Source organism: Sciurus vulgaris, assembly GCF_902686455.1.
Source record: "Sciurus vulgaris genome assembly, chromosome: 18".
Lineage (NCBI taxonomy): Eukaryota > Metazoa > Chordata > Mammalia > Rodentia > Sciuridae > Sciurus > Sciurus vulgaris.
In genome coordinates, this window is record NC_136479.1 from 16,754,310 (window position 1) to 16,876,205 (window position 121,896).

The window sequence follows — 121,896 nt, forward strand, 5'->3', positions numbered from 1 at the left end:
TGCTGGAATCCACGTAGGGGTTCGATCAGCCTCATCTGTGGCCGATTGCTCATCAAGCTTGACTGATAGCAGAAACTGAAAGTGAGTTTCTCCACATTAAGACCATGGAAAATATTTATTGAATTAAACTGAAATACATTATTAAAAAATGGAGTTCTGCAGGGAAGTGGGTGTGAAGCATCAATTTTGGAAGCAGATCATCCTCAGTCCTGCCTATTCATTCCTATTTATTCATCCACTCAGCAAACATCTCTGGGCACATTATGTCAGGCATTTTCTTAGGTCTGGGGAAAGTAAGATAGAAAAGATCTCGGTTCTCCATTAACTTGAGTATAATGAGGGGTACAGGCATTTAAATTCTGGGTGATAAAGTGGGCAATGAAGATTTATTAAAAGAATCCAGGTTGTGGAGAAACTTCTATATGTATCCTTCCTCCATCACTTCCTACCTGTGTGACCTTGAACATGTTATTTGACCTTTCTGCATCTTACTTGCCTTATGACAAAAAAAGACAAAGAGTCTTTGCAAAAAGACTTTGCAAAGCCAATGCAAAGCTTTGCACCCTTGCCATGAGTCTTAGATATGATATGTAAAGGATCTGTAATCCCAGTGATGCAGGAGGATACAGGTTCCAGGATAACTTAGCAAGATCCTGTCTCAGAATTAAAAAATGATGTAGCTCAGTGGTAAAGTGCCCCTGGGTTTCATTTCCAGTACCTCCCTGCCAATACAATAAATGATACAATAATAAATGATACAATAAATGATACAATTGTAAATGATACAATTTGCAATAAATGATAACTACTAACATCAAGATAAAATCCAAAACGTTCACATAATTATGATTTTTGCATGATTTTTAGTAACATAGTCTGGCACATAGTAAGTCTTTAGTAAATATTATTTGAGTGAATGGCCATTTCTTGGGCACTTCTCATGTTAGGCATCCATGTATGTGTCTGTAAAATAAACCAACTTAGAGAAAGAGTGCAATAGAGAAGTTGAGACTGTTGTCTTTGGGGTCAGAAATATCTGTGCTCTACCTTTACTATGATTTGAGTTTGTAATAGGCCAGGTTCCTAAAAGCAGAATCTCAGAAAAGGCTTCTTGTGCAAGCAATCCAAGTTTTTTTTTGTTTGTTTGTTTGTTTGTTTTGTGTACTGGAGATTGAACCCAGGGGTGCGTAACCACTGAGCAACATTCCTATTCCCCCTTTTAAAAAACATTTTTATTTAGAGAAAGGGTCTAACTAAGTTGCTTATGATCTCGCTGAGTGCTGAGGCTGGTTTTGAAACTTGTGATCCTCCTGCCTCAGCCTCTGGAGCCACTGGGATTACAGGCATGCACCACTGCATCCTATGCAATCAGAGTATCTTGAGAGAAACTTGTAAGATAGTGAGGGAGGCAGGGTAAACCAGAATGACAATAATGTGGTGATTTCTGATGCCTCAGTCTGGTCTCAGTCTAATTCTGCAGACAGCACTGGAGCTTTGAATTGTACAAGAGTTCGTTCTGTCCTGAAGAAGGGGACATGGCTTGGATACTTTCCCACATCAGTCACCTGTTGGCTGGAGGTGACCTTGATGAGGTGGGTTGTAATCTCTCAAGGGTGTCCAGGCAGGGTGTCTCCTTTGAAGAGAATGTAAATATGAACTCATAAGCCAAGTGCTGTATGAGGGACCTGGGTGGGGAACCAAGGGCAAGGGCATCTTAATCTGAAAATCTGCAATTCACAATACTCCAAAATCTGAAACATTTTGAGTACCAACATAATGTTACAAGCATAAAATTCCACACCTGACATCATGTGATCATTTGCAGTCAAGATGTGATATGTGAAAAATATTGTCTAAAATTATCTTCAGTCTAAGGTGTATATGAAACATAAGTGAATATCATGTTTAGACTTGAGTTCCATCCACAAGATATCTCATTGTGTATATGCAAACATCCCCAAATCCAAAACATTCATGGTCTCCAGCATTTTAGGTAAGCAATACAACCCTGTCCAAGGCTTATAGAACCATCATTAAAAATGACCCCCTTCCAACTTATGATTTGTAAGGGACCTGAAGGATTCAAGCATAAACAGCTCATCTGAGGTTACCCAGCAATTTGTAAAATGTGAATCTCCAAAACTACTTATGTGTTCATAAAAGTATCTGCCAGCTACTGAGCAATTAAATTACAATGTGTTAGATGGAAAGATACAGATGCTTCTCAACTTATAGTGAGGTTATATTATATCCAGAGTAACCCATTATAAGTCGAAAATATTTATAGTTGAAAATGCACTTAATTCATCTAACCTACTGCACATTCTAGCTTAGCAACAGTATACTGCTGACCACTGCTTGTTTATAACTGTGGGTCTAACTGGGACTGGAGCTCATGTTACATATTGCTAACCCAGGAAAAGATCAAGTTCAAGATTCAAAGTAGAGTTTCTATTAATGAATATTGCTCTCACACCATGGTAAAGATAAAAAAAATACTATAAATCCAACCTTCCTAAGGCAGGGACTATCTATAAATTCTTTACATGCACTCTCTCATTTAGGGCTCATCATAAAACTACACATGCATAATCACATTATTCCATCAATTCAAATGAGACACAAATGCTGAGACAGTGGGGACATGTAGCCCCAAATCACACTAGTACTAGCAGTGTCTTGGCCAGAATTTGAAATCAGGGATATCAGACTCAGTGATCAAAGGATCATAACCACAACTCTAGGGAAACGTGATGAGATATTAGTGCTCATATTTCTCCCCCCAAATTTCCCTTCCCCTTGTCATGAGCCTAGTCTCCTAACCCATGACATTAATGATTCCCACCAGAATTGAGCAATCATTCAAAACCATCCACTACAGAAAGAAATTACCAACCACAAGGAAGAGTCAGCAGATAGCACAGGTAGTCAAATTAGCAATCCCAGGAACTCCAATAACAGAAAATCAATCTGGAAAAGAGACTATAAATGGTCTATTTAAGAAGTTTAAAGAGACAGAAGAAAAACAGATTGATCCTTCAAAAGAAGATAATATAAAAATAATAACAAGCAGATTTGAGAATTGAGTAGAATGTCTCCCAATAAATATATATATGCAGTCGCAGAAAATAAAACCTCGATGTATGCATGGGACAGCAGATTAAACACAGCTAAAAAGAGAATTGTTGAAATATGAGACAGAGCTGGGAATATTACCGAGAATAAAAGTTATAGAGAAGAAGAGGTGGACAAGATGAATAAAAGATACAGAGAACAGACTATGAGAAGAGTTCTAGGAGGAAAGAAGAGAGAGAATGAGAAATAGCAGTATGCAATCAGAAGTGTTAGAATTCAGGGTGCACACTGAGTTCTGTACAGGATAAATAAAAGTAAACCCACATCTGAATACATCAAGGTGAAACTGAAAAATAACAAAGACAGGGTAAATTTTAAAAGCAGCCAGAGATAAAAGACAGTGAAATTACCTCCAAAGGAAAAACAGATTGATAGCCACAATAGAAGCCCCAAACAATGCAACAGTCCCTTCAAAGTCCTGAAAAAGAACACTGTCAATCTAGAAGCCTTTACCAAGTTTAAACATCAAGAACGAAGGTAATAAAATGACATCCAGATGGAAGAGATGGAGAGAGTTTAATAATCCCCAGGATGTATTTCAGTAAAAAGAAAATGGGATACAGAATGAAGGAGCAGGGAGCAGGGGCCTTCTTGAACAAGCAAACGGATAACAGTCACAGGTAACTCTAAGGAAATATTGCTCTTAAAAAATACAAGTAATGTGAGGGGAATAAAAACAAGGTGGAAATAAAATAAATAGACAATAAAAACAAATCAGATGGGGAAAAAAGTGATGAGAGTTGATGCTCTCAAACCCTTGTGTTATCCTGGAGGACAGAAAAAGATTAACCTCAGAGATGGAATAAGCATGTTCCTAACTTAAGGGGAACTACTAAAGGAATAGAAATGGATTATATAATTTCAAAAAAATGAAGGGGGAAAGAGATTACTTAATTAGTTCAATAAAAGTAGGAAATATGAACTAGAACATATAAAATAAAAATCACACAATAAGATGGTCAAAATAAATCCAAGTGTTCTAGCAATCACAATAAATGTAAATGGACCATATTGTTAATTAATGTGCAGAGATTCTTGAATTGGATCTTTAAAGTCTGAATGTATCTGTATACTACTTATTAGAAATATACCTAAAAGTAATTTTTGTGAGTAAAGGGGTGGAAGGCAAAAGCTAAGCAGAAGAAGGGCAGAAAAGCAGTCAGACCCTTGCCTTACTACATTTAGAAATGATAACTTTTAAACAATTCATATGCCAAAGAAGAAATTTAATGGGGATTAGAAATTATTTAGACATGAACAACAAGAATACCACCTATTAAACATGTGGGTACTGGTTCTAAAAGTTCATATGGAAGAGCACTTAAGGGTCAAATTCGGTGGAAGTGGGGGAAATGTAATGTACATTGAAATAGTAACGGGTTTCTTTTACACCTATCAACATGATAAAAAATTTGGAAGTCTGACCATTATAGTCACTGAGTCCTAGTGGCTGCTGCTGGTGGGTAAACAGAACAGTTGTTGAAGAGTGGCCGGCCAGCACCCAGAGACACTGGGCACACCCGCACCCTCTGATTCAGCCAGCAATCTCCAGGCACATACTGTGGACTCCATCACCCCTCAATAGTGGTTGTGAAACCGGAGCAGGTCCTTTAAATGCAAAAGGAGAAAATGAAAGATATCGAGGTGCATTACACAGAGCAAGATTAGCTTTTACAAAAATTGCGCATGTTGTTTGTGTCAGCATTGTTGTCAATGTAAACATGTTCTTTCTGAGATGCACGGTAAAAAAAGAATCTAACAGGCCCTGCCCTGAAGAACCTCTCATGGTCACACACACAGGGACAGAGTGTAAGGGTGTTCATTGAGACGTTGTTTGCCATGATGAAACGGAAGAGTCTAAATGTCTACTTATAATGTAAAGAAGAAGAAAAAAAAAAAAACAACAACAAAAGTTATATTTATCCACTCGGTAGAATGGATCCTGCAGTTAAAATAACCTAGACACGCCTGGGTCAACATTGAGAAAACTTAAAATCAGTACGTTAAGGGTTTGGGTAGTATGCAGCATTTCTCTACATTTCAAAGATGTGTACGTATGTAGTAAAATTACCAAAATATCCCTGGGAAAGACCCCTGCCGATTCCAGGGGTGTGTTTCAGGAATAGAAGAGGAGACCTGGTTAGAGACAAGCGGGAAGGTGTCTTTCTGCTTTACCTGTAATATTCTATAGGTAAAGAAATCTGAAGCACACACGGGAATATGTGCACACTACCGGTTGTTCTCTTATTTACTGTATATTTGAAATTAACAAATAAAAGTTTAAATAATAAAATTGTGAAAATAAAAATACCTTTAGGGTGTCCTCAGCTCACCAGGGACTCCCATGCTGCCCAGCCAGCTGAGTGTCCAGGGTGTACCTGGCTGTTTGGAAGGGCATGGCTGCTGGCATTTAAGCTCGAGGCCAGGAAGACAGAATGCAAATTTATATCACACACTCCCACGAAATCAATAGAGGTGATTTCCTGATTCAAACCCATAGATGTGTTCAGAACCCTCCAGATCTGCAGAGAACCAGACGCATTGAGAGGGAGCTCAGGGGTGATTTAGAGCCTGAATTATTCAGTGTGTGTCTCATGTCCCCGTCACTTTGGGCTTCAGTTGGGGCGCGATGGAGAGGCATGGATTCGGCTGCCTCGGCTCAGATGCTCTGACAATAACAGACCCGTGATGAATGATAATTACGTTTCCTCTACATCAGTGTATGGAAATCTGTTTATAGATTTGGATTACAAATTCTGGAAGCTTTATATGTTTAATGATTTTTCATCTTAAAGGGCTCTGTACAATTTCAACCATGACTCGGCCTAAAGTCTGGGCACTGCTGAATTAACTCTGATTTGTCCCTATGGAACCAACTTCTGTGATGAAGAAAAGCTTGAAATGCCACTTCTCTCACCCCGGAGTGTCTCGTGTCATTCAGAAGACAGGTGGGCAAGGGAAAAGGCAGCGTTTGGGAAAGACTTCAACCATTGGCTCTTTTTCTTCCCTCGGCTTCTAGGAGCCTGGCAATTCCAAAGTTCATAATGGAACCCACCCGGACTCTATAATGGAATCCATCTGCTGGGTAGAGGGAGGTCTCCTGGGTGTCATTTGTGTTTCTGCAGGACCAAAGAACTGGCCACGAAGTTCAGTTCTAACAGGATTAAAAAATAGAGCAGCAGGCGATGGCTACAAAATCAAAAAGGTGCTGAGTGACATACACATTAGAAAAAGAAAATTGAATTAGCAGTGACATTTTTTTGGCCTGAGGTCCATTTTTTTTTTTTTTTTTGGACTGTGGAAATAAAGACAAACTTTGATCTATTCTACTCAGAACCTGACAAAACATCAAGGCTGGAATATTGCTTCTAATCTTATTTGTTATTTCTAGACTGTATCCCTTGGATCCTCTGTTCTTGAGGACCGGCCTGTGTGTATCTCTGAATGGACATTTTATGCTTCTGTTACAGCAGTCCCAGAAGGGACAGACGTCCTGCTGGGCACTCACAAGAAGTTCCATGATTGTCATGGAAGCAAGCAGGACGATCTGCCTGGACTGGTTGTGGCTCTGTTTGAGTCACAAGATTTAAATGATCCTCCTCGGAGTAAAAAAAGCCATCACCAGTGAAAGTAAAATATATATATATATATATATGTATATATATGTAAAATATATATATATATATATTTATATATATATATGTATATATTTATATATATATATATAAAGTAAAATATATATATATATATGGGGGAGCAGAGAAGCATCAGTTCAGTGAATATAGAATTATAACAAATCAAGCAAAAACTTTCCTGTCCTTAAATAAAGACTTTATTATTTTCTCTGGAAAAAAAATTAATGAGAGGGACTCTTTCATTAGACACAATAAACATATCTTTTATGCTTTTAAGATGAAGAGATTATGCTGCAAGTCAGGCATGGCAGTGCATGCCTATAATCCCAGCAACTCAGAAGACCAAGGCAGGAGGATACCAAATTTGAGGCCAGCCTGGGCAACATAGGGAGACCTTATCTCAAAATAAAATAAAATATAAAGGACTGAGGACATAGCTCAGTGGCAGAGCATTTGCCTAGCATGCAAAAGACCTTGTATTTAATTTCCAGTACAATAAATAAATAGATAAATAAATCAGTGAAGAAATTATGCTTCAAGCATTCATGCAAGAAAATAGTTACCTTCAAACACAAGGAACACAGACACAAAGGAAAACTAACTAAATATATGTATATTTTAAAAAGAATTTGAGGAGCTTAGATCTTTCGGCTTCAACAATAGGCACCATTAATAGATTCGAGAGACACCTGTCCAACTTTGGGAAAAGAAGATTGTAACTCAATATGCATCCAAGTCAGTATTTCAGGTGTGAGGAAAATAGAAATGTCAGAGATCCTGGCAGAGGGAATGGGATTGCAAAGATCCCCAGATGGAAAGAACTTGGTGTGCAGAGCTTTGAAACCTACAGTGTAGCCTGGAATTTTTTCCCTATGGGTTTTAAGCAAAGACATGATATAACTCAGTGGATGTTTTTAAAAGTATATTAATCCAGCTTTCTGGGTGAAGAGCAGACTAGATAGCTAAGAGTAGGAGTGAAACAGAGCAAGAAGGAGGTTTTTTACACTCCAGGTGATACCAACGTGATACAGGCTTAGACCTGCCCAGGGTGAGTGAGTGGGGTGATAACTGGATGGATTTGAGATGGTTTTTATAGCTGGTCATATGGTGGTTCCATTCCAAGTTTTCTGAGGAATCTCCATATTGTTTTCCATAGTGGTTGGACCAATCTGCAACCCCCCCAGCAATGGGTGAGTGTACCTTTCCCCCACATCCTTGTCAGTATTTATTGTTACTTGTATTCTTAATAATTGCCATTCTGACTGGAGTGAGATGAAATCTCAGTGTGGTTTTAATTTGCATTTTTCTAATTGCTAGAGATGTTGAACATTTTTTCATATATTTTTTGAACATTCACATTTCTTCTTCTGTCAGGTGTCTGTTCAGTTCCTTTGCCCATTGATTGGGTTATTTGTGGGTTTTTTTGGTAAGTTTTTTAGTTCTCTGTATATCCTAGAGATCAGTGCTACAGCTGGTTTTTATAAGGGGACATCACTACAGAATGTGTAGATACATTGCTTTGGGGTTGGCCAGACAGTGCAGTGGGAGATTCAGAGAAGGTTGCAGATGCAATTTACTGAAGTGAGAAAGACCAGGGCAAGCACAAAAGTAGGGTTCAAAATCAGCAGCTTGGCTTTGAATCTATTGTGTGAGAGGCTAAAGCTTCTAAATAGTGAGGTCAAGAAATGGGTGGGATATGCGAGTCTGGAACTGTGAAACCTGTTCTCAGCTCAATGCTTCTCTGGGCATCCTCTACTGGACTCTCTGTCCCTCACTATCCTCCCAAACCTGGAGACCCTCTGATCTCCTATACCTTGGTCAGTCAGTGCCCCTCTCTCCTCAACCTCCGCTGTTCCCAACCCTGCTTGTTCCTCATCCCAATAGATGGCATGTCCACACTGAACTCTAAATTCTGACTGTCACCCAGACTTGGTTCCTCCAAAATGGTACCTTTGACCTAAGGTCCAAAACCTTGAAGTTACCACTGACATTTTTTTCCCTCTTAATACCCTACCCTCAACTCTCCAAGATATTCAGTGGCTTTCCAGATGACTCTGAGTAAAATCCAAATATCTTGCAATAACTCACAAAGTCCTGTGTGATCTGGACCCTCTTGCTATCTGCCCTGTTCTCTTTGGTCTAACCTCTTTGCTGATCATCAAAGACACATATCACACTCCCCCATCAGAGCCCTTACACTGGCTCTTCCTTCTGTCAGAAACACTTTTTTTCCCATTTATTTACATGCATCCCTTATTTCTTTCATGTCCTTCAAATATCACCTCGTTAGTGAGGCATGCTCCCATCCAATACAAAGCAACATCCTTCCCCTTCTTATCACCATCTGGCACACTTTCTCTATTATTTGTTTACTTGTCTGTCTCTCCTTCCATGCAAGTCCCATGAGACCATTGTCTTTGTTTTGTTCACTGATGTATCCCCACTGTCTAGAGCAATGCTCAGCCATGGGAGATGCCCAATCAATATCGTTACTGTGTGTTGTTGCTGGTGACTACAAGTCAAATCATCTGGAATTTAATCTCAATTAGAACCTCATTTGACCCTTCTGAGGTTCATCTTTCTTCGCTGTGAGGTAGGGACATTAATATGCCCTGCCTAGTATATGGGGAGACGTGGAAATCGAATGAGTTACCATGCCCCATGGCTTACCTATTAGAGAGACAGATTTGGACAATTTCACAGGTCATGATTCCATGCCAAAAATGCAAATCAGGATACGTGCAACTCAATAAAGGGATGGTTGATGATTTTCTCTATAATTTCCATAGGAAAAAAAGGTGTTCAAGACCCCCCCAAATAGTGAGTTCTGATCTTAAAATGATCAGTCTGTAAAAGACGGAAAGGCAGGCACACAATGAAAGGTGAATATAAAGCAGTGGTAAGCATGGACAAGAATGATTTCAGGGAGGCTGTGGCAAGAAAAGAGCTAAGTCTTGCAAAAATGTTAAGGACAAGAAAAATTGATTTGGGGGCACATCTGAAGCAAGAAGATAGATGACAGGATTGTGCCAACAGATGACAGATTGAAAACAGAACTTGGGTTTTAGTTTGCTTCCAACAAAGAAAATGGTCTTCAGGTTTGAAATAAGAAATCCTTAAAAAATGAAATTTAAACATCCAGAGAGATACAAAGAGATAGATAGACTGCTGCTTCATTCATTGAGGTCAAGTTCCCCACACTCAATGTCATTGTTGACCCCCCCCCCACTTCATTTCCTAGCTCTTTTTCTTCTCCCCTGAGATTGGTGCCCAGGCTCCTGTCTAGTTGTGGGCATGTCTCCATGTAGTTCTCAGCTCAGTCTGATGAAAGAAATGATTACGGAGCCACATCATGTGGGTTATTAGAAAAAAATAACTCTCTCCAGGTGTGGTGGTGCACACATGTAATCCCAGTTATTTGGGAGGCTGAGGTGGGAGGATTCCAAGTGTGAGGCCAGCTTTGGCAACTTAGCAAGACTCTGTCCCAAAATAAAAATATTAAAAAGGGCTGGGAATATAACTCAGAGGTAGAGTAGCGTTGGCTTTGATCCAAAGTACGGAGGAGGAAGAGGAGGAGGAGGAGGAGGAGAAGGAGGAGGGAAGAGGAGAGGGGAGAGAAGGCTCTTTTGTAGAGGACAGTCTATTTATCCATAATCACACTTCCTGGGGACCGAGCAGGTAAGCAGCAAGTTGTGAGCTTGGTTGTGTGTGTGTGTGCACAAGGACATTTGTTTTAAAACAAGGTTGGTCCAACTGGGTGTCTTCAGATGACAGTGAACTAGGCCTTTTAGTTGCCAACCATCTCCTTCCCCCAGGTAGGAGAGTTTGGGGGCAGAAGGGCTATTGCTTCCCAGCTGCTAAGAAGTACAATACAGACACACTTTGGTTTCTCTCATTTCTCATTAAATTCACCAAGAACAGATGATAAAGACCTTGCCTTCTCTTTGGGGAGCACCACAGAATGTTCCCGAGAGGCAGAGAACACTGGGAGGCTTGAAGAGATGTCTTAAATAACAGTTGCTGATTTTATTCAACAACAACAAAAAATGATGCTTTGATCATTGTGAGTGGATGGGAACATTGACCATCTCATGTCACAGTTCTGGCCTAAAACAACACAGCAAGCTTAGCCTTTACCAGGTGCTATGGTTTGGATCAGAAATGACTCCCAAAGGTCCATGGTAAGAGCTTAGTCCCAGGCTTGTGCTATTGGGAGGTGGGGGAACCTTTAAGAAGCTAGGCTTAGTGGGAGGTCTCCTGGTCATTGGGCATGTCCTTGAAGGTGACAGCAGGACTCCAACCCCTTCTTCTTCCTCTCTGTCACACCCCAGCCAGGAGGTGAATAACTTTGCTCTACCATGTGCTGCATCATCATAGGCCCAAAAGCAAGGGGCCAAATGACCATGGATTGAAACCTCTATGGGCCAAAATGAACCTTTTCTCTCTATAAGTTTTATCTCAGGTATTCATTACAGTAATGGAGAGCTGACACACCAGGACAGCTAACATTCTAATCCACCATCAAGACCTCCAAATGTACCCTTCTCTCATTCTTTAAATGGCCACTAATGAAAAATATTTTTCAAAATTTGATCATTGTTTGAATGTGATTCCATGAAACTTGGGAATGACTCATGCCCATGTTAACATGCTTTAATCATCTTACAAATTCTTTCTTCCAGAATCCATTGCCCCTTTCTCCCACCTGCCTCTCTTTCCTGACCTCTGTTTTCCATAGGACAAACTCATAGCTCACCTATTATTTCTCTGATGGACTGACTTTGTGTTGTTCTTGGGACTGGAGACTGGGTTTCCATGTTTCCATGTGGTCATCTGACCACTGGGATCCAGCGCTGTGTCCTAAGGTAAACCCATTTTTCCAGTTCTTAGGAATGGGCTCCCATCTTGATTTCCACTCTTTGCTATTTTTCTTAAGCATTTTTATGCCTCCCATTTCCCATGGGGATATTGTTCCAACTCCAGGTGGGGTCTGGGACCTGCTACCACAGGAGACTTCTCAGACTCTGCCTTTTGATCAGCCTGGGCTTCAGATCACTGTCCCTCTGGGGCCATATGTCATCACTCTTCCCAGCAGCCACCATGACAACCAACCATTTATGTAACCATGACCACAGATGGTTATACCCCTGGAAGCAATTCCTTGCTGAATTTTCTAGAAAGAGAAACCAGTCTAGTTCACAGTCTGTCTTCCTTGCCAACTCAATCTTGGGTTCTCTGTCCTTCTTGACTCAGCTTGAACTACAATAGTTCTAAAACATATGAAAATTTGATTCCAAAACCACTGCCAGTAACCATTTGACTTCTTCAGGACCAGATACTGAGTCTCAATCATCTTCACAACCTGGGAAAGTGAGCATCCACAATATTTATTAGGAAAAACTTCAGGAGACTGGGAAAAGATGCTGATCTTTGTTTCTAAAAAAAAAGTAAAATAAAATAGAAAATAAATAAATAAAAAGGCAAACTCCAAGAAGCTAGAGTGTTAAGTGGCAAGCCCCTAAATGAACCCTTACATTTTTGCTTTGTGAGCAAAGAATGATATTGTCACTGAATAAGCCACATGGAAATGACCTGACCTCTCAATGCTGAGGGGAATATTCTCAGGAATGTGATGCAGAAGTTGTGCATTTTGATTTTTTTTTACTATGTAATGTACCTATTTTTATTGTGATACGATTTACTGTTTAACCATTTTTAAGTGTATATCACAGTGACCATTGATGTGCCCGTGTATGACTATCCCTGCCATTTATTTCCAGACCATTTTCTTCCCAAATTGAAACCCATCAGAGACTCCTCTTCTCTCCTCCCCCAGCCCCTAGAAGACAACCTTCTTTCTGTCTCTGTGTCTGTGACTAGAATCTGCCCCTGAAAGGAATCATACACTTGTCCTACGTGACTGGCTTATTTCACTTGGCACTGTGTCCTCGAGGTTCCTCCGTATTGCAGTACATGGCAGGATTACCTTCCTTTTCAAGGCTAATCATGGATCTCCATTTTGACAGCTCCAATTTTCTCCTGCTCTCCGGTGGGTAAACCCTAGGCATGCAGAGTGAGGTAGGAACATCAGCGAGTCTGTGTCATCCGAGGCGAGGAGTTGTCTCGGGAAGCTCCCTAACACTCTTGTCCAGTCTGCTCTGGACGGTGTTTCTAACATTAACTCAGGTGAGGCTGCAGGAGGACAGCCAAGCTAATAACTTGTGAATGACACAAAATTGAGCATAATCGCTCAGTTGTTGAATGATGAATACAGATTCAAAATACGGAGTGTACTAAAATGATATCCTGAAGCCAAGGAGATGAAATTTAACAACAATAAATGTAATACACTAAAATTAGGCTAAGTGCACACACACACAAACACACACACACACATACAGATTGCAGTCACACAGGATGGAGTAAAATGAAGAGCAGCGTGACGGAGAGTTGTGGGTTTTAATGGACCGCGAGCTTAGTCTGAGTCAACAGCGGGATGTGGTTACCTAACAAACAATGAATGCGATCCCCAGGGGCAGGAGCAGAGGCTCAGCGTTCAGCACAGGGCAGGAAATTGCTCTTCTGCAGACCTCAATGCTTCAAGCTGCACCTGGAATGTGGTGTTCGACATTCAGGAGGGACATGCGAAAACTGGAGGCCATGGGGCAGAGGGCGAATGATCTGGAAAATGTGCCCCAGGAGGAGCAGGAAGTGAATCTGGAATCTTCGCAACTTGTGGGGCAACAGAGGAGGTGGCTTTGAAAGGCAGAAGTCCTGCTTTGGGTGACATTAGACATTGTAATTGCAGCGCAGAGATGGAAGTTAAGGCATGGGAAAAGGCTACTTAGAAAAACAAAGAACTTCCTTCTAGCTGGATCTATCAAACACTTGAGAGGGCTGCTTTGAGATGAAGTTCCTTATTGCTGGAGGCAATTAGTAGCTGCTTTAGAAAGGGACCTTTAGGGACAATTTTGCCCACAGGTGATATTCACTGATGTCTGCAGATATTGCTCATCGTTGAAACGAGGGGAGGAGAGTTTGCTTCTGAGGTAGAGACCAGGGATGCTGCTGAGTACCCTATAATACATGGGTCAGCCCCCAGAGCAAAGTGACTAGTGAAAAATGTCCATAGTGTTGACCTTGGGAAACCTTATATAGAATTGTTCTACCAAAATGTTTTAGAGCAAAGGACCAAACCTGCCTACACTAGAATCCTTTTTATATCACCTGCCAGCACTTAAGAATATTGAGGTTTCACATAAAGATCTATATTTACAGCTTCCCTTTAAAAAAAAAAAAAAAAATCCCTATTTGGCAATACTGGGTCCACCTTCCTGCAAGGTAACGATTACCTGGAGTTGAGCTGATTCATTTTGGATGAATCAAGAACTCTAGTTCATTATGAGGACCTGAGTGACTACTTCACATGGCAGGCATTGGAATGTGTGACCCTGTGTGCTTTGAATCTAGCAGGTTCTCAACTTAGCCTGTGCATCCAAATCACCTGGGGAGCTTTTAGCAATGCCAGAGTGAAGGTCACACCCCAGATCAAGGACATCGGGTTGGGTGGGTGGCAGGAAGGGACAAGGCATCTGTGTTTTCATAGTTCTCTAAAATGGTTCCAGAGTTAGCCAAGGGTAAGGTTCACAGCTGTAGAAAATGGAACCGTGACCAGCAAGAAGAGGGTGAAGGCAAGCAAAGGCATACCTAGCAGATAGAAGTTTCTGGAAGTCAAAGAATGTAAATAACCAAATGGGCTGCCTCAGAAGAAATCCTGACCTTGGAATATGGAAAGACTAAGGCAGAAGAGGTCTATCACGCTGACTGTGGATGTGAGCCCTCTGCCCAGTGTCTCCATCTAACACAGGTCCAGGTCCCATCCTGGAAGCTGATCCAGTGAAGTCAGGTGGGGGCTGAGAAGGCACACCTTGAAATATTTCCCTAGGCGAGGCTGATGAGTGATGGGGAAGAGCCATAGAGGGGGATGGATGACTTCTGCCACCCAACCCCGACCTTGGCAATGACTCTCTATTCTTTAAAAGAAATCTATGTAAATCTTTAAATAGGCACTGAAATAGAAACCTACCTAACCGACCACCGTGGGTTGGGCGGTATTTTATCTCACAAGATGAGGTTACACTTGAAGCAGTGAGTTTCTCTGATTTGGTCTAACATTGAAGTCTAAAGGATTCAGGGGGGGAGAAAAAAAAAAAAAAAAAAAAAAAAACCTGTTTTCCAGGTCCTGGCTCTTTTTCTGACATACTCAACATGTGATGTTTGCTTAAATAACCTCTTGGAAAGCAGCTTATGTGCTTGTGCGAGAGTTCTTAGCTGCAAGCAACAGATACTGACGCTGCCTGCTTTAAGCTAAAAAGAATTCTATTAAATGGATAGCAGGACAGGGTAAGCAGGTTTTAAAGCATGCGCCTTATGATACATCAAGTGCAGTGATTTATTATACAGCCATAAGAAACTAGGAAACCGATTAAATGGTATTGATGTATAAAGATGTCCACAATATAGGGCTTTGCAGGAAAATTAGGGCATACAACAGGATGTAAGATAGACTGTAATTTATTTTTATAATGGCATATATTTATATTAATTTGTGCAATTAGTTATATACAGAATCTGGAAAAAAAACTCTGATCTTCAAGCTAAACTCATTAAAAAGATTAACTGAAAATAAATCATGGTCTTAAATATGAAATGTATTTTTAAATATAAAACTTTTCAGAAAAATCTTAAAGATTTGAGTTCTTAGCCTTAACACCAAAAGCATACTCTGAAAAAGGAAGAGTTGACAAGTTTGATTTCATCAAAATAAAAAAACTTTTGCTCTCCAAAAAAAAAAAAAAAAAAAAAAAAAAGAATAAAAAGAAAAGCTTCAGATTGAGAGAAAAAAACTTGCAAACCCTATATCCAACAAAGGACCAGTAGCTAGAATACATAAAGAATCCTCAATACTCAACAATTTTAAAAAATCAGGTTAGAAAATGAATAAGCATAAAAAGCATTTCACCAAAAAGGGTGTGCATTTGGAATATAAGCTCATGAAAAGATGTTCAACATCATTAGTCATCAGAAAAACGTGTTAAAATTGCAGTGAAGTTTCATTCTGCATCTATCAGAGCAGCTAAAATAAAAAATAGTAACAATACCAAATGCTGTCAAGGTTATGGCAAAATCGGATCATTCATATGTTGTAAAATGGCACAGCTACTCTGGAAAACAGTATGTTGCTTTTCCACTAAACATTCAATTATTGTTTGATCCAGCAAGGGAGCTGTTGGGCATTTACTTACTTGAAGAAGTGAAAACTTAGGTCCATACAAAAACCTAGACACAAATGTGCACAGCAGTTTTATCGGTAATAGGTAAAAACTGGAAAGAGCCCAAATGTCCTCCAACTGATGAATGATTTAAAAAATTGTGATAAGCCATACCACGGCATAAATGGAAGTGAACTATTGATACCTGTAATTAACATGGACGGATCGCTAGGGAATTATGCTGAGTGAAAAAGAAAATTCCAAAATATTACATACCAATTTGTATACCACTTGTGACCAGGATAAAATTTTAAAAATGAAGAACTGATTAGTGGTTAGGGGTGAAGAAGGTGGGAGAGGTAGGTGAGATTCTTAACGAGCAGCATGAAGGAGCTTGTGAGGATGGAGATGTGAACACATCATAGCACTGTCGCAGACTCACACACAAATGAGCAAGTCATGGCGAGATCGGAATAAATCAGTTGATTATGTTAATGTCAATATCCTGGTTGTGATATAGGACCCTAGTTTTATAAGATGTCACCATTGGGGGAAGGCACATGGGCTCTCTGTATTACGTCTCACAACTGCATGTGAATCTACAAATATCTCAAAAACAAAAAGTTTAATTAAAAGAAAGAAAAATGCATGGGCATGTAAAGGCATCCACAGTATAAGGCTTTTCTGAGAAATGTAGATTGCAAAAAAAAAAAAGGACTGTCAGATAAAATATGATTTGGTTTTATGATTTTGTGTATTTATATTAGCATAAAAAAATCTGGAAGGTTTTATGCCAAAGTGGTAACAGCGAATTCTTCTGTGGGGACGAATTATGGGTAACTTTAATTGTAACTTTCTTTTATTTCGTGTGCATGTTCTAATTTTTCCTGCTGGACACATGGATCGATGGGCGAAAAATAAGTAAACGTTATAAAGCAAAGAGTAAAAGCCTGTTGGGTAATTCATAGAAACACTGAGCTGTCCGGAGAAAGGGGAAACGTGAGAAGAGACAGAGGGGCTTGGCAGCAGGACTCTCTGGCCAGCTCCGCTGGTGGGCGTCTGGCCGCATACCACCCCTGCTCCTCCGCAGCAGGGAGCAGCGTCAGCGTCCCCGTGTGTGTGTGTGGGGGGGGGGGGGGGGGGGAGACAGACCCTCCATGGTCCTTGCTTCCCTGTGTCGTTTGCTCCTGCCTCAAAGCCTGGAGCAGGTTTACAAACAGTTCCTAACAGTTTCAGGGATTGCAGCAAGAGCCCAAATGGAGGTCGACATACTATCTGTCGAAGCATTTAAATCTTATAAGCCAAACCTACAAACTATTAGATGCACCTTCTGATAAACATCCTGAAAGGCCAACTTCAAATGATGGCCGTGAGCCCGGGAGAGATAGCCCTGTGGCTTGGGACCAGCCCCTTCCTCTTTCCACTCGCGACTCACCCTCCACATCCAGCTGCCTCCTGCACAAGCGTGTAAGCCACAAGCTCCGCCCACACACTCCTCCCCGCCCCTGCAAACAGCCATTTTTCCGCCTCCCTTTGGGTCTCAGTGTGCACCCTGTCGGTGCAGTTCACCTTGAGAGGGGTGAATCTTGGGAAGAGAAGGCTCGGAAATGGGTTGAGGCTGTTTGGTCAGGTATTCCAGGATCCAGGATGCCTGGAATGTGGTCTGTAAGGAGAGGTCATAGGTGGGCCAAGGAATAGACTCCTCACCCCTGGGATGGGACACAGGTAGAGTCTGGACCTTCATAGCTGCAAAGGAATTCAGGAAATGAACACCTTCAGCTTCTTGGTGCAGAAGAGGTTTTGGCTGCCACCTGACTCATAGTATGGGGAGTTCCATTCCCACAGGAAGGGTGCTTGAACCCAGACAGTCTAAAAGAAGAACAAGTCTCCACTATGATGCTTTAGCTCTTTGATGTTACCCATGGTTCACTCAGATTCATAGATGATGCTAAAGAAGGCAAAGAAAATGGCAGGATGCAGGCTAACTTTCACTGAACATCTACTTCTGCTGTGCACTGTTCAAATCTCTTTAACCATCATGACAACTCTAAGATGGAACCCCTGTTGTTACTACCACCTCCAAGATAAGAAAACTGAGATGCTAAGAAGTTAGATAATTAGGTCCAGGTTACTGCTTTGAACTCATTTTGCCCTGGCTCCTGCATCTCCTACTGTCCTGGGTGATTTCTGAAGGGTAGACTAGGAGAGATGATTTTGAACCTATATATCAAAATGCATGTTAGCAACTTTGCTGAGTTCATTTATCAGCTCCAGAAGTCTTTTGGTTAATTTTTTTGGGTCTTCTAGATAGAGGATCATGTCCTCAGCAAACAGATAATTTGACTTCTTCTTTTCCTATTTGTATCCCTTTAATTTCCCCCTCTTGCCTGATTGCTCTGTCTAGAATTTCAAGAACTACATTGAATTTAAGTGATAAGAGTGGACATCCTTGTCTTGTTCCGATTTTAGAGGAAATGCAAAAAACTAGGAATGTAACCCCCCATATGATCCAGCTATCCTACTCCTTGATATGTTTCCAAAAGAATTAAAAATACATATTACAGTGATACAGCCACATCAATGTTTATAGCAGCTCAATGCACAATAGCAACTTATGGAATCAACCCAGATGGACCTCAATCGATGAATGGATTAGGAAAATGTGGTATATACATACACAATGGAGTTTTACCCAGCCTTAAGGAAGAATGGAATTATGGCATTTACCAGTAAAGGGACAGAAACAGCATCATGCTAAGTGAAATAAGCCAGACTCAGAGAATCCAGACTTGAATGTTTTGTCTAATATGCAGCAGCTAGAGCAAAAGAAGTGGGAGAAAGGGGTGAATCAGATATCATAAAGATATAGGTGAGATCTGTGAAGGAGATCAAGAGAGAGGGAGGAGAGGAGTGGGAAAGGGGAGGAAATGCAGAATGAATTTAACAAAATCATGCTGTGTGCATGGGTAAATACACCACAGGGAATTCCACCTTTATGTGTATGTAGAAAGCACCATTCAAAAATAAAGAAATAAATGAGTGAAAGAAGGTCAGTTGAGGAAGGAGAAAAAAGGGGAGAGAGGATGGGAGGGGGAACAGGGCTGAAATGGAGTAAGTCAAATTATATGCAAGTATGCTTTTGCCAGAATGAACCCAAGGACTATGTATAACTACAACCCTTTATTAAAGTGATATATATTAACAGCCATCAGCTGTGTTCCTTGTGAAAGTCGGATCCCGAGCCAGGATGCCCGAGAGGGTGAGTTCACGGTGCCATGTGTTCCTGGGGGCAGGTGATCAGCCTTCTTCAGGACCCAGGGTTCTCAGAGGTGGAAGCTGCAGAGACAGGACTGTGGAGTCCAGCAGAAATGGAGAGCGGATGGTGAGCAAGTGGAATGGGAAGCCTGTGTCCCCGTCGTGGCGCAGAGGAGGCGGCATCCTCCACGGCTTCCCCTTCCTCTCCCCTTCTGCATACCCAGGTGTAGCTGAGGGTGGGATGTTTTGAGGGATCATTAATAAAGGAAATGCTATTCAGTTTTGCAGGGAGGTGGTAAGAGATGGGAGAACCTTTCATGGCGGCAGTGTTTTGGAGAGGCATCGAATCTGTGGGGGCTTCTGAGCTGAGTGAGGGAACCAGGGGTGGGCTCACCCAGGTGCTTCCGGGGATGCCGGCAGCATCTTATCGCTTAAGGGGAGCTGCCAGACAGGGGTTTCCCTGACATGTCTTCCCATCAGCATCATCTGGTGCACTTTTTAGAAATACAACTTGGAGCTGTGATCCTGATCTGCCAAATTAGAATCTCCTGGGGAGATTTATGGGTTGGCCTGGTTTAAAGGAAAAAAAAAAAAGAATCCAAATTCATATTCGAGCTTACTTCTGTGTCCAGCTAAAATAGGAAACAAGGCAGAGAGAGACTCTCGCTAGAAATAAAAGTAATCATTGTGTAGAGCATGCTTCTCCAAGGGTTTAGGAGCCCTGAGATGATGCCAGTTGACTCACAGCGTCAACTCAGAGAGCCTTGTTCTCGCACAAATACCTTTCAGTCCTTTCGATTACATCGTGAAGCATCAGCCTGGTGCTAAAAAAAAAAAAAAAAAAAATTAACACCTCTCTTGTTTATTCACCTTTTCAACAAAGGGAGCAAGCCTCAAATTCAGCCTCCAGCCGGCAACAGCATCAAAAGGACGTCATGATAATCTCTTGTCATCATCCTATGTTTTTAGGCTTACCTTCAATTTTGGAAGGCGATACAGGTTTCTAATTTTGAGTTATGATCCGGTTCATTAAAAAACAATAATATACATATTTAAGTATAAAGGATGAGATGATCTAAGGAAATGCTACAGAAATAATCAGATTATTGGTACAGGGGAGGGGCAGAAATCACAATGGTGCGATGTGAAGTCTGGGAAACGCTCCCCTGGAGTACTCCCCAGTGCCTGTTCCCTATCTCTCCTGGAAATCTTGTGGTGAAAAGGGCGTAGGAAAGAAAGTCCCCTACCAGGCTACCCACCTCTTTGCCCTTTCTCTTTTATTCTTTCATTTCATGCTTAAAAGGGGGATTCTAGAGGTGAGTGCATCCCCCCTATAGGCTTTGAATAAATTGTCTAGAACAAGCTCCTGCCTTTGCATCTCCTCATCCCATGGGAGGGGCAGGTTTGGAGGCAGAGGTGGGGCAGTTGGGGATTCGGGAAGGAACAGTCGCTGATGAGAATGAAGAAGCATTTTCGAGGTCTGCGGCTAAGCCTCCGGCCATCACTGTGTGAGCCAGGAAGTGCGAGAAAGTTGTTTGTGTGAAATGGAGTGAAAACTGCAAACTTGTTATTGAGGTGGAGGGGAAGGGAATGGGGGAGTGGACGGGGCTGGAAATAAAATGTGGACCAAAGGAGGGACCCACTTAGGAAGCACCAGCCCCCTGCCAGGGGGAGACTCTGTAGGAGTCTGTCTGTCTGTATTTATCCAACACCAGATAACACGGCAGCTCACTCCCTGTTTGTTGCCTTCATCTCGATCAACAGATGGAGGTAATAAAGAGGCTAAAAATGGAAACGCGAACTGGTGTGTAGTTTTGTTGTGGCAGTTTGTCACGGAGCAGTCAAGAAGCCCACTGAGTGTGCCTGTCAAGGTCACCCGCGACCTTTTTGGTAGTAAATCTAATAGACCCTTGGCGGGCCTGGCTCTAGCATGGCCAGGGAGGCCAGTCTCTTGGGGTATAGGGTTGGCTGCCACCCATTTTTGATCCGCTGGACTCAAGCAATGGCCTGGCCTCCCTGGGGTTTCTTGAGGGCTATTAGTTTCAGCTTTGGTCAATAGTCTGGGTAATTAATCAACTTAAAGGGAGTTCTGGTTAGCAATGGATCTTGACCCTGGCTGCACATTAGAATCACCCAGGGAACTTTAAAAATACCAGTGCCTAGGCCTCACCTAGGACCAATGGAATCAGGATCTGAGGGGCCTCGGACACCAGTAGTTTTTAACAGCTCCCCTGGTGATTTTAATGTGCAGCCAGGGCTGACAGCCACTAGGTTAGGTCACTAAGGGGACACATGCAGACACACATGCCTAATACCAATCTCTGTCCCTTCTCTAATCCATGATCTGCCTTTTCCCAGTCAGCTCTGAATTGGGATAGGAGATTGGCATTGAGAGAGCAAAAGACCATAATTTATTTAAGCAAAAACCAATCAGTGCAGCTTTAAGATTGCTTCCAATTTTACCTTCAAATTATGTGTGTGTGTATATATATATATATATATATATATATATATATATGTATGTATAAAACGTGATGAACCACCCACTTTATGCAAAAATCCCTGTACATATCTGTAGTCTCTTTCCTTAAGATAAATTTCTATCCTGGGTTTTTAAAAAAGGTATGACTACTTTCAAAAAAGTTTGTAATGCACATTGCCAAATTGTTTTCTGAAACTCTGGTTCTCACTTAAACACTGAAGTATTTAAACACTTTTTCTGCAGGTTCAGCAGCCTGGAGCTCATCATTTAAGAACTGTTGGTCAACTTGACAGGTAGTAAATTCTAGTCAATGTTATTTTATGCTGCATTTCTCTGGTGTTCAAGTTTTCTATTTGTGCGCTGGTCATTCTTTCTTTTCTGAAGTAGCTCTTCATGTATTTTGACCATTTTTCCTTCTTGATTTTTAAAGACTCTTTATATATTGAAGGTTTTAAATTTTGTTGTATCTGTGTGGCTAATATTTTTGTTATTGTCATTGACTTTTAATTCAATTTGAAGTATTTTTGATTTTGTTCTTTTAGATATATGGATGTAACGTTTTATGTACCCGAGGTTTACCAGTTTTACCTTTTATGGTATCTTCTCTGCTTTCATGTTTAAAAAGTTTCTCTTCATCCTGAAATGTTCTTGTAATTATTTTATGGTTTAATTTTTAACATTAAGTGCTGTGATTCATGTGGAATGTGTTTTGGGAAACACAAGGCATCAACTCCAACACCCAAATGCCTATTTTATCACATCCTGAACATGACGTCCTGTTTGTTGGCTTTCCTTTTGTCACTTTAATCAATCTACCTATTTCTTCTTGGGTCAATACCATACTGTTTTAATTACTCTAACTTTGTAATTTGTTTTAAGATCTGGCAAGAAGTACACCATTCAGACTCATTCTGTGTATTTGTTATGACTCTTCTCACTTGAATGTTATGTTTGAAAGAAATCTTATAAAAATATGACCAGTCAAAGCATATTAAGACCATACTCTTTGTAAATATTGATGGATAAATTTATGAAATCAGAGAAAATCAGAGGTGAGGAATATGGCATTTTATATCAGGGAGAAAAGGGAATTATTCAGTAACTGATTTTGGATATGACTTAGTACATTGGAAAAAAATTATAGCACTACTGTAGATTATATAAAATAAATATTCAGGAAAATTAACAAAGTCGGTGAATAAATTTATAAACAAGAAATCCTGGATGGCCAAGAAACATATGAAGAATTTCTCACCTGCAGCAATGGGGAAATGCAAACAAAACCAATTAGATATCATTTTTCTTCCATGTGACTGGCAAAATTATTTTTAAAATATAGTTTATAGAGGATGAGGAATTGCTGGGGGAGTGTGTACTGACAGGACCATCAAGAGAATTTATTAAAATTTAAAACATGCATATCATACCCTGTGCCCCAGTGAATCTCCTTCAGTGAGACACTCCAAGGTATGCACTGTCAGGTCAAGCATAAGCAGAACTCTAATCTAAGGCCACTAAAATCTTGGTAGCCCTAACCTCATGTCCAGAAGGTGTCCTTGACTCCTCCTTCCTGGGTCACTCTCTTTTCCTAGCCCCATTCTCTCTTGTGATCCTACAACTACAGAGTTAGTTACAGGCACAGAGGGAATTCCTTGGATTTTTCACCTATTGCTAGGGCCAGGATCTCATCTGATTGGCTGAGGATATTTTGATTGGTCCCTATGTTAAAAGAGGTTTGTTGAAGACTTGTTGTGAGAACTAGAGTCTAAACGACATGAGGCAGAAACTGCCAACTGCCTTCAGACCTCTGCATTCTCTTTCAAAACCATAAAACCTAGTAACATTCTTGTTCATCAAAAGAGGGCTTTCCTTGCAGCCAGGTGTGGCCATGTGATTAAATTCTAGCCAATGAGAAGTGAACAGTGTAGACTTCTGGGAAATTTTGCTGAGAAGGAAGTGGAGTACCCCATTCCCCTTCCTCCACTTTCCAAAAGTCCCCTGGGCTGGGAATGGGTTTGTGGGAACTTCGACACCCATCCTCAAGCCCAAGGAGATGGGACACATTCAAAGCTGCAGAGAGCTGGAAGCTTGGCTGCCTGATAACTCCACGGAGTTGCCGTACAGACCCAGACTCCATCCGTTTGGACTTTTTTAAAATAAGGCAAATACATTTATACCTGATTGGAATGGCTGTTGTTTTGGATTTCTCAGTTAAATGCAGCTAAAGTTCATCCGAATGCATACAAAGCTAAGGATCCATTAACTGTGAAATGGCAAATAAATAAATATATATTGAAAACAACTGGGGGCATCAGAACTGTGATGCAATATTCTGCAGAGACTGAATTAAATCTGTAAGCATTAACATGAGGTTTGAAAAAAAGCAAGCAGCAGAACACCATAATCATAATGTCCACTCCCCTCCAAATCCCTAACAAAGTATGCTGAGGTTTTCCTCTTTTTTTTTTTTTTTTTTTTTTTTGCGGTGCTGGGGATTGAACCCAGGGCCTTGTGCTTGCAAGGCAAGCACTCTACCAACTGAACTATATCACCAGCCCTTCCTCTTTTTCTAAATATGAAAGTGCTTTTTCAAAAGAGTACAATTATGCTCCTAAACTGTGTTTATGTTAGGAACTTTGGGGGAGAGAAGGAGAACATAAAAAATGCTAGGGAATGGTTATAGGGCACATTATCTCTGGGTGTGATATTCTACATTTTTACAAAAGGAATGATTCGTGTACCATTTGTATAGTACAAATTAGTTGGGTTTCCTACCTATCCACCAGCTGACCTTCTTAAACTGTTTACTTGCTGGCTGCTTCCTACCTTCAGGGTCCACATCTGAAAATGGTCAGAGCTGGAAACTCAGAGACAGAGGAGCAGCATCTTTAGCAAGGAGACTTTATTTAGCTCAAGAGCCACCACCTGAATGCTTTTCTTTGGCGATGTTCAAGGTCCTTTCAGAATCTCTCTGTTACATACACTGTATTTTCACAGTACCACTGTGTCTAAAGAAATGAAGTAAAGGGATTCACCGACAAGGACAAAGAAAGTAAGAAAACCCAATCGCAAATATGAGATAAAATCATAATAAAAAAACTGGAGGCAGGAACTGACACAGCAGATCCAGAAAGTTGTGACTTCATGCCTAAAATAGGAAATCTTACCCCAGAAAATTCTCAAAAGACTCAGTACTTGGAGGTATTAGGTACTGTGGAAAGCAGGAAAGAGGTATAAAACTGAGCAGGTGGATCCTCGAGTATGGACTCTCTAAGAGAGTCACTGTTTCTATAGGAAATTAAGACGCACTCCAGACTGGGTGACCTCAGTGGTGGGAAGGGATGGAATGTAGATATAAACTGGGGGAAATTAGGTTAAAATCATCCTCGGTATGAAATCAAAAATTTCCAAATGCAGCAAGTTTGAAGTACAGTTAGAAAACCTTGTAATCATGATAGTATTTGGTTTTCTTTAAATTAAAACGATTGGATTTATCCTTTAAACCTATTTACAAAGAATTACTCAATGATTTTTAAAAACAAATTCACTGAAATTTGGTGTATCTTTTTTCTTGATAATTATGACTACCTCTCAAATTGTATAATGTGACATTAATTTTAACTCATTAGGGGATTTAAAAAAATGTGAAATAAAAGTACTTTTAAGTGTTTTCATGTGTAATTAGATCTACTAGTATTAATAAATTTGGCCTATCTTTTAGAAAAAGGATCTTCCTCTTGCGCAGTATTTATTTATGGGTTCCCTGCCAGATCTTTCGGGTTATTTCTCATTTTTGGTTGGGACCCATTCTGAGCCTGCTAGTTGCTTGAGAATAGTGGATGTGCATTGGGGAAGGTGGAGGGGGATGATCTGGGTAATTAGTGGTATTATTTTGGTTTATTTTCTCGGAAGACTTCTTACCACATTAACATGGCTTTGGCCCCAAGGATGGATCTTCTCTCTGAGTGAGATTAGAAACCACTGAGGGCTTTAAAGATAAGGATCCCTCTTGTTGAGACTATATTTAGGGAGAACTATCAGGGGGCTCTAATAATCCATGTCTACTCTGCAAAACAGAACCACTCTAGGTATTTCAAACAAAAAGAATTGAACAGAGGGAACTGGTTCCAAAAGTGATGGGAGGAGTGGAGGAGCAAAAAGGGAAGGGCAGAGTTACTTGAAAATTAGTAACCACAGGAACAACCTCTTAGGCTGTAGAAACAGGAGGGAACATGATGTCATCAGAGCCCCCGACTGCAGTGCCACATTTGCTGCAGCAAATGCTTCTGTTACAGCCGCCTTCAGAGACCCAGCCACAGCCACCCTGCAGGTAGCAGGAGGTTACACTCCCACTATCACTGCAGGCTCCTGGACCCCAAAACTGAGAAGCAGGGTCTCTGACACTGCTGGTGCCAACACCTGTGAGTTCTGTGCTGCTAAGACTCTAGGAAAGGCCACTTCAACCACCATGCTATGTGAACAGGAACTAGAAACCCTTATTTAACCACCACTGCTGTTGCTGCTAATGTTATATGAGTTGCTTCCAGAAGCAGAACACAGTTTCTCCCTTCTCTCTGTTTTCTAGTTTCCTGCCAGGACCTTCCCTTGGGCCAACCTAATGAGAAACCAATTGCAAAGGATTCTGGGGAATGTAGTTTTCAGCCATCTAGCAACTTGTGATGCAAAGAAGAGCATGAGAGAGAAAAGAACGGAGAGAAAAAGAATGATAGTGGCTCCTGTGGTGATTTTCATGAAAAAGTACGGTGAGTTGGACCAGGAGGATGCAATGGAAATGATGAGAGTCAGCCAAATTTAGTGTGCATTTTTAAGGGGAGCGTGAACAGAATTTGCTCACAGATCCAAAGAAAGAAAGTAAAAGAACTGACTCGAAGGGCTGGAGAGGAAGACAAGTACAGACTGAATACATGCACCATTCAGGGATTGGTCTTATCTAAAAACACAGATGATAAAATCCTATTAATCAGAGAAAAAATAAAGGATATGTATGTAGATGCAGGTAGGTGGAAAGGTCAGGGGGAAACTCTTCTGACTGCTTCTGTTTTCCCAGTGAAGTAGGTAGCAAGGTCCTCAGCCAACGGGTTAGGAGAGGGAGGATCAGAAGTTTGAGGACAGATGGTTGGTACTAAACACTTACAGAGGAAGACTTGAGAGTGAATGGACTAGAAAAATATAGTGTGATTGCCAGGAAGTATGAAGGGTCCACTTGAGATTAGAAATGATGAATTTGAAGTGAGACGACTCATCATGCTTCTCCATTCGATGTGCTCAGCTGTGTGGGTGCAGGCGTAGAGTGGGAAGGGAGTTGATTGTAACCAGGAAGTACGATGGTGAGAGAGGGTCAGGGGAGTGGATGATCTAAGCAAAAAGTGATCATCATATTTATTCATGGGATATAGACTGGATCAAGAAAGGACAGAAGACAAGGAGTGATCAATAAACAATTCAGTCCTTCAAGATAAGTTGCGTCAAGTCCTCGAGGCTAAAATAGTTGTCCTCCAGGCCAAGGGGTGTGTGAGGGTCTGCTCTATTATTGATCCAGTAAGCCCTTATTGAATACCTGCCTTGAACTGTGTCTAAAGAGGGTATTTGTTTACTTCCCTAGAGACATTGAAAGTATCAGGGAGATACACTGGATTCAAAACAGGAGGGGTCTTAGGTGATTTCTGAGAATAGGACCAATTTTATTTTGTTGTCAATACAATTTTCAAGTTGGGTAAAACAGCTGAAAAGTGCCTAGCTGTATCAATCAAAATGACTTAAGCCAAAAAGAAAATTTATTGATGGATGTAATTGAAAAGTTTCCAGCATAATAATGGCCAATGTTCGTTGAGGTCTTATTGATAACCAGGCTCTGTTTTAAGTGCACTGCATCTATTATCCTGTTTCCATACTAGAAGCTGAGCCAGGATTTAAACCAGGCCGACTGCATTCTAACCACCAAGCTTTACTGCCTCTTAAAAAGATAGTTTTAGGGACTGGGTTTGGGACTCAGTGGTAGCGTGCTTGCCTAGCATGCAGGGTGCCCTGGATTTGATTCTTAGCACCACATAAAAACAAGGTTATTGTGTCCACCTACGACTAGGGAATATATATTTTTAAAAAAGATACCTTTAGGCAAAGTTGGATCCAGGGGTTATTTTCAGGACTCATTTTTTTCCTTGTCACTCTGCTGACTCCTGTGTTGAACAGAGTCACAAGAAGGTTGGGTTTTCTCCATTGTTGTAGCTGTTGGCTTACACCATCCTTACGTTTAGCATTTTTAGTAAGAAAGTTATTTCCTCTTTCTGAAAAAAAAAAGACTTATTCTGTAAGTTTGTATTTATTGATATAAAATAGATTCACAATACTGTGAACTGAAAAGAAAACTTCACAAAACAGTAGGCATGAGCTGATCCATAAACAATAAATATATTTATGTTGGGAAGGTTAGAAGTAAAATATTAACTGTATTAACAAAACTAACAACATAAACATATTCACAAAATTGGGTGTGACGATTTGGGGATTTTTATTTTTGCTTCTTAGTATTTTCATTTGTTCCCACCTCAAGAATATATTACCTGTATAATGAAAAATGTTAAAAGGACCTTTTAAAAATCAGTACGAATCAACAAATTTATCTTTCTCTGTTTTCCTCTGTGGCTATGTACTCTTCTATTCATCTCCTCCTAGACCACAAAAGTTTGTATTTGGGGAATTTGGTGAATTGGAGGTGACATACCTGTGGCATCACACTTATCTGCTTCCATTTGGTTAAAGAAAATGAGAGGAAAAGATGTCACTAGGTCAGGGGTGCTACATCATTATGCAACAGAATGGACTTAAAATCTTCCCCGACTTTACAAATAATCCATCTTGGATACACTCTGAAATGAAATATTAGTTCTTCCTTGGAAGCCCCAATGGGCTACCCAATGTGTAGTGTTCCATCAAAGACAGAGAGATAAAGAAACCAAGGGGATTCCAATACGAATATTCAGTCCAAGCTCGAAGTGGCAGGCCGAGTTGGAAACAGCTGTTTAGTTCCTTCCCCCGAGGAGTTGAGAGTTTAAGAAAATCGTCAAACAGGTGTGATACCACAGCATAGGTCCAGTGGTGCTGGATTTGGGAGGTAAGGGTGCTCAAGAGTACGGATCCAAGGAAAGATTCTGGATCTGCCCATTCTTGCTATGAGGTTGGTTTTTGAATTCATCTCTTCCTCTTCCAGTCTCCAGCACCTTGAGAACATGGAGAATTCAAACCACTCAAGATCATTTCCTTAGTTACAAAATAGGGATGGCAATAACTAGCATATTGATTTAGTGAGAGGATTAAAGTAGGGAATGCATCTCAATGCTTAGCCCAGTCCTTGGTGCAGAGAAGTGTGCAATTAATGGTTCCAATGGTGGTGGTGAAGATGACTATTACCAGTAACAATAGTACTCAACATGGAGAAAGACAAAGGATTTCCGACCTTACCAAGTCCTTAAGATCCACCATGGTCCAGGTCATCTATTTGCCTCTCTTCTATGACAGTATGTGGAAACTCCTTGAGATTTTACTTTCTGATTTAGTCCAGAGAATGGAGCATGACTAAAAGCATTTCTCATCTAAATCCAGAATGTTCGTGCACACCTTCTTGGTGCAGAGGTGAACTTGGCACCTCGGGGAACCTACAGATCAAGTGACTCCACTTCCCTGCTCTTTGTCCTATAGGAGTCAACCTCTTTGGGACATTTCCTTACATTTTATAAAACTCTGCTCTCAGGAAAAGATTCAAAAGTTACACTGAAATAAAACTGAATTAATAAGGCTTGATTAGGTCCAAAGACTTAAGGGAAAGAAAACATCTTTGTTTCATAATTTCAAATTTGAGGTCTTCTATATAAAATATTAGAGTGGGAAGATTCAAAATAACACTAGGTGCAAAAGAGAAATGGAGGCATGTGTTCTGAGACTGCTGTGTTTCTGAGTCCAGGGCTCCAGCCTTCTTCTTGATTCTGTGACCTACTCCAAGATCTTTTCCCGTGTGAGGTGTCCAAAATTCCGTTTTTTTTTTTTGCTTACACTAGCCAAAGTCAGTTTCTGTTGCTTACAAATCAGTAACCCTTACTGATTCATAAACAAAGAGAAAATGACAGTTAAGAGTGAAAAGAAAAATAAAACACAAAGAGAAGCAGAGAAGATGAAAAAGTAGCTTGATCTTACAATGGTCTCAAATCTGGGAGGGTTCCAGTCCTGTTCTGTGAATATACTTCAAAATAAGCCCCCAACCCACCTTCACCACTTTTTACTAAAATGTTCCCCATTGCATTTGAGGAAAGAAAACCTTATTTTTTTCCTGTTGGTTGTTTTTAAGTTGAGACTAACAGAAAGGGAACTAATTAACTGGAGCAAGAAAGTCCAGGGACCATGCTTTTTTGGCATAGCTAGATTCCAGAGTTCACAGAATATGCAGGAATCTGGTCTCCATCTACCAGTCCCACTTTCCTCTTTGTGAGCCACATTCCCAGAGTCTCTCCTTTTGATGGACAGGTTGGTCTTATCTTAGACTAGGTCATCACCAACAAAGAAAAAAGGGTATCAAACAAAAGTTCTGTGGTTGAGTCTCACCAGAAAGATTTGAGTTGCTTTCAGTTATTGACATATGATGGCAAAATGATGGTATCTGGTTTGATCACAGGTCTGTCTCTGAAGTAGACAACCCAGGTGGGGAGAGAATAAGGGGAAACTCTTTTCCAAAGAATGGTAGAGATTACTGGTTGCCTTCTAGAATTATTCACCAGTTCTTCCTTGGTAAAGGAAGCTCCCAGTTTTAGCCAGGGATGTAGCCACCCCAAATTAAGACTACATTCTGAAGGATATCTTGAAGCTGGAAAGCAAGGGACAGCATTGTGACCAGTTGAAGATGGATGAAAATAACACAGATTTTTCCCAAGGAATGTCCCTAAAGGAATATGGCATGGCTTTATCTGCCTTTTTCTTCCTTACAGAACGTGAACAAGATAGCTGGAAATGAATAAGACATCTTAGCATAGTGGGTGACTTTAGAAGAAGAAAACACACAGTGGAATAGCAAGATAGAGGAGCCTAGTTTTCTAATATTGTGGATCTTTCCATACAAGCCCTGAATCACCTTCATCTATCACTTTCCTGTGATAGGAAAATAAACATTTATTTTGTTTAATGACTGTTATTTGACAAATCCCATAACTCAGCATAATCCTATCTGATACTCCCAAAGGAGAATCATGGTGCTACTATGAAAGGATACAAGTATAATATATATAATATATAATACACACACACACACACACACAGTGGTGGTGGGGTTTGAGGGATGACGAGTTGGCATGCCCACTACCTAACTCCCTGAAAAACTCTATCCGAGTCATGGTCATTACCCTGGTTGAAAATTGTAGGAAGAAAAAAAAATCTGCCTGGTTCTGGTATATCTGGAATTTCAGTTTTTATGGGTTCAAGGGTTAAAATAATTTAAAATTCATTCAAGCACAGAATTGTGAGAAATAACTGTCTCCATGTTTTTTTCTAGGAAAAAAAAGGCACTTGTCAGAGTGGATTACTCTATGTTTAACCTTGCAGTTTTAACAATGGAGTGCAGAAATAACAGGTTCATGATGTGAAAAATGGTTGAAAGTAGATATCAGAACGCCTTTCAACATATTTGTTTTGACATTTTTATTAACAATTTGAGTGAAGAGTTAATTAAATTGTAATCAAATGTGGAGAGGACACGCCAAAAGATTGGTTCATGCTTTGGGTAATGGAATCACAGGATCAGAGAATTATACCACCAGAACCCCAAAAGACTTGGGAGGTTTTTCCTAAGTCTCTATTTGGTAGCTGAGGAAACTGAGGCTCAAAGGGAGAAGAACACCTGGAGTCAAGGATGAAGCTGGGACACGATCTTTCTACTTTCTCTTTTTGAATATTTGAAGGACACATCATGGCTTGAGATTGGAGTAGACATTCTTTTAAAAGCTGAAGCAGTTAACTGATGAGACAAGATGAAATTTAATCAGGTCAAATGTGTAAGGACCAACATGTTGGGTTCAAAAATACCCACTGTACAAACGCAGTATGGGGTAGATGTGCCTTAATCAGCAGCACTTGTAGGAACACTTAGAGAAGTTACTTGGCTACAATCTTGAGATGTCAGCAGGGTGATGTAGCCACAAGAAAAAGATAATGGGGTCTTAGGTGGTATTACTAGAAATAGAGCTTACAGAAAAGAGGTGAGGGTCCTATTGAACTTTTCACTGTACTCCTGGAATTCCTCTTGGAGGCCCCCCGCACCTGATTTTGATAGAGCCATAGACAAGTTAGTTCCCATCCCGGTTAGGAGCTTCAGATAGAATTTTGTGAATAACGGTCAGAGGAAGTTAAGGGAGTTTCAGAACACTGTAATTAAGAGCTTGAATCTTGGCGTCAGACTGCCTGGGTTTAATCTTAGCTCTGCCAATTAATGAATTTAATGTGTTCATTAAACCTCCTTTTCACCGTGGATTAGGAATTGTACCTATCTCTGAAGATGAATGAGGGAGAGCATGTCAAGTGATTGGCACATTAAGGGCACAACACAAGCACTTGATAAATGTTAGCTATTGTTGGATCTAAAAGCAAAATGAGATGAGAGTGATGGTAACAACCTCATGGGTTGTAGTAAATATTAAACTAGTTTACAAGTGCCACTTGCTCTGTATAAAGTTGGTAACCATTATTACTATCTACAATGGAGGGAATGATCTAAGTTCCTAAGGACATGCCTGATTTGGGGACAAAATATTTCCTGGTTTGAGTTAAAAGCCACATGGCCTTATGCCCTGAAGTCATTCACAGTCCGAATGGACCACGGGGGTGGCAGTGGTCATCCAGACATCCTGTGGGAGTCCTCACGTTCGAAACACCCTGCGTGGGTCTTTTGGCATTGTCGAGAGACGGCGAAGCAGTCATTTTGGTCGTGGTCATTCGGGTCTGTGCTTCCGCAGGCTTCCTATTTTGCACTGCGGGTGGTTCCCAGGACTGGGCTTTATCACTCAAGCCTTTTCTGGGCATGGTCACCGACCCGACAGTGGTTCTGTGGTAGTCGCTCAGGAATCATTCAAAGTGGAATTGGTCCTGGATAAGTCCCCTCTGTCCTTTGTTCCCTCTTCTTAGATCCACTGCACGAAGAAGCCCAGAACACCCTAGCCCTTAAGGACCCTACGGTAACCTGGACAGCTCCCCGGGGAGCAGTCCACCGCTAGGGGGCGACCGCTGAGAGGAATCCGCCTGGCGCGGAATCCGCGGCTTTGCGGGGCTCGCTCTCCCGCCAGGCACAGGGAGAGGTGGAGTGAGACTGGGGTGGAGGTGCGTGCTTCACGGGTGTGAGACAGAGCGAGCCGCCTGGGTGTGAGTCAGCGCGCGGGGGGCTAAGGAGCTCCATGAATAGTCACGGAATCTCACTCTCGCTCGGTTCCTCCACCCATCCGATTTACCGCGTGCCTCCAGTCCCAGGCGTGTGTGCGCACGCTGCACGATGTCCGATTCCCGGCTGTGTGTCTGCTGGGCGAGATGGCGCGGGAGGAGGGGGCGTGTCCCTGTCTGCGTTTCTATGCCGAAATTAGGGGTTTTCTCCGTCCCGTCCCTCGTGTGGTGTGGGGGTGTGTCCGGGCCCGGGGCTCCGGTGCATGTGGTGCGTGTGTGGGTCAGTGGAGTGGAACCACGTATCAGGGCAGGACGCTTCCGTCTGCGCCCAGTTCTGTCTGGACTGGCCGTTGGCGCAATCTGGGTTCTACCCCTCGGTGTCGAGAGGTCGGCGTTGTGGGGATGTCCAGCCTTCTGGCGGAGCACACGATGCTCCTAGACACCCTTCCATCGCCGCCCCGGGCTGGTCAGGCTCCTTACGAAGCGGCCTGCACGGGGAGGGCCTGGGGTAGTGTGTCCCCGAGAGGAGTGAGACAGTGGAGGAGCAGGGGGCGGGCCAGGTCCCCGGGCGCGGTGCGGGCTCGGGGGACCCGCGCGGCTGACGTCAGGCGACTCCTTAAATAGAGCCGGCAGCGCGCTCCGCTCGGCATTTCCCGAGGAGCCGGAACGCGGCCGGCGCCAGCGCCACCGTCCGGTCCGCCCTCCAGCGGGTACAGTCGCGCGGCCGCCGAGCGTTCTGTGCGCCGCGCTCCGAGCATCAGGAATGGGGCTTCGGGCGCTGGGCGCGCTCTGAACCCGGCGCACGTAAGAGCCAGGAGCGCCGGGAGCCGCCCCGCTGCCCGGAGCCCCATCGCCTTGGACCAGGAGATGTTGGGAATGCAGCCGCCAGTTCCCCGAGGAGCCGCAGCCCCCGGAATCCCCGGGCATGGTGCGCGCCCTGGCCAGCAGCGCCTGGAGAAGACGGCGCCCCCTACACCCGACCCACGCGGCCGGGGCAGAGCCACGCGAGCCCTCTAGGCAACGCAGGGCCACAGCAGCTCCGCCGCAGGTGCCCCCTCGGAAACCATGACCCCCGGCGCGGGCCCATGGAGCCATGGCCTATAGGGTCCTGGGCCGTGCGGGGCCACCTCAGCCGCGGAGGGCGCGCAGGCTGCTCTTCGCCTTCACCCTCTCGCTCTCCTGCACTTACCTGTGTTACAGCTTCCTGTGCTGCTGCGACGACCTCGGCCGGAGCCGCCTCCTCGGCGCGCCTCGCTGCCTCCGCGGCCCCAGCCCGAGCGGCCAGAAACTTCTCCAGAAGTCCCTCCCCTGTGATCCCCACGGGCCGACGCCCAGCGAGCCCAGCGCTCCCAGCGCGCCCGCGGCCGCCGTGCCCGCCCCTCGCCTCCCCGGTTCCAACCACTCTGGTTCACCGAAACTGGGTACCAAGCGGCTGCCCCAGGCACTCATTGTGGGTGTGAAGAAGGGGGGCACTCGGGCGGTGCTGGAGTTTATCCGCGTGCACCCGGACGTGCGGGCCTTGGGCACCGAGCCCCATTTCTTCGACAGGAACTACGGCCGCGGGCTGGACTGGTACAGGTAAGGAGGGGGAGCCCCGCTCCCTGCGCCGGGGCTCCAGTCGTCTCCACCCTTGGAATCATCTCCTGAGTTTTCCCCTTAGCCGGATTTGATGTGTGGGTTCAATCTAACACATGGCGGGTCGGGGACTCTAGCAGAAGGATTTTTTCAAAACTTCACAGGATTACTGCAAAGGGCGTTCCCTCTTGTCCGTGGAGTCGCTGTAGGGAAAGGGAGATTTCCAGTCAAACCTCAGTGCCAGCTGGAGAGCTGGCTCAGTGCTCAGCCTTTAAAGCGGATGGAGCAGGGCTCCCGGGGAAAGGGCAGGGCAGGGCATGTGCTGCCTGTCCACAATCCTATCCTGACCCTCAGTAGATCTTTTCTGGTCCCTGGTACCTGAAGGACTCTGAGAAGTCAGGACAGAGTCCCCTTCCTTAGGGGATCTGCTTAGGACAGGTCCCCATGGTTCAATCAGAATGAGAGGACATTTGCTGAGGTCTGGAGAATGAGAAAGACCCTTGGGGAGTCTCGTTCCCAGCCCCAGGCATTTGCTGCTGAACAGGTGCTGACCCCCCTGCAGTAGATCTGACCTGGGTCAGTGGTCTTGGAGTCACGGAAAGAACCCTGGATTTGAATCCTGGCTCTGTCACTTAGCTTGAGCAAGTTCCTTCAACTCTCCCAGCCTCTTTCTGGTCTATCACAATGGGCAGGGAAACCAGTTTTGCCTTGTCTGCTTCCAAATGCTTTGCTAAAGTGCATTAAAGGTGTAAAAATTCCACTTAGCATTCAAGATGTGGAATTTGGAATACAGGAGGGCACCTCAAATGAAGGCGAACTGGAATCCTAGGGGGTGGACTGTCCTCTTCTCTGTTGCACTGTCAGGGTCCAGAGTTACCTAGGCTGGGGTGCCTAAGCATACAATGAGTCTTCTATAAGGTAGCAACCCCACCCCCAAACCCTGTGTGGCGCCCAAGTGTAGGATCAGCCCACATAGGCTAAGTCAGGGTGTCCCTGGAGCTGGTGTAATGTATGGATTCCCCATGACACATGGTTGTGGACTTCTTGCATTTACTGATTCCTTGAAGACATTCTGGAGACATCTGCATACTGTGGAGGGATGAGATGGTAAAAAGAGTAGCTGAGGCTGATTCTTTCATTTTCATAAAAGTAAGCCTTTAGGCAGTAGAGGTCATAAGCATATTGGACAAAGGACAATTTCATTAGACTCATGGGACTCATAATAGGAAGACTTGTCTTTGCAAGAATAGGAAATTACAGGGCCAATGTGGCACCTTTACCAACTGGCCTCTGCCTATAGTGGCTGTGGCTGTAGGGACAAGGATGGGTCACATACTGTCCTCAGGAAGCAGACACACAATCTGTCTGCAGTGGAACCAAGCAGTGGACCACTGGTCTGTGGGTGTCCCTGACACCATTTTATCTGGTTTGTGGAGTAGGGTGGCATACAGTGGCAGGGGGGACTCCATGCTGATGGCCCATCATGCTTTCTGAGCTGTGACCCACTGGCGTTTGAGGACGCTGAGCCAGTCCACCTGGCAGATGCATGAGCAGTAGCACCCAGCCGAGTAGGTCAGCAACAGTCACTCAGATCCATGCCAGGGTTTCCTCGATGGAACATCTGAAGAGTGTGATGAAATCTTTTGCCAATGTACCAAATAGCAACATTCTGAGTGTCTGACTTTTAGGTAATGTGTCCTCTAACAAGCACCTGGATGCTGAACCCAGGTTCTCCTTCCCCTTTCTTCCCTCCACCTCCAAACATACTTCAGGCTTCCTTCCCAGAGCCTGTGTCATTCAGGGATGACTGCTTTTTATTTTTAACCTTGGCATGTGTGATTCTAAGCCAGCTTAGCTGTGAACCTTAGAGATGGGAGCCATACTTTTTTTTTTTCCCCCTAGCACATTTGGATTCTGCTAAAATTCTCAGCTGAGTCTTGGTAGGTTTTATTTAACATCAAGCACACTGACAGCTCTGCTTCTCTCTCTACTCCCCCCTGCCCCACCGCCCTTTCCTCCTTCATATTTCTAAAAGAATAATTAGCCCAGAGGTCTGGTCATAACTGCTATCCTCATCCCTTGCCCAGGAAGGCTGGAAGGCTCCAGCAATCAGGAGAGGGATGTGTGGTTGGTGCTAATTGACACCCCCAGAGTCAGAGGTTTCGGTGTGGCTCACCATTTCTGCACAAGGTAATACTGCCCATTTGGATTCTGTTTCCATCATCTTCAGAACATTTTTCAGTATGCGCCTTATCCTTTCATATCACTCAAGTAACATGCATAATTGCAGAAGTGATGGGGATTTCTGGGATTCTTTAAAAAAAAAAATCCATGTTCTTTCTGAATGCCATGAGCTAGGTATGGAGGGTGATAGAATGTTCTCTCTACCACTACCCTTGTCATTGCACACCTTGGCCATCAATAAAGCCAGTGCTCACTGGGTAGATATGGCCGAGGGGTCTTCATGCCCATAATGGTGGACTGTGTTTTCCAAAGACAGTTGCAGAATCACATTGCAGGCAGTGGGTCTCACTGTGGTCTTCTCACACCGAAGCCCCTGGTGATACTCTGTGGGTCAAGAGGCCTCAATCCATATAGACTGTAGAAAACTCAAAATCATTATCCTCGAACTACCCGTGAGACTTCTTTCTGCGGGTGCATGGAGATATGATGCCAGAAGGCAGGGTGATGTCACCAGACAGACACCATCAGCCAGAAGGACAGAAGACTCAGCTACACCTTCCCTGCTCCTAGACTGAGCCCTTTCTTGGGAGCTGGTTCAATCAGACCCCCGATTAGAGAGCCCAGCCCGCTATGGTGGGTCCCTCCCATTTCACACATCGTCCTGTGATCTCATCTTTGATGCTTTCCTCACCTGTCTGGCCTGGGTTTCCCTTCTCCAAATTTCCTCACCAAGGCAGCAGCTGAACCTTTAGGGTAGGATCCATTAGACAGGTATGCAGAGTGACACCAGGTTAATGAGGGAGCCAAAACAGGGTCGCCCGAGTGAGATGAGAGGTGGTCCCCAGATACTGTGCAATTGGAAGAAAGGGGATCCCCCTGCATCTCAGCTGCCTAATCAAAGGATGGGACCTGTAGTTACTCTGCTGGAAGCTGGTTTTGAAGGATGAAGGAAACACCGCCTATGAAGTGCCCTGGAAAATTATTTGGTGTATCAAGATAAGGCAATAATGTTACCACTGTTGCTACTGTGACTGCTACTTTGCTACCAACACTCTAGTTATCACCATTAGCACTATTACTATGAAAACTATTCATTTCTGTCTCTACAGCTCTTACCAAAATGTGACAGAGGAATTTTGCTAAACAATGGTTTTATACTTTACTTTTTCTTCCTTTCTACTTTCTTCCCCCTCTCTGCCCCTTTCTTCCCCTCTCCTTCTTTCCTTTTTCCTCCCTCCTTCCTTTGCCTTCCCCTCCATTGTTCCTTCCTTCTCTTCCTTCTTCCTTTCCTTTCTTTCTTCCTTGCGCATCAATAAAAGGTCGCTGTGCACTTTTGTGTATCAGTTTCCTCGCCTTTAAAATGGGCATGTTATGCCTGACCTACTTTATCATCTTAAGAAAATCATATAAGACAATCTGTGATAAAGCTTCTAAAAATCTAAGAGTATATTTGGGATGCTACTGTTTTACTGAAGTTTGCAAGAGAGACAGACTATTCAGTGTCTTCATCTTTTATAAAGAAATAGAAGCTTGCCTGTGTCTTATAATCTTTAGGGTCTGAGGGGAAGCTGAGTTTTATCTAAAACATCCTGAGTTTTGCTTTTGTTCTGGGCTGATAGGGTGTGTGTGTGTGTGTGTGTGTGTGTGTGTGTGTGTGCGAGAGGCAGGGGGAGTGAATCTTTTCTAAATGCATTAAAATGCCAACATGAGCAAGTTAATATGTGATAATTGACTCTGTGCTCTGGTGTCCAAATTTTGACAGATGAGACTGTTCTGTAAATTTTAGACTCCATTTCACAACTTGGGTTATTTACTTGTTCAGCATCCACAGTCTGGGGGACAGTGTAAGGAAAAAAAAAAAAAAAAGAAAAGAAAAGAAAAAAAAAAAGAAAAAAAAGACACACCATTGGCCCCAGAGGCAGTGGTCTAAGTGATAGAGATAAAAAGCATAGAGGGAAATCGATCACATCATCAAGCTCATTTCAGTCAAGAAGTCATATTCTAACAGGAAAGCCCGACTGGAAAAGCAGACACGCAGAAGACATAAACCCAGAGGCAGAAGGTGAGGGGCCTTCTGCATGCAGTAGCCAATTCAGAAGCCTGCACCCTCTTATAGCAAACTGATCCCGTGCCAGGCAGACTGGGGAGCTTTGCTCACGGGGTGTGCACAGATGCACACAGGTACACACCCCACCTGCATGTGCTCGTATGCACAGACACAGCGTCTCTGCAGACTTATGTCTTTATAAGGAGTTTTCCTTCCTTGGTCCAAGGGAATGTCACACACTGATTAAATGAAACCGTTGAGTCCCTAAACCCCCATCTGTCCTATAGCTCTCTGTCAGTTGCACAGCATGCTGGAGATATAATAGTTAGTTCCAGCCCATGTACAGCTCTTGTCAGGCACCAAGGAACATTCAGAATGGGCAAGCAGAGCTGTCACCGCTCAAGGAGGCTTTTTGAAGAGCTGGTTCCACTCCCCGCCCCCCACACACTGGAGCTTAGAGGGACAGTAGGAGAGCATGGGATCCCAAAACCTTTGGGATGTGGATATTGGGGTGGAGAAGACCCTGACAGCCACCAAGCTCTTCAGCTGGCCTACACTGTTAAGCTGTTTGGGGTTTTAAAAGGTCAAAATATCACTTATTCGAGAACCTCCCCCTTCTGAGATAAGAATGTGTCTCATGATCGGCGCTGGATATCCTGGGTTCAGTGAATTGTGGTGCATCCATGTTGGTCGAGAGCCCCTCTCCCCACACCAAGATGCCTTCTGCTTTGGGAGACTTGAGTTACCTAGCTAGCCTGAAACCCACTGGACCTTCCAAAGAGCAAGTGAAGGTCACAACCTAGGGAGTACCTGACAGGCAGGGACCCTCCCAGACCCTGCTTCCTCTCTGTAGCCAACCAGTGTCTCTTCTGATTGGTCAAGGAGCTGTACCCATTTGGGGTGTTTGAATGTTACCCATGCCATCTCCCAGAAAGCATCTATCCTAAAATTAGAGAAGGTGTGGGTTGGTACCCCGGAGATAAGATGCCACGGTAGGTATGTTCTCCAAAGGCTGATGCACAGAGGCCCTCACTGTACCTCTGTGTTTGGGGGCACATTCATTCAGGCCCTGATGGCTTTGGTGCAGAGTTGATGCCAATAGGTGCTATTGCCTGTTAGCGTTCCTTGCCTCTGGTAGGCAGGACTGTAGAATAGCTTTCTTGCCTTTGGTTCGGCCTCCATGAATCATTTCTGAATGATTGAGTGACAGAGTGGGTGTGGAGGGGGTGGAAGCGCACAGCTCCCTATTGATCCCGCGGATCTGCTGGAAGACGTGGAGGGGAGGCGGTTCCCAGGCGTGAGGCCTCAGCACCTGGGGATGGGGGATAGATAAGTAGACTCATGGGCCCTGAGGCAGGCTGGAGGGGTCTGGACGGTCACACAGCCAACCTTAACCTGTGGGGCTCACCTCCCCCAGAGCTGACTTCGAGGCGGGTTCATCCATTTCTTTGTCTAAACGCCTACCATTGCCAGGCTCCGTGCCAGGCTGCTGCAGGCTGGCTCCGCTGCCACCTTTTTCTCCTAATGGGCCGTACCGATGGGCTGAAGTGCTTTGTAGTCCAAGAGCAGCTTGACAAGGTGGGTAAAAGCCACCAGTGAGTGGAAATAACTCAACATTTCAGAGGTAATTGCTGCTTGTCAAGCTACACAGCTGGGCTGTGGGTCCCAGGCTGCCCTCCCAAGAGTTTTCTCAGGAAGATGAAGTGACAGGATGAGGGACAGGGGGTTATTAACTGAGCATGTTCTTCCAGGAGACATGGACCAGAGGTGCTGGTTGGATGATCTGGGGCTTTAGCATCACATGGATTTCCTGGGCACAAGTCTATGGGGTGCATCTTCCCGGGGTTCTTTGAATCGTAGGAGCTAAGAGTAGTTCCAGCTCAGTGCTCAGAGACACCAGTTCCCATCTTTGCTCCCCAAGGAGGAAAATGAGGGGTGTCTGCTCTGGATGGAAACCTGGGGACCTCTCACTGTCATCTTCCAGTTGGTGACATAGCTCCCACCAATTTGCAGGCGGTGTTTTCTAGACTTCGACTGTCCTTATGTCACTGTCATATATTCAAAGCCTGGGACAACCTTTACTGTTGTCTTAATATTTTTGCTAAATTCATTCAAAATTATAATGGTGGTTACCAAAGGCTGGGGAAGAGAACAGGGGAGAGAGGATTGGGGAAGGGTTGATCTGTGGCTGCCAAGTTATAGTTAGAGAGGAGCAAGAAGTTCTGATGTGCTAATGCACAGTAGGGTGACTTTAAATAACAAAAGTGCACTGTATACTTCAGAAAACTAAGAGGAAGGATTTCGAATGTTTTCACCATAAAGAAATGATATTTTTGAGGACCTATATACAGTTAACCTGGTTTAAACATGACACAGTGTGTGCATGTATTGAAACATCACGTCACCCCATTTGTGTACCTCCTTCCACTTTATGTTACTATAACAAAATACCTGAGATAATCAATTTAAAAAGAGGAAAGATTTATCATGATTCACAGTTTTGGAGGTTTCAGTCCATGGTCAGTTGGTGAGAGTGGATGGCAGAGGAGGTTCTCATGTCTGGAAATAAAAGAGAGAGATGGGAGGGGTTTGGCTTCCAAATAACCTAAGACCTTCCTTCCACCAAACCCCACCTCTTAAAGGTCCCACCACTTCCCAGTAACACCAAACAGGGCCAAGCCTTCAACACAGGGCCTTTCTCTAATTTTCCAGATCCAAATTATAGCACTATTGCTATGTATAATTTTCATATTCTTATGTATCTGTTTAAAAATCAACCTAATTCTTAAAATTTTAATTTTTTCATAAAAAGCCAGGTTTATTTTTCCTTTAGTTTGTATATTGTAGTATAGAGACTATATTCTAATATATTCATGTAATGCAGTTCAAAAGTGACAAGGATATTCTGAAAAAAAAATTTCCCCTCCTTCCTGTTCCATCTTGTAACCATGAAGTTCCTTTTTCCAGAAGCAATGACAGGTAACCTGTTTTGGGGTATCCTTTTGAAGATATGCTATGTGCCTGTAAACCTAACACATCCTGTGCAAATATGATTAAAATAAATACTTTTGCAAAGCAACTTTATTTTAAAAACCACCTAAATAGAAAACCAGCATCACTTGCCGTAATTAGAAAATAACCACAAATATAGATGGATTAAAAACAAAACAGTGTTATTGAATGTTTTGCTAAATGGCATGTCTGGAATGTTCCAAGCCTGCAGCATTCTCTCTCTCTCTCTGTTTAACAGGGTATATTAGGATGTACTACAAGGCAGTTAAAGAAATAGTAATATCTCTGTGAGACTTTTCTCCTTGATGGAATCAGAAGGGATGGAGGGGAAACAGAAAAGATAATAAATTTTCTCCCTGTGTGATTTGGTGGTGTTTAGAAGGTCTGTATGGCGTGTAATACGAGGACTACCATTGACCTCATGGAAACTTTGCTGGAGTTTGCAGAAAATCCCTTAAGTAATTCCAATGATGGTTCTAGCTTTTTCCGACTCCTTTGATGTGTTAATGATCGGGAGAAACAAGCCAGAGGAAAACTCAGAACAAATAGGAGCATAAGAAGTGTCTCTATTTGGAATACTTACAAGGGCATGTAACTTTTGGAAGAACCAGGTTCCCTGAAGAAAGGGTATAGTGGGTATTTAAAGGAAAAACAAATAAAGCACAAGGTTACTGTGGGTTTCTTCATTATCCTCCCAGTGGAAATCCACGGTCTCCCCACGACGCTCAGATCTACCTCAGTTGTAACGTATCTGCAGGCATTGGCCTTCCAAAAGTTGGAGAGAAAGTTGTTTTCACTATGCAGTCAACAACTTCCAGGAAAGGGGTTCACAGGTATTTTCTTTTTTATTATTATTATTTTTTTTATTTATCTTTTAATTTTTTACAGACTGCATTTTGATTCATTGTACACAAATGGGGTACATCATTTCGTTTCTATGGTTGTGCACCATGTAGATTTATACCATGCGTGCAATTGTACATGTACATAGGGTCATGACCTCTGTCTCATTCCACCATTTTTCATAACCCCCTCTCTGTCATTTCCTTCTACATAATCTAAAGTTCCCCCACTCTTCTCTCACTTCCCATCCCCACCCCCCATTATATATCATTCTCCACTTATCAGGGAAAACATTCGGCCTTTGGTTTTTTGGGATTGGCTTATTTCACTTAGCATGATATTCTCCAATTCCATCCATTTATTTGCAAATGCCATAATATTATTCTTCTTTATGGCTGAGTAATATTCCATTGTGTATAGATACCAGAGTTTGTTTCATCTGTTGAAGGGCATCTAGGTTGGTTCCAGGTATTTTCTTTTAATTCTGAGGTGAGTGTGAGATGGGGTGCCCTTTAAAAAAAGTCTTTGGGTGCAAAGTTTCATTTCTTCTGTTCCGATACATGCCATGAGGCTCATCTACAGGGCAGAGCTCACTGAATCGAGAGCAGAAGGTGATGGAGTTCCTCACACATCATTTTAGCTGTGTAAAGGGAGCACCACCGGGGAAAAGGGTCCCTGGGACTTCCCCTCTGTTGTTAACAGAGGCAGCTTAAGGGTGTCTGTGATGGCAGGGCTCCCCAAGCCTGCCTTGAGTTGGACAGACAGTCATGAACAGGTGGCAGGTGGCTACTTGCCAGCTCAGGGTTCCCCTGACCTGGGTGCTCACTGCTGATTAAGGAACCCAGCTCTACCTGAGGTTGGTGGAGAAATGAGTGGGTACTGAAGCAATGCCCCAGGTGGAGCCTGGCTCCGGGGAAGCAGTAAGAAGACGGATCTTTTTGAAGAGAGAGAGAGAGCAGCCCAGATTCAAAAGACATGGAGGAGATGAATCAAAATGGAAAGAAGGAAATGTATCAGCAGAGAACATGTTCCAAGACCCCAGTGGATGTCTGTAACCATGAAGAGTACCAAACCCTCTATATATTACATTTTTCATATCTATCTAGATGTATGTATTTATATACACACATATGATGAAGTTTGATTTATAAATGAAGCATGCCAAGAGATCAACAACAACAACAATGAAAGGGAACAATTGGAACAATGTGCTTTGGTAGAAGGTATGTGGTCTCTCTCTCAAAATATTTTATTGTACTTCTATCTTTTCACTTAAAGGAAGCCCTTTGCAACTTCAAATTGCCAGCATCAGTTTGAACTTTGGAGCTATTATAATGTAAAGTAAGGGCTGCATGAACATAAGTGCTGAGCTATTGTGACAGTAGATCTGATAACTGAGACAGCTATTAGGTGACTACCTGGCAGGTAGCGTATATAAGGTGGATACACTGGGCAAAGGATGATTCCCAGGTGGGGTGGGGCAGGGTGGAATAGGATGGTGTGAGACTTTATCACACTATTCAGAACAGTGCACAACTTAAAATGTATGCATTGTTTGTTTCTGGAATTTTCTCTTTGATATTTTTGGATCATGGTGGACCCCAGGCAACTGCAACTGCAGAAGGTAAAACTGTAGAAGGGAGGCAGTTAATCAGAGAGGAAGTTTCAGTAGAGTGATGAAAATCTTGGATTCTAGAATCAGGAGGAGTATGTTGGAATCTTAGCTCCACCGCCTGCTTGGAGTGTATCCACCAACCAGTTGCTTCTCTGTGACTCAGTTTTCCCCTCTGTATACTGGGACTAATCATATCAACTGTCAGGTAAGGTTGCTGTGAGGATTCCATGAGCAATGGCCACAGAAAATGTCCTAGACATTTCTGGCATGCAGACAGTGTCCGACAGGCATTAGTTGTCTTTATTGGTCCTTGATTTCTTCATCACACCTTTACGGATTTCAATCCAGAGGACACAGGTGTATAGAACACAGGTCCTGCCTCTGGGCTCTTCACCGCTCGGTGGGATTTTGAAATATTCATGGAGTATTTGTGTGCGAGTCAGATGGGGGTAGGTTCCATCCTGAGATACTAGGAAAGCTGCAGGGGCACAGAAAGGAGGTGAAATCCAGCAGGGGGAAGTTGGGAAGGCTTCCTGAAGGAGGCCGTATGTTATCTGGACTCGGTGGGTAGTCAGGATTTCTTTAGACAGAGAAATCGGGCACCAGGCTGATGACCAGGCGGCCCTCTGGGATGCTGTATTCATTCCACAATTTCTCTCTGGTCACCGTCAAATCACAAAGCAGTCACTTCAGATCACTTAAGTTCTGCAGGCATTTATTGACCACCTGCTATGTGCCAGATACTGTGCTAAGCCCTGGGAAAACAAAAAGGGAAAGGAGCAGAAGGGGAGACCAAGTCACATGTAAGAGTTGTTGAGAGAGAAGCCCCTGGCATTTGTGGAGTCACAGAGGAGGGGACCCCACTCAGGGAAGGCCAGAGAGGCTTTTGGGAGGGCTGATGCCTATGCTTTAGGCTGTTTGAGTTGCTATTTTCTCCATTGGGATCCCTCTTTCCCCAGAACATTCCAGATCTGACTGCTTCCTGTCATGCAGGATCCAGTTCCTATGTCACCTCTCTGAAGAGGTCCTCCTCAACCACCTGCTCCAAGCTGGCTGTCCTTCCTCATCCCTCTCTGGCTTCCATCACCACTTTGGTTTATTGACTTCATACTTGTTATTGCAATTCAAAATTCCCTTGTACATTTTCCTTTTACTTATATCTCCCCAACAGGTTGAAAACCTTTTTCTGTCTTCTTAAGGACTCTATCTCCAAAGCTTAGACTGGTGCCTGGCATCCAGTGGGTGCTCAATAAATATTTGTTGAGCAAATGCACTTAGGATTGACTAAGGGTCAGTGAGTGTGTCCTGAGGTCACCAACTGCCCCTTTCCCTTTATGTGGCTGGTCACACTGGTTCTGATGGGATGAGGGGATTTGGGTGTTGGTGATTTGGTCATCTGCCCACGGGTATCTATTGCACACCTGCTGTTTGCTGGGCACCATGGTGGTCACTGGGGGAGAGAGCAGGAAACCATCAAAATCCCTGTCCTCATGCTGGTTACTTTCTGTGGGGTGGGAGGTTTGGTCAATGGGGTGAGCAAAACATCGGTGTCAGCTGGTGGAGCATGTGTAGGAAAGGAGGGGGGAGAGGGCTCGGTCAGGAGGGAGCCGCACTTTTGAATAGAGTGGTCAGGAAAGGCCTCACTAAGAAGGTGGTATTTGAGCAAAGACCTGAAGGAGGTAGAGGGGCCAAGAGGGCTATGATCTGGGGGAAGAACATTTGAGCCGAAGGGAAAACAGGCAAAGACTCCGGTGACAGCAGAATAGCTGGCGTGATGGAGGAAATCCTTGGGGCCGGGATGGGAGAGTGAATGAGCAAGGAGAAGAGGGACAGGAAGCAAATGCAGAGAAGGGACCAGGAGCTAGACAGGCAGGGCCTTGCAAGAACTTTGGCTCCTCCTCTGACTAAATGGGAGGTTGGATGGCCTGGAGTTCAGGAGTCCTGGGATCTGACTTACAGTTTTAAAAGGGTCTCTTGAGCTGCTGTGGGGGCCACGGACGGAAGCAGGAGGCTGCTGCAGGGTCATGGGGAGGAGGCAGGGGTCATGCCAGCAGGTGCTGGATACAGCCAGAAGGTGCAGTTGCAGGATTTGCCAGTAGGCTGCATGGAGATGATGTGTGAGAGACCGGAGTCCAGGATGGTGGCGATGGCGATGGTGCTGCTGGGTTGGTGCCTGAGCTTTAGAGTGTTTGCATTGAATGTTTCCATCTACTAAGGACATGCAAGCTCTCAGGCCCTTGTAAGTGACAGGTTGGGGTTTGAACCCAGCACTCTGCCCAGTACAGCCCTTGACCTGACTGGTCAAGCATGCATCTGTAAGTGACCCCCTGAACTAACCAAAGAAAAGACTGTTATGTTTAACTGTAGGCTACAGTCTTCATTCCCAAATAGGTGGAAGATGATGGAATCCCTCTTTCTAGGTGTCTTCTGGACCCTTTTTATAAAAGCAGAGTTCTTAGGTAAACTCCTGAGATCCTTTGAAGGTTGAATCAGCTTTGCTCCAACCCTGAAAAGTCACACGTGACTCTGTGGGTGCCACTCAGCCGCTCACTCTTTTACCAGCCTCATCGGTATGCATGGCAAGGTAGCTGCCTTGATGACATTAACAGATTTAGGGGGCTTTTGTGTGTGGTTTCCTTCAAACAGAATTGAACACTACAGTCTTCCTTCAAGATAATCGGGACCCGACGCTCCCTGACTTCCCCAAAGCTGCCCAAGCGTAGGGAAATGTTCTCTGCTTTGGCAGGCTCTTTGCAGTGTGTTTCTGCTTTGATGGTTTTAATGAAGATATGAAATCATCTAACAGCTTTCATTTTGTTCAGGCGAGATGGCTTAAAGTGGAGGTAGCATTTCCCAGGATCAATCCCCATTTTCAGAAGTGGTTGGTTAAACTCTCTGCAGTTTATAGCCACTTCTCACTGAAACAGTGTAGGATCTGAATTATTAATTCTATGAAAAATGAGTTAAGTCATCCCGAAGCTCAGTGGTGGCACACTCCCTGCTTCAGATGCCCTTTCTCCTATTTTCTCTAGCCCAAACATCTCCATTACCCGGATGTTCCAGGGTAACTTGGCCAAATTTCTGCCTGTCATTCTTTTCACCAGGGGAGAAAGAACTTGACTTAATTCAATTTTTTTTTTTTCCCTGCTGGAGATGAAGAGGAAGAAACAGGTGTAAATAATTCTGGGAGGTACTTCTGTCAAAGCCATTTATAGGTTCTGGAACTTGGGCATCATTCCCATGACAACTGTACAAACAAGATCATCTCTAAAACATGAACCTCCAACACCTCTGCTCCTTCAAGGTGGCTAATGCCAAGAGAAGCATAGAAGGATAGAGAGGATCTGAGCTGTTTGAATATGGCAAGACCAAACTTTACAGAGTTTATGTCCTATGGAGCTGGGACAGCGTCAAACACTCAGTATCCTTGGGAACCCCATGGACATGCGAAGGAATGAATGATGTTGGCTTGGGGACAATAAGACTGGGGGGGACTTGTCTCAATGACACAAGTCCCACTTAGAGTGAGTACTTGTTCCATTTACAGACAGCAACCACCAGTCAATTCCAAATACTTTTTTGGCCATCCCCAGATTACCCAGCTAGTTTTTCCTTCCAGAAAAAAATCTTAAAATATGACCTTTAAAAAATGTGAACTCTCCATTTATAATTGTGTCTCATGGATTCACAACTTTTACAGAACTAATTTGGGGGCCAGGTGTTACCTGTCATCTGCCATTTCTTGAATCTGAGCGGTTGGGCCTTAGACATAGATACTACTGGTTTCTAATATCACTTCGGCCCTGTTTTTACTGCAGGATATGTTGATTCATCTTTTTAAGCTTTGTTTTTTTCCTCTGTAATATGAACCTATCAAGTGTTCCTAGGTTGCTGTAGTGATTTGATATAATAAAACATTTGATTTTATTTTGATTGCTCTTGGTCTTTCTGCCAGTCTTGTATTTGAAGTAGTTATGACCATCACTAAGTGGACGGCCATGCCTGGAAGACAAGAGACCGTCATTGCCATACTGTGGACCTTTGTCAATGTGAGGAACGCTGGGGTCTTATCACTTTGGCCAATGAGAAGGAGAATAGTCTGGAGCCAGAATGGCCTATGGTTGGAGAGAACCATTTGGTTGCAGAACTGGACCCCAGGGAGGGAGTCAGCCATCTCCACCACTGTTCCCAAAGAATTCCTGCAGGATGCTGAGTTTATGAAGTCGTCACTGCTCCAGACTGCTTCTCCTTGGGAAGCTCAGTCACTGCTCCCAGCTTACAATGCCATATTCACAATGGCTCAGAGCTTCCCCATCCCTCTATATGCTTCTCTTGGCATCGGCCACCTGAATGGGGTAAGAGGTGCCCAGAGGTTCATGTTTTAGAGATGACTTTGCACAGAAGTTGAATGACTCTCTGATTCTAGAGGTTTGGAGTTCAACCAAGAGAGGGAGATCTTGCTAACAAGGAGAGGGACAAGGAAGGATGAGTCTTGATCAGTACTGAGCACCTGCAGAAAGACAGAGGAACATTGGAATCAGGGGTTGGAGGGTTGGAGGTGCAGACGGGACAAAGAAGGCTGGAGGGATAAGTGTGATGAGCAGAGAAGGTGACCACCTCTCAGGAGAACAAATCCCCATCACGACTTCATCAGAAATGACACAGTTCTCTTTAAAGTCAAGCAAAGCTTTGTGCAAAGGAAGGTGCATTGGAATTGGTTGCATGATCAGTATTGAGGGTCTGAATGAACCATTGGTGAAGGAGCTGGGAGACCATCCCTGCTGTATCTTGCCTCTGGGACAATCTGTCTGCAAGCTCCCCCAATCAGGAGACCATCAGTATTCTTCCCAAAACCTAACAGACTGTTTCCCAACCTTTAACCATTGCTGTGTGATCTTCACGGTTGGTTTTTGGACATGTCTATAAATATCCTCATTTACTTGACATCATAGTAAAATCCACTGGTAACTTTTACTTAAAGGCATTTTCTTCAAAACAAAACCTTTTATCATGACCCTAACTGAGACTCCTCATCTCCTACCAGAAATAGAAAGTGATAATTAAAAAAAAAAAAATGCAGTTATAACCAAACAATGCAATTCAGTCCTAGCCCAACATCATGGGCTATTTCCCATTCAGCCCAGGTAACCTCTTTCTCTTGCTAAAAAGGGAGATAAGAAACCATGGGAGAGGTATTAACAGCATTCTAGAACCTAACTAAGACTTTCTTCATGATGTAATGGGGGACTTGCACAGAGTGAAAAAGGAAAGGTAATTATTTCCTAATGATGTGGTTAGGTGGTATTTAAAGTGACCGTGTGTACCACCTAATTTTTCTTAATCACAGGTGGAACATATCCCTTTGGGAAATGCTGACCTACCGCTTCAGATCCCTCTTGCTTTGATGTCACTGTATTATTTTATCATATTTGGTTGTCATAGTCCATCAACAGCTTGGGAGGGACTGGCTGACATTACAAAGTCTGAGTGGTTTAAAAAGCTGTGATTCCAATTTAAATTGCAAATGGATAGGGCATCATGGGAAAGCAAACGCAGACTTGAAAAATGGGAGGAAAAGATCCAGCTCTGCAGTATTTTTAGATCTTTTTTTTTCCCCCGGATTGGTTTTGCATAATCTGTATCTGGACTTTAGGTTCCATAAGTTCCAATAACTGCTCTCCAACATATTGCCTGAGGCCTAACCCAAAGTTTCTTTACCATTCCAGTTGAAATCACTGATGGGAAACCTTTGTTTAAGGCTCCTTGAAAACACTGTGACTTGGATGCATCGCAAAGGCCTTATGTCGCGTCAAAGAAAGGTTATGTACTGCGTGTTCCCATTTATGTGACACTCTCAAACAGACAAAACCAAAGTGCTGGAGAGCAAATTGGTGGTTGTCAGGGCTTAGGGCAGCAAGCAGGGTGACTATGAAGAGGCAGACAAGGGAATTTGGGGGGGTGTTCTGTAGGGACACCCTTCAGGACTGCTCTGTATCCTGATTGTGGGGGTGGTCACGTGAATCTGCACACGTGTTAGAATTTATTGAGTGGGGATGTAGCCAAGGGGTAGAGCACTTTCTTAGCAAGCATGAGGCCCTGGGTTCAATTCCCAGCACCAAACACACACATCATCAGAGCAGCAGTATGGGGAGGTATAGAACCAATGTAAGTATACTACTTCTGAAGATAACGTGTTGTTTTTTAAAAACTCTTTAAAATACATCCATGATCATAGAACTCAGTGAGTGATGGACATCTTATGTCCCTCAGTAGAGTGTGATTCCTAATTACCAGAGACCCGGTGCTCAGTTTCTGGAGTTGACCAGCTTCCCTATCGTCCACTTTTATTATGAGTTAGAGTCAATATGTAGGTGGCGTTGAAATCGCCTGCATCCTCATCCACACTCCTGAAGGATGCTGGAGTCAGAACAAAGGCTGGGGGGCCAGAGTGGCCAGCTCAGAGGCCAGCCAGGCTTCCACCTCAGCCAGGCATGAGGTCAACGCCATGGCAGGCAGCCGGGGGAGTGCACTTCATTATCAGAGTCACTCTTGGTAGATACGTAGATTGGGCTTGTCACTGGAGTCCAGGGAGTTCCAGAGAGGGGACCTCAACTCGGGGCAGGTGGGGCCTTCGGCGTGCGGGGTGGAAAATAACTTCAGCATGTGCCAGTCAGAGGCATAGACGGGTTTCCTTAGGAAAGCGATACGTGTTTAAGGGAGAATGGGCTATCCATTTTTCTGGGGTGAAGCAAGGAATGTGCCTTCAATGGAGAATGTGACCCATCTCCAGAGGGAGAGATAGCAGCTGCTTGGTGAGGGGTGTTGGTATCTATAGAGGGACAGCGGCTAGGGGCTGGATAGAGGTGGAGGCAGGGCGGAGTTACACAGTTTGCTGCCAGTTTTTCTAGGGCTTGTACATGGCCCTCATGTTCCCTCTGCAGTCCCGGGTATGGGTCAAGGGCATGGGCCAAGACTAGGGCTGGGTTGCTCAGGAATGCTTCTTTTGCATTTCAAATGTTCCTGGGTGTTTTTTGCATTCCAGGGGTTCATGGACATTTCTCTTTTGAGATTCGGTCTATCCTTTTACTGAATCCCCAAATTCCTCTTGCAGGCTGATGTCTTGGGGAGAATTGGGAGGAATTCAGGACAGGGAAAGATGGGTCTGGGAAACCACAGTGGAAGGAGTATCCAAGGATTTTCTCAAAAACAATTATTTACAGTCTACCAACAGCACCCTTCACCGCCTGAGGACTGAGCGGGCAGCACCCTGTGCTTAGCACACCCTTCAGCCTGAGCCAGCAGAGCAGGGACCAAAACCTCCCTATAGCCCCATTCAGCCAGAGCACCCCAGAGCCGGAGAAGAACAACCACTTTGGACTAGAGATGCTCACATGTCCTTCCACCCCATACTTTATAGAGAAGCCCCACGTACTACATGAACCCACTCCCGAACACTGCTAAGGATGAGCCACCGATTATGATGGGCTGTCAGTTATGATCTCTCTTTCTGTGGCATTTGCACTTGGGGGTTGTACTGAAGCCACCTGCACTGGTGGCCCAGATGTGGGTGTTCCCTGGCCTGTGGATGATAAATTCACGGAAGTGGTTGCAGTGACCCGGGAGCATGCATAGAGGAGGAGCCCCCCACCCAGGTGGGTGGGGTGTGACCAGGGAGTGAACTGACAGAGGGACAAACAGGGGCCCAGGATGAGGGCAGGTGCCCCGGGCATGCTGTGGGCGTCCTCCTCCTCCTGCTCTGATTCTGTGCTGGTCTCTGGGGGAAAGTCATGCATTTCCCAATTTTGCCATTTCCTGTGGTTATGGGTGTATTTGGACTCTTGTATAGTCAGCTTTGGTTATTTCTGTTTAGCTGCTTCAAACATATTGTCCCCAACATAGAAATACTTTTATTTGTTCTGATTATAACAGTTATTGATCTACAAGGAAACAAATAAACAAACAATAAATAAAGATACATCCAGCTAGAAGTCAGTATAGCAGGTAAAGAAAAAATCCACTCACGTGAAAAGTTCTCAGGATATATTTCTCACGTAAGAGGAATAGCAAAATGGAAAACATTTTATCTTTCATATAAAAGGGGGAAAGGTATAATATATATTCACATTTTCTCATTTAAGCATAAATACATTCTGAATGATTATGAGGAACAAATAACAGCAGTTTTCTAGGCATAAAATCGGGTGGATAAGGAACAGGGGTAGCAGAAACTTTTCATTATATACTTTTTAATTTTTATTTAATATTTTTGGTACTGGGGATGAACCCAGGTGTGCTTTAACTCTGAGCTACATCCCCAGCCCTTTTAATCTGTTTTTATTTTGAGACAGGCTTTCGCTAAGTTGCTTAGGGCCTTACCAAGTTGCCGAGGCTGGCTTTGAACTTGCGACCCTCCTGCCCCAGCTTCCCAAGTCTCTGGGATTACAGTTGTGCACCACTGGGCCCGGCTGCAATATGCTTTTTCTATTTTTTTGTGGTATGTGAATGTATTCTTTGAGAAACTAAAATGGAAATTGTGCATTGTGGAGAAAATAAGAAACTGATAAATGAATTAAAAAGCCCAAATCATATTCATTGTTGTAACCATTATTCAAACTTTGCTCTTTACCATTCCAGATAAATCACTGTGTACTTTACATACCATTTCATACTGCTGGGTGTATGTAGTATATATTTTGTGCTTTATGTGCCATTTTGTAACAACATTACGTGCATATCTTTCTATGCTGGTAAGTATAGACCTACAGATTTATTTAAAATGCTTATCCAGCATTTAGTTGTATAGATATATCATCATTTAACCAAATCACCTACTTATGGACTTTTAAATTTCATCTGGTTTTTTATTTAAAAATAAAAGGATAGCAACAGTATTTTGCCCAATTTCTTTCCTAAGGGGAGGAAAAAAATCTCTTTTGAAGAAATTTTTAGCTCTAAGAATAAGCATGCTAAAAAAAGAAAGAAAGTACAAATTTCCAAGTTTTCCCTACCCCTGTAACAGCATGGCTGTGGCAGGTATGTTTCACTGTCAGAAACTAAAGGATTGTTTTTCACTAGTCAAAGGGCTGATTTCAACCTTGTCAATATTTTTAACCACCTATTTGATCTTTGCTAATCCAATGCATGAACATTCTCTTTTTAGTTTGAAAAATTTCGATGGCTATTTAAAAATGTTTATCACCCATTTGCATTTATTTTCCAATTTTTTCAGTAATTTTTTTTCTGTTGGAGATTTTTCTTTTCATTTCTAAAAGAAGATGCTTACAGATGAGTGCTTCTTACTCTGGGTTGGCTTTGCTTTTACTGTATTATTTCTGTTGTTTGTGGTGAGTTAAATTTGGCTGGATTTTATCCAGCCAGATAATTTTCATCTTTCCACAAGAAAGTCTAGATTTTAAAGCACATTCTGATGATCAGTATATTTGGATGTTTTTATCATCTGTTTGTCCATCGTCAGTTTCCTTTTCCCTTCTCTCCCGACTCTGCTATAGGGTTCTGGAATTTTCCTTATTCCTTCCTTTCTTTCCTTTGCTAGAGAGGAAGTTATATTAGCTATTTCCGTGCTTTCAATAGCTGCCTCTATATCTAATCAAAGACTTAATGCAGAGTGACAGAACAGTGATCCTGAGCTTTCCTCTCCCCCAGCACAGTCCATGGAATGGCTGCCAGGTATTTGCTTTTCTGTTTTTGCACTGTTAACATTTATCGAAACAGTACGTCTACATGGATTGAACAGTTAAATAATATCAGAAGACTGAGCAGAAACAGCAGCCCACTCACTGACTTTTGGGCATTCCGATTCCCTCTTTATGGAAGCAACCAATTTTCAATTCTTTTGGCTCTCTCTACCTCTGTGTTCCTCCATATTCCAAAATAACATGTTTATATTGCAACATCTTATAAATCACAAAAAGGATAACCTTGGGAGTTAAAATTGTACCTGCCAATCACTCAGGTGAAAGAAGATATTCAACACCACAATTGTACAACATGTAGGAAATAATGATAATGTGTACAAACAATACTGAGGGAAACTTGTCAGAGGTGACCGAAACTATACCCAGCGGCAACTTTGCTTCTTTATTAAATGAAGAAAATGAATTGACTAAGGATTCGACCCCCAGTGTGAAAAGAATAAGACAAACATAAGGAAACGAGGAACTCAATTGGAAAGATGAAAGCAGAAATTAATGAATCAAGGAAAACAGTAACATTGATTTTCTAAGAAATAAATCCAAGGACCAGTTCTTTGAAAAATCCATAGACAAACAGCTATGGTATCTAATCACAACAAAGATGGATGAAATTAGGAGTAAAAAAGAAGATATAACTGCAAAAATTGTAAAGTCTGCAAAAGGCTCAGACATCTCCAAAATACTGATAAAGAGATGGATGAAATCTAACATTTAGCCAGGTGCAGTGACCCATACCTGTAACCCCAGCAACTTGGGAAACTAAGGCAGGAGGATAGAAGGTTCAAGGCCAACCTTGGCAACTTAAGGAGTTCCTGTCTCAAATGATAAAAAAGGGCTGGGTGTAGCTCAGTGGTAAAGCACCTCCAGGTTCAATCCCCAGGACCAAAACAACAACAAATCTTAATATTTAGTCTTCCTAAAATGCTATGAACATGCAAAGGCATTTTCTTAGCATGATTTTTTTTATTGTAAACAAATGGGATACATGTTGTTTCTCCGTTTGTACGTGGAGTAAAGGCATACTATTTGTGTAACCATAAATTTATATCGGGTAATGTTGTCACAATAGCCAGATTGTGGAACCAACCTAGATGTCCTTCTGTTGATGAATGGATAAAGAAACTGTGGTATATATATACAATGGAATATTACTCCACCATAAAGAATGATAAAATTATGGCATTTGCAGGCAAATGGATGAAATTGGAGAATATCATGCTAAGTGAGATAAGCCAATCTCAAAAAACCAAAGGACAAATGATCTCGCTGATTAGCATGATTTTTAAAAATAATTTTCAAGTTAATAGAGACATGGATGGCATCCTGAGCTGATGTGGGTGTCATTTGTCCCATACTCTGCTGATAACATCACAGGAGTGCTGAAGTGTCAATCACAGATGGAAGAGCTAGACACAGGATCACAAAGAAAACCAAAAATCTCATCTGAGGACTACAGAAAAGGGAGTCCTCAAAAGGCAGGTGGCAGCACCTATTACTGAGGGGTTTACATCTGTGTATAATTATTAAATCATCTTATATAATGTATTTCTGTTTTAAAGACTCCATTTGATATTGAACTTAGCTCCATAACCATATTAACAACTTCAGCCTTCTTTCTTTCTCCTTCAATTCATACCTTTCTTTAGTTGTCTTTTTATTTCTCTCTTAGATGATGGACTTTTATGAATTCCTTTTTTTCCCCCACTGGATTTAATTGAGCCCTTTGCAGGTTAAAGAATCTCTGTTCCTCTCCGACTTGAGTGATAATTTGATGGATTTGAAATTTAGAACAAAATCTATTTTTCTTCCTATTTATGTACAGAGCAGTCTCCATCTAAAAGCATCTCTGAAAACATGATTTGATTGTCATGGGGCATCTCTGAGAGTGTGTGGCAAGGAGGATCTGGGTGGCTTTTTGTTTTGCTTTGTCCTCCTTGCATAGATGCTTCTGTAATTTTTCTTTATTATTTAAATTAAAAATAGAGGCTTGAAGCCTGACTTCCCTGGGTTCAACCTAGGCTCCTCTACTTCCTGTGCCCCTTGGGCAATATCCTTCACTCTTCAGCTCTTCAGTCTTCCTGGTTTGTAGCCAGAGCGATAACAATACTGGTCACATAGGGATAATGTGAGGATTGACATGAATTATCATGTGCAGAGTGGTTAAAGAAGACCTAGCCCACAGCAAGGACTTTATAGCAATTTTCCACATTGATATTATTTTATTATTGTCACTACTACCAAACATTTCAGTCTTATCTTGCTATTAACTTGTTCCTAGGAGTAGTTAGGGTTTCTGCACCCTTAAGAAGGTTTTCCAGAGGGTCTCCTATCATCCTGGCGGGAATAACCCTATTTGCCAAATTGGCTACTGTAATGGTTAATCTGAATTGTCGAATTGATTGGATTAAGAGATGTGGAAGGTTAAGAGGCTTCTGGGCGTGTCTGTGAGGGTGTGTGCAGGAATGATTGGCAGGTCGAATAGCATCTATTGGGTAGCACCGCCCAATCGGAGGCTTGGATGGAATGAAAGTTGGAAGAACAAGAAGCAAAAGCAGATGCAAACTGGATTTTTCTTGAATGAGTTCTTGATTGCTGCTGCAATTGCCTGAGAACATCAGACTCCAGCTCAAAGTGGACTCTGCCCATGATTCTCCAGGGAGTTTCTAGGCCTTGGGTCCTGGACTTGGGTAGCTTAGTTGGTCTTTCTTGTTCTGAGGCTTTGGCATCTTGCATTGCACAGATATTGGTTCTGCCAGCTCCCCAGCCTGCTGTTGTCCACTGTGGGACTAGCCAGCTTCTTGTTGTGTAAGCTAATTTAATAAATCACATATACAGGTGATTTAGAGAGAGAGATAAGTATGTAGGGTCTTGCTCTCTGAGGCCTCCATCCATCTCCACCGCCGTCTTTTGAAAATTCAGGAGTGGATCCTGGATCCTCCTGAAGTTTTTCCACGTGGATCTCAGGCAAGCTGTTATACCCCATGCTGCAAATTGCAGGTTGGTTGGTCTTCCCCTCAGTGTGGTTTCATCTTTATTGCATCTTGTAAAAAAAAATTCTGATTTGTAAGTTAAATACATCTCCAGGTCTCAGTGCTGATACAAACAGATTTCTCCTGTTTTCTCCTGATACAAACAGATTCTTAGCCAGGTACAATGGCATGTGCCAGTAATCCCAGCAACTTGGGAGGCTGAGGCAGGAGGATTGCAAGTTCGAGACCAGCCTTGGCAACTTAGCAAGACCCGTCTCACCAAAACAAAACAATAAATAAATCTAGTCTTCTTGCTTTATGGACAGCCTCTCTTCCTTCTGTTGCACTGGCAGGCATTCAATATTCTCTTTCCAGGGAAGAACACCCTCTGGTAAAAGGGATAAGAGTTGGTCTCTTCTATCCTGATATCCTGAGACTATAACCTCCCTGAAACATGTCACACACTTGGGCCACATCTAGGTTGCATAAGATATCGGCATGCTTGCTTTTCCTAAAAACAGAGTTGGAGGCAATAATGTGAGTGTAGGTAGCTTATAAAGGAGGTGATTCCTAAAAACAGGAATGTTGGAACAAGGAGAATAATATAGGAAAGGGAGAAAAGTCAGTTAGGGATAACTGCTTGCCCCTGTGGTGGGTGGGACCCAATCTTGCTGGGGAACCCCAGGCATCATGTAGAAAGTGCCTAGTAACTCTCCCGCCAAAGGACACATTGGAGAATTTCTCCACGGGGCATTTCCTTCTCAGTACTTCTCTTCGGCCCTGTACCGGGAAGCAACAAGCAGCTACACTTTGCATAAAGCCCTGGACAGAGCCAAGAGACTCCCAGGTTCTTCTGTCCACCAAAACTGCAACGGAGTTCCACGTGGGCTAAGCTGGGAGTGAAAGGGGGCCCAGACTGTATCTCCTGCATGATGTATCAGAGCCCTCTCACCCACAAGCTCAAAAAGGAGTCTCTCCAGCTGTGTCCTCATCCAGAGTTCATTTTCTAGAAGCAGATCTGGAGAACTCCCAAAGACCAGGAACGAACATCCCATTGGGGATCTGATTTGCTGCTCAGTATTGTTGATTCAATAATGAACTTCAAGTTTCCCAGAGTTTCAGTTGATCTTCGTCTGGTTGAGGAATCCCAAGACCAGATTCAGTTCCGTTCTGGGTCCCTTGGCTCAAAGGTGCCTATCAGGACTCTGGATCCTACAGGACCAGGCCTTCTCTTCCAGAACAGAGTTCCTGGAGTCCCAGGCCAGAGCAGCCAGGCCCTTCTATGACTCTAGCATCCCAGGGTGTCCCGTCAGAGCTGCCTGTGATGTCAGGGGGACAGCGAAGCCTCCCTTAACTGGTGACATCAGCCTGGTTCTCTCAGGGGAACTGAACGATGCTCACGAGCCCTGCCTCGCAATGGAAGGAAAGCTTTGCCCAACAGTGGTGTTTAAAGGGTTCTGGTCCATTGACAAAAAACCACTGTTTTAGTTCAAGGAAGTCCATTAACTTGCCTTTGACCTTGAGTTGATGACTTGCAAACTCTTGATGTCAGGGTTTTTTTTTTTTTTAAATTAGAATATCAACTCGCTTTGTGTATCCTGAGTGGAGAACACATCATAACCTGAGTGGTTTCAGCTAAGACCTGAGGATACAGGATGACACACTCACGTTACAGACAAACTGTGTGCAGCGCGGCTACATTCCTGTTTTGATTTCCGTTCCCTCATTCTAACATAGTCAAGCAGAAGGTCTCGGTTTGGCATTAATAGCTCTTTAACACTAACACCTGTAACACACTACTTAGAATTTAATCTTTAGAAATGTTCCCAGCAGTTATTTTTACATTGGCTTACTGTTGGTGGCAAGAGATGACGGCTTTTCTTGTTACACTTCTAACAAAGTGTTAGGAGAAAAAACTAGGGAAAAAAAAAAAAGAGCAATGTGAATTTAAAAAGTGAGTACATTTTAAAGCAAAATGTAAATAATAACATAATAATATGGCAAGAATTGTGTGCAAATGACTGATTTGGGAGAAGATGGATTTAAAGTTCCTTTAACTCTAGAAATCTCTTTGAGCAAAAATCTGTGCAGTTGGGGGCGGAGAATGCATGATCCCATGGCTCAGGATTTCCAAGGAACCCTTTTGGAGTCTCCCGGAATGTGTTCACGGCTGACACACTGAGCGCCACCCTTCCATGCCACGTGTCTGGCGCATCGGATCCAAGAGTTCTTTTTGACAGTCGGTGGGGTCCTCTCTCCTGCAGCAGCTGCAGAATGAGTCCTTAAATATCATAAATGACAAATTGCTTCTTTGACTGCTTTGATGTCCTTGTTTAGTTCAATCCAGGTGTGATGGAGCTGGAGAGTTGGGCAGGAGTCCTGGCTGGGGAGAAAATCATTATGAAGAGCTATTGATTAGGTGTCTACAGCTGCTGAGACTCAGCTGCATTTATGAAAGGGCAGGGGTCGTGGAGAAGGGCACGGATGTGATGGAGTGAGGAGGCAATTCGTTTAAGGACAATGGTGTGTGAAGGCAGGCGGCCCCTGGAAAGCCAGCTCTGCCTCATCCAACCCACTCGGGCACATTGGATGGGTGTCTCTGCAAGGCTGAGCCTCACTACCTGTTGCAGCTTGGAAAGGGGTCATGGGTGGCTGTCTCTTCCCGGGATATCCTGCCTTGGGTCTCATGGTCTTCCATTTTTACCACACTGTCCCTTCACTGCCCACTGCAAACATTCATTCCCTTACTTCCACTGCTGAGCCCAGCCTGTGCAACCCAAGCTGACCCTGTCTCCCCATCTGTGAACTGTGCCAAACTTTAACATGGCCCATCTCTGTGTTGCCCTTGGCAATCCCATATCACTCCCTTGCTGTCCTGAGCATCTTTAGACACCTGTGCATTACCGTGAAATGAAGCACAGCCTCATCCACACCTGTATCTCCCATACCTAGAGAAGTGTCCGGCACATAAGAAAATTAAGAAATATTTGTTGAATGAACTCAGGTTTGCATCCCATGAGCAGATCGGGGCTCTGAAAAACTCACAGGCACCCCCCAAAACTCGAGGGACTGTTGATTCACAGTTGTAAATACCTGAAAAGCTGCTCAGGAAACCTAGAAGGAGCTCTTGACGAAAGTGTATAGCGAGGGAGGACTATAACCATGTTCCTGCCTGCCTATGGCTTTAGAACAGTTGTAATTTTGAGTGATCTGTCAATCACATTTGATAAATTAAATCATACCTTAGAGCAGCATTTCTCAATATTGTTTTCTTCCTGGCACAAAAGCTGCTGCATAGGTAACTTCTGTGAGCTCTGCAAAATTTTCTTTCCCGAGTAGCAGTAATTTCACTCTTTTTCTTCAATTTGAGGCAGCATATTATATTTTTTTTCCTTGAGATGACACATACCTTCCCCCCATTTTACCCAAAGATTCTGATATGCCCCCTACCTGCTCCTCTTGCTGGCTAGAACTAATGTCTTTGCTGTCTCTCACCTTTCTTTTGTCCAGAAATTTCCCTGAGACTATGATGAAAGCTACATTCCCACCCCGCACCCCTCAAATTTATAAATACACATGTGCAACATTTTGCAGAGAATCCATCTCATTGCACTGGAAGTCGATTTGCCTTCAAATCCTTGCAAGGTGAGTGTGATCTTGGCAAAGAGGTATCTAGGACTTTTCGCCCCAGCTTTTTAATGTAAAAGTAAGTGACCGTTTTCTGGGGGAAAAATACAGACTCCAAGTTGTGCAAAGTGAAACAAAAAGTAGCCTTTAAGTGTCCTTCAAAGGGTGTCAATGACAGTGCTGCTATGTTTCAGCGTGCACAAGAAGCTGAAATTGCGCCAACACTGCACGTGCCGTTCCTGACATCCAATCGATTCTGACTTTTGATTTTGAATGCGATGTACACTTATTTACAAAGATAAGTAGAAGCAAATGGAATCAGAGTTTCCATGGGTAGCTTTGCCCAACAAGGGCGGCTCTGGGTCAAAGAGCACATGATTTCTCCAAGACGCCTTCCGTGGAATTCATACCATATCATTTCCTTTGTTCTTGGGTCAGGGAGCTCACCTTAAGCCCCGTCTGCATATTCTTTGCTTGGCAAAGAAACCTCATTACTTCAGTCATCGTTTTTTGCAATTTACCAAAAGGAGCTCACAGAATAGGAATTCTTTGATGGTGTCAGGGAGCATCTGAGAGGTGAAATCAGGCTGCTGGGTGAACGGAAAGACGGCAGCAGGGTTGTCTAGCTGCACGCTGGGGGGAGCGGTGTCGTGATGATTTTCTCCATCACCTGCCTCGCACCCCTAGGTGACTTGTCAGTGATTCTGGAGCAAATGATGACAAAGTATGGAAGCTGAATTTCTTCCTCTGCTCTGAACCACAAGCCAGCTTGCCAGCCTCACAGACTTCTCTCCTTCTATGACTTTGAAGTCTTTATCTGTTTTACTTGTGATCTTTTATTTACTTGACTTAATCTGGAATCTATCAGTATTTTACCTGCTTCCTGAATCATGCAAGCACCTTAGCCCACGAGTTCCTCTTAACACCCCCACCCACCATGCAAGTTTAGTGACGCCACGTTCATACTGACACAAATCATGTAACCATTACTCATTCCCTTTTGGAAGACAGCAAACCTGTATTTAGGCTTACCTTAGAAGGTTTTCTGATTCCTTTGTTCACCATTTCTTCTTTCACCCACTTCCTCCTCCTCCAGTTGCCTCTAGGGTTTTTCCTTGATCAATTCTTATATATTTTTTATATTTGGTAATATCTTTTGGCCTTCGCTTTCAATGAATAGTTTAGTTCAAGACAGAATCCCACCTGGAGTTATTCTCCCCCAGATCCTGGAAGTTAAAATCCCAGTGTCTTAAGAACTTTCTTATTGTTTCTGAGAAATCCGCTCTGGACTCTACACTGTCCATTTTTTCTCTCTCGTTACCTTGTACTATATCTTTGGTGTTCTGTAATTTCAAGACCATCTCTTTAAACCTAGATTTGGGGCATTTTTTTCATTTATCAATAATACAATACATAGCTATTAGCTATAGTCACTCTGTTGTACTGTAGATCTCTTGAACTTATTCCTCTGAACTGAAACTTTATATCCTTTGAACCTCCTGTTCCCCCACCTAACCCCCACTCCTGCCTCAGTCTCTGGTAACCACAGTTCCACTTATTTTTTGGTCAGAACACATTTTGCTTCCAGATTCTGAATATTAATGCATTCATTAGTTCTTGAAAATGATCAGCCATCGTCTCCCGGGATATTTTATTTTTCATTCTCTCCACTTCCTCCTTATGGAGACACAGGCTACACCTTCAAATGCATTTCCCCCATCTCTTAACATTTCTCTCTCATTTTCTTTCCTTTAATCTCTCTTTGATGAACTATAGAATTTTCCTTCTGTACTTATTCGTTTGCTCGAGAGTATTTTTAACAAGAAAAAGGCTCAATTTGGAAAGACTGGAACTTTTGCCAAAACTTGGATTTCTCCCCCCACATGATGTTCTATTCTTTCATTAGTGTTTCTATTTTTCAATCTCTTCGATTATGTTAAATATATTTATTTCATCATTGCTTTTCAATTGCTTTATCCTCTCCAGCTTTGGGGCAGACCCCGTTCCCTGTTCTCAGATCTTCTTATTGTCCATTGTGACGAATCATTCTTGGTGCGTTTTACATTTTGAAATTTCTAGCTCATCTTAGCTGAGGTTCTTTTTACCATGTGTCATTGTGCCCTGGGTGTGGAAGGTGTCGAATGACTTGGCATTTGTTTTCTGCTGCACTGGGACACATTTGTGTGTTCATTTCTTGCTTTGAGATTCCTGCACGATACTAGACAAAAGCTCAGGGTTTCCATTTCTCAAGACTTAGTTTTCCCTTCTGGAGCCCTGAGTAGACACAAGGTTCCTTATAATTCCACTGGGGCAGTGGGAATAGCTTCCTTAGTCTTCCTTCTCCCAAATAGCAACCTTTGTCAGACTCCCAGCTCTGTGTGGGATCTCAGTTCCAGGTACCCACCTCACATGAACTTAGGGTCACCCCTTCAGTCCTGGGGGCATTACAACCCCATCCACTAAGGTCTATGTTATGGCTTGAATGTGGTTTGTCCCCTCCAAAACTCATGTGGAAATTTGATTGCCATTGTGGTGTTTTTGGGAGGTAGGGCCTTCAAGAGGTGATTGGGTCCTGGAGATGCAATAATGCCTTTCTCAGGGATGAATTAGTTACCGTGAGAGTGGGCTGTTTATAAAGCAAGACTGTCCTTGAATTTTTGCTTCTGTCTGCACCCACTTGTCCTTCCTCTTTTCTGACATGCTATGCTGCAGCACGTGGCCCTCATCAGGTTCAGCTGCTATGTCTCTAAGTTTTAGCCTCCAGAGATGTGAGCTAAATAAACTTCTTTCCTTCATAAATTACCCAGTCTCAGATATTCTGTAATAGCAACAGAAAATGGACTGAGACAGTCTATATACAGTCTATCTCTGTAGGTATTAGGGCATCATTCAAGCTATCAATGTTCTTATCATTGTGGGTATTTAGGAATTTCCCTTTCTTCTTCTGTGTGTATTTTATTTTAACCATAGATTTTATCAGTCATTTCAATTGATAGGAAAATTCATGTCAGTTCAGGTTACTTTGGTAAGGGGGCTGGGATGTCTCTTTAATGGTGGCAACATTTGTTTAGCAACATGATGATAAGCAATTTAGATGCTGAAGATAAGACTTTTGCATTAAGGCAAATTCAACTTTTGGTTAAAATTCTAGTGTTTGCAAACTGAGTTTTCTTTTCATTAAAAAAGACCCTTGTCTGTTGTCGTTTCGGGATGGATAGACATGAGTTGGTCCTTTAGATGGGTTTCTACATTGGAATAAAAGACCCAGTCAATACCTGTTAACATATTATTATCAGTTTTGGACAGTGATGTCCCTGATACACCTCATTGTAGACCCTTCTGTGCCCTGCCCTTTAATGCCTCCCTTGATATATTCTGGTCCTACTTTGTACCATGGTGTAAACTTAATGGGAGCCTCAGCCACGTCCCATACCTGTTTCACATCACCCATGGTGCCAAGCACAGATTAGGCAGATGAAAAATCTGAATGTATTATGGGAACTCATTTGTAACCAGATGCATTAAAATTAACTCAATTTGAGATGGTATTTCACACCAAAAAAATTTTTTTTTCAAATGCCAGAATTTGGAATGCTGAGACTTGAAGAACTGTTATGCACTGCTGATAGGAAGGGGGACCAGGGCAATTCTGAAGAGCAATTCAACATTGCTGTCAAATTAAACATATCAAGCCCTAGAGTTCCACTCCTGGGCATATAGCCCAAAGACATTCTCACCAAGCTTCATTAAAAAAACATGTACAAGGAAAGTAGCTGAGGAGTAGTTACAAGGGAGGGGAATTGGAGATCATCTTGATACCCAGTCCTGGCAAAGTGGGTGGGCAAAGGTGGAGTTCTTTGCAGCACTTAGATCAGATGGGCACAAGGCAATGCGAATAGACCTTGAAAGCATAGGGCAAGTGAAATACTCAAGACAGGAAGTGAGATATTTAGCACCATAACATTTGTGTCAATTTTTAAAACCCACATACAATATAATATACATTTTGCAAGAACAGACTCCAGCCAAAAGATACACATTAAATATGAGAATGGATTGCCTGTGGGAGAAGGGAATGAGGATACAAATGAATGCATTAAATCATAAGTGCATAGAAAGGGGCCCTGCTCAGGCCAAGGATGATGGTAAGCCATAGGTTAGGGGTGGGACTAACTCTCAACAGCCAATATCGAAAAGATAATAATAAGAAGAAAGAAACATTTGTTTGATTGACACTCACTTTCTTCTTCAATTCATGCCTGTGCAGGTTATCCTTGTGTGCTTTCTGGAATCCTATAATTCTTATTTTAATCTGTGTCCTTGCCCTACAACCATCTAGAAGGCTTTTTAATTGCAGGAATTGCATCTTGTTCATTGTTACCTGGATGCAGCAAGATGTAGCTGAAAGAGCAAGGATTTGGGGTGTCAAGGAGCCTCCTCCACTTACTGACTTTTTTTTTTTTTTTTTTTTTTTTTTTTTTTGGTACTGGAGATTGAACTCAGGGGCACTTGACCACTGAGCCACATCTGCAGCCCTATTTTGTATTTTATTTAGAGACAGGGTCTCACTGAGTTGCTTAGCGCCTTACCGTTACTGAGGCTGGCTTTGAACTCATGAGCCTCCTGCCTCAGCTTCCAGGGCCCCTGGAATTACAGACAGATTTATTGACTCTTTGACATTGAATAGATCACTTCATCTTCTGAGCCTCCATTTCCTCATTTGGAAACTTGTAAGACCTTGTTGAGGGTTGGTTACAGAGACTAAATGAGGAAATATGAACTATTTCCAATACAGTGCCTATATAGCTGCTCAATAAATGCTAGCTAGTATCACTCCTCGATTGTATCTCCTATAGTCCCCAACATGTCAGAGATGTCCCATCAAGATTTTTGGAACAGAAATCAATTGATGTTCACCATGAAGGTGAGCAGAAGATGGTGGCTTTAGGTTCCAATTTAAAAAGAACTTTCATACAGCATTTAAAAAAAGAAAAAGCATCAGGGTTGCTTGGGAGTGCAGTTGTGAAATATTCCTCCTTGAATACCTTCAGACAGGAGTCCTTTCCTTCCACGCCTCCTTCTCCCTCCTACTCCCTGCCTCTATTTGAGGTCTCTGTGACTCTCACTCACCTTCCCCTGCTGGTCTCACGGAGAAGTACTCTCAGTATTCAACCTGATTCATCTCTCGCTTTGTTCTCTGCTGTCTGTTAGACCGTCGCTGAACGTGAGGCTGTCCGATTATCCCCACGCCTGCTGCCCGGAGAAGAAACCCTGACACACTCCCGCGCATGGTAGTGCTTTTCTGAGGCCTTTAGATTGATTGCATTCATCTTAGCAGCAGGTTATACACACTATAAAATTATCCAGCTGCTTTCTAAAATCTTGCATTCAACCTGAGAGTCTTTAGAAGCTTTCACATTTGGAACATTTTAAATCCAGCAGATTTGGACGATGAGTCTGACTCGCCAAGCCGATGTTTTTACCTCTCTATGCCTTGTTTTTCTCATCTAAGAAACGGGAATGATCTTCAGTGCAGTGTATTTAAACACCCAGAGGGACGGGAGGCATGTAATGTGGTCTAAATAGCAGGGTTAGCAATCACACTCTCTGGCGGTTATGGGCCTCCCAAGCCTCTATGGAAAGTCAGCCATGTCATCTCACTACCAAGAGAGGTTCTTAGTGCTGTAGTATAATCCTGGCCGCTGCCTCTTTAAAATAATTAGGCCACCTGTGACTGAGAGTATAAAATTAGGGGAAAACCCAAACTTTTACTAAAATGTTTGCAGCACAGATATGTTATAGCTCAACTTCTCTGAGTGGAAATACCACTATTTTATTATCTAGCTCACACTCAAACTCCATTTAGAGAGACAGAACAGACCAGGATGTGCTGCAATAACAAACACCCCCAACATCGACATGGTTTAACAAGCCAAGGCTTGCTTATTTCTTGTCCGTGCTACATGTCCTTGGAGGTCAGCAGGAGACCTGTATTCACTGTGGTCACTCAGGAATACAGTTTGTGGAGACTTCATCCTGACATCTGCTTCCTAGGTCATCAGAGAAGTGGAAAGGGAAAGTGGTATATAATGTATCGGCTCTTAACATTTCTGCCTGGGACAACTTCAGGAAAGGCTTGATTCAGGGCACAAACAGGGTCATTATGTTCCATCAGCCAAGTCTGCTTCCCTTGGCTTATCTCTACCCTCAGATTCTCATTTATAAGCTCAGCAGGTTCCCCTCAAATGGTTGCCACACAAATCCTGGAATTTCCTCTGGCATTGCCCTGGATTGGTAATGTGGCCATCGTCACCTGATAGCTGTGACTAGGGGAATCAATGATTGGCCTAGCATAGGTCAATCCTGCTCCTGCTGATGGGAGTAGGGTTATTCCTACACAATAAAAACTAGGATGCACCACTAAATTTCAAGTTCATAGGAGCAACAATTTTTTAGCATAAGTCAGTCCAAAATATTGCCTAGAACATACACCCAAAATTTATTAATTGTTTATCTGAAATTCAAATTTAACTGAGTACCATATGTTTTTAATTGCTAAAATCAGCAACCCCATATAGGAACCCATTCCCAAATCACATTTATGGAAAGGACAGTTTCTTCAGAGCAGAACTGGGATGCTCTTTTATCAGAATGAGGGACAGCAATGACTGAGTGTCATTAACCAGTAACTAGTAACTCTGCTGGGGCTGTATGTGTATAATGTAACCCTAAATAACACCTTGCAATGTCATGTTATGTTCCAGTTATCTACTGCTATGTGATAAACCACCCCAAATTTAATTAATTAATTAATCCAGGAATCCATTATCTCTCTTGGCTCCATGGGGTGACTGGGCTCAGCTGGGCAGTGTTTGCTTAGCTTCTCTTGTACAGTTACATTCAAATGTCAGCTGGCATTGTAATCATCTGGAGGTTCTACTGGGATGAATGTCCAAGGTGTCTCACTCACGTGACTCCCAGTTGATGCTGTCGCTCACCTATGAGCTTAGCTTGGGCTGTCAGGCTGTCAGTCAGAGTAACTACATGTGGCCTCTCCATATGCTTTGGTCTTCTCAGAGCATGGCAGCTGGGTTCTGAGAAGTAATTTGAGAACAGGTGTTCCAAGAGGTCCTGACAGAGCAGCAGGACTTCCTATGACTTAGTCTCAGAAGTTCCAGAGGATCACTTTTGCTTCTTCAGTCAAGCAAGTCATTGAGACCAGTCTAGATTCCAGGGAAGGGAATTATGCCCCCCTCCCAACATGGCATGTGTACTCAGGTAGAGAAGGAACTGATGGCGCCATCTTGAATATTATGGACCACATGCATTTTATGCGTAATGTAATTTAACCTTCGTATCAACTCTATTGGGTAGAAACTGATTTAGACTCATTTTACAGATGAGGAAACCAAATCTAAGTGAAATCAGGGTTCTTGCTCCAAATTCATCAGCTAACAAGTGACAAAGCAAGGGCTAGACTGCAAATGCTTTATGTCAAGTCAGTATTCTTTTCTCTGCATTGAAGCCCAGCTGTCTCCTCTTTGGAGTGGTATATTATTCCCTTGGTATCCGCAGGTCATTGGTTCTAGGATCCCTGCAGATACCTGAATCCATTGGTGACCTTATATAAATTGGCATAGTAATTGCATATAAACTATAGCTAGTCTCCCATATACTTTCAATCACCTCTAGATTACTTGTAATACATAATACAATGTCAATGCAATGTAAATAGTTGTTAGAAAATATTGTTTAGGGGGAAAAGGACAAGAAAAAAGTCTGTGTATATTCAGTACAGACACAAATTTTTCCAGAATTTTTGATCCATGGTTTGTTGAGTCCATAGACATGGAACCTGGGGATACTGAGGACTGACTATATAAGCATTGTACATGGGTTTAAGAATAAAGATAAAGATCTGTCCTCCTGACGGAACAAGCTATACTCCATATTCTCTTGATTTATGAGAGATTCCCACTCTACTTGATTGTACTTCCTGGGTCTCCTCTAGAATGATTGGAGATAGATGATAAAGAACTTCCTGGATTTATATAATTTTAAACCAATGATGGTTTGGATGATTGTAGTAGTGTTGTGATTTGGATCTGGAATGTCCCCCAGTCTCCTGTTAAGGCTTGGTCCCTAATGTAGCAATGTCCAGAGGTGGAGAAGCACTTGGATCATGAAGACTCTGACCTCATCAGTGGATTAATAATTTGAAGGCATTATTGGAAGCTGTAGAAGATGGGATCTAACTGAATGAGTAGGTCCTTGGAGGTAAGCCCCTGGGGACTATATCTTATCTTCGACTCCTCTCTTCTCTCTCTCTCTCTCTCTCTCTCTCTCTCTCTCTCTCTCTCTCTCTCTCTCTCATCTCTATCTCTATCTCTTTCCTCTCTCCCTTCTTCCCCCCTTGCAGACATGAGAGTTGGGTACCAGTCCCTTCTGCCATGATGTTCTGCCGATCGTAGGCTTAAAGCAATGGAGCCAGCCAACTATGGACTGAAACCTCAGAAACTAAAAGCCAAAGTAAATATTTCCCTCTCTAAGTTCTCACTATATATCACAGTGATGAAAACTGACTGACCCAGATAGTTTGGATTATCAGCTCATAAATATTCCCTTGCATCTCCTCTCCCATGGTGCATAGTATGCTTCCTTAGTCACCAATGTTGGGCTTGACCGTGTGGCATGTTAGCTGATGTAACACGATCAAAAGTTTGAAGTACGTTGTGTAGTTGGATTTGAACTCTTGTGCTTCTGAATTCACCCATGAGAAGAGCATACCCAGGTAGCCACCTGGTTTAAAAAGGATGTGAGATGCTTTGAACAGGCCTGGACCCAACTTGAAGCTTAGACCCAAGCCCAGCTGAGCTCAGCTCAAACTTGACCTAGACCACTGTTTCTCAACCAAAAGTGATCTTGCCTATTAGAGAACACATGGCAATGTCTAGACATTTTTATTGTCACAACTAGAGTAGGCTACTAAGGCACGTACTGGGTAGGAGTCAGGGTTGCTGCTAAACATCCTACAATGTTTAGGACTGGCCAGTAATAACTAACTTTCTTGCCCAAAATGTCAGTAGTGCTGAGGTTAAGAAATCCTGGTCTAGATCAACAAATTCCAGCCTACCAGTGAGCACACAAGCAAAAATAAGTGTTTGCTCTTTGAAATTTCTGAGTTTTGTGGGAGTTTTGAAATGCAGCATTATTGTGGTAATAAGTGGCAGCTATAATGGCAAATGTGAGCACCATGTTTTATGAGGCTAGCTCAATAAATGGTTCCCCCCAGCTAAACTTTGCTGTCTCGTTGCTGACACTGGTCCCTGACCAGTCCCTCTGGCAAGGGGGTGGGGCTTTGCAGATAAGCTTAGATTCCTATTAGTTCTTAGACCTCCTGGGAAAGGAAAGTATCACCTTAGACCCCCAAGTTCCTCCCTGAAGCTTCAGCTTGTGTCCTTTTATGCCTCTGAAGGCCTTAATGACCTTCTGGCTCACCAGGTGCATCCCTTACCCTGTCACTTTTAGTTTAAAGATTTCTCTAGCTGGTTCCTAATGCTGGTTTTCTTATGCAGAAAAGCTCAGCCTCTTTTCTCCTTACTCCAGCCCTGATGACCACCTGCCTTGATGGGGATTCATATTCCTTATTAATTCTCTACTTTTCCAGAAAATAGGAAAAGTGTTCCTTTGGACCCTTCATAAAATCCCCACATCCCTTAGGATATTTGTATATGGTCTTGTTTCCCAAACTGAGAAAAGAAAAAGGTCCTGGTTTCATCAACAACACACACAAAAAATTATAGAAACAGCTTTCATCTACTGAACAAGCAATCTCATTTTCTATCCCTCACCTTTTCACTCATGTTGTAAGATTTTTCAGAAATGGAGAATCATTTTGCATATTGTAAAAGGCACAAATATGAGGAGTTGTACAGCTTGATAAAATTTTCCATCTGAATACAGCTTGTGTAACTTCTTCTCAGGTCAAGATCTAGAACATTCCATCATCTCCAAAGGTGGCCTGTGGCCCTTCTCAGGCAGTCACCACCATCCCCACCCCCCAAAAAGGAAACACCTATTCTGTCTTCTATCACCAAAGATTGATTTGCCTCCTCTTGGACGTTACATAGGTGGAATCACACAGTGCGTCTTTACAAGTTGTGACTTCCTTTGGTCATGGCGTCTTGAAATTCATCCACATTCTTGGGTGTACCCAACAATGTTAGAGGTTTCTAAATGCCTTCTTCCACAGAGATGAAGGATTTGGTAAAATTTCTACCACTGTGCTCTCGTGATCCCATGAATGGGTACAAGGGAATTAAGGACTTCTGGAAACCACGGGCACTTTAACACAGACATCTAACTCTTCCGTCCACCTCCCCTCACTCCCTGTCAATGATCAACACCACACAACAGGGGAGAACTCTGCACTGACCTTTGCACAGGAGCTGAATATCCCTAATCAAAAAATCCAATGTCCACAATGCTTCAAAATCCAAAACCTTTTGAGTATTGACACGACATGCCACAAATGGAAAAGTCCACACTTGACCTCGTGGGATGGAAGACAGCCGAAACGCAGGTGCGCTGGAAATATCCCACGGAACTACCTTCAGGCTATTGTTTATATGAAACATAAATAAATGTCATGTTCTACTTGGGTCCCATCCCCAAGAGATCTCATTATAGGTATGCTGACATTCTAAAATCAGGAAAAAAATCACCCAACTCGGAAATACTTCTGGTCCCAAGCATTTTGGATAAGGGAAACTCGGCCTATACCAGGAATGGTTCCTCCTGTACAGTAGAAACTTCAAGGAATTTCTATGGAGATGAGCCTGCTCCATGTGCCATGGGGGCAGCCTCACTGTCCCCACCCTGAGAAGAACAGAGGCGGTGACAGGGTGGGCAGAGAATCCTAAATCAGCAGCCAGCAGACTGGTTGGGCTCCCTCCCACACTGGCAGGTGGCCACAAGCCCAAAACCCCACAAAAGTCATCTTCCCGGTACCGGCAGCCAAAACAAATAAAAATCCACAGAGACATGACATCCTCTGAGGCTGAAGCAAGAAGCCGGGCACACCTATTGGTCTAAGCAGGTCGCCTCTTCTTTATTCAATTTTGATGATTTTTTTTTTTTTCCTAGAAAAGCATCCATTTCATCCAACTTTTCAATTTATAAGCTTGCACACGTGATCTCACAATGGTTGGCTGGAGTACTGTTTCAATAGAAAGTGAACATGGAACTTTCTGAACCCTTGAATATTGGAGAAGGTCTTCCCGTTACTGTGCACGGGGGAATAGCATGGTGGCCGCGTGCGCCGAGACCTGGGGATGCAGGCTTCCAGGACCTTCAAAACCTGACCTTATCTTTGAACTCTAATGCCACAAAGGTTAAGTCTGAGGCCAGGCTGACGTCTTTCCATCATCAGCTTTCCTTGAGTAGGTACAGCATTCTTTTCCTTGAAGTTAGAACCTTACAGAATGCATGTCTAGGTTTTGGTGTCTTTCATAAATTTTTTTTCCTGATATGATTTATACTTTTCTGAGACACAGATTTAGTTTTTATTGAATTCAGAAACTCTTTTCTCATATTGACTATTATTTCTGTCGCAGTGATTTGGGTACCTTGGGCACGGGCACACATTTCCTGAGTGCTCCCTCGTCTTGCTGTCTTTAGTCTCTCCCCATTTCCCTCCGCTTTTCTCCTCTGCATCCTGTGACACTTTCTTAAGCTCATCCTGATCACCACTGAGTTGTTTTTCTGCATCATTAATTTAGCTGCTACTGTATCAAATGCCTTTTTAAATTATTTAATTTCTTTCCGCCTCTAAACCATAATTATTTCTATCTCTTTGTCTTTTCATCTCATCTATATTTTAGTTTCATGGGGTTTGCATTTTTAAAACAATTTTTGAAAGTACAAAGGAAATGCTATTGCAATTTACTTCTGTTTCCTGTAGTAAATCATTTTTCTCCTTTGCCCATTTTATGACTTGAATAATTTTTGTAAGCATTGTTTTTTTTTTTTTTTTTTTTTTTTTTTTCCTGTTGGTGCTGGGGATGGAACCCAGGGCCTCCCACATGCTAGGCAAGTACTCTACCCCGAGCTGCATCCCCAACCTTTTTTTTTTTTTTCCTTTTTATTGTTTTTAATTGATGTCTTCTTTCCAAAGAGAAGACAGTGAATTCTTCTCGTAATTCATGGTCCCCATGTGGATCCTGAGCTGAAGGGTTTTGCAAATTCAGGGGCTGAGCATCCTAGACTCAGAAGCGAAGTGAGGCCACAGATTATCCCAGTCCTGGGCTGTGACTTCTCCACATTCAACAATGTCATCATGGCAGGTTGCAGACACCCCGAGTGTCCACATTCCATCTATGTGACAGCTTCCTGCACCCCTCCTTGTAGCCCTGCCACCCTGGAAGACTTCCCCTTCCCAGCTACAACTGCCACCACCCTGCTACTTTCTAGGGATCTTGCAGAAGTGTCTCTTGCAAGGGAATCTTCTCAGTCTTTGCTTCTCTCCCACCTCTAGGCCTTCCCCTCAAAATCAGGGGGCTTTTGTGCAGCTTGGGACTCTTGGATGCAAACCCAGACTGGCTTAAGCCAGTGTTTGGATTCACACAACTGAAAGGTACAGGCATGATCCTGGCCCTTGGGCTAACGAGAGACATCCATCTCCTGTCTGTCTCTGTCTCTCTCTTCCGGCTTCACGTGTACACATCGTGCTCAGATTCCTCATGGTAGCATGGTGTCTGGCACAGCTTCAGCCCCTCAGATCCTCGCAATTCCAATTGTAACAGAAGGGACATTTTCTTTTCTTCCAGCATCCCTAGTCTAGTTGGGACTTGTTGGCTCTGATTGGGTCACATGTCATCCTGGACCCACTGATCACATCTAGGGGGTGGAATGTTCTAGATGGGATGGGTCATCTGCTCACTTCATAAGCAGGGATTTGGATCTGCCCCCAAATCTTAAAATAAAATGCCGGGGTGCTATTGCTATAAGGATGAGTGGCACAAAGAATAGATATTCTTTAGGGAAGATTTCTCCACTTAATTCTGCAAAAGCACCTGGCTTGCTTGAGCATGGCAGGATGCAGACTGGCTTAGCAGGACCGTGTGTAAATTTGGGCAGATTGTGCCTACCGCACCATCACGTGCATCTAAGGGCCTCCACTGCCTCACAGACCCTAGGGATTTGCATGACCTTTATAATTTTCCAGCAGATGGAAGTAATATTTTGTGGAAGGGGCACTTTGGCTAATCGTATACAGGTGTCAGTAGACTGCTGATACGTGGCCGTCTTCTCAAGACATCTTTACTCAGTGTTTCTTTCTGCAAGCTGCAGTTCCTTCCCCTGAGCTGCCAGTCCTGATGCTGTTTCCTCAGATTATTTTTGCATATTTGAACTCCTAAGTCCTCAATCTTCTCTTTTCCCAGGAATAGAAATCCCATTGCAAATATAAGATCAATAAAAACAAAACTTAGCCATGCATCCTGCTCATGGGCATGCCCCCAAACATACCTCCACTGAGAAACCCAGCTCTCCCCATCTTTTACCCACTGGTTCTGAGCATTTCTGATGCTTTTTGGATTCTGATGTGCCATTACGTTGGCAGTTACCTCAAGGTGCCCCAAGGAGCAGGCCTTTGCCAGCAGAGTCCAGGCTAGGAGTCACCTGAAATCTAATGCTGATTTTTCTCTGCCTTGGGTGTGTCTCATTTCTTCTCTGGGCCTTGCATGGCTTGGTCACTTACAGATCTGATGCCTGCCTGTGTTTGATGATAAGAATAAAAACATTTTCACAGGATGCTGGATAATCTCAATAAAATCCCTTCATTCAGGCTGGGTGTGACGGCACACATCTGTAATCCCAGAGGCTCGGAGGCTGAGGCAGGAAGATCGAGAGTTCAAAACCAGCTTCCGCAACTTAGCGAGGCCCTAAGCAACTCAGTGAGACCCTGTCTCTAAATAAAATATTTAAAGAAGAAGAAGAATAAGGAGGGGGGGGAGGAGGAGGAGGAGGAGGAGGGGGGGGAGGAGGAGGAGGAGGAGGAGGAGGAGGAGGAGAAGAAGAAAGAAGAAATCTTTTATTCACTGCTATGGAGATTCAGTGAGGTGCTTCCCCAGTGTGTAGATACTGGGGTTCTATCCCAATAAGCCAGTTGTAAGTCGAAAATATTAGAGGTTAAAAATGCACATCACGCACCTCATCTACAGTGTCCTTGTGCCCTACAGGTGTCAATTTTTCCCCTTCATGACTGCCTGACTGATGAAGAGCCGCATCTGTTGCCCCTGCCCAGCCTTGGAGGGACCACCCATCGCTAGCCTGAGACAGGATCACACTTCAGAATGTCCACCACATGCGTATCGCTTTCACGCCATCCTAAGGAGAACCACTGGCAGTCAGGACCCGTGCACAGGATGCTGTTAGGTCCCTACGTCACCCCCACAGGGACCTGTCACTATCATCTGCACTTTACAGAGAGGCGTGAGGCTCAGAGGGGCTTAGGGACACCTTGGTAATTTTCTTTGACTCAGTTAGGCCTCGTTCTCCTGACTTCACATGTGATTTGCTGATGCGTGGTGATGAAAGTCATGTTAATTCCCACAGTTATGCAGGAAAGCAGGGCCTCTGACTGTCTCACGGATGCCTCTCGAATCTTTCCATACACCTGTTGCCAGCCACCGGTCTCCCTTCAAGCTAGAGGCCCAGCGATGACTTCCTGTTAAGAAAGCCCTCCTCCTTATTTTCTCCATAGCCTCTTGATGCGTCTTCGAGCTGGTTTTAAGGCATAAACGGTGGAAAAATGCGTTCATATAATTTCCTTTCCGGTCCCATTTCAAAAATAAAAGGGAAAATGTGTTTGGGGGAAAATTCACTTACAACTTTGGCCAAATGCCCAAACTCTGCAAAGAACCTGACGAATAGAACAAAGTTCAACTCTCTCTAAATCAAATCCCCACGTCTCTGAGGCCTCACTGGGGACAGCTCTTACGGTGACCCATTTGCTAATGATAGCCCGGACATCAATAATGGAATGTGAAAGACAATCTTCTAATCAATTTTTTTTCCTGCTGGTTTAGATTAAAGCACAGAAAATGCCCAAATGCTCCATCTGCTTCCTCTAAGATTTCTGGTAGGCTGGAGCCTAATTATGGCTGCCTTATCCATTTTTAATAATCTTCTTATGATCATGCAAACACAGGGTGTGATTATATCCACATCAGTTTCTGTTTCAGAACTTCCATTTCCATCCATAATTAATAAGCTGCTTGGTGCATCGGGGGGAAGCTGAAGGAGAGAGACGAGGTGTTCTTAATAGGGTAGCTTTTCCAGTGGTTGTTCATTCATTCATCTTACAAACCTTCACTGATGTCTACGATGCGCCAGGAGCCGGCTAGACCCAAAGGTGGAAGGATAACACGTGTTCCTCCTCTCACCAAGAGCTCCAAGACTATGGAGGAGGAGACACACGCACATATGTTTGCAGTGTGGATTTTACTTGTTTGTTAACTGGAAAATTCAGCGGCTGAGGCACCCGAGATGTTTTATGTTCCTTTATGATGAAGTGCAGGATAATTAGACCACTATGTTATTACAAATATAATTCTAGAAGGCTTATTTTGGAACCAAGTTCTTTTGTTTGAGAGGAAGCAAGCTATTCTGGGGAGGTAGTCTATTTAGTAGAGAGTTGAGTAGAACGAGCCAAACTTACACTAGACAGCTGTGGCTCAAGTCCTTGGTTTGTGCTGTGTGACCTCAAACAAGTTCCTTTACCTCTCTGAGACATTTTCATTTCCCTTGCTGGTCTGGTCTGAGATAATGGGCATGAACTTGCTGTATGGATTATCAAGTACTGTCTCAGTCTAACAAACAAAATTCAGAGTTCTGCTGATCAGAAATATGATAAAACCTCTTCCTCATTTTAGTGATCTTCTCTGCCTGATTCTCCCAGCCAAATGGTACCCATGGTCTGGAAAGATCAAAGCCTTCACACTGGAGACAAGTATTAAGAATTTTGCAGTACTCAAAGTAAGGGTTATTCTTATGTGTAAACAATGCACATGGCCTCTAATAATTCTTAGCACAAAGGGGGTACTTTGGGAAAGATATTGGGGACTCCATCAATTGGCAGAAGGCGAGATAACCTGAATGTAGTAGTACATGTTCTGTTATTATTATCTGAAAATGTAATTGAATCAATAATTTATTGCTCATTTACATTTTCAGTATTACGGTTGCCAGACCTCCTTACATCTTTTATGGGACTGGCATTAAATGCACCATGCCCTGGCTCTGTGTCTCAAAGTCTTCCTCAGGTGAGCCACCCGGGTCCTCTCCTGCCCGAGTTGGCTTCTCAGCCCTGTCTTAGAGGAAGTCTCTACCTCTGCTTTCAAAATTCCCACTGCTAGGCTTGATGGAACATTCCAGCAGTCTGTAACCTGTGATTTATAGCTGAATGAAACTCACAAACATTAATCTCCAGGAGGAACTGAGCAACATCAAGTGAGGGTGTAAACAATAAATGCCGTATTTCCAAGGGGAGAGACACTTCCACCCGGCCTGGTCCCAGAGAGCTTCTCAGGGGAGCTGGTGGAGGATCGGGACAGGAACAGCAGTGGGTGGATGCAGACCTGGGAGACCTGACCACGTGCGCCCAGCTCCTCCGGCCCTCCTGGCCCCTGCTGTCCACCCCCTGGCTCTTCCTGAGCACCTTCTGCTGCAAAGCCTTTGCATCTGCTCCTCTCTGGAATCCTTTCCCCATCAGCCACATGACCTGCTCCCCAATTTTGCACGAATCTCTGCTTCGTTGTCAGGGGGACTCTCCCTAACCATTCTATTTAAAATTACAGCCCCTTTCCCACCCCTCCCCGCATGCCAGAACCCCCATCTCACCTCCTTGGCATAATTGGACCCTTTAGAGTCATCGTAGGCTCCCGGGCAATATTTATGGAAGGAACAAATGAAATAGCCACGGTCTTGAGCGTATAACTTTTATGTATCATAGGGGTACACGTGAACTTGACATATATATATATATATATGTGTAAGTGGGACATATAGACGATCCTATAGGGTTAATGTTATGGTTTGGATGTGAGGTGTCCCCCAGAGCTCATGTCTGAGACAATGCAAGAAGGTTTAGAAGTGACATGGTTGGGTTATGAGAGCCTCAACGTAATCAGTGGATTAATCCACTGATATGGATTAATTGGGTGGGAACTGTAGGCAGGTAAGGTGTGGCTGGAGGAGGTGCGTCCCTGGGGACATGCGTCACTGGGAATGTGCTTTTGGGGTTTATATTTTGTCCCTGATGAGGGGAGCTCTCTCTCTGCTTCCTGGTGGCCATGACCAGAGTTGCTTTTCTCTGCCATGCCCTTCCGCCATGATGTTAGGCCTCACCGTAGGCCCAGAGCAACGGAGTTGGCCATCTTTGGACTGAGACCTCTGAAACCATGAGCCCCAAATAAGCTCTTCCTCTTGTACATTGTTCTTGTCAGGTCTCTCAGGTCTCTTTGGTCACAGTGGTGAAAAGCTGGCTAATGCAGTTAACAAGGGTCTGTTGGGAACTCCCGACTTGGGTCAATCTCCTCACCCTGGTCTCTGCTTGTGGGCAGCTAGCCCAGCTCTATCTGAGCCGGAGTTGAATCTCAATCTGGCAGAGATGGCTGCCAACAGCGTGGACACCCTGGGCCTGTTGGGGAGCTTGTTCTGGTGTCCCGGCATGGCAATAGTTAGGGAAGGTAACAAGCATCTGGAGGTGCCCCAGCCTCAAGACCAGCCTCAGTGCCCCCCTCTCCAGTAGGCATTGGAGCCAACATCTGAACAAAATGGTGTACAGAGCTCTTGGCTGTCAGAACCTTTTAAAGCATGGAAACTAATTCAGCGTTGAGTGGGGCGTGCCCTTCTTGGAGTCGCAGTTGAATGAAACTAATAAAATGCAGACCTGCCACAGTGGCCTCTAAGAGCTTGCATGATATGGCCACTGCAGACCTCTGTGACCGCATCTCCTGCCCCTCTCTTGCTTATCATACTCAAGCCCACAGGTCCTTGTTTTTCAAATCTTCCAACCCACTTTTCTGCCTCAGGGCCTTTGCACTTACTTCCTAGAGTGCTCTGTTCCCCAGTCTTGGCTTCCTCTCACGACTCAGACCTCAGCTCAGTATATCCCAGCAGAGAGACTTTTCTTTCTAAAATAACTGACCCCATCCTATTTGCTTTCTCCATTAAAAAAAAAAAAAAAAGCAAATTCACTTGTTAAATTCCCATGGCTCGTCTCTCCCCGACCTTGGGAAGGTGAATGCTATGGGCAAGGGCACCCGGTCTCCAGTTCACTTACCATGGTAGCCCTGATGCCGAGTCCAGAGCCCTGCTCCTATAGTGCTCTGTGCACATTTGTGGAATGACTGAATGAAGGAATGCTCCCACAGGCCAATTAGGCATTCCTGTTTGGGGATCTGAAGTCGACTAGCTGCGTGGGTGTGTGTCTCATTCATGAGGCAGGCTTGGAAGAGAATCAGCAGCACAGGTTGTAAACTGGTAGGCCGTGGGCTCGAGGGAGCCTGTGGATGTGTTGAAGTGGCTTGATTGGCCTTCCACAGTGTTCTCAAGGCGAACTCACCAGGCACCTGTTACACTCGCCTGTTGGGCACTGGACACCATCCTCACCTGTTACCCACCTGACCCTGTAGCGCTCGAGCCTGCCAGCCCTGGATCATCAATTTCAGACTCAGAACAAACCTGTCGCTTCTGATGCTGCCCTCATGGGTCAGAGTCCCTTCTCAAGAACCCAGCTGGAGAAGCAGCGTTCCCACCAGGGACTCAGCCTCAGGCATGTCTACCCCATTCCTGGGCTCAGGGGCAGGCAAGGTATGACTGATGGCTTTCACCTTTCCAAAGAACTTGAATGCCAAGATGGACAGGGATGGGGCAGAGAGCAGGGGCTTGAGACATCTGCTGAGGGGACATGGATGCAGGAGGCAGCCTGAGAGCAGGCGCCGTGAGTCCCCTCCATCAGCGCCATTTGCAATATAATGGATGTTCAGGATGGCCTCCCCCAACCTGAGTCCTTAACTCAATCACATCTGCAAAGGCCACGTGGGCAGGTTCCAGGGTTCAGGATCTAGGATCTTTAGGGCCATTAGTCAGCCCTAACTTATGGTCATTTCTGCTGATCTGGGCAGCTGGAGAGGCACTAGAAATGGTCTTCCATAAGACCTTCTTGGATTCCTAGTAGTCTGACTGGTGCCCTCAAACAAACAGCTCACAGTAGGTGCTTGAGAGTGATATGCTGCTGGACCTTGCCCTCTGAGACATTGTGTGTGCATTAGTCAGGGTTTTCTGGAGGAACAGAATCAACAGGAAGCATGATTATAAAAGGGGATTTATTAGACTGGCTCACACAACCAGAAGCTGGACAGTCCACATGCCCATCTGCAGCTGGAGAGCGGGAAGAACCAGCAGCTGCGCAGTCCAAGAGGCAGAAGCCCCAGAACAAGAAGGATCAGCAGTACTACCCAAGTCCCAGACAAAGGCTTCTGGAAACTCCCTGGAGAATCACTGACAGAGTCCACTTTGGAATAGTGAAGAAGGGAGAGTCTGATGTCCTCAGAGGATGGAAGTAGCAACCAAGAACCCGCTCAAGAAGAGCTGAGCGGCATCTCATCTGCTTCCTTGTTCTTCCAGCTTCTATTCCATCCTATTGGGCGGGGCTGCCCAGGCTTAGGGAGGGGCTCTACTTCAGTTGGCTCGCCCACATGCCAATCATCCCTAGACACGCCTTCACGACACACCCAGAGGCTCATCAGCATCTCTCAGTCCCATCAAGTTGACAATTCAATTAACCATCACAGTGTGCATAGATACTGTTGCAAGTCTGTCCCTTGGAGTCTCTAAGGCCATTTTTTTCTCATGGATGTGCTCATAGCAATGGCCATCCTGCCACTGTCCCTCCACACATGGCTTCTGACTCAATGCTCTTCTTCCTCCAAGAAGCCCTCAGAACTTCTGCCCACCGCCAGCTAGGATCTGTCTGATGGATGCCCTTAAGGTCATCGGCTTCTGCCACAGCACCTCAGATTCAGCAAGCCACCTCTGCTCATGAGGTTCCCACAAGGGAGTGCCCAGAAATCCCAGAGGTGGGACAGCCATTCAGACACTTAGCACAATCTGAAGTTCTCCTGGACCCAAGAGATGCCTACCGCCCTCCCTGGGGCTCACAGTTCCTCTCTGGGCTGAGTTTAGGGGACTCAGGTCTTCGCTCTATCTGAAAACCTCCATCCTGGAGACCCTCCAATGTACCAAACAGTCTCAGCAAGTAGCTGGAAATTGGGGTTTCCGGGTAACACATAAACTTAAAAACCAATAAAATGGAGGGAGTGACAGTCATACAATCTACACTGCCCCTTTGGTCAAGGCCACATCAACATAGCATGTGGTTCTCCTACCGGAGTGCTGGTACAGTGGAAGCCACACCCCAGGGGGTGACCCTAAGTGTCTTCCCGTTGTAAATAGCATGAACACATTCAAGCCAGGTAAAGCAGAAAGAGGGGGGTTATTATGGAGTTTCAAGGATATTTTGGGGAATCAGGTATAGAAAACACAGAACTTCAGGAAGTGCCAGAGCTGGGAACTAAGTGATAATTCAGTTGAACAAATAGCAGGTATTAACTGGCATCTCTCAGTTCCAAGTTCAAGGAGAGACTGGCTGGTGTAGCTAGAGCGGAGGGTCCTAGCCCAAGTCAGGAGGTGGAGGTCTTCAGTACAGATGAAGCTGCCTGGGGCTGCGGAGGGTGAAGGCCACTTGTGGGAAGGCCATGGAGGCCGAGCAGGCAGCCCAGAGCAGATTCATCTGTTGGTTGGGTACATGCAAATCACACCCTCACTGGGCTTCTAGAAACATGGTCCTCACGACCCGTAATTAACAAACCACCCAAACGCCCAAGGGTTGCAGCTCTCAAAAGACGAAACAGATGTCTGGTATGAAAGTCAAAAAGCAAGGAAGGAAAAAAGGAAGGGAGAGAGGGGAGGAAGAAGGGAGGAGAAGGGTGGAGGGAAGGAAGGAAAGAAAGAAGAAGAAAGGAGAACTCCCATGCACCATATTAGAAAGACAAAACAGCAGATTTTTAAAAATTATTTTTGTTAAGCCAGCCACGGTGGTGCACGCCCATAACCCCACTACTTGGGAAACTGAGGCAAGAGGATCCTAAGCTCAATGTGGACGACTTAGCGAGACCCTGTCTCAAGTATATATAGACACACATACAGCCATACGAAAATAGGTAAAACCTCATTTAAGAAGATGGTTTTCTAGAAAACAAATTTGACCCCCCCAAAAGGTAGACAACTGATAATATCCCAACAAGCATGGAAATATTGTAAAATAGGATTTTTTAAAAAGCTGCTAGACCAAAAGATTTGATGTATAAGTTCAATCAAATCTTCAAGGCCATTTAGGTTCCCAGACGTGAAAAAACACACTTCCTTATTTATTTTACTAGCAAGAAACTGGATTACCTTGAAAACAAACTCTGAATACAGATGCAAAAAAAAAAAAAAAAAGAAAGAAAGAAAGAAAGAAAGAAAAAAGAAAGAAATCTGAGTAACATAGGAGCAAATAGTATCCAGCTAAATTAGTAAAGAGAAACCAGAATCTGGGGAATATAGGGGGAATGTACTGTAACCCAGGAGGATTTCTTCCAGGAAAGACAGGATGTGTTGCTATTTGGGTGCCCCATAATCTAATTAAAACTCTGCAGAAGGAAAACACACCATCATCAGACGGCTTATTTCTAAAACTGAAATACTAAATTAGGACTACAGGATATTCTTTCATGTGATAAATAATATTTATGTAACTATGTCCTTATATTTTGCTTCCGGCAACCTTTTAAAGCCTAAAAAATGACTTAGAGTTGTTCTGGAAGGTGAGGCCAATATAAGAGGGCAGGAAAAGAGAAAATAGACACAAATCCTAGAGAGAGGTCAGAGTTTTTCATGACTAGCAGACAATACATTGTCTGCATTCAAAGCTAAAGAAAGTGAACTGGCAACCTTTTAGAACGTCTGGCAGAGAGGAAGTGTGCACACACACACACACACCCACAACTAACCAGTCACACAATGCCGTGTGTGTAGGGGAACTGGGAAATGTTCTTTACAACAGAAATTAAAATGCTAAATATTTAAATAAATGTACCGAAAGAATCTGTGCAAAAACAAACAAACAAACCCATAACCAACAATAAAACATTGCTAGATAATTTAAACAAAAGACCTAAATAAGAAGAGGATCTGGCAAGTACCTGGATGTCAGTGCTCTTCAAATTAATGTACTCTTTTGATTCAGTTTAGAGAGTCCAATTAAAAGAAAGCGTGTGAAGTTCACCAGAAGGTTGGTGAGAAGAGAACATCTTCAACACAGATTATTATAGTAAAGCATAAGTGTGTAATAATTAAAAGGATAGTGCTGCTATAAGGAAAAAAACAGTGAAATAGGAGAGAAAAATCCATAAAAATATTTAGAACTTAATATGCAATATGGTGACATTTGAATCCGTGGGAAAGACTTCTTTAACCAATAGTGTTGGGACAACTGGCTAGCCATTTGGAAAAGAATTCTTTCCTCACATATTCCAAAATAAGTCTCAAAATGATTGCAGATTCACATGTTAAAAATAAAACCACTTCATACTTAGGGAATGGTGAAAATTGCGGAAGCACGACACCCAAGATAGAAAACATCAAGGAAAGGATGAAGAAATTGGACTAGATTATAAAATGAAAAAAATGATACAAGATATAAAAACAGAAAACATTTTTACATGTAAAAATCATAAAGGCAAATCAGAAAGTAAAATGAATAGTGGACATTGAACACATAAAGTCAAGCCTTTCTGCATGAAGATTTATTACATATGAATAAGAAAGTGGCAAACCTCAGTAAGCAAGTTGGGCACTGCACATGAACAAAGTGTGTGGGAAGGCAGAAGTTCCCAAATGGCAGATCAACAAGTGAAAGAAGAAATGCTCAGCTTGGTAGTCAGGGGAAAATGAAGTAAAAATAATCAGCATTTTTTTCATCTATGAATTTGGGAAATATTAGAAAGATCCTCTGGTGCTGTGATGAGTGTCAATTGGTATAACAATCTTCTGGAAGAAATTTAGGTTTGGGGTGTTGCTTTTTCAAAACCTATAATTCAGTTACACCCAGCATCTGCTTTCAGAAAACAATTCAAAGGAAATAAGGCGAGCCCAGGACTTGGTCTCCTAACCTCAGGAATATTTAATATAGTTTTGTTTGAATATTAAAACACAACAAATACTGATAATAGGAGATGGGTTTGGAATACTATACAACTATTTAAAAAGATGAAGTAAATGGTTGCAAACTACTATTAACATGGGATATTATCCATGGTACACGATCAAGTGTAAAAAAATTTACAAAGTGATACAATCATTTAGTGCGATTGTGTTTGTGCTTTCAAAAATATTGCATGTGCATAAAATCAGACACAAATGGAAACATAAATGTCTAGAAGGATATACAGCAAACCATTCATAATGTTTATCTCTGCATGGTGGAATTATGTAAGGTCTTTGTCCCTCCCCACCTTTTAACTTGTGGGGATGTGTTATTTCCTTGTAAATCAGCTAGAGGTTGCAAAGTCAGAAAATATTTTAAAGTCAGTGGGAGTTAAGCTTTAGATCCATTTCTGTGCCTGGGTCCTACCCAGGACTGTTGTTAATCTAAAAAGGCATTTTTCCACATCTGGGCTCCACCTTACAACTCCAGGCACTGATTTGTTTCGTTTTGGAATTAACTTTGCTTCTGCAGCATTCTGAGGTTTCCCTCATCTGAGGAGGCCTGTGCAACTCCTGGTCCTTTGTGTCCCTTGCCAGATTTATTCAGCGGTTTATCGAGTGCTTTTCCTAATTAAATAATACTCATAATTTCATTTTTAAAATACATGGACCCATTAGTGTCAGTAATTAGACATTAACAAGCACGAAGATGGTCCATTAATGAAACAGCAGTTTTAGGAGGCTCTGCTGGTGAGTCTATGGGGGAATCACTTACAAACGCTGTCCCTTGTGGATTTATGATGGACCTGTTTGTGAACATCTGAATAGCAGTGGAAGCCACAGTGAAATCAGCATTTTTCTAACAAGCATTAAACAAGCAAGAACAGCCCAGAAGCCCAATGAAGCTGGAGAAGGAGGTCTCCGTGAAACAAACCCTCAGAGACAGAGCCAAGACTTTGCTTTGATAGAGGCCTCCTTCACCTGGCCTGCTGGACACATCTTTGAGCTGATCCTCCTCAATCACATTTGGGAGGCAGCGTGACATCGTAGTTAAAGGCACAGATTTAGCCTCAGACAGCAGTGAATTCAAATCCAGCTTTGCCACTTTCTGACTCTGTAATCTGGAGCAGGGTTTGGCGAGTTACTTAGCGAACCCAGGACTTGGTTTCCTAATTCAGTATTATAGAGCAGACCTCGGGTAAAACTTCAAGATCTTCGACCTCCTAATTTAGACCAAGGGAGCAAAAGGAGCCCTTTAAAAAAAAAAAAAATTATTTTTATTGTAAACAAATGGGATACATGTTGTTTCTGTTTGTACATGGAGTCAAGGCGTACCATTTATGTAATCATAAATTTACATAGGGCAATGTTGTTTGATTCATTCTGTTATATTTTCCCTCCCCTCTACCCCTCCCACCCCTCTTTTCCCTCTATACAGTCCTTCCTTCCTCCATTCTTACCACCCTCCTTATCCCTAACCCAAAAACCTAACCCTAATCCTAACGCTAACCCCTCCCACCCCCCATTATATGTCCTCATCCGCTTCTCAGCGAGATCGTTCGTCAAAAGGAGCCTTTTACATAACCTGCAGTCTAGCCCAGGTGGAAGGCACAGCCTCAGAACCTCCATCTTAATTGAGTCAACTCACTCTTAGAGAAAATTGGCAAAAACTACTTCATGTACATTGAACCTTTACTATGAAGTATATATATATGATCATAATCCTAAGTCCTCACATTGAACTTACAAGGTAGGTAGAGTTATGAATATCTCTGAATTTGCAGGTGAGGACACAGGATTATGGAAAGATCCGAAAGCTCGCCTAGGGTCGTGGAGACTAAGTGGCCAACACAGAATGAATTGGGCTATTCAACTGCAGAACGTGGCTTTTGTCCCTGGGGAAACCCTGCCCTATGCCAACCCGCTCATGTGCATCTCACACACAAGACAGCATTTTGAAGATCCATGCCCCCTGCACCCAAGCCCACCCAGGAATGCCCAGCAGCCTGAGGGCCAGTTGTAATCAAGTGTTGAGGAATTTGGATGCAACCAGAATCTGATTGTCCTGCTCTGGGTCAAACAACCAGCATCTCTTTCGTGGATGACTGTCAGCAGCCTCCTGAGCAATTCAGTCTCCCTTCCATCTGTCCCCAACAAAGACCCACAAGCTCTGCTGAAACAGTTCACGTGGAGAAAGTGGGGACACTGTGCTTCTCTTCACATTCAGAGTAGTCATGGAGATCCTTCAAGGTCTTCCACCCCCTGATTCTCACTGTCTCTCTGACCTCCTCTCCGGCTGCTCTCAGAGATGCTGACTTCCTGGTGTTCCCGGAAGACAGAACACAAACCACCTTAGGGACTGTACACCTGTTTTCCCCACCTGAACTACTAGCTCCTCAGAGAGCCTCATGCCCAGCTTCCTCTCTTCCTGTCTTCATTCGAACATCCCCTTCTGAGGGATGTCTTCCCTAGCTACCCTTTGCAAAAACCTCTCTGACCCTTCAACCTCCCTACCCCTGCTCGGAATTTGCAGCCATCTAACATGCTTCAACTGTTGCGTACTTTGTGTATCCATCTTGTTCACTGTCCATCCCTCCCCAGGAACACAATCTCCAGGAGTGCAGAGATTTTTCTCTCCTTTGATCTGTCCATCTCTGGACTTTGGAACAGTACTAGCACATAGTACATGCTCAATAAATATTTGATGAATGAATGAACCTGGTCCACTGCCCTTCTATCCACAGGGTCTTGGACGAGGGAAGCAAAATCTCAGGGAAGCCAGCAAGACTCTGACATTGACAGCAACTGTTAGAAGCCACACCTCCTTGGCTAGAAATTTGTGTGACTCAGATTCCAATCTTGGCAGAGACACGGATGCATTTCTAGGGCCAGGGTAGGCCCACCTGGAAGGTGTGAGCAGTCCTGGAATTGCCCTGTGGGGAGGTAACCAGGCATACAAACATTTCTTTGGGCGCCAGTGTAATGATTACAGATGGAGCCTGTTCTTGTCCAGGCAGCCTGTTTCTTGTTGATAGAACTGAGATCTGTATACTTTAGATACCCAAAGAGCCAATAGCACAGCAGACACTCTGAGATGAAAATTTCAGGACTTGGCTTGTAAATCTGCTCTCTACACAGAAGTAGGACATTCTTGTGATTTGTCAACTGAGCATTAGGATGCCAAATGGCAGCCCTCGAGATAAACCCAAGTAAAAGACTATTTAATAATCTACCCTTCACTTCCCACACCGACCCTAAAGATGATTATTCCAGACTTATTTTCCAGGAGATAAGTTCCCCCTTAAATACGTTCTGATTTTTATTGTCATTTACTCTGAATTTTATCTCCTCTACCCAATATAGCAAATACTGCTCTTGGGTGATAGTTGGTCCAGAGAAGTTTTGTTTGGCTCACATGGTATTTTGAGGAAAAAAAAAAAGTATCGAGTGCCAACTCAAAAATCAAAACATACTCAAAAAAATTATATTTTTGGATTATCTTGAAAAATGAGGATCTCAGGCAACATTAAACCCATGTGCCTACTTATTAACAGTTGACTGGAAAGAAGCAGTTTCCTGTTAGATGGGGTGTGTGCCCCAAGGGTCCCAGCAGCCCTACCCACTGCACCTCCCGTCACCTGTCTGACCAGGTAAATATTTGAACCAGCAACCCTGGCTTTTACTCCTGGGTGGTGGGCTGCTCTGTGGAGGATGGGGAGGGAACACCCCTGGATCCCAGAACACAAGTTTCTCCCAAACTTCATCGCAAAGAGCCCAAAACTTGCTTCCCTGCTTAGAGCCTCAGGTTAATTAGAAGAAATGTTTCATATAAAGATTAAAAAAAAAAAAAAAAGATTTTCAGCCACCAATACTGAGCCCTCTGGCTGGAAGTGTGGGTTCTCCAGACAGAAACCCTCGTGCCAAATCCTGCCTCAACCATTCACCACACATATGACCCTGGACGAAATGCTTGACCTTTCCATGTCTCAGTCCCCTTATCTGTAAAGCAATGATAACAATAGTGTCACTGGGCGCTGTGGCACACACCTTTAATTCCAACCCCTTGGGAGGCTGAGGCAGGAGGATGATGAGTTCAAACCCAGCCTCTGAAACTTAGCAAGGCCCTAAGCAATTCAATGAGACCCTGTCTCTAAAAAAGTATAAAAAGGGGCTGGGGATGTGGCTCAGTGGTTAAGCACCACTGGATTCAATCCCTGGTACCAAAACAAACAAACAAACAAAAAAAATTCCAAACCAAAATTTAAGAAAACAATAGTTTCTAACTTATTGGGATAGAGCAGAGGATTGACTTACTTGTGTATAGCATTCAGAAAAGTACCTGGCATAGAAGCAGGGGACAAAAAAGTATTTGCTGGCCTTGGGAACCTAGGGAACTGTCAACAAGGCAGTTGAACTTTGAGCTGATAGAGAGGAATCCAGAGTTCACTCCTCCACTCCTAGGGAAAACAACACTGCTCTGAGCCTTGGAGAATCTATTTCAGAGGTTATTAAATGGGAATGCCGGAGGCAAACAAAGCCAAGAGTTTCTAAAACATCCAGTTCAAAGCCTGGAATGTAGCAGGCATTTAAACCTTCCCTCTTACCTCACTTTAATGGCGAGTTTCCTGAACACTTTTCTCTTGACATTTACTTAGATCCAACCCAAACTGTTGGGTGACAGGGTAACTGGAAAAGAAAGCCATGGGAGATGGCTTTTTATCCCTGGAACAGGTAGTTTTGAAGACATAGGTACTTTTTTTGCTGTGTAAAGTTTACTAATAGTGACCATTCTGTGAACAGATTTCCTAGTTGCAGCTCTAAGCCTAGTCTACTTGGGGACACTCTCACAACACAATGCTGCATGTTTTAGGTTGCTCTTGTATAACAAACCACCCTCAAATTTAGTCGCTTAAAGCAATAGTTAATAAAAAGCTATTTACTGAGCCCAACAACTCTACAGCTTGTTAACTTGACCCAAGTTCACCTGGGCAGTTCTTCTGGCCTGGGCCAGGCTGGGCTGCTCCTGGCTGAGTTCATTCCTGCATCTAGAGTCAACTGGTTGGTCCACTAGGGCTGGCTGGTGTACGGTGATCTGAGGTGATAGGGACCCCATCTTCACATGGCTGCCCATCCTCTGGGGCTGCTCATTGGCAGCTATGGGGCCCCAGGAGCACCAGGAGGGCAGGACTTGATGCATGAGAGCTGCATGCATCACACTCATTATTGTCCTGTGGCCAAACCAAGTCACGTGGCCAAGTTTTGAGTCGGTGTGGGAGGGTACCCCAAAGGGGAAAGGAAAGGGGTGTCACTGTGGCCATTTTTGCAAATAATGGACCTCATCATGACCATCTAGTGAGTGAAAAATTCAAAAGGCAAATTTTCCTCCTCCTACATCCCATCTGCAAGCTCTTGAACTGGTGGGGTATTTGTTCCAACAAGGCCCACACTCAGTTCTTCTCAAGCCTGGTTCATCGTGATCCCCATTCAAGTCTCCCAGCCCATACTTCCTTATGTGGCCTGGCTTGACCAGAGAGTAGCTTAGGCAATGGGCCCATATGTCTGCGAGTCTGAGTCTGGAATGCCAAAATCTGCCAGCGCCATATGCTGTCTGGGCAAAGGCATTATTTACAGTGAGCATCATTGCTGAGAGCTAGCAGAGCATCTGCTGGGGCTGAACCTGTCACAGTCAAGACAAGTACTGGGACCTGGTGTACCTCCAGGCCCCAGGAAGCTGGACCACCTGAACCAATAACAAATCTCCTGGTTCTGCTCAGATTTCTGGATCCTGTGTCCCTAGGCCACTAGTTCCCGTGATTGTAGTGTTCTGAGCTGCCAAGGTCCTCAGATGAAACTCATCAGGGTTTAAACCCTAAGACTTAGCCAGAGACTGAACAATGTGGGACATGCCTGATCCTTCCACTGTGGAAAGGAATGTGGACTGGGTCAATGTAGAGGGCAAGACTCTTACCTGAGGCTTAGAGTATGTGGAGTCTGAGACCAACATCAAATCAAGTTCAAGAGAGGGTATTGGGGGCCAAGGTTACAGAAGCATGGGACTATCCTAATGCAGCAGCCACCATTGAGGTAGCATCATGCTGAGCACCAAATCCTGCAATTACTATTAGTATTTTTTTTTTGCAAAAAAAATTGAGACATGGAGGTCACTTATGTGCTGGCTCAGGCAGAGGTTAAGTGGAGGAGGTGATCAAGCTCTAGTTTCTCAATTGGACTCTAGGGCCCATGTCAGCAGGACCTTAATGATGATACTAGGGTGCCAAAGATGGGGGAAGTAAGGTGGCCACGAGAGGTTGGACTGCCGGGGTTCTGGCTTCAAGTTCAACATCAGCGCTGTCATTGCTAACCTGGCGTCTCTGTCTAGACAGCCCCAAATTCAGGCTTTGTTTTCTGAGCAGATACCCAGTTCAAATGGTTATTTCCTTGGACTCCTGTGGCATCCACCCTGTGTCTCAGTGTCTGGTAGATCCCCGACAGCGCTTTCACTTACCTCATGCCCTGCCGGCAGACCTGCTGGTGTCGCGAGCTCTCCTATCTTTGGAACTGTTATTGAGCTCCCCAGGGGAAGGAAATTGAGCTCCTCTGTGGACTGTGTTCTTGCCCAGCGTCCTGCAACATGCCCTTGGAATGGCAAAAGCAGATGGTGAGTGGAGGTGGGGAACTGAGCCCCCACGGCTGGGTTGGCAGCCCAGTCGGGAATCTCCCCCAGGGATCTGACCTTGAGTACACATGGCCCAAGTGAGCTGGCCCCATTTTACGTGAGATGAGCTGTGTCCAAGGTGTGGTGAAGGAAGGGAAGGAACTCGGAGCTAATGAGCTGAGTTCATGGCAGCATTAATACAGCTGCACACCCAGCAGGCATTACCATCCATCAGTCTGTCAGCCTCTCTGGGGTGGCTGGAGTGTAAATTAATCTGGAGGTAGCAACTCCACTGCTGAATTCTTCCTCCAAATATGTTTGTGTCTAAAATCTTTCCCTGGGTTCCCAGAGAGGATATGGCAGTCAATTACACCTTCTGCCGTCAAAACATGGGGAATTTCCATGACCATGAACCCCAGACAAGGCTCAGGGCCCATTGGCCTGGGAAAGAGAGCTTTACTGCCAATCAGGGACGGGGTGAACCCCAGTGAAAAAGAACAAGAGGCCTCTGCAGATCCACCAAGCTGTGCAATGCAAGTCCAGCCTCTGGGACTATTTAAAGACTTTATGGTAGGTATTAGAGAATGATCAGGTGACATGAGGAAAGGCTCACATTTGCTAATCTTCTAACTTAATTTGTCTTCTTTCCAGTAAAGATGTGAGAAAAAAAAAAACAAAACTTGATGTCACAAAGTATAGATGACAATGATGGATTTTGCCTGCCAGCACCTCTTCTCCTCTTTGGCTAGTACCAGAACTTGACTTTCCATCGGAGGGTCTCTTTGGAGCCATGTGGTCCTGGTTGAGGACCCCACACCTGCCATTGATGTAGACCTGGGATGGCCAATCAGGGAATTCTATGCCCCTTGGCCATTATGACTTGTTCAGCAATGACATGTGATTCAAAATGAATCAATCCAAAATTCTCTACGATTTGAAATAAACACAGACTCGGGTAGAAATAAGTCCCTTCCTCTGGGATCTCAAGCTGTATTATGTAATCCAAGTGCCAAGGACATCTTTGCCAAATACATGGAGGAAGTGGTCTACAAAGTAAAACCAACATATAAAGGACAGCAGAATCAAGTGATGAGGACAGAGAGATTTAAGGACCCTATTTGATGCCCTAAATCCAATTGCTCTTGAAGCTGAATAAATCAGGGGAATTCCAAAACATAGGTGGTAATAAATTCCCTTGTTGTTTGAGCTGAGTTTTTGTCACTTGCAAGCAAATGGCAGACTTTGGCTCAAACTCTAGCTCTTCTGGATACTAGTTCTGTGTTCTTGGGAAATAACTGATTTTTTTTATGAAGTCACTTTTCAGCTGAAAAATGTAAGCAATTGCATGAGTGTTGTAGGGCTGTCGGGAGCAACACCTGTGAATGCACCTGTTCATTTCTTGACATTAACAGGTGCTTAGCAAAAGGCTAGTTCTCTTCCTTCCCTGAGAGGACACTCCACCCTGTGCTAGGTGGCACAGACATTGGCTCTGCTGGGAGAAGATATGGTAGAACCTACATGAACACAGCAAGCTATCAGGGCTGCTCTCAGACCTTGCCTCTCACACGGTCTGTCCCCTTTTATCTGTTTCCCCACTGCCCTCAGTCACCAGTCCCTCCATTCTCCAAAAAGGACAACTGAATCCATGTCCCACCATGTTGGAATGATAAGAGTCCAAGTAAGCCACTGGAGTAGGCGCAAAGGAACACAAAGGTGACTTCCATGATGGATTCCTAACCTCAGCAAAATGGGACACACAAGTTTCCAGGGACCTTGAGAAGCTGGAGAAGATTCTTCATGGCATCTGATAAATGTATACCAATGGTTCTTAATGTAATTGTTTGCAGGATCTGTGAGAGCAAGAACAACGGGTCCTCTGCTTTCTTCTCTTCTCCCAGCATCTTCTCAAGTACCTGGCGTTTAATAGGTCCTTAAAAAGCATCAGTTAATGAAGGGAAAAATTGCCAATTGCCTAGGCACACAGGCCACAAATGCAGCCAGTAGACTGTAGCATGAGGAGTCACAATTTATTTGCTGCTTATCATGTTATTTTTGTTGTTGTTGGTAGCTGTTGATGTTGTTTAAAAAAAACATTTGCCAATATTTTACAACTGAGAAATTTCACATGAAAATCTTTATTTCTGACTTTGCATTTAAAAAAAAAAAAATATGTGGGATTTCCAAGTAGAGTCTTAGGGATCAGTGAGGGAGGTGAACTTAGCTGCACTAAGACTCCCAGACCATGGTAATAGTCCTGATATCCATATGCTCCATTTGGGGAAAATCCATGTCACTTTACAGTGCTTACAGAATATCATAAACTGCCAACAGGCACCAATTCCGGAGCACATTGACCATTTGTGCCTCTGAGAGTTACAGGATGAAAGCAAATGAGAGCAAAGAAGCTCACGGAGGACCCCACCAGCCCAGCTGTATCAAGCAACGGCTGTCCAGAACATCAGCCCAGCAACTCAGTCTGAGGGCTCGACACTCTTTAAGAGAGCCAGACAAATTGGAGAGACCAAAAGGCAAGAAAACTAATGAGTTTGATGAACAAGAGTTAAAGGCATAGGAGATATTTTGCCAGGACACAAAAGTTGTCTATGGAATATTTGAAAAGCTATAACATGAGAGAGAAATTGAGCCTGTACTCTGTATGATAGATGGGAAGTTCAGGGAGTAACAACAAACACTATCAAAAAAGGAAGTGAGCTATCCTGGGAAGTCACTAGAGTGTCTGGAATAACCAAGTGAAGTTTTGGGTGTTTTTTTTTTTTTTTTTTTTTTTTTTTTTCGGGGGGAAGTTTTTTCTATTGGGGGAGATTTTTTTTTTCTGAATTGAGATAAAATATTAAATGTTGGTTGGACTGTAATATAGTTTCCTTCTGTTGAAGTTAGCAATTAATTACACCCCTTCACATTTAAAGTTTAAATTAAAAAAAAAATAGGTGCAAGTAGAAATTAAAATGTAATTTCTACTCCTATTTCTGGGCAAGATAGATTGAAGAATGCATCTTTGACACAAGACCCAAATGCAACCTTCAAATCCACCTTTGGGGTCTGCCTTAGGGACAAGTTGGAGCACCTGCCCAGCCGGTCACACAGGGGATCTGGGCCCTCTTTTAGGTCTGGGAGAGGAACATCAGACCTGCCTCTAGAAACCAGAATGGGTAGGTCCTGCTCCAGGTGGGATAAGGGCTCCATCATTTCTCTATGACAGGCAAGTCATGAAGACAGAGAAAAAGGGGAAAAAGGGTAAGAAGGAGGCTGAGACATGGTTTGATCCAAATTCTATCACATAAATGTTAATTGTGGCATCTAACACTCACAGAATACTTTTTTCTGTGTCAGGGATTATTCTAAGGGCTTTATATCACCTCATATTATCTCATTTAACAGCACTATGAAGTGTCTCTATTACTTTCCCCTTTTAACAGATAAGAAACCTGAAGAACAGAGAGATTAAGCAATTTGCCTAAAACATACTAGTAAGAGACTGGGCTGATCTTCAAACCCAGATTCATCTGACTTTGAATTGGAACTCCTGACAAGACAGAAGGAAAATCAAAAGCTTCACTCACAATAGTTTTCAGAGAGGATGTAAAGTGTTGGCAAGAGGCCCCTTTGCCTGTTGTCACAGAATTTCATAGTAGGAACTTCACATCCTGTATCTTCTCCCTGGGCCTGGGGACAGAGCTGGAGTATCACATTCAGCAGATTCTGTGGGAGCCCATGGGCACCTGAGTTCATTCAAACCTCTGCTTTGCCACTTTTGAGTTGGATGACCTTGGGCAACTTCCATAACTTCAGTTTTTCACCTTCATAATGAAGATGAAATTTATCTACTGTCACTTTTATCCCCTGCGTGTTAGGTGGACTCTGGGCCAGATACGTCCTTGGGGCTCTTTCCCTCAAATCTCATTCCCCTACTAGATTGGCCTCACTGTATGGCCCTGGAGATTCCATTTTGCTCTAGATTTTTTCCAGATATGCCCCTCTATGGGGAGGAGATGGGGAACCATCCCCAAAAGAATACCTTCAGGTAGATCCTGGTACAGCACTGAGTGGAAGCTCTGGTCAACACCCTGTAGTCATTAGTTGCCAGAAGTCTGGGAGTTGGAGATTTTAGTAGACCATCTGGTCCAATCCTGTTCTCTCAGCTACTCTCTGAAGGTCCAGCCATCAGAAATCAGCCTTTCCTTCCCAGTTCCTCACATCCCAAGTCTGAGAGTTAAATGTATATCACTTACACATGCATTATCTTCTAAGCAAAGTAGCCCTGAGGGCTCATTTACTTTTCCCTCAAAATCCTCTCCAAGCAGCCAGGGATTCCACTTTATAGCTCAGGTTAGCTGCACAATTAAACCCAAAGCAACCTGTTTATGAAGACGAGATGCCAAGTTTCCCTGAAAACATAGCAAAGTAACAGAAGCTTTAGTGCAATAAAAAAAATTGATGTATAGTTTTTTGTTTCTCTCTCTGATGCTAGTAGGCAGAAAACCTTTCTTGTGAAGTAGAACTTGGGGATGGGATGCTATAAGACCAAGGTGTGTTCACATCACTCCATGAGACCTGGGGTCTGGATGGCTCACGTTTGAAGATCTGCATTGTCCCAAGCTCCAGTGAAAGACATTCCTTGTGCAAAGCCCAGGACCGCTACCAACTCTGTGCCTAGTAGACAGAAGTGCTGCTTCTGGTAATCCCAGCTGCAGGAGAGACAGACTGATGGAGACTTGGATTAGCCTCCATTTCTCCCTTGACTGGACACCCTTGGGCAGGAAGCAACTTGCATAACTATAAGTAGTGAGCCTGATGCCTTCTGGAGGTGGAAAGGTACTACCCAGAAAGTGACCTCTGTTTCACAGAGATGGAAAACAAGCTCAAGGACCTAGGAAGTAAGACTTTGGATCCACTCTTTCTTGCTGGTTTTATTTCACAGCTCAGAAGTGTGTGTACACCATTGATTTTCACTTTTGACTAACAAGTCACAATTCATCCAAGACCCTAGCATCTCTGAGCGACTTTCTGGTGTGCACTTGGACACCTCCCATGTCCATTCCCCAATGGCTATTGCAAACCTTTCATTCCACCTTAAGACTTTAGTGCCACCCCTGCCAGCCCTTCAGCAGATGACCTTGCTCGTGCAAATCCTTCCGTCTCCACTGTCACAGTCCATTCCCACTATGACAGAACACCACAAACTGGGTGCTTATAAACATGTGTTGCTCACAGTTCTAGAGGCCAATTCCAAGGTCTAGGCATAAGCAACTATAGTATCTGGTGAGAGCTGGGCTCCTGGTTCACAGATGGCCATCTTCTCACTGGGTCCTCACATGGTAGAAAAGGCAAGGAAGCTCCTTGAGGTCTCTTTTATAAAGACACTAATCCCATTTACAGGGGCAGAGCCCTCCCAAGGGCCCCGCAGCCTCCAGATACCATCGCCTTAGAGATGAGGTTCCAACACGTGCATTTGGGGGGCAATACACACACTAGCATATAGCACCACCCCCATCAGTTACACGCTGACACGCACGCGTAGCAGACACTGCTCACACTCTGCTCAGGTCTGTGTGGGTCATTACCCTTTCACAATGAAGGACACAACTCAACAGGAGCATTCTTGTCTGTCAACATTCTGGAAATTTTATCGACCTGGAAACAGCCCTTGACCCCTAATAGAGACTTGGTGGACAGATGCTCCAGTATCCTTGTTTGGAACAACTCTAGGTTGTATTCCACATGGTCTCCCAGAGCTCCCCAGTGGGATAGACCTCTGCTTTGCCCCCAATGGCAACTGGCTTGATAACATAGCTTTAAATGGCTTCTTTGCTGTTCCCTCTCTCTGGTGTTTCTTAAGATCACCTGCCAAATAAAATCCTTGTCTCAGTGTCTCCTTCAGGGGGAGGGGCACACCTAGGCACTACCTGAACCCCACTGCTGGGCTTCCTCTCAAAGCTGATTAACTGGTCTTTGCTCTGACCCTCACTTCTGGCTAAGGTTTCCTATGATCTATACAAAAAGGCTGATTTTCAAGGACATTTTTGACTTGTCCACAGCATTAGGCACCACTGACCATTTGCTCCTTCTGGAAACTGCCCTTTTCCGTGGTTTCACCTCCGTCTCAGTGCTAGTTAGGGTATGGATTTAGGCAAGTTGATGCCAACTTAAGAGTCTCGCTGCCTCCTCGCCTGCTCTCCCACTGCATCTTGAACACCTTCTCACCTTTAGTACTTCCCATTGTTTTGGAGCCATTTGTTTCTTGGGCTAGACGATGAACGCTTTCAGCACCAAGGACAGCGCATCCCCCACAAACAAGTTCTGCGTCTCAATTCAGCTCAATTCAGTTAACAAAACCATACAGGTGTCGTTGCATCCTGAAAATCAATGTCAGCTCGCATTTCTTTGTGCTCTGGTCACACACAGATGCGCCTACCTGGAAAGTCAAATGCAAAAACAAATACACCTGCACACTTCCTGAAAATAAAGGAGTAAGCCCTGGGAACGCTGAAAGCGTCCCACTCAAAAACTCGGGTAATAAATTTAAAGTCAAGATCAAACCTCGCTTCAATGACAATAAATGGGAAGGTGCTGGGGAGAGTATTGTCCCATCTTTCATGTGCAGGGCGCCATAAAAACACCTTGATTGAATCCTCACCAAAGTTTGTAGGAAATAAATTACTTTCTCTGTGTCATGTATGTGGAAAGGAAGACTCGGGAGAGTTTATGTGACTTGCTGAGTATTCCCCCAATTTTAAAGTGGAGATTTCCACTTAGATCTGTGTTTTTCGCTACACCAAAGTAGTTTCTGGTGGGGATGGTGCTTTGCATATTCAACAGGTTTTTATCATAACTAGGAGGAGAGAGGAGTCCTGGGATTTGGGGATTGCCTAATAATTTCTGGGAAATAATGGACTTTAGATAAAAATATTTACCTTAAAATAATGTAATAATAAATCATTGCTGCCTTTGGAGCAATGACTGTCCTCAGGTTTGACCTCCAGATGTAACAATTAAATTGTGAATACCTTAGTCCACGTCAAGATTCTTGATCTAGTAAGAAAGAACTTGTGCATCCTCTATGGCAAGCTTGTACAATCAGAAAAACAAAAGCGATCTCTCTCCTTTGACCTCCTTGCTAATCAGGAAATTACTTTTCACAAAGAGTTGGGAGTTAAATAATAATTAGTTACATTTATATAACAGCCTACCCTTCGGAAAAAATGACAAGAGATTCCATTTGATAATCACAATAATAAGTAGAATGTGAGATTTTCTAAAGAAATTTTCTTTTCAAAAGAACTTTTTTTTTCCTTGGAAATCATTGAAATGTTTCTGACCTCAACAGAATTGTAGTTTTAAATAGTTTTTCTCACATTTTCCTTTAAGGGATATCTAATAAACAAGTTATTTATATGCTTAACACAGAGGATAATGTGAATGTTCTTTGAGATTGCTAGTTTTTTTGGTTTTTTTTTTTGTTTGTTTGTTTGTTTTCCTGGTTGTTAGAGGGTTGCTTTAAAAAAATCTCAGGTACCTTCATCTTCATGCAGCAGGTTTTCTTCTCTGATGGTCTTTACGAGGACGTTTTTACTTCCTTCAGATCTCCTAATGCAAAAGCTCATACATCTTTGTTTTGATGCATTGGTATCTTCTGAGGATTTCCCCTGCACCAGGCACTGTACAAAGTACATTTTCTAATTTCATTCTCATCCATCTTTACACTTAATTATAATCCTATGAGGCAGGCACCACAATTAGTCCCACTTAACAGATGAGAAAACTGAGGCTTAAGGAGATTAAATAACTTCCCCAGGGTCTCTTGAGATGAGCAAGCAGAATTAAAAGTCATGTCAGACAGACTCCAGAATCCATAACCTAACTGCCAATATAGTGTACCTTCCTAATTTGAAAGAGCTATCAAAGTGGCCAACTGCACTAGAAAGGATCTTCCCGTAAGTTTAGTAAAAGTCGGGCTTCACTGTCCATTTTTCCAGCATCCAGGATCTTGCTGGAGGCACTGGTAGGTAAAATAAATTGCCTGTGTTTAACAGAAAAGGGCCAGGGTTTGCTGACATGTTTAGTTAATCCACATCGAGATCACTGATGAGGATTCTGGTTAATTAGTTGTGGAATTTTAAAATACGAGCAGATGTGCAATGGTGACATGCATTTTACTTCCCGAGCCCTGGGGGAAAGCGCTGGGTATGTTCTGCGGCTCTGTGTACTTACACATCTTGATTGAACATTCAGCTGCATGTTCTGCAAGACTCAGGTATCCTGACTTTGTGCCAATGTGGATAATTACATTCTGCTTCAGTTCTCCCTACAGTCCCAGGCAGGTACAGGATTAATCACAATAAGTACAGCTAAAAAAGCGCCTACTATGCACTGAATCATACTGGGGAATTTCTATGCACCTCTAGTCCTTTCCACAGTCCCGAAAAGTAAATTTTATTTTCTACTTTTAATGGAGAAACTGAGGCTCAGAATGAGTGACTTGCCTGAGGCTACACAGTGGTAGCAAAATGGATTCAAACTTGCTCCTTCTCCACTCTTCCTTTAAAAAAAAAAATGCATTTGACCAAAAAGGATACAAAAAGCAAACCAAAAGGATAGCGTTTGTACTTCAAACGATTCAAATTGCAAAGGACTGATCCTCAAATTAAATTTTACTTTAATTAGTTTAAATTCAACTATAAAATTAAAATTACAAAGGATTTGACTTGTATTTATTTATATCTAAGGAATTTTAATATTTTGTCAATTTTGCATCTTCGTTCAGGAATGATGTTGCTTAATGAGAAAGTTTCCTTCCAGCCCCAGCCCCCAGGGTCCCTTCCCAGAGATCCACCCCCCTGTGGCCTTCTGCCTCTTGCAACATATTCTATGCATCTACACCCTCATTTCTCTTTGAAGTTGCTGTTGTAAGTTGTTTGGCTGAAATGGACAATAGCCGTGTTCTTATGTAGAATTTATAAGTGTACCAGGAGAGAAGTAGCCAAGAGTGTTAACGTGCATATCAAACAAAGAACAGACTTTCACCACAGTCTGTTGGGAAAAGTCAAGAACAGCAAGTAATATATTTGAATATCTATTGGGAGAGGAAGAAGATACCAGAATATCATATCATGAAGTGAGTTGAGTCCTTCCTTCCTTTGTTTTCTTTTTCTTTTTTCTTTTTAGGTACCAGGGATTGAACCCAGGGTCACTTAACAACGAAGCCACATCCCCAGTCCCTTTTTTCTAAAATTTGAGACAGTATCTCACTAGGTTGCTTGGGGCCTCACTGCTGAGGCTGGCTTTGAACTTGGAATCCTCCTGCCTCAGCCTCCTATGTCACTGGGATTACAGGTGTGCACTATCCTTCCTTTTGACCTCCAAGAACATTCACATTCAGAAACTGGTTATCATGTGGACAAAATATTTACTAACTCTTTTTTAACTGCCAATTTAATACCAGCATTTTCCCTCTGTCAAACATCTGCTGAAGTGTTATTTATAACCACGCGTAACATTTCTTTTTTTTAACCTTCATTTAATTTATTTATTTATTCATTTATTTTTATCTGACGCTGAGGCTCAAAACCAGTGCCTCACACATGCTAGGCAAGCGTTGTACCACTGAGCCACAACCATCACCCCAGTATAACATTTCTTTAAGTCAATGTTCTATTATTTAATCAATATCGGTATTGTGTACATTCAGGTTATTTCTATTATTTTAAAAATCCTTGTAATATACATCTTTGTACAACTATCTTAACATTTTGATGGGATAAATTCTAGAAGGTGTCTTCCATAAAATTTAAACTTATTTGCAGTCCTGGGATTGTCTGAGAGTATATTTCTGTGTGCCATAGGTAACCCTAAATAAATTTTAACATTGCTATCTTATTTGGATTTAATCTGTGTTTCTTTAATATGTAATGAATTTGAGTATTTTGACAATTTTGTATCTTCTTTCAGAAATTCTGTCTTTTCCTCAGTTGTCTTCAGGAATTTATAAAAAATAATATAGTAAAAATATTAAATATGTGTCTATTGTATATGGGACACAGTCTGTCTTTTGCATTTTCTTTCTCTTTACAATGAAATTTTGTTTTCCAAAACTTTAAAATGTTCACATAGTCACATCTAAAGTGTTGACTTTGCTTTCTCCCTAAGATAGCTTTGTGACAATTCTCAAGAACATTTTCATATTGATACCCTAATTCTTCATGTCATTATTTTTTTGTTAACATTGAACAATTGGAAGAATTTGTGAATGAGGAAATCTAACTCTATTTTTTCCCAAATGATGAGCCAATTCTCCCAACAAAGATCCAATAATCCATAATTTCCCAACTAATTTGAAATGCCACTTTTAGCCTATGTTTTTTTTCACACCGCTGTGCTTATTTCGGATTTTGTGTTATATTCTATTAACCCCACTGCCTATTACTGAGCCATAACCACACTGTTTTAATTACTTCAGCTTTATAATATATATTAGTCTACATCATATCAATATGGAATATTTCAATTCCCCCTCTTCTTATATCAAAAAATGCTTTGACTCTTTTCACGACTTTGCTAATCCAATAGAAACTTGATAATTATTTTGTCAAATTCAATTTTTTAAAAATTCCTTTTGGGATTTGGATTGAAATTACACTTGATTTATAGATTAATTTGAGAAGAATGGGTGTCCTTCTAATATCATGATTTCCCATCTCTCCATTTATTAAAGTTTTAATTGAACCATCTATGAATTCTAGAGCATTATTAAATATTAATTGTGTTCACAGGCATCTTTGTCTTGCCTAACTTTAATGAGGCTCTCGGCCCCATTGGGAAAACAGGCTGGAGTCAGCACACTGAGGTGTATATCCTGGCTTCACTTCTCAGTATCTTGGGTCCTTGGGCAGGTTCCTTCGCTGTGCCTAATTCCCTTCAGTCAAAGATAAAGTTATAAAGCAACAGGGGTACCTACCTGGTGCTGCTGGGAGGTTTAAATGAGATAATACATGTGAAGAAAGCCGTGTCCACCACAGGGTTCTCCATAACTGTTCAGTATTGATATTAGCATCCTTCATTTGCTAGCACCCATGGGGTTGAGACAGAGCTCCATTTCCTGTTAAAGATGCACTGGGCCTGCCTTCTTCAGGTTATTATTTTTCTTAATTAGTAATGGATGTTGCATTTACTAAGTGCTTTTTCAGAACCTCTTGAGATGATCTTTTTTCTTCTCTTGACCTATTTCTGCACTAGTTATAACTGTATTCCATGCAATGCTATTGATCTTGATGTGACTTGGCAACTTTCTTCTTAATACATTGTGTTTTGGCAGATGGGACTTGCCACCTTGACTGGTAGGTTTGTCTTGGGGGGACGCTGCACTTGTGAGCCGGGTGTAGACACACCTACCTGCCTGCCAGCCTTCTGGCTCGGAGTCTCACCCCACTCTTTGCTGTGTCCAGCATCACTGAGCCTGGGGGCTCCCTGATTAAGAATCTCCAGAGGATCACCTCCCCTGGTGTAATGGTTAATTTGAATTGTCGGCTTGATTGAATTAAGAGATGTCGAAGATGAAGAGGCTTGTGGGCGTGTCATGAGGGCGTGTCTAGGAATGATTGGCATGTGGGATAGGAACGGAAGTGGAGCCCCTCCCTAAGCCTGGGCAGCACCGCTCAATAGGATGGAATAGAAGCTGGAAGAACAAGGAAGCAAATGCAGATGCAGCTCGCTCTTCTTGGAAGGGTTCTTGATCACTGCTTCCACCCTCTGAGGACATCGGACTCACTTCTTCACTCTTCCAAGGCAGACTCTGCCAGTGATTCTCCAGGAAGTTTCCAGAAGACATGGTCTCAGATAGGGTAGCACTGCTGATCCTTCTTGTTCTGGGGCTTCTGCCTCTTGGACTGCGCAGCTGCTGGTTCTTCCAGCTCTCCAGCTGCAGATGGGCATGTGGACTGTCCAGCTTCTGGTCATATAAGCCAATCAATAAATCCCCTTTTTATAATCATACTTCCTGTTGATTCTGTTCCTCTAAAGAACCCTGACTAATATACCTGGTCTGCCATATATTGTAGGAGCAGCTGCCGGGCTGGCGGGTGGTGAGCAGGCTTAGGGGGCGGCTTCTGTGCCGGGAGACCTCTGACACACCCTGTGCATCTCTTATCCCCACCATGGTCCCTGGTGCCTCCAATGCTACAGTTTTGGGTGGTTCTGTGTTAAGAATCTGCTTCCCCCATGATTGACACTCAAGTCTCAGCGCTCTCGTAAGTCTGACACCCTTCACGAGGCAGCTCCCTCCTTCCAAAGTTTGTCTGCACTTAGTACCAATACCTCCATCATTTCTCTTTGATTATTTGATTTCATACTCTTTATCCACTTATTATCAATTTAGTGGTGATGGAGGGGGAGTAGGGATGAACACTAGGGTTGAGTCACATCCCAGACACAAGTTCTAACCCTGGATTGGGTCTTCGCTTAGTCTCATTTAGTCTTTTGCCTTAGATCCCTCTTTTCCTGCAACTGATACCCTGGCTCTAGCTTCTTTAGAATAACATTCTCCTGATGTACCTTCACCTCTCCATTTTCATATAAAATGTATCTGTCCCTGTGTCCTAGAGTGGTCTTGGGAATGCAGCTCTGACTAGGTTTGATTTTAGAATGAGAAATTCTTAGGTTTTAGAGTAAGAAATCCCTATTGTCCTCATTTATAAAAATTATGGTGTTAGGCCTATTTCTGATCATTGTTAATATTATCTGTCTTCTATATTTCCATCATCTTGCTCTAAATTTTTAATTTTTTTTTTCTTTTTTGGGGGACACTAGGTATCAAACCCAGGGACACTTAACCACTGAGTCACATCCTCACCCCTTTTTATATTTTATTTACAGTCAGGGTCTCACTGAGTTGCTTAGGGCCTTGCCAAGTTGCCAAGGCTGGCTTTGAACTCTCGGTCCTCCTGAGCCACTGGGATTACAGGCATGTGCCACTGTGCCCAGCTGCTTTTTAATTATTTTCAAGTTTCTTTTGTTATATGAACATCATTTTCTCACTTTTAGATTTTTTCGGTGATTTGGAAAGTATATGTCCAGTTTTTAATTCTTCATTTTACATTTCTGATCATCAAGTAGACCGTGTCTTTTACTAAAGACTCTTGTATATTTTTATGCAATGTCTTCCCTCTTATTTTATTTTTCCTCTGTTGCCATTTTATTTATTTATTTGGTCTTTGTTAATTTAACCTGGGATTTGGGGCTTGATTTACTGAATTATTAACATTTATATCTTTTCAGAAAAATAAGCTTATTTTATATTATTTTTAATTAACATATAACAATCATACATGTTTATGGGATCAGGTGTGATAGTTCAATACCTGCATGGATACAATGTGTAATGATCAGGTAATTGGTATGTGTGTTGCCTCCAATATTTATCATTTATTTATGTTGGGAATATTTAAAATCCTTGCTACTATCTTTTTAAAAAAATATACAACTAATCATTGCGAACCACAGTCAACCTACTGTGCTATAAAATATTAGACGATACTCCTCCTAGCCAACCTCAGCCCTGGGCCCACTAACGGTCCTCTCCCTGCCCCTTCCTTTCCCAGTCTCCACTAACTACTCTCCTACTCTCTCCTTCTATGAGATCAACTTTCTCAGCTTTGCATAGAAGTGTGGGTGGTGTGGTATTTGCTGGGGGAATGATCTTGGTATTGGAAGTTAAAAGCGTTACTTATTGGGGCTTGGTACTCTGCTGAACCTCAATTACTGTCCTTTTATGCACCGCTTCCCCAGTCCCGAATCCTTTCACGCTGTCACTCAGGCAGTTGCTTTAATTTTCAGGGGAATTTTTGGAAGGCAAGATTAATATTTTTCAAGCTGTAGAATGTCTTACAAAGCTTTTCTTTTGCCTTCACAAGCAGAGTGGCTAATAAATACTACGAGTCACATTTTTTTCCCCAAAACTCTAGAGGGTAGTCTGTTTTTCTAGCATTTAGTGCTGCTAAAATGTCTATATCAGGCTTGTGTGTTTGTATAAACTATTTCACTTGCTTTACCTGTCCTGGATACATAGAATGCTTGCAAAACCTCTGTGTTTTACCTGTAATTTACATTTGCTCTGATTCATTTCTGTATAGATCAATGATGGATGGATGGATGGATGGATGGATGGATGGATGGATGGATGGATAAACAGATTCATGGTTGTGGGTTTTATTTCATCAGGACTCAGCGAGCCTTTGAGTCTACCTCTCCCCCCCCCCCTTTGTCATCTCCTCTCTCTGGAAATGTGTCTTTCATGAGATCTTTGCCTCTAGTTCTATCCATTTTGTTTCAGGCTAATTCTTCAATAACAACAAACTACACATTGCCCACAACCAGGTATCTCCCAGGCCAACTTCCGTCTCCTGACTTCTCTTGTAGAACTTGACTTTAACATCTGATGATCAGGTTCAAGTTTGTGCTGGCCTTTATTTTCTACATCACTCATTCTGCTTTTTCCTGATGGAGGTGTAGTAGCATCTTCAATTTTTGCAGTGCCACCTGACATCAGCCATATTTTCCCAGCCACGCCTGGGATCACCATTGACCTTCTGCTCAAATGACCCCTGTGAGGTTTTCCTGGCCACTCAATTCTCTCACTACCCTTGCTTTCCTTCTTTGCCTTTATTACAAGTTGTGATGAGATAGTTTTCATTTGCACATTCTTTCTTTCCCCCTGTCCATATACCATTTGTACTATGACTTAATCTTTAGCTTTAGATCAACTCACATTTTCTACCTTCACAACCTATTTAACCCTGAGTGATAAAATCTGTTGAATAAAGGTGATGCCTTCCTTCCGATTTCCTAGAACATATTAAAATAAACACATAACTGTGAAAATGTACATTTTTATCTGTGAGTCAGTTTTGAGCCACAGATAATAGGTAAACACACTTTGAGAAATCCTTTCTAGAGATCTTAGGTGGCTGCATTTTCTCAAATAGCCCATGTCCTCTTGATTTAAGCTTTGATTCCTTCCCATCTTATTCGTTTGACAAGTAAAATATTTGGTGAATATGATTCATTCCCTTTTGCCTGCCTATGATGGGATGGCACAGTGACAAGTTTTAAAGACACTACAGTCCACAAGGCAGACACCATCCCTCCCCGACATGGTTTAAGGCTCACTGGGGAAAGGCAACAGAGAAACAAACAGATATGCAAGATAATTACAGAGTGTGCTTAGAGCAAACGTGGGATTTAGAGAGGGGCACTGGAAAGAGGTGACATTCAAACTGAGGATGAAGGAGTGAACCAGAGGAAGAGGCAGGGCCAAGTGTTCCAGGCAAAAAGGACCGTGAAGTCCTCAAAACAGGAAAACTAGGTCTGCAGGGTTCAAAGGCACTGCCAGCTCCTCTTGCGGGGTTTCCTGAATACCTTCCAGAACCAAAATGTAGAGCTGGATCTTTCTACCCAAAACCTAGACAAGACTCCAGATTTGTACAGTTTAGGCAGATCTTGGGCCTGGAAAAAGGACTGGTGACCCAATAAGCACACATGTAGCTTCAAGCCCATCGGAGGCGTGGGCGATCCTGAAGCAGCTGAATTCCTGGTGCATCGTCCAGCAATACTGGACACTGCTCCTTGATGATGCAGGAGGTGTTAGACAACTCCTGCTAACACTTTTCAACCTTGGAATTTAATCTACTCTGAGTCACCTACAACGTTCAAGAAACAAAAAGACCCTTACCCATGGGTAATTTTCTCCCAGGGAAGCAACAGGTAATTGCAGGACCCGCAGCTGTAGTTGGATTACCTCCCACTAGGGGGCACCATTATGCTGCAGGAAGTGGAACTGGCGAGCGGAACTCATTCCTGCAAAACCCTTCACACCCCTGGGGACTCTGTAGAGTGAGGTTGCAAAGTTTGGTATTAAAAAATGAAGGAAACTTATGGGTTCATCCAGTCATTGGCTGGTGCGGGGGAGGGTTTGCAAGTGCTTGGGAAGCATCCAGAACTTGTGGGGACTGACTGGTCCTTAGAGCAGATCTGAGTACAGATGGGGGCAGGAAGCTCTGTGGACCAGGCAGGCAGGGGACACTAGGCAACAAAGATGAAGATGCTCAAACTAGGGAGACTGGCACCAGACACCTGCCAAGCTGTCGGCTCCACTGTCAGCCTAGTGCTGGTCATTGTGGGAACCAACCTTCCTGGGCCTGAGGGTAAGATAGTTAGAGTGCTCCTTTCCAATTTATTTTTCCTTTTTTTATTCTCTCTGGAGTGGGGTGCAAGCTTGCTTGCCGAGAGGGTCCAGAAAGGGCAAGGTGTGGTCATTTTCATAAAAAAAGGAAAGCTCTAAAACTGTGGAGAAGAGCCAGTTGGCTAGCTGAACATGGCGGTCTTGCCAGCTGGGTGCTAAAGGTCCCCTTTTGTGTTGGCACTCAGGTCTCTGTAGTGGAAGCAACCTGCCAATGTAAGATGTTCCCTGGCAACACTCTTCTCCTTAGAGTACAAGGCTAGGAAAAAGGCAGCCAGGTTCTCCAAGCCCCCAGTACTGCTCAGAAAGCTCCTTGTACAGGTCCTTGGCCTTTTTGGTGATCTGTAATTCTCTGGCAGTAGTGACTCCAAAATTTCTGTAGGGGCGAGGGGAAAGGGGGACAAGTTACTCCTTCCATTGGAGGAAGGATAGAAAGCTCGTGTTGGAGTTTCTATGTGTGCTGTTTCACTTAGATTGACACAGAGACTATAAGGGGGATAAAGATTCCCTCAACCACCACTGGGTACCATCACTGCCCCCAGACACCATCTTGTTTCCAGCATGCTGATGTCACACAAGAGCAAGCTGGTTCAGAATGGATGCTAGGAAGCAGAGCCGAGCTAGAGAAAGGTGAGGAGCTGCTTCCTGCAGCTCTGACAACACTAAAACCTGCGATAGTCCTGAGCTGGCTGGAAGGGACACTGGAAGAGTAAGAGGTTGTGAATTGGATTTGGTTATATATCAGATGTGGGGGTTGCTCCAGCAACTGGAGGATGATGGGCCCGTTCATTGAGACAGGGGAGAACAGGGTAGGTCAAGGAAAGATGTGTGGATGGAATATGTTTGGAGGTTCGATCCCCTGCAGGTGGAACTGGCATCGAGGGGTGCGTTCATTGAGAGCCACCTCAGAGCAGGATGGGACAGGAATCTGATGCGACAAGTTGAGGATGAGGGTGAAGAAGGATGCAGAGCCAGGGAGCTTTATGTCAGGGACGTTGGCTGGCAGAATAGGACATTTATAAATCGGTAGCAGGGCAGGGTGGAGGACAGACCATGGGCTTCCTGAAAAAGAAAAAGACTTGAGCTAAATCAGGGAAATCAAGTAGAGGAAGAGGAGCCCATTTGTGGGTGGGGACAGTGCTTCATGGTTTACAAGGGACTTTCACCTGCTTATCCAGGTGAGACCTACAACAGGGACCTCAACAGACAGGGACCTCGGCATCCACATCAAAGAGGGCATTGCAGGAAAGGAAGCTGAAGCGAAGTCACAAGGTCAGGAAATGGAAAGGCAGCAACCGGAATCCAGGATTTCTGAATTCAAAACATCTGCAGCATCAATTAGCCATTTCCAATGAATATAATAAATATGCATCAAATACAGAATTTTTGCTAGTAGGGCCAGAGCTGCCTTAATACCTTGCTGCTCAAATAGCAAGGACCAACAGGTCAGCTCTACCAGGGAGGGATGCAGGATCTCCTTCCTAAAACCTACAGAATCAGACCTCCTGCCCCCAGCAATTCAAGTGCACCTTTAAGGTGTGATAACTGCTGGCTTAAGGAACCCACTCCCAGGATGAAGGGAGGCAGGTAGGAGAAGAAGCTAAGCTCAGACGGGGAAAGAGGGATATCAGAACTGCATCTAGTGTCTCCACGGTCAGCTGCAGATGGAGCCTGGGAAATTGAGGTCCAGTTGCCTGGAAACTTATCAGAGCTATACAGGCAGCAGCGAAAACATTCATTCAACACCCACGATTACCCTGCTCCTTTCTGAGCCAGCTTCTAGAGAAAGGAGCTTGCGTCCAGCCTGCCCGGTTCTAGCTGCCCACCCACGTCCCAGCCACGCCAAACAAGTTTCTGCTCCTCACTCCATGCCACCGGCCCTCTTCTTCCTAAATCATCAATGGAAGGGTTTTAAAATAGCTTTTCATTAGCTAGTGGTTTTTTTTTTTTTCTTTTCTTTTTTTTTTAATGACAAAGAATACATGTTCATGGCAACGAGGAAAGAAAATCCAATGAGCTCAGAGAGCTAAAGGTGAAAATGAAGTTCCATTTTCCCCAGCAATTCATCTCAGATCCCCCAAGGTCACTCACTGTTTACTATTTATTGTGTATCCTTTTAGAAAAGGCTTATGCCTATACACATTAGCATATGTGTGTATATTTCCTATGCAAATAAGGACATATTAGCTTGACTGCAGCTTGCTGTTTTCACTTTATAAATGCATCCTGGATGCCTTTCTGGGTCAATATTTATATAGACCCTCCTCATTTTTTAATATCCACATCATAAAGTACTCCATGGCCTCATTATAGTTTAATCAGACTCCTACTAATGGCACATGGTTCTTTTGTTAAAAATCTTCTTTTGTACATTATGAACAATATTTTGAGAGTTAGGCTCATGCTAGCTGCTATAACAACAACAATATCGAAAACCCCTCAAGGAACAATTTTTGTCTTGCTCAACATAGTCCAGGGAGTCTGGTTCCTAGTCATCTCCCATTCCCCTTCTACTTTTTGGATTGGTCCCCTTCTAGGGTCCCCAAATCCTCTGCGCTCAGTGGATCAGAAAAGACAATCAAGAGGACACACCTATTTTGTCACCACCTTGGCCTAGAGGTAGCACTCTGCAATTCTATTCACTGTTCCTGTCAAGAACCAGCCCCCCTGGCCAGACATGGTGGGGCACACCTGTAATCCCAGAGACTCAGGAGCCTGAGGCTGGCTGGAGGATCACAAGTTCAAGGCCAGCCTGGGCAACTTAGTCAAACACTGTCTCAAATTTTTTAAAAAAAATGAAAAGGGGTAGGGATGTAGCTCAGTTCTAGGCTGGGCACCTCTGGGTTCAATCCTCAGTACTAGGAAGTGGAAGGAAGAAGCCGGGGGGCCCCATCTGGGTGCCCCCACCTGGGATGCTGAGGAATGTAGCCCTGGGTTGGAAGCAGCACCCCACTGGGAGGGAGGAGCAGATATCTTTGGTTGCTGCCTCCATCTCTTCAGCAAAGCTTGCATCAAGCATCCTTGCACAGTGACTCTTTTGCACTGGTTCACATGAACTTCCAGAGGTGGACTTGTTCTAGAGGCGTTTACTTTGCATATTGGTAGACACACTCACCACCTACTAGAATAGCATTGATTTATACCCCTACCAATATTAAGAGAATATTGGTCCTTCCCACTCCTGCCAAAATTACAACTGTTAACATTTTCTTAAGTGTGTTTCCCAGACTTCTAGGTGAATGATGATCTCATTGTGTTTCAGTTTGCTTTTCTTTAATTTTCAGACATAACGAATATGTCAAAAGTCATGGAGTACAATATTGAAATTTTCTCATAAGTTTACTTTCCATTTGTGGCTTTTTCTCTCAATTCTTTTCTTGGGGCCTCTGTTCCTATTCTCTACTGGTTGGTTCTCCTTTACTTATTGATTTGCAAGAGGTCTGAAAAATATGTATAAATATACAAATATATAGATAAAAATAAGAAATCATCCTTCTGTGTCTCTAGTGAACATGCTACAAATATTTTTCCAATCATCTTCCTTTTATTTCACTTATGGTATTTTTCCATCCCAGAGACTTACTTTTTAAATGTAGTCTAACTTTTCAATCTTTTCCTTCATGTTTCTGTCTCATGCCTAGAAAGGCTGTCCTTGTGCCAAGATTAATTTTTTATATTCTCATGTTTTCTTCAAGTGCTGGAGTCACACTTGAATCCAGATTCTGCAACTGACTGTGTTACATTGGTGTTTTACTGAAGCTCTCTGTGTCCTAGTTTCCTTAGCCCCCAAACAGGAACAGCGAGAGAGCTTGCTTCAAAGGGTTACTGTAAAGTTGGAGTGAGATGATTCACACCCAGAGCTTAGCACAGCATCTGGCCCAGTCATTGCACAAGGAACGTCACCTATTAGCTTCTTTATGTCCAGGGTTGATGGCACATGACCATGTGTGTGGCTGATGTCTGCTGTCATGCCCTTTCTTATGGCTAGCAAGGAACAGGACTTCTGCAGAAAGGCATCTCTGATTCTACATCTTAAATGCATAACCATCCATTAAGCTATTCCACTGTCCTCTGTCTGGATCTATCACGCAGTGTCTACCCGTCCTACAGCCACAGAGCAAAGGGTATGGGTGAAAGAACTGGTTTTACTGGGAAACTTGGCAAGCCAAGAGTCACATCAGAAGAGTCAGGGAGATAGGTAATCCTGTTTCCCAGTTACCCTGAGGAACCCAGCAAGGACCTGAATCACCTGTTCCTTCCCTGGGTTCATGGCCCACCTGTCTCCATCAACACCTTTTCTTATAGGGAAAGGGATAAGAGTAGCCTCGTCAGCAGGGGGATAAGCTAATGACTGGTTAATTGGGTTTAGGCACCAGCTGTTTACAAGAGCTAGCTGCCCCGCCCCTGGGGACCTTGAGGACCTATAGGAAACCAGGCTCAGGCCAGAGAGAAGCAGCTGCCCGTGCCTGGGGGAAGCTGAGTGTGGTGCGGCCCCTCTCATGGGAAGAAGGGGACCTCATCTTCTTCCAGTTGCTGTTGGTCCACAAAGCCGTTAACTCCTTGAGGAAAGAGATGACACATCACTTGTCTTTGCATCCCTGGTATACAGTAGGTGCTAAGTGCATGCTTGCTGGATGAATGAATCCATGAACGTACACCAAACACAGGATGAGGCATTGCTGATGCAGAGATGTGACAGCCGTCATCCCTGCCTTCAGGGACTTTCAGTCTAAGGGGACAATAGACTCACATAATGTGACAAAATGGGTTAAATCTGAGTGGGTGCCATGGAGACGGAAGGGAGAAAATGCCTAACTCTCCTGGGAGGGGGAGGGAATAAGGGCACCTCTGGGAAGGCTTCGTGGTCGGAGGTGATGAGCTGGAGAGAGCAAGGTTTGCTGGACATTAAGGAGGGTTTCGTGCAAAGGGGACAACATGTCGAATGTCCCTTAGCATGAAAACTAGTCTTTGGAGGAAGTACTGACTGAACCACAGGCAGGCATGGGCAGGATCAAAAGAGCTACAGAAATCCCCATCAAGGACCATATCCTGTGAGCAATGACGCATGATCGATGGAGTTTAACCTGGTATTCCGTGTTTTACTCCTGGGTCACAACAGAGTAAGGGCGTGGGACTGTGGACCTGGGAGGAGGTGGTTTCCTGGTATGGGACTCAGGTCCATACTCAACCAGATGAGTGCCCTGCCTGGCTCCCAGCTCAGCTCCTGGGAATCTAGCAGGCCTACGTTTAAGATCCACTCCCTTGCAGGACAGACGCTCCCCCACTCTTCTGCTCCTAATTATCCCTCCCGAGACCACAATGATTTTCAAGGAGACTGGTTGCCCGGTTAGGAGCTAATAAATCACCAAAGTCCCCCAGGCGGCTGGGACTTCCAGAACACATTCACAGTCTACGCATTTAGCAGAAAATGAGATCTTCCAGTGTGTCCCATCAGTAATAATCAGAGGGGTACCAGTTCTGGAGGTTTCCAACAACAGCCTGCTCAGACAGCTTCCACACATGCACAGGATGTCCCTAGTGTGGACAGCAGGGGCCACGGGAGCTGTCTCTGCTCCTCTGGGCTGGCAAATATGGGGAAAAAAAATGGAGTTTCCAGAGAGCCTCAGGATGATGAGAATATTTGGATTATTTTTTTTCTGCTAGGTACCAAGGAAGTCTGATTTTCCATGATAAAGCATGGAGCTGAGACAGGGGAGAGCAGCTCTCTCTGCTAAGAACCGCAGCAGGACTGCCTCATTTTCCAGATTAAAGCCTTGGCTTTGGTTCTTTCCCTCCAAAAAATATTTTCTGAGCCCCTACTAAGTGCTAGCCCCCCTCCAGGTGCTGAGAATACAGCAGTGAACAAGAGATTTGTAATCTCTAGCGGAGGGTGGTAGGGACCATAAACATACAAATACATAGTATTTCAGTAATGGGTGTGATTATATTACTTACGAAGATATTTTAAATTAAGGTTTTACTTCCCAAACTCCTCTGACCGTAAGAATCACGAGGGAGATGGTTAGGACTATAGATTTAAGAACTCCACCCCAAGCCTATAGAACAGAAATGTACAGGGAGAGGCCCAGGGATTTTTTTCTCTGTTGCTCACCTGAGATGATACCCGTGTGCAGTGTATTAAAGGACACCGAGCTAAAGGGACACTCAGTCTACACCAGTGGTTCTCAGCCCACCACAAGCATCTGGGGAGCTTGCAAATCCTAGGTTCTTGGGTCCAGCGCCCAGAGCTTCTGAGGTAGTCTGGTTTGGGACCCAGGCATTTGGCCAAAAGCTCAAGTGGTCCTAGCCACACCAAAGAGCCTTGGGCTAGGGACAGCATGCGGGTGGCAAAACAGACGTGGTATGAGACGTGTTCCCATCGGCTCATTTTACGTTCCTACCTTTGGAGGCTGTGGTCGAAGCAGAGTTTGGGTTCCTTCAGTGCATAAATCAGAGCACGCGTGGTCACGGTAAAATCTTCAAAATAGCAGAAGTTGCTCCCTCCAGGACTACCTGCCAAACCTTCCTTTGCCCAAGGCCCAAATGCTAAGGAGGAGCTGGGCTTGGTTGCCTGGCACTCACCACTCCAAGGACTCAGGAACCACACTACAGTTTGGACAAGTGTCCCCTAAAGGCACATGTGTTTAAGGCTTGGTTCCCAGTCCATGGTGCTATTGAAAGGTGGACACTTTAAGAGGTGGAGCCTAATGGGAGATCTTCTGATCATTGGGAGTATTCCCTTGAAAGGGACATTGGGACCCCAGATCCTTCCTCTTCCTCTCTTTTATGCTTCCTGGCCATAAGGGAGACACTTTGCTCCTCTACATGCTCCTGCCACACTGTGCTGCTTTGCCACAGGACCAGGAACAATGGGGTCAATCAGTCATGGATTGGCACCTGCCAAACTGGGAGCCATGAGAAACCTTTTTTTTTTTCTTTATAAGTTGGTTTTCTCAGGTATTTGTTACAGTAAAGAAAATCTGAGTAACACAGGCTGCTACTCAACAGGTACCCAATCGGATACTGGATCTTGGATCCATTCATTGAGCACCTGTGGTATGCCGGGCAATTGTGCCAGGAAGGCAAAAGTGAACAAGCAATATATCTAAGTTGCTAATGATCTGTTGATATAAAAAGAGGAATAACTAGTAGCTTATGGCAGTAGACAGATAGACAAAGTGCCATGAGATCACAAGGTTCACAGAGGGCTTGACTTTGGGTTTGGACTTGGAAAGGTGAGTGGGCATTCACCACAGCAAGGTGATACAGAGTCTTTAAACACAAAAAAGACAGCGGGGCACAGTGGTGCATGTCTATAATCCCAGCAGCTTGGGATGCTGAGATAGGAGGATCTCGAGTTCAAAGCCAGCCTCAGCAATTTAGCAAGGTGCTAAGCAACTCAGTGAGACCCTGTCTCTAAAATACAAAAAAGGGCTGGGGATGTGGCTCAGGGGTCATATGCCCCTGAGTTCAATCCCTGGTACCAAAAAAAGAAAACCAGCAAGTGCAAAACACACACTTAGAAGCAAGATGCGTGGGAGGAGTGAAATTTGTGGTCATCATGGCGGGAGCATCAGGTTACCTGGAAGTGGCAGGAGATTAACTCTGGAAAGGTAGACAGCATACTCACATTCCAGGGAATCTGGATTTATTCGAAAGAATTGTTGATGGTTGACATGATTGGATTTGCTTTGGAAACTTTTCCCTGGTGGGCACAGAATGCGGAAGGGATTGAAAATGAGAGGTCAGTGGACACAAGGAGGTCAGAGGGATTGTATCAGGAAGAGATGGCATGGGGCTGCGTGAGTAGCTGGGAAAGGAGAATGGAGACCGGAGAAGGTAAAAGTTACAAAACTCAAAGATGTGGGGGTGAGTCGAGAATGTCTCTGAGGTGTCTCTGCTTTTGTACTAATAGTATTTACAAAAATAGGCAAAAGATCAAGGTAAGTTTGGGGAGGAAGATGGTGAATTTAATTGCTACAGTCTGCAGTCCATAGCTGCAGTCCAGCTTAGAAAACAGAACACTTTTGAGTTGCAGCTTCAGTTACAGGGTTATGCGTCAACATCCCCGAGATGATGGGTAAAAGCTAGAGAAGAATGTGATCATCCAGGAGGATCATGGAGAATAAGAGAAGGGCTAAATGGATCATTGGAAAAGTCCAGAATGGGGATTTGAAAAGGGGGTGAGAGCTTTAAAGCATAACTGGGTTAGAAAGATTGTTGACTTCCTTTAAGCTTCAAAAATATTGATGGTAGCCGGGTATGACCATGCACACCTGTAATCCCAGGGGCTGGGGAGGCTTAGGCAGGAAGATTGAGTGTTCAAAGCCAGCCTCAGCACTTTACTGAGGCCCTGAGCAACTCAGCAAGACCCTGTCTTTAAATAAAATATATATAAAAAAAAGGACCAGGGATGTGACTTTGTTGTTAAACACCCCTGGATTCAATCCCCAGTACAAAAAAATAGATAGATGTTAGATAGATAGATAGATAGATAGATAGACAGACAGACAGACAGATAGATAGATAGATAGAATGGAGACCTTTCATGGACTTTATAATCAAGAGGAGTGAGTACAGTTTGCACAAAGGAGAAGAAGCCACATTGTAAAACAGAAGGGAACAAGCAACAGAAACCAACTCTAACTTAAAGTCATAACAATATACTGGAAGCTTGTGTAGGATCTCACAAAGTCTAGAGGAAAAGGCCAGAACCCAAAGGGCAGCAGGGATTTAGTAACAGACCCTGGTGGGGAATTCCTTCCAGGGCCCTGTGTCTGCCTGGAAGAGCTCCATCTTCAGGCTAGGACACATTTTTAGTCTCTGACACAACTGGCACGTACTGGCCTCTCTTCCATCATACACCCACTCTTCAGCCCACCAAGATTTTGTCCAAAGTAGGAGTGGTGGTTCCTCAAAGAAAACTCTGGGGGCTGTGACCAGATGTAGGGAAAATTGTGGCTGAGCAAGTTAAAACAACAGATGGGAGGTAAGTCCAAACAGGGAGTGCTAGACTATTCTTCCAGTAATTCTTGCCGAGCTCCGTAGAAAAGAAAAGAAGCAGAAACTTCAGAGGGTTAGGGTGAGAGAAAGGTTCAGCTGTTCACCAGCTGCTGGAAACTAGTCAGCAAAATTTAATCTGCAACATAAGGAGAAATGATGGGCCTCCAGGCATAGGGTAATCACCCCCTCCATGTGCAAGGAGCAGGGGTGTGCAGACACAGTCTTCTTGCACACTATCATCAACGGGTCTCAGTGTGCTATTCCAATGACCAGTGGAGAAATAAATATTCAAGGGTTCCTGATAGAATCAAGGATATTTGGTGTGCAAAGGACTTGTACATGACCACTGCAAATTCATTTGCATTCTAGTTCTTACATTTTAGCGTCTGTCCCTTGGTTTTGCAACTGAGGTGCCCATTAGGAATGAGAACCGTGGAACTTCACTTGGTGCCCAGCTTTGGAGGGAATGATGTGCTATTCTAGAGATCGTGGGAATGGATTGGAATTTTCCAAACTGGCAACAAAGAAGGATGTTTATTGATGCTCCTGGCAAACATTCATAGCTCCATGGTTGAATAAGCTTGGGAAATGATGCACTCTACTATTCCTTTCTTGGATATGCTTTTGTATATTTGAGTATATTGCAAAGGAATTTGTTTAATGACCTGTGAAGTCAGCGACTTTGTGTTGGGAAGAACTTGCTATCACCCCCATAGAGTTTAGAAGGTCCTTAGAGTTTAAACGCCTGAGATGTGTGTGTGTGTGTGTGTGTGTGTGTGTGTGTGTGTGTGTGTGCATGCTCGCACACACACGCCAAGGTCATCAAGTAATATAACTAGAATCCTAAGAAAATTCAGACAAAGAATTCCACTCAAATGCATTTGTGATTGTTTTCTCATAATGATACCTTAAAAAAAAAAGTGCCTGCTTCACTTTAATAGCACTGTTGAAACTTTCAGTCCACGAGGGTCTGTTTCGACCTTGGGCCTAGAAGCAAAGCATCAATTGCATCAGCCTCCTCCCACCATCAATTTGAAGACTCCTGGGACTGATAGGTGGACTTCTGGCTGCTACTTCTTTCCCAAGGTCGTGTTTCATCCTGGCTGCACATTAGAACTGCATGAGGAGTTTTGTCTTTTTTTCTTTCTTTTTTCAATAAAGTTGACTGGGTTCCGTCTTAGACAAATTGGTTCAAAATACTTGAGCGTGGGTACTTTTTAACTAGGATGATCCAACGTGAAGGTGGATGGACAAACACCTTCTGCAACCCTCCTTTTCTCACTCCTAACAGTGTGATTTACCACCACCCAGGACATCCATCATTGCACTCCCTGGGAAGAGAGGCCCCTGGCTCCTGGCCTTCTGTTTTCTAGTTCCCACGATCATCTCCTCCTGGCCTCACAGTTCTTGGGCCATCTCTGCTCCAAATGTCCCTCATTTAGCAACACGTATTAATGGCCACACCTGGATCTTGACATTGAAATTGTCATGACTGAAATGGTTAGCTCAGGGATTTCACAGGGTTATGTTACAGGTTGGATGGTGACCCTCCAAAAGATGTGTCCACCTAGATAGACCCTTGAGTCTGACCTTATTTGGGAAAGGGGTCTATGCAGATGTAATTTAGTTAAGGACCTGCAGGTGAGATCATCCTGGATCCAACCACGGGTGTCCTCATAAGAGAAGAAAGGAGAGATGAGGAGAAGAGGGTGACCTGATGACAAAAGCAGAGTGTGGAGTAATTTATCTCTGAGCTGGAACACCACAGATGGCCACCAGCAGCCATCAGAAGCTAGTTTTAATACATACATTAAAGTTAGGAGCATTTAAAGCTCTCTCTCCTTCAGAGCTTCCAGAAGAATCAGCCCTGCTAATAACTTGGTTGCAGACCTCTGGCCTCCAGAACTACTAAGGAATCAACTTAGGTTGCTTTGTGTTACTCATTTTACGGTAATTTCTTATGGCAGCCACAAGAAACCACACATTACAACCTTGATTCTTTCCACCTTTACCACAATCTCAAACTCCTTTTGCTAGCCTCAAAGTCGTCTATGACCCTTTGGATGTCACTTTCCTCCATGCCTTCCCCGGACTCAGTGAACAAGCCTTTCGATAGCGTCATTAGCCTCGTCAATTTCCTTGAATGACTTGGTGTCCCCGTCCCTAATAATACACGAGTCCCATCTCTCATCCTTTCCATTTCTGTCCCAACCAGTGTGGACAAGATTGCTAACCCTTAAAAGTATATCCTGTATGTGTTTATCAATTCTAGCTTTAATTGAATCTTTGGCACTGTCAAATAATCTTAAACTTGTGTTTACAGGACTCCCTCCTCCATTCTTCTGAGAAAATGTTCCAGATCCTCATAATAAACACTCAACCCTACCGCTGTCCTCACCCCTGATGTTCAACCAGCCTCCTACTAATTACACTAGAAAGGTATAAGCTGTCACATCTCAAATCCTCCAATCTTCCTCTCCAGCATCTTGAAACTGGCCTTTATTTGGACCCATCCTGAACCCCTACTAGCCTCAGAGAAAAAGGTGTCCAGGGACTCACCTGTCCACCTAGGCTCCCCCTCCATCAAGTCAGAAAGCACACCTGGGAAGGAGACTTCAGCTCCCCTACCTTCAGTCCCTGAAGTCTCAAGCAGAGTCAGGAAATATAGAACACCAGGGAGAGAGAGGCTGGACACCTAACTCTTACTGAGGTCCCAACCCACCTGGAGTGACATGCTCCTTCTAGTCTACATGAAAGATGTATTTCAGATGTTTTTTGACAGAGGAAGATGTCAGAACTCATTTCTATTTGCTATCCCTGCAAATCAAGCTTTTTTTTTATCCAGAAAAAGATTTTCTTAATGTATGTGTAGAAAATCTTTTGCCAGAACAATATTCAGTGACTTACTTTGTATTTTTGAATAAGTAATAAATGCATTAAAAATTTCAAGCAGCGTAAAAGATTATACAATCAAAAGCAATTCACATTTATTCCTGATCTCCTACTTCTACACCCACCTCAACTTCTCTCCCCTGGAGCAACTTACCTTTACCCGTTTCCTGTGTATCCTTCCAGAGATAAACATGCTGTCTCCTGTCTTTCATCATTAAAAACTATAAAGTCAATCCTTGGGAAAAAAGGTTCCAGGACTCCCAGGGATACCAAAATCTATGAAAGCTTGTTATATAAAATGGCGTAGTATTTTCTTATAACCTATACACATCCTCCTCTATACTTGAAAGCATCTCTGGATCACTTATGACACCTAATACAATGTAAATGCTTATGTAAATGACTATTATTGTGCATGATTTAAGGAATAATGACAAGAAAAGAAATCTGTGCATTTTGGGTACGGATGCAGTTGGACCTAACATTTTCTATCTGCAGTTGGTTGAATCTAGAGATGGAGAACCCACAGATGCAGAGAGCTGTCATGTGAAGGAAATCACTCCCCATGAGTATGTACAGAGCTGGGGATGTGGCGCCAGGCAGAGCACTTGCCTAGCATCGGCAGGGCACCACGTTCAGTCCCCAGGGCCCCTCCCTGCAAAACACAGAGCTGCCTGACCCTGTAGATGGGCTATCCCATTACTTGACCCATACTGATGGATATTTAGGTTATTTCCAGGGTTTTTGATTGGTGGGGGAGAGGGGTACTGGGGATTGAACTCAGGGGCACTTGACCACTGAGCCACATCCCCAGCCCTATTTTTATTTTTTATTTTTTTTAATTTAGACGGGGTCTCATTGAGTTGTTTAGTGCCTCACTAAGTTGCTGAGGCTGGCTTTGAACTTGCCATCCTCCTGCCTCAGCCTCCTGAGCTGCTGGGATTATTAGGCATGTGCTACCATGCCTGGCTTTTGTCAGTCTGGAAGCAAACCTGTTCAAGTATTTTTCTTTTCGTTTTAATTAAGAATTATGGTGGGTTCCTCACCAGGTGAGAAGCTCAAAGGTGACAGAGAGGAGAGAAGAGGTCACTGGGCGGAGGTCGCTGGGCGGAGGCTGCTGATGTGGCAGTGCCGAGCTCCCCACTCACCCCACCAGCGGAACCCTGTCTGATGATGTGTCCCTTCTGCCCCCAGGAGCCTGATGCCTAGGACCCTGGAGACGCAGATCACGCTGGAGAAGACGCCCAGCTATTTTGTCACTCAAGAGGCTCCTCGGCGGATCTTCAACATGTCCAGGGACACCAAGCTGATCGTGGTGGTGCGGAACCCGGTGACGCGGGCCATCTCGGATTACACCCAGACGCTCTCCAAGAAGCCCGACATCCCCACCTTCGAGGGCCTGTCCTTCCGCAACCGCAGCCTGGGCCTGGTGGACGTGTCCTGGAACGCCATCCGCATCGGCATGTACGCCCTGCACCTGGAGAGCTGGCTGCGCTACTTCCCGCTGGCTCAGATCCACTTCGTCAGCGGCGAGCGGCTCATCACAGACCCGGCGGGCGAGATGGGGCGGGTCCAGGACTTCCTGGGCATTAAGAGATTCATCACCGACAAGCACTTCTACTTCAACAAGACCAAAGGATTCCCTTGCTTGAAAAAAACAGAATCGAACCTCCTGCCTCGATGCCTGGGCAAATCGAAAGGGAGAACTCACGTACAGATCGATCCTGAAGTCATAGACCAGCTCCGGGAATTTTATAGACCTTATAATATTAAGTTCTATGAAACTGTGGGTCAGGACTTCAGGTGGGAGTAAGTCACCCACACCCAAGGGTTTCTCCGCGGGTCTCTTCCATGAAGTTTGAGGAGACTCACCCTCGTCCTCCAACACACGGGCTCCAGCCCAGTTTCCCATCTGGGGTTCCAGCATCTTGGAACCAGGTGGCCCAGCTAAGTCCGAGAGAACAAGGGCTTCCTGCCGCGAGCTCTCCCCAGTCTGTCCGGGCACATGCGACTGCTCCTGGCATGTCCCTTCAGTTCCAGAATCATTCTCCCTCCCGCCTGTAAGAGGCCTTGGGGAATTGCTATAAGGAAGCGTGGATCCCCCCATGACCATCGATATAACAATGGTGATGGTTCTGCTGCTATGAACGCAGCCGTCCGTCCCTATCCCTGTCCACCCAGGAGTGGGCTTGTGAATTCCAAGTGGCATGTATCTTCCCTCTGAGTTCCATTTCCCTGAGCATCCCTGGGTGGTGGGATGGGACACCATCCTCAGTCCTCCTCAGATCTTAGCAGCTCAAGGAGAGAGGGTAACGCCAGAAGCATCCCTCTGGCCACTCCTAGGAGATGGACCCTTTGGTGATGAAATAAGCCAGTGATTTCAAAAGCCTGTGGTCCCAACTGTTCTGGAAGGATACTGTCTTTGAAAACCACTCTGTGACTCCCTGCTCCCTGTGGACAAAAGCACATAATTTTGCTGTTACGGGTACTTTCCTCACGCGAGCGTTCATGTTCAGCATGCGATGGAATCATGCTTGTCCATGTGAAATAAATATGGCTCTCTTGTGTCCTTCATGCTGTTTTTCTCTGTAAGTCAGGCCCACACGCCCGTTCATTTATTCAGCTCCTCCCAGCTCAAGATGCAGCTGGGCCTGAGGACGCTCTGTGTTTTAGTCAGCTTTTCACTACTGTGACTAAAAGACCTGAGGAGAACAATTTTAGAGGAGGAAAAATTTATTTGGGAGCTCATGATTTCAGAGGTCTCAGTCCATAGACAGCAGGCTGCAGTCCTCAGGGCTCCAGGTGAGGCAGAACATCATGGCAGAAGAGTGTGGTGGAGGGAAGCAGCTCACATGATGATCAAGAAGCAGAGAGAGACTCCACTTGCTAGATGCAAAATATATACCCCAAGGGCATGTCCCTAAAGACCCACCTCCTCCAGTCACACCCTACCCACCTTCAGTCACCACCCAATTAATCCCATCAGTGGATTAATC

At 43.7% G+C, this 121,896-nt stretch overlaps 1 protein-coding gene across 1 annotated transcript; it reads left to right on the forward strand.

Moving 5' to 3' along the window:
• The first annotated feature begins 33,865 nt into the window (after positions 1–33,865).
• Positions 33,866–121,466, forward strand: HS3ST2 (heparan sulfate-glucosamine 3-sulfotransferase 2). Its single transcript, XM_079120426.1, has 2 exons — positions 33,866–34,784; positions 120,095–121,466. The coding sequence occupies exons 1-2, from the start codon at positions 34,300–34,302 to the stop codon at positions 120,711–120,713; spliced, it is 1,104 nt and encodes a 367-aa protein (XP_078976552.1). The 5' UTR covers positions 33,866–34,299; the 3' UTR covers positions 120,714–121,466.
• Positions 121,467–121,896: the final 430 nt, after the last annotated feature.

Excerpts from the sequence above, each read along its gene's own strand:
- HS3ST2 (XM_079120426.1), top strand. The coding sequence starts at position 34,300 with ATGGCCTATAGGGTCCTGGGCCGTGCGGGGCCACCTCAGCCGCGGAGG. Across the intron at positions 34,785-120,094 it reads CGCGGGCTGGACTGGTACAG|GAGCCTGATGCCTAGGACCC; the intron begins GTAAGGAGGGGG and ends TTCTGCCCCCAG.